The sequence below is a fragment of the Bombyx mandarina genome, chromosome 15 (assembly GCF_030267445.1).
Source record: "Bombyx mandarina strain Sakado chromosome 15, ASM3026744v2".
NCBI classification, from domain to species: Eukaryota; Metazoa; Arthropoda; class Insecta; order Lepidoptera; family Bombycidae; genus Bombyx; species Bombyx mandarina.
In genome coordinates, this window is record NC_143221.1 from 17,141,360 (window position 1) to 17,249,316 (window position 107,957).

At 38.9% G+C, this 107,957-nt stretch overlaps 1 protein-coding gene across 1 annotated transcript; it reads left to right on the forward strand.

The window, feature by feature from the left end:
* The first annotated feature begins 463 nt into the window (after positions 1-463).
* LOC114252505 (uncharacterized) lies at positions 464-75,909 on the forward strand. The gene is made up of 2 exons (XM_028186980.2): positions 464-1,573; positions 73,358-75,909. Exons 1-2 carry the CDS (start codon positions 847-849, stop codon positions 74,650-74,652), a joined length of 2,022 nt encoding a protein of 673 aa, XP_028042781.2. The 5' UTR covers positions 464-846; the 3' UTR covers positions 74,653-75,909.
* Positions 75,910-107,957: the final 32,048 nt, after the last annotated feature.

Here is a 107,957-nt window from a genome sequence, read left to right on the forward strand (position 1 = left end):
CTAGTGGATGGACTATGAGCTAGACAAGACATTTAAAATGATAAATTATTAGGTAACCATTGCAATCACTTAACATTTTATTACACTGCAAAATAAATAGCAGCATTATATTAAGTACAGTCGAAGAGTACGTACAAGTACACAAGTACTGCAGAATAATACTAATAAATTAACTATGTCACACACCTGTTTCACTGAATTAATCTTCAACACGAAGTCTTACGTACTGTTTCGTTATACCTATACGTAGTCAGAAGCATTCAGTACCACGATTTCAATTCTGCTTGATAATTTACTAAAATAATTTAATTCTTCTTTGTTTCAGCGTGGGATCGCTGAGTGCGCATTATTACTCGAGATTACGGCAAACGAGTATCGGACATCGGATTTACATCAATATTGTATTTAGTCGCTGTGCGACAGTGTACAGTGTGCGCCCGCGCCGATCCCCGCCGCCTCCACTTCATTCGGTCGCAGGGAGTAGACGGTTATGGTGGTGTTTACGTCGCTCTCGCATACTCGCAACCGCGATAACTAAACACAACAATTTTCTGTCGAACAATTAAATTAAACCACAAATTAATCTTTAAAGTGATCTTTACTAAACATTAAAATTGTATTTATATCAATATAACTCCTTACAATCGAACAAGTGCATTTAGTGTCGAGAAGGCTACATTCCAAACCGGTGTCGTTCTTGAATGGACGAGGTGTGTGCTCTGTGTGTGTTATTACTTACCGAGGAGTGACTGGTTTGTGCTCGTGAAAGCTCCCGCTGGAACTGTGTGAATAAACACAACATTCATAATGTAATAGTCGTCGACAATCACAGAATTATAAAGAAAAATGGCTCGAGAAAACGAGCGAAACTGTATCGAGACCGCTGCAAAAACGCAATCGGATAGATCTCAAGATGCGGAAAAAACTCTCAGTGATTGCAAACCTAACGGTCTGAGAGTGCGCTTCCTGGATGAGGAAGGTAAGACGGAGAGGACGGTCAGCGCTGACGAGGTCGATTGCAGCGTTACGAGGGTCAAGAAAGTACATATCCTTAAAAATAGGAGCTCAAGCGAAACGAGTATTTTACTGCGGAATCCATCTCTTCTCAAGAGGCGTTCCAGCGAACACCGCTTGGTTGACTGTCACACCGACAATCTCAACAATAACAACAACAACAACACGGCTTCCAGCGAGAATCTCAATGGCAAGGTCGAACCCTCCGACGCAGACGGTGGCGAACAAACCAAAGAATCAAATGGACTCTTCAAGAAGAATTGCAACGTCTACAGTGTCCATCAGGCGAAGACCCTTACGCCGGAAAGGAAGAAGTCGATACCGCTGATGATGCCGCGGTTGTTGGCGCACAAGCCAGCGGAGGGCAAGTCCATACTACCCGCAGAGGTCTGCTTGGCCGAGGGTCTATCGGGGAAGGACTTTACAGCGAGAGCTATTGGCCGCCTGTCCAGGGGTATCGGTAAGCTCCTGCGTCGGTCCAACAGTGTGCGGATCAGCGAACCAGACCCCGTCTACAAGGTGGCGTATCTCGGCAATGTTCTCACCGGCTGGGCTAGAGGTAAGTCCAAATAAGATAAACTTTATCAAGCGTTTGCCAATGTATTGAATCGATTGAATCTAGGTCAACAATTTCGATAAGTTAAGAAATATAAACAAATAAAAAATGGCAACTTCGTCTCCTGCGAAACGATCAGTTGCTACAATCAAAACATAATACATTCACTTTTGAATTAAATGTAATTACTAAATACAATCAACCCGAGGAATTCGGCAATATCAAAAGTATTGTAAGTCTTTATTGGCTCCGATAATCGTTTCAATAAGCTGAGTCGATTAGAGTAATCGATAAAAACGCGAATACCGTGCTAAACAGCAGTAATAGCCGATGTTTACGGTGTGAAAGAACGAGTCAATGAAACATCAGCAAACTACGACATTGTGTAACTGGTCCAAGGCGAATCACTCGACCGAACGATTTTGATCTTCAAAATCGGATACCAAACGATCGTACGCTAATGTTAATCGAGCTTAGAATCGAATTAATTGTCAAAATTATTCGATTATAATAAAATGTTTTTGCACCAGTCGTTAATCGTTTTGTAAGAAAAAAGTGAAGTAATCGTTTGGTAATTGTATTTTGTTTTATTAACATGCTATTATATGGCCATTCCAAATTCAAACAACAAAAACTAAATATGAAGTTAAATTGCTTTAATTTTCGTAATTAATTAAACTTATAGGTAGGTATTCAGTTTTCGATAAAGACAAAGGCTTGACTTATGAATTACTAAACGAGCCTCGCTTTACCACTCTCTTTAAATTAAAAATTAAAACATTATGTAAAGTATACTAGTCATTTCTTAGATAAGTTGATACATATAACCCCGAACCTACGCACACATTGTCGTATATTTTTATAGTGTGTTCTAATAGAACATATCACCTTCATTCGTTTAAAATAATAGAAAATTTGCAAGCGATGAATATTAAACAATCAAATTAAACATTAAAAATAAGGGCAACTATTATTTTCGGACAATAATTTATATACTATCAAGGATCTCGTTCATTGTCGTATTTTATTATTGCTTAGCAATCATTTCGTGATTGTCATCGACTTGACTGACACATGCCAAGGAGGGTTCCTTATAACGGTAGTCCCACCTTTCAAACCGGAGCGCGTTAGTGCTTCGCGAGAGAAACCGGCAAAGTGGTATTAGAGGTGTGTACCCGGCATTAACCGCATCGTGTGACTTAACATGATATTCTATGTGCTAGTCTGATGTATAAGCTATTACATTGCGTAGTTTCATTACAACACGTCCACTACTTTTTGCCTGAAAGCGTAACAAACATCCATCGATTTTCACGAGTATTAGTATTTGTTATATGAGCAGGTTAGTTGCGGATAAAATCCAGGGTGCCTACTTGACATAAGTAAGTAGTTGCCCCATTGATTCTGAGTGTTTGTAGATAACTTCAGTGCTAACACGTTTATGACATTCACAAAATTTATGTATCAGCAGATTTAAAATAATTTTGATTTAAGAAATAAAACAAACAACACTACGTCTGTGACGTCCACTGTGTGTCAGCAGACTTCAATTACTTTTGATTCAAGATATAAAACAATAAACATTTGCGGCAGGCAGTGGTTTGGCTCTGCCCCTGGCATTGCTGAAGTCCATGGGCGACGGTAACCACTCACCATCAGGTGGGCCGTATGTTCGTCTGCATACAGGGGCAATAAAAAAAAACATTTCATTTTTGTTCCTAGTTCCATTTTATTAAGCGCATTAAGGTTCGGAGTTCGATATGTTTGCATATTAATAACGTCCATCAGTATTTATCTTAATATGAACTGAGCACATAGTTGGTAAGTAGCCTTTTGACAATAACGACACAACTGATTGGATATCTTTTTTGACTTTATTAATTCGTTCAAATATCACTCCATCTAAAGCAATATTTACTTTGTCGTAATAAAACAAAGAATTTATCAATAACATTAGGCCATCATTGTACGTGATCTAACAGTATCATTCGTTATGTAACTTAACATGTCTTATATAAATACTGATGTTTGTTGTAATTCTGTTTTTCTGAATGTAAAATAATATGTATCAATAGCTAAATATTAAATATATCATTCATAATTCCGTAATTTTGAAGAAAAGAACATATTTAGTACCAGTTAATTGATCTCAAAGAGTAGTCAGTAATACATAGTGGCACACCATTTTGGCTGTTGCGCCATTCCCGATCCTGCGGACAGAATGGAAAGCAGTCGACGTCGTCCCAAACACGTCATTTCGGATCCTCCCGATCCACTAACGGTGCTTTTAGATACCTCAAGCACCGGTCATCGTCCTCGTCGAACCCGTCGATTGCGACGAAGGGCTCGACGAGTAAATTAACCCTCAGACACAGCCCACTGAGTTTCTCGCCGGATCTTCTCCGTGAGGCGCGTTTCCGATCCGGTGGTAGATTCTGCGAAGCACGGCTCTTGCTAGGGTTCGTGTTAACAACGTCGTCAGGTTTGAGCCCCGTGAGCTCACCTACTAGTTAAGGATCTGTGGCGGGTAGCCATCATACAACGCAAGATAATTGACAGATGCCTGAATCTCGCTTACGACATTTTCAAGATAAAGCGCATATATACAAGTTCCGAACAACAACATTCGGACCGTCGGTTTACCGAGCAATATCACCCGCTCGGTGGAAGATGTTCCCTCTGTCGTTAAGCTACCCCAAACTGGTGATCTGCGACGTGATGTGAACACGCAACCTTCTGATTCATCATCAGCGCATCAAGAACTTCGGTTACCACAATCCCCGCATTCTCGCAGATAAAAGCACGTCATTGACAGTCGTCCCACAGCAAGCCAGCATCGCAGCCTCGACAGGACCATCGCAGCCGACTCACCGCGCTTCCTGGTCCTACGGCACGTAACTTCACTGCCTCATCACACCGCTACAGTTCATCGCAGCCCACGTCCGGATCATCAACGCTTGGGGTCACACATCTCCGGCGTGGCAGCTCTGCATCACATGGACTACGCACGACACGCACGCAACATTCAAGCTCAGTCTCGACTCACCGCAGACTTCGAGCAGCACTGGCGACAATCACGCAGCATTCAGCTCAGTTTCGACTCACTGCAAACTTCGAGCAGCACCGGCGACACGCACGCAGCATTCAAGCTCAGCCTCGACTCACTGCAGGCTTCGAGCAGCACTGGCCCTTGCAAGCTAATCTCAGCACGGACAACGCTAACTAAAAATGACACGACCTTCAGTCTCGGAGGAGAGTGATGTGGCGGGTAGCCATCATACAACGCAAGATAATTGACAGATGCCTGAATCTCGCTTACGACATTTTCAAGATAAAGCGCATATATACAAGTTCCGAACAACAACATTCGGACCGTCGGTCTACCGAGCAATATCACCCGCTCGGTGGAAGATTTTCCTTCCGTCGTATATTCCCCAAAGATCCACTGATATAGCCTCTCAAGGTTATCTATCAGCTTAGGAAGGGAAAAAAAAAACTGTTGCGGTAATCACAATGTTTTCTAGTTTGACCGGCAACCGTAGCCAACCACACTTCTCAAGCATGGCTTGTTTTTTTTACAACATACATTTCAATATGAAATTATTAATCGTTCTTAATTGTTTTTATGATAATAATTGTCTGAAAGTTTCACAGTTTATTGTTGGTCATTTGCATTGAATGGAGTCACGTTGGAGTCAATGCGATGTAATAATAAAGTTACTTTTGATTTGAATACAAATCGTTTTAGTTCAAAATTCATTATGCCAAACTAAATTGTTGAAAGTTAATACATTTATAAAACTTTTTTGCAAAAACAAAATCAAAACCTTTTTTTTTCAGTTTTAAAACAATTACTTAAAATAGATCGACTAGCCGGTGTAGTGATATCGGGTTTAGCTTCCTTTTTATTTGTATTTTTTTTTGCTTAGGTGAGTGGACAGACTTACGCCCTCCTGGTGTTAAGTGGTTTCCGGAACCCATCGACATAAACAACGTAAATGCGCCACTCACCTTGAGATATAAGTTCTAAGGTCTCAGTATAGTTACAACGGCTGCCCCACCCTTCAAACCGAAACGCATTACTGCTTCACGGCAGAAATAGGCGGGGCGGTGGTACCTGTCCGCGCGGACTCGCAAGACGTCCTGCCAACAGTTATTACGCAAATTGTATTTTTTGCGGGTTGGATTTATATTACACTATGTTATTCCTTCATCGTGGAAGTCGATCGTGAACATTTCCTAAGTGCGTATTTCTATACTATTTTTATACTAATATTATAAAGAGGAAAGATTTGTTTGTATTGAATAGGCTCCGAAGCTACTGAACCGATTTGAAAAATTCTTTTACTGTTTCGAAGCTAAACTATTCCCGAGTGACATCTTTTTTGAAAAAATTAGGAATACTTACTAAAACTCCAATAATTATAATAAACCCAAGGTGTAAAAAAATTACCTAAAATATTCATTACATCGCGTGGCCTGCGAAAACTATCGATGATATAATAAAATAATGTACTACGACTTTGTAGAACACATTATTATTTACAAAAAGTGTCGCGACAGCATATGTCTAACTATTATAGTTATGCCGCAATAAGTGTTCTTTTATTTAAAAAAATAATACAACGTCAAATATCGTTGAAATTTTTGTTAAAGACCCGAGCGGAGCCGGAGCGGGCCGCTAGTCATTAGTAAAATTGTTATCTGCCTGTGGAATTCGAAGACCAGCACAATTGCATCGTTCGATACGAATGCACCAGGCGTTTGTCCATTTGGCCACGACGACTTCGAATCAGTGTAAATAATTTTTTCGCATGACTGCGTTAACAATTTACGCCCTATTTAGTGTTAAGTGGTTACGGGTGCCATTAGAAAACTTAATGAGAATGCCGTTATCCACATAGGAACATAAGCGCAAAGGCTCAATTGTTCTAAAGAACGACCCTCTCCAACGAATGAAGGAAGGTTGTGTCAACGCGTGCTCTGTCACTAGTTATGCAAATTATTTTAAAACATATTCAGAATGTAATGGCACCACAAGTACACATCTCGCGTTGCTACCAAAGTACTAATCAGAAGAACTGCATTCTTAAGTGTGAGCCTACGTGCCTTGAAACACATTAACTTTTTGTAACACACACATACACTACAGTAACGCAGTCCTCACCTGTAAGGATTATAGAATGCGGAAAATCACACATAGCTAAAGTTGGAACTGTAGATTAGATTACCACAGACATCTGTTCTCGTTAAGTGTGAATACTGCAGAGATCGAAATTTCGACTTTCATCCTCTGTGATTGCCTTGGCAAGGGCTACTTCCTAAAAGTTAAATTTTAGAAAAAATATTTATTGCGGCTTCCATGGGTGCGATCCGGCTATGTGGATCCGTGAGGAGGGAGGGGGATCCGACCAAGTGTGCGCGCTAGTGACCGATCGGATACAGATGCAATTGTAATACTTACGTGAAATTAGAGTTTATTTTGTAAATTTTGAGTAGTCACTTAACATTATTCTTGATCATGATGAACTCGAGCGATATGTTATCCATTTGACGAAAAAATTAAATGTTTCACATTTCCTTCTTCTTCCTCAACAAGATTTGAGTGTCGTTCTAAGCGGCCTAGTTTGCTTCTAGCTTTGGTGGTTTGGATAGGCTCCAGGAATGACGGTAACCACTCACCATCCTGACCACTGGTTCGTCTGCCATGGTAACAATACCAAAATCATTGAACAGTCCACCGTTGTTAAGAGTGCCGGATACGTAATAAGTGCAAGTGCACAAGTCGGAACAAGTATACTGAAATTCTGAAGGTCAAATATATTTAACAAATATGCTCTGACCGGGAATAAACCTCGGAACCTCTGTATTTAGTGTCATTAACCACTAGTCCAGCGAGGTGAACGCTTGCGAAGTCTGTCGCATCCTAATTCACAGTGAAAACACAAATGAAAGCACCGTTTTGCATTCGCGCAAATTTACCAAACCACTGGCCCTCTGAGTCTGGACACGTGTTTACATTGTCTCCAAGCATAGTCTACTCTCGGCCATGAGGGGTCGTGTGCCGGTGTGCGGGTGAAAGTAATCGTGCAATGCAGAATCTTGATCACTCACTTTTACTTTTCCGCTTGAAACGGACGTTTCGCGAATGCATTCCGACAGACAATCTTGCTGTTGAATATTTACATTGTGCTTACGGAAGTTTCGTATCCTGATTTTGTGTTTCGAAAAAGTTTTAGTAAAAATTCGTGCTCGGGTTAGTTAACTGCTACAGTTTAATTAGGAAGTCTTATGCTGAAAAAAACGCAAATTTTATAGGAAATTCAATAATTCAAATCATTTGGAAGTGTATAATACGTAATGATTTTTTTCTGCTGCAATGCTGGTCAATTTTTATTATGTAATGGAAGACGAATTGTATCCCGCGCGGGAGGCACCTCCATACTTCTTTATTTCGCGTTCTATTTAGAAAAGCGCCCCTCCCAAGCAGATCGCAGACCGGACGAGGACATTAAAAGTTAAGGCGATTTAATAGAGCCGCAAAATATTTGCAAGGGATAAAGAAAATCCTCTCGTTATTACTAAATCCTGGCTCAGGCGTGTATGCTGATCATAATCTGTATTAACTTGCCAAAGTTAGTTCAAAGCATGACGCTACTACATGCGCAATAACGTGATAATCACAATACACGCGCCGTTATCTACAGGGGGCCTGATCTCAGTTTAATTGGTAGCGGGGATTTAATGGGATTAAATTGAGTAATTGACTCTTAAGTCTTTGGATTGAGGGGAACGTCACAGGCGGATAGTGCGCTTTGTACGTTGAAATATTAGCAATTATTCAGGTTCATACGAATAGCACATTAAATGTGAAAACAATTATGTGAGTTCTCATTAACATTAGATTAGCTTTGAAAAAGGTTAAATTTTTCTATTTTTTTTGCAAACAAATTATAATTAATTTAAATAAATTAAAAAGATAAGCCTTGACACGGTTACTTATTTCATTAATTAGAAAACTTTTTTTTTCTATTTTCTTCGGTTATCGTACTCGTGAACGTGATTCAAAAACGTGGACAGACATATTATTATATGGTCGTTTTTGAATAATATATTATAACATTATTCATTCATTATTTTACTAAACTACTTAATGATAAGTTGTATTGTAAGGTTTTTTGTTAATTCTTCAAGATATATTTATTTTTGTAAGTCACATTATTTGTATAAGTATTAAATAATGAAGTTTTCAGCTATTCATATTTTGTAGTCAGCCAAGCAGTCACACAAGCCTACGCAGACACAGAATGTCAATATTTGTCTGTTTCTAACGTTAAAAGTACAGCTTTTTTAGTAAATGCATTTTACAGAAACTATTTCAGTTTCATTTTGTTCGTTCCCGCTAATATCCGAAGCGCCTTGGTCGGTTTTGGGGGGAATTTCACGGGCTCAGCTATCTAGCTGATGGTATGGGGCTTTTTAATCTTTTTATAACTTTGAAATAAATAGTTCCTATTCAAATAGGGAATGATTATTAATATTTGAGAGAGCCTCAGAAAAGTGTAGTCGGCTTAGGTAGTCATGACCGGGAATATAATCTGGATCACGTCATACAGTACTCAGGGTGACTAATTAAATGAGCGAGTTCAAAACGTCCTTATCCCCTTACAAATAAACGTTAAAACATTAATGTTCGTATTGCGGACCTCTTGCCCGGAAGCACGGTCGGCGATTATATCTTTCAACTCTTACATTTTTTTCTTTTGAATCGCATTCCAAGCATTGTTCTACAGCTCCCACAGACACGGTTCGTCTAACGTGTTAGACGTGGTCGCTCAATGAATTTTTACCTTTAAAGTGTGGTGGAAACAGTTCAAAATAGTGTAGAAATATTTTTTTAAGTTTACAGACAAGCAATTATATTCTTTATTGGAATGAGTTTAAAATTCAATTACAAGTGTACTATGATTATATTCATATCAGGTTTGTGTTAATTCAGTGTCAACCTCCGTGGGATCGTTAGGAAATGTTTTTGGGTCGTTTATGTTGTCAACTCCGATGCAAAAAGAGATGTATATAGTTATAAAAGTTTGAAGCATTATCTTTTTTTTGCCTTTAAAGTTTGATCTGTATGAACAATGAAATCTTCTCATTTCGTCTGATGATCAACAGCTCCATTTTTAGTTACAATAAAGAGATCATAATGTATTCGTCCTATTAATTCGCATGGCTAGTGGCATTGTGTTGGTTGCGAAAACGATAAAAATCATTGAACATCAAATCAACTTTTTTTTTATTGATTTAAATTTGCTTACTTATGCTCGTTGATGATGACGAAGTAACAATAGCAGCCAGGCAAGAGTAGGAGGCCTCCATCTAGATGGGCAGTCATCTCCTTGGCAGTACTCTTGGAGGATCCGAAATGACTTGTTTTAGGCGACGTCGGCTGCTTTCCATTCTGTCCGCAGGACCGTGAATGGCCGATAAACAGGCGCTGACTGACTTTATTTCCTCAACCTTTCGTATCTATGTTGTAACGATTGACCATTTAGAAGTAAGAGTGACTGTAACGAGACACAGTACGTTGTTACAGTGCATCGGCAGTGCAGTATGTTCGGTCACGGCTGAGCGCGCCGAGAAAGTACCCGTGAAGGCTACGGATACGCTCCTCTTGGTATTGTGTAGAACGAAGGTGAAACAACGCTCATCGGTTTTAATTTAATGTTAGCCGATAAGGCATTATAGGTTTCAGTTTTAATTGTGTTCTAGCGGTATCATCACGCGTGACCCCAATTCAAGGGGCAGCAGCTATTATGTTTGTGTGCGGTGGTTCAAAGTTAGGATCACAGTTAGGATAGATAGCTAAACAATTGAGATTTCACCTCACACATCTGAAGGTGTGCGTGCTGTCTGTCTGTTGGACTGTGCTGTGTCCTCACACTGTTATCAAACTCTATGATCATAAAATCTAAAATAACACGTATCGTACAATTTTTTATATTGCTTGGATTTGTGGACGAGCTCACGGCCCATTTGATGTTAAGTGGTTACCGGAGCTCATAGCCATCTACAATGTAAAATGCCGCCACCTACCTTAAGATATGAGTTCTAAGGTCTCAATTTTTACTGTACAACAGCTGCCCTACCCTTCAAACCGAAACGCATTACTACTTCACTTCAGAAATAGGCGGGGTGGTTGTACCTACCTGTGTGGTCTTACAAGAGGTCCTACCACCAGTAATTACGCAAGCTATAGTTTTGCGGGTTTGATTTTTATTACACGATGTTATTCCTTCACCGTGGAAGTAAATCGCGAACATTTGTTAAGTACGTATTTCACTAGAAAAATTGGTACCCGCTTGCGGGATTTGAACACCGGTGCATCGCTAGATACGTATGCACCGGACGTCTTATCCTTTAGACCACAATGACTATGTCATTAACAATGTCGAGTACAGATGCCCCAGTGACCACATTCGTGAACGCCATTCGTTGCTTCATTACCACATAGATATATTCTTCACATAAAATCAAAATACTAACTAATCTTAAATTTAAATTTGATGTTGTTGCTAACCGAAGAAAAGTAGTGATTTGTTGTTATATTCATGGCGTTTAATTAGTCGCTGTCTGCTGCGATTAGGGTTTACAAAGACGTTATAACTACGATAATTATGCGTTATCATGTTTTTAACGTCTTCATCATTGTTTTTACAAATTTTTCGAATGTAATGTTTAATCTATTAGCAACCGCTGCTGTTCTCCGATCGTTAAAGATATTGAATATTGTATTAAATCTATATATAAATACGTGAAGCAAAAACTTTGTATCCCTTTTTACGAAAATTGCGCGGACGGAGCAGTATGAAATTTCCCACGCTTATAGAGAATATAGAGGAGTGCAAAATGTTAATTTTTTTTTTAAAATATGCATAAAAATACATTAAGTAAATCAATAAAAAAAAAACATTACGCACACTGCCATGTAAAAATGAGGTCAAAATGAGAATAGATTAAATATTGTTTGTCTTTATTAATATTTGTCTAAAGCACAGTCTTGGCGAAAACTGTGATTATAGAAGTATAATAGTCTGACAATAGAACTCTATTCAATTAATTATAGTCGAATTTCGACTACCAAGTGACCACTAGTTCATATTAATATGTATATTGTATGACTACTACATAATAACAACACATTATTATTATTATTTAAAAGTCCTCAACGTGTATATAAATGAACATAAATGACAAAACATAAATGAAACAAGTAAAATAAATAATGCAAAGTGAATACATGAGTTATACATACATTACAAATAGCAATTTATTGTATTTATCCTCAGAGAACTACATTTTCGAGTTTCAATAGCTCACTATTTTATATTGAATCTGGATAAGTTGACGATCGATGATATCATGCTCTTTAAGTCGAGGATTATGGAAGCATTTACCAGAGCCAATTCTAAAGGACAGGACTAACAAAAATAAATTATCACTACAAGCAAACCATATGATCTACCACATTAAATTATTTGATAGGTAATTGTCAACCCTGCATACACACCGATATTGTTTGATAAGCCCTCGCCTTTAGTTTGGGTCGCTTCCAATTATAGTTGTCCGTAGGTCACAAGTCACCCGGTCGCTCATTGGTATCCATGATAACAATTTAATTGTACGTTTCTATCTATATTTAATTTAAAATGACTGTATTTATTACTGATGGTAGGATCTTTTGTGAGTCCGCACGGGTAGGTACCACCACCCCCCCGCCTATTTCTGCCGTGAAGCAGTAACGCGTTTCGGTTTGAAGGGTGGGGCAGCCGTAGTATAATAAAAACTGAGAACTTATATCTTAAGGTAGGTGGCGGCATTTTACTTTGTAGATGTCTATGGGCTCCGGTAACTACTTAACACGAGGTGGGCTGTGAGCTCGTCCACCCATTTAAGCAATAAAAAAAGATTATCAGCTATTCCTGTTATGAAATATTAATAAGAACATGTTAAAAAACTGAACAAATAATGATAAGTAATTATACCAACAGCAATTTGAAACAGTCGTTTGCCATTTTTGTTTTTTGTTAATACAATATATCTTAATGAACTGCATTTTTTATTGGAACTTCAACTTTAATTCGTTGAAATAAGATTCATCTTATCTAATATATTTTGTCAAGCCGGTTCAGCCTGTTCCTGTTATTATTCTCGAATATACCAGCTAAGATAGAATTTTTTTAAAGCCACTTCTTAAATCCAACGAAAATGTCTAAATTTTAATTTTATGAAAATAATCGTACACACCTACATGTTTTGTAGTTTTTGTTCGGTTACCTAACAAATATTTAAATATTTTGAATTAAATTACATAATTTGGTACTTAGTATCATATTAGTGCTACAAGCATAAATTACATTTAGTAGTTGAAAATCGTCTTTGCTTGAAAAATACAATCCAATTTATGCATCTCCTTGCGCAACCCACAACTTGGCTGTTTCGTTACCGCGGTTGATGATGCGTTATTAAATATTAAATATTCAGTACATTTATACGTTTACACATTTGAAGTAACGCGATATTCAATGTTTTAGCGTTACTTGGTTCATCAATTTATGCCAGTATTGCCGCCAAAACGAACCAAAAACCACTCATTGCACGACGGAACGAGTTACTACATATAAACGGTGAACTTGGAACAATTTTGAATGTTGGTCAAATATAAACAAAAGACAATGCATGTTTAATTAAATGAATTATTAAATTTATAATGTTCAGGTTTATGATCGGTAATTAAAACAAGACCCAGCTGTACTATAGTGAGAATCACTAACAACTCGACAGTTAGTATTGTCACAATAGGTTGTTTCTACCTGACATACAATAAATAAATAAACGCAAATAAAAGAAAAAAATACCTAACAATAATGTATAATACCTTCTACCGGATAAAGAAAAATTAATACCAAAAGAACGTAATTAATGCATTATGTATGTATATATCATTGCCATTTCCATCTGCTGTGAATACAATCTTTTGAATTTACATATTAACACAGAATATTTTGAACAAAAGTTGTATAATTAGCGTTTTTAGTTAGCCGATTCCGATGCCAGATATTTGCATTCCACTCAGACACATTTATATAACTTTCAGCGTCGATTTGTCTGTCAATTATTTTGGAACTCTTCGATAACTAAAATCTTCATTTAGGTAATGAAATAAACTTTAACGTTCCTAGCGAGCGATGTCTAGTTCATACAATTGTTTTATTGCTTAGACGAGTTTACTGCCTGCCTTGTATCAAGTGGTTACTTATTTATTTATTTATTTAAATAAGCACTGCCACATCACAAACCTCTAACATTGAAAATAAATTTAAACAATTTAATTTATGGCCTGATGCATGTGACAACAATGGCGTACATAGCATTGGCAATTCATCGGCTCGAAAATGGAATACAATAATAATAATAATAAAAAAAAACAGTACTATTTGTTGAAGTATTAATAAAAATGTCTAAAAATTACATGTCATATCAAAAAGAAAAGAAGAAACGTTAATACAATGTCAAGCAACAGCAAGTCAGTTATAGAACAACAAATGATTAATGATTAAAGTTAAGGTGCGTTTTTTCTCTCTTTTCCTATTTTGTCCCTAAATATACACGCAACTTGTCGTGGAACACATCAAGATCGGGTATCACTGTGATAAGGGAATGATACTCATAAATTATTCTACGGAGAGGTGCCTGCCGTCCCAAATTAGATTTTACAGGTGGGGTGTAGAAAATATATTTGAGTTTCCCGCGAGGATAGGTACGGGGAACCTTTAATGCATGGCATGTTCTCTAGAAAGTAGCTACACTGATATTGACCGCTCACGACTTTGTGGAAGAAGGACATGTCCAATAAAAGTCTCCGTTCACGAAGAGAACACATTCGAAACCTAATTAGGCGCTCCTTGTAAGGATTTCTGTGCGAAAAACCGCTAGAATTATAAGCTAAATGCCTAGTAAACGTTCTTTGAATTCTCTCAACGCGCTGCGAATGCACGGCATAATACGGATTCCATACAACGCTGGCGAACTCAAGATGACTGCGCACCAAAGTTTGATAAAGCAAGATTTTGGTGCGCTGACGCCTAAATCCGCCCGAGTTACGTTTCAAAAATCCGAGCATTTGAGCTGCTTTTGTGACAGACTTGTTAATGTGCGAGGTGAATTTAAGTTGACTGTCAACTATCACGCCAAGATCTCGTTAACTTCTGCCAGTACTGTACCATCAAGCTTATATTCCGTAGCAAGTTGCTTTCTTTTTCTAGTGAATTTAATGTGAAAGCATTTATTTGCGTTGAGTGTCATACTGTTACAGCGACACCATTGTAGGATCGCATCTAGGTCACTTTGCAATTGGCGACAGTCGACAACAGAAACTATGGTTTTGTATATCTTGAGGTCATCGGCAAATAGTGACACCTTACAGTGACTTTATCGACTATGTCGTTAATAAAGATTATGAAAAGAAGGGGTCCCAAATGTGATCCCTGGGGCACACCGGTATCTGCAAAATAAGTTTTTGAGTTAAATCCATTTACAGACACCGACTGAGGTCTCTGTTGCAAGTAAGACTCGAACCATTTCAAAAGTGGGCCATCCACACCGAACCCATATAATTTCCTCAAAAGAATTGAATGGTTAACTCGATCAAAAGCACTGCTAAAGTCGGTGTAGATGGCGTCAACCTGCCTGCCTGAGTCAACTTCATCAGACACATTGGAAATATAAGGGACCAAGTTAGTGACGATTAAGCGACCACGTCTAAAGCCGTGCTGCGAGTCCGAGATGCTACTGTCCACAAGCCGAAAGATTACAGGATAGACAATCGATTCAAATAGCTTAGAGAAGCAAGACAGGATGGAAATAGGGCGATAGTTTTGAACGTCAGAATTTTCTCCTTTCTTAAAGACTGGTACAATGCGCGCTTTTTTCCACTCGGACGAAAATGTCCCAGCCGCTAATGATCGGTTAAATATTAAGGACAGAGGCAGAGCCACAGCAGAGCCGCATCTTTTCACAAATACCGGCGGAATCCCATCTGGGCCAGCATTCTTCGCAGAGTCGATCTTTTTGATCGCTTTAAGCACCTCAATTTCTTCGATAGCCAATGAACACAATATCTGTTGTGGGGACCCGTAGCACTGAGATTCAAGCGTAAAGTTATCCGGAGGCGTTGAGCTGGGCAAGTAAATTGAGGCAAAATGTTCTGCAAAAAGATTCACAATGTCTGGGCCTGTTTTTACTACCTGATCTTTCAAGTTCATAGTTGCAGGTATGGATGAGTCACTACCTCTTTTATGTTTAATAAAGCTCCAGAAAAGCTTAGGGTTTTTAGGGATATTGGTTTCGATGTTATTCCTATGATCTTAGTAACATTTATCGTACATTGCGTGGCATCTAGAGCGGAGCAGACGGTATTCAATTTCGTCTCTTGGGTTTCTGTATTTTTTGAACCTTTTCCGAATTTTTTCCTTTTCTTGTAATAGTTTGATGAACGAGGTGCTGAACCATTTAAGAAACTTAGATTTATTAAGGGTTTGTTTCGACACATATTCGATCGTCCACTATTTTGTAAAATTTTATCAGCATTAAATCAATACTTTCACATCCCGATAAATTTGTTTGCCAATCAACACCTTTCAGATTTTAACCATGGATGGATAATCTGCTCTATAGAAGTTATATCTAGGCTTGCACTTGGGCTTAAGATAGACAACTTTATTGTAGGGCAAATTCAACAGTAGATTAGGATGCTGCTTATAGCATTTGCTCAGCTTGCTCGAAGGGCTCACAACATATGCATCTCGGCAGCTGGTTATAACCAAATCTAAAAACCTGTTGTCACTATTTGCAATTGCATTGACTTGAAAGAGATTGTTAATGAAAACAAAGTCAGTAATAGAATGTCCCAGAGGAGAGTTATAGTTTGAGGGTACCATATAATTACTATCCTTATAAGGGTCCCAACTAATAAAACCCAAGTTAAAATCACCTAAAATAACAAGATCATCGGCCCGATCGGCAATATTATCTGCGCTATCTAAAAAATACTTGAGAGTTTCGGTTTTAACTGGTGAAGGGAGATATACAACGCATATAGCAAGCTTCCTAGTACTTGAGCCAATGTTAATATGCAAAATGACCCACAAGTCCTCCACATTTGTTTCCCAACTCTTGACACGAGCAGACGGTATGTCCCTAGAAACAGCAAAAACCACCCCACCGTCGTCTTTTTTAGAATTACTACGGCTTGATCGGTCCCGGCGATAAACAATGTATCTATCATCGATCAGTTCGTGATTAGAAATATTTGAGTTGAGCCAGGTTTCAGTAAATGCAATAATCTTATAATTCAACATCAGAATATTTTTTGAAACCTCGTTAGTCTTAGTTCTAAGGCCCTGCACATTCTGGTAGTATATGTCAAGCATTGCGATCATCAAATACACCAATTCATTATTAGCAAAATACATTAACAACTTATACTAAAAGCTTAAGACTATCCACATTTTTAATTGCTAGAGCTTGATGTTCCACTGTTTTCCGAGCAAAAATTCGCCCATTGCGAACCCATACAAATTTATAAGACATTTCCCGGGCTTTTATACGAGTTGCAGCGTGGAGCGATTTAAGTGCCGGAGTCAAATGTTCCGAAACGTAGACAGGGCTTACAGTTCCTCCAATTCCAAGATGCTGTGTACAAGGCTTCCTCTCGGGATCCTTATGATTCAATTTACTGACCGCAGCCAAGATGTTATCACGGGAACGAGGACTGCGTAGCTTAACAATCATTGGCCGAGGACGTGGATTGTCATTACTAATTTTAGCAACTCTGACAGCACGTTGGATATCTTCGTTAGTGAGCGGATTTTCAATGACTTTGGATAATTGAATGACGGTAGTGACCAAATTCTCAGATCGACTTTCCGGGATACCATTTATTTCAATATTTGATTCTCTCATATGTAGTTCAACAACGTTCAGCCTAGCAGTGAGATCTCTAATGGTTGTTTTAAGCCTCTTGTTATCACATTTTAGTTCAGTGATAGTTGAAGTTTCACTTTCGAATTTAGATTTCATCTCTTCATACTTTGTGCTCATAAATTCAAGAGAGTCTCGGAAACCATCTATTTTGTCGAGCACATTTTTAAACTCGGTCACTACAATTTTTTTAATGGTGGTGTTCAAGGCGGTAGATATTTCCTGTTGTAGAATCCCACGTAGCCCATTTTCAGTAACATAATTAGGTTCCAGGAGTTGTGACGATCGCGGTTGCGGCTCAGGAGATGGTTGCGGTTGCCATTTCGACGGCGACTTTTGAGATGATTGCGTTGCTGCTTTCTGTGATGGCTTTGGCGGTAATTTCTGCTGCTGTTTTTACAGTGGCCTCTGCGATGGTTTCGGCGATGATTTCGTGGGCCTTTTGCGAACAGTGACATTGGATTGTCCCTGTACATCCTCTTCTTGACTTTTTGCTTCCGAGTATGGAGTCGAACGCACAGGAGTGTTAATGTTGCCAGTTTTTGGCTCCTTGCTGCAGCATTCAGGACACTTCCATGACGCTTTATGTTTAGTGTCCATTAGCTCATAATCAAAGGAGGCAACATTTGCACAAACAAGGTCATATTTAGCCTTACATCTGCAGCATCCAAGACAAGGGTCGTTGTCGAGAACATTACGACATCCAGAACATTCACCAATCGATGCCATTGCGGTTAGGTTGTTTAAAAATAACAATATATAAAAAAGATAAAAGAAAAGAAGAACCCAAAAAGTCAATGTCAATAGTGAGTTTCGAACCGGCGCCACACCGCGCACAGTTGTACGACCCGGCCGTTTCTAAAAATGGGCTATTAGTACACCACAAACTGCGGTGAAAAACAGTTCTAGTAGTGGCAAGTTTATACGCAGAAACAATGCAGTGACAAGTTAGATTTAAAAATTTAATAATTTGCACTATCACTTTGTTTGAGTCACTTAATCTATCTCACTCTTCTATTGATTCCAATCAATCACCACTATTATCTTGCACACAAATGTTAAAGTCAGCCACAATTCATCAATTTATTTAACAATAGACACAGTTTCAAAGCTTGATATTACACCGTTTACACAAACATCCAAGTCTAGAATAAGTGAATTGAAAATTTTAAAGTGTTCTATGAGTGTTCTAAGTGATCCGTTAAATATTTATCATATAGAATGTCCACAATTCTTCTCTTCTGCAAATTCGACTTGCGGAAAGCATTCGGCGATAAGCAAATTTCGTCTTCATCAAGTATTGTATATAAATTAAGAATAAGCAGTGAATTAATTTAGTGCGTAGCCGTTTTTCTCGATGTGAGTATTTATTTCCACGTATCTCAAGCACATACCGTACTGGATGGAATAATTTTAAACGGTTATTTATAAATGTTGTTAACTTATTATAAAGGTTATACGTTCGCGCGCTAAGAGACGTCCGTACAGGTCAATTCACAATTCACTTCGTTACCGGATCCCATAGACATCTACGACGTAAATGCACGACCTCCCTTGAGATATAAGTTCTAAGGTCTCAAGTATAGTTACAACGGTTGCCCCACCCTTCAAACCGAAACGCATTACTGCTTCACGGCAGAAATAGGCAGGGTGGTGGTACCCGCGCGGACTCATAAGAGGTCCTACCACCAGTAATTACGCAAATTAAAATTTTGCGGGTTTGATTTTTAGTACACGATGTTATTCCTTCACCGTGGAAGTCAATCGTGAAAATTTGATGAGCACATTAGAAAAAATTGGTATCAGCCTTTTTTTTTTTTTTGGGATTCAAACACCGGTGCATCGCTCAAGACGAATACATCGGACGTCTTATCCTTTAGGCTACGACGACTTCGCACTTACTTATTCATCTCGTGTTCGTGTTGCTTATTTATCGTCTTTTTACTCTTTATAGGAGAGGTACAAGTTGAACAACACGTGCAGCACACAGACAATAGATTTATTGGAACTTAAAAAAAAACACGTGGTATAAGTGAAAGCTTCAAAATATTTGGCTCCAAAATAATGAGATGAATGTAACATTTCGGGAAGAGGTTAATTGTATTTAGTAATGATAATAGTGATACAAAGTTTGATAATTATTTTACATTTTATTCATATGTACTACATGAATTTATTTAGAATTTATTAAGTATGAATATTAGGTACGAAGCAGAGCAGAAAGAGAACCACGAATATAAGAAACACTGTATAATGCCTCCTATCTCATTTTCTCCCACGTTAAATTTTTGAATTTATGTGTCTGTCTCTTTTTAATGTCGCTTTTTCGTTTCATCGACTTTCGAATCACAACGATGCTAAATAAGTTTTCACTTCAAAAAATAAATGAACATACTGAAATAGCTGTCAGGCTTAATAATAATCGAAGCGAACAGGTCGAGCTAAGTTATTCTGCACAACATGTTCATTTTTCTCGGATATTTGTTCTCATCATACACAATTTACATATATTTACAATTTTATTATGTTCAAAATGAGCATCTTAAGAAATATTTAACGTAGTGTGTAGTGGTGTGTATTCTAAATTCTTATACAAATTAAAATTAAGATTTAAAAGTGCACATTACGTCAATATAACTAGATATTAACATTTAATGATGTATTAATATACAATGTAAAATTAATGACCTCTTTTAACCTTGACTTGAATTAATTAAGATTAAGCCACTTGTATAATTTATAACTTTGATAAAAGTGTGTAAAGTATTCTGGAACGCAAAAACTAAACATTTTAATACAAATTAAACAAATAAACCCGAAATTAAAACGCACTCGTGGTCCCCCAGTAGACGAAATTTATAAAAATTATAAGTTTGATCATTAATATGGTTCTATTGTCAAACACTATTATATTTCTATAATCACAAATTTCGCCAAGACTACACTATAGACAAATAATATTAAAGACAAACAATATTCATTTAATCTCAATTTGACCACAGACTAAACAATAACAAAAGTTTGACATTATACAAAGAGTTTAAATATGTGTTGTGTCAAATACATGGTAGTGTGTGAGATGATTTTTTCTTATCGATTTAGATTTTTTTTTTGCATCATTAAAAAAATATTAAAATTCTACACTCGCTTCTCTATATTCTCTTTAAATATGGGATATTTCATACTCATTCATCCGTCTGTGCAATTTCGTAAAAAGGGGTATAAAGTTTTTGCTTCGCGTATTAATATTATATGGGTTTTTGATACTGCGCTAAAATGTCTCAAGTTATAATCATTAGTGTTGGCAAGTACACACACGTCCTTGCCACAATCGGCACACATACCGACGCGTTCCTAGTGATGCCTTAACTGAAGTGATTACGTTTAGGCCCACTTGTATTATATTATTAATTTAGGGCAGCGCGTATACCTAAATAAAAATTTGGCTTTGCAAATTGAAAAAAACAGCTTTAGTATTGAAAATATGTTTATTATTTTCTCAGGGTTTCTGTATTTGTGGCAAGTAGTGTTGTTATGGAACATAAAATGCACTTTATATGCTTTACATGCTACTTAAAACATACACGTGTTTGAAGTACATGCATATGTATGAGCTATTTTATTTTGTATATTTCGCAATTTACATTTTCATCAGTCTAATTATTAGGTACTCTATAGTAAAATTTGTCACGTTTTCATAATAATTTTTTTTTGGTCATTTTATGTACTGAATAAACTCGTTTTTGTGGTATTTTTCGTCCTTTCCTTCTTCCCTAGACTTAAGAACCACATTAATTTGACTTAAAGCTATATTTGTTTATTTTCTTTTCTTTTAAGTTTATATATTCCTTTTTGCGCTAATTACTTGAAGCTAAAATGGCAGATCAGTCTGTGACCTCGAAACTAAAACGTACGAAATATAATTTTGTTTCGTCGCGGCTGTCATCCATGAACGCCGTGAAATTTACTTAATTATGTGGAAAAAAAAATCCAATGACGGATCCACATGTGAAGGTGCATAAACACAGTGTCTTACCAATCATGCCCCTGACGTTTGATACCGCTGGCTGCGCGATTAATTATGCACTACAGACATACAGTCTATGATTTTTATAAAAAATATCGGGTACGACAATCTTCTTTATTATAGACACGTGTACCACCTAATATGATTGGTACTTTTTTTTTATTGCTTAGATGGGTAGACGAGATCACACCTGATGTTAAGTGGTTACTGGAGCCCATAGACATCTACAACGTAAATGCGCCACCCACCTTGAGATATAAGTTCTAAGGTCTCAAACGGTTACCCCACCCTTCACACCGAAACGCATTACTGCTTCACTGCAGAAATAGGCAGGGTGGTGGTACCTACCCGCGCGGACACACAAGAGGTCCTACCACCTGTGAAACTGAAAAACAATGTAGTTTCAATAAGAAATTGCCTATCAGATAACAAAAACTCGTTGATAGCTCAGATGTGTCTTAATATATATTTTTTAAGTTCATGTTAGACTTTTATCGGGTTTAGTCTGTCTAGAAGTGACATGAACAAATTCCGAAGCATTAAAAACACAATGAGACTAAAATGGTTATAGCATGACACGATAGTTCGTTGACACCACGCAAATTCTGCTGCCCACTTTGAGATTTTATCACATTTTTTATTAATTTAACCGAATTTATAGGTTGGCATTTAATGATTTTTTTCTTCGTAATGATATCGACAATGAGGTAGTAACATTTCGCTCGAAGGTCGCCTTTTGGTATTTCCGTGCAATTGATGACATTCTGAAGACCTCTTGGGAATTATTTTGTTGTTTGGAGGTGAAAGCTGCTGTTATTTACGTAAATATAAATCGACAAGCACAATTACATCCGTAGTGGTTTTATTTTGAACCAGTTGCTTGCTACTATGTATTCTCTCTTCGAATTTTGCAAGTCGTACATATGTATGTACATACATAATTATATGTAATTAAAACTAGATATACGATTTAATCTCGCGTTTATTATTTTATGACTAAGGAGTTAGAATAGAGGGGGAAGAGGTTGACCGAAGAATACATGGATGGAGTGTGTGAATGACGATATGAGAGAGTGAGGAGTGAGTGTCGAGATGACGGCTGATAGATGAGAATGGAAGAGAAAAATTAGCTGTGCCGACCCCACCTAGTGGGATAAGGTGAAGAAAAAGAAAGAAAAGTTGTTCATTGATACTTGAATATTGTGCTAATTACCGCTAAATTGAAATATATATTTTTATTATAAAAATAAGTTTGGTAATGGATTATAGATATAAAATAGGTACAATAAAGATTGAAGATCTCGTGTTGATAATTATTGTGTTACTTCTAAACGAGGAAAGATACAATTTATAATAAATAAAAAAATTACTTGAACAACAAAGGATTTTCTCTGTCTGTAGTCTGCTAAAACCATTTAGAATATGAGTTTAGTATGGTTTAGTTAATCTTTCTGCGAATTTTATGGAGAAGCTATTTTAATTACGTTAGTGCTTCAAACAAATTGAGTGTTAGTAATCATACAGGCATCCTTAGTAATGGATGTTATGTAAGAATTGTGAATGTGACTTAGTTCAAAAAAGGAGGAGGTTCTCAATTCGACTATATTTTCCACACACTATGTTTTAAAGAATTCTTACCAGGATTTTCACATTTAATGAGTTCCCGGTATTTTGGCGTGTAGTAAGCGCCGTGACTACAGACAGAGTCATTATTAGTATAATGTGGATAATAGCGATGGCAGCGGCTTGGCTCTGCCTCTGGCACTGCTGAAGTCCATGGGCGACGGTAACCACTCACCATCAGGTGGGCCGTATGCTCGTCTGCCTACATGGGCAATAAAAAAAAAAGCGAAAATTTCGAGTTCAGAAAATATTGGAAACCCAATCTCGATGTTTATTCCTCTGTGATACCACAAGCGCACATAGCCTTAGTAGGAAACAACATATATCACATATCTAAGACTTGATAACACCTCTATGCACCACCATTAACCGTGAAGATCAGATGCTATTGCGAATTCCATGGGCGTCATAAATATGTATTGAAGGGCCTGGTATTCGATCCCGTTATTAACGGACCAAGACTGAATGCTTTACCACTTAATCGTTCGGATTTACTGACTTTTAGACCGGTTCGCTAAGAGACTAAATCCCACAGCTATACTCGTAATGGTGTGATAGATCTTTGTGGCCTCCCAAACATTTGGCTGTGTCAAATGTAGCGTGGATTTTTTTTCTGGTGCTCACGGTTGCCTCTGGTCGATTTATTGACAATGGCTTTGAGAACCGTTGTGTTAAAATGAGTCCACTTGTCTACCGGCGTAGTCTGAAAAAGCGGGATATAATTATTGATTTTATAAATTACTAGCGACCCGCCCTCGCTTCGCTTCGGAAACATTAAAACACACATGAAAGCAAAAAAAAAAAATAAAAAAAAAATAAAAAAAAGTAGCCTATGTTCATCAGGGACAATGTCGGCTTCTAATGGAAAAAGAATTTTTCAAATCGGTCCAGTAGTTTCGGAGCCTATTCGAAACAAACAAACAACAAATCTTTCCTCTTTATAATATTAGTATAGATAAACCAAATAGCCGATGTAAAAAAGCTAATTCAAGGCTTTAAAACGATAGCTAGCCTGTAGCAAACGTTATTCTTTCGTTATTAGAAATTTCCACAAAAACTCACTTCTATTATAATACTGTAAATCCCAAAAAAACACATGAAACAAAAAACCCTTCAAAAATAACCGACTCAACGATTTTCATCTTAAACGCCATAAAAAGCTTTGATGCTCAACTCAACAATCCAAACCTGATTTTTAGATTGACGTAAAAAATGATACTTGAATTTGAACTTGAGATGTTATAGTGTAAATAACAGAAAGACAGTTCACTGGAAATAATTCCGACTGCTAATTTAGGAATAGATTATGAGGCTCATAATAACCTCAGGAAGCTATACTTGCTTTACCGGATGAGTTTAATTATATGGTGGTAAATAGCATATCAACTGTTATCGTGAACAAAACTTGTTTGTAAATAATGTAAATCCAGAATAGCAGAAATATTAAGAGTCTAGCCTCGAACTTGCGTTATCTGGAATGAAGTACGAATCATACTGCAGAGACGGGATATAAATAATTAGTTAAGTTAATCAAGTAATTTACTATAAAACCTTTTATGATATTCAACTAAATGTTTTCTGCGTCTATTTTTTGCTAATGATTGTTAATCAACGCGTTATTAAATATACAAGTTGTTGTAAAACACAAGATTTTTTTAATAGTAATCGTAACTACATAATTGGATTTGAATGTATTTTAATCACATGCAAAAATGTGTTCCACGCTGGGAGACGTTTAAATGGATAAACAAGATGTGAACAAAATATAAATAGAGAGATAAATGACCATTAGATGTTAAATTGTATTTCTTGAAAATCTATACTTACCTTGCTTTGAAAACTCGCTCTGCTCAAAAAACTTCCGTACAATGATAGCAAAAGGACTATTGATCATTTTACATTGATCAATTGAGATACATTTTTTTGTGAGAGCTATGAAGGAATTGAGGGTTTGATTGAATAGATTCATATCATAACAAGGTGAATAAGTTGCGAAACATGAAGGCTCACTTAACACAGAGTAAATTCTAACATCTCAAGACCCAATAAAAGTAGTGTACACAGCTCCGAAAACCCTACAGATTTTAAATATTAATGAATTAACTGCACTAATATTCTTAATTGAATGAATTAATTTCTAAATGAACTAGCCATGTAATGCCACCTAATGTTGCTGGCGTCGGCGCATACTAAACTCGATGTAGGATAAGTATGATCCCAAAAAAGGGATTTATTACTTACTAGCTGACCTGGCAGACTTCGTAGTGCCTCAGTCGATAAATAAAAGACCTAAAGTTTAGTGTTAAAGTGTATAAAATAAACTTAAAACAAACAAAAGGAATCCGCCCGACGGATGACACATCAAAGAGAAAACAAAATTGTTATTTTTATTTAATTCCGAGCATTTTCATATTTATCTACCTTTTAAATCTTCTCTAGACTTCCACAAATAATTCAAGACCAAAATTAGCCAAATCGGTACAGCCGTTCTCGAGTTTTAGCGAGACTAACGAACAGCAATTCATTTTATATGTATAGAAGATAGAAGATTTTATGAAACTCGCCGAACTCGCGTCACAGCTAAACGGGCGGGCTTCACGGTGAATGTTCTATCAAATATTGTTAATGAATATAAAAAAACACTTATTTTTCATTTCTAATCCAAAGTGCTAATGGCGTCAATAATTGTGTGTCTTGTCCTACATACTACTGACTACATATGTACAAAGCGTTGGGGCAATAGAAGAGGTTTGTATTATATATTTGAACACAGACCTATACATAGCATTCATCGTAATTCCCCAAATTCCAAAGTAGTAAATACGGTAAAAACTCAACTGTTTTGCTGTTTGCTCTCTTTGTTTGATTATTCGATGATGATTTAAGATCTGTGTTCAAATATTAACCTGTACATTAAATCATTGTTGGAAAATAATGGAACAATTAGCGATGGTTCGTTTGTTAATGTATTACAGATAAAATGTGTTATTAATAACTATTTAATTGCGGATACAAGAGTAATTACAGATATAGGAATATATTTACGAAACCATATAAGCAATACATATAAGTACATTCGAATCGATATTTCGATAATACGCTTTTATTAGCTTCAGACGTATGTATGTTTGTAACGGAATCTTTGAACATGATTTTGATCCCCTTCCAAAACGTCGGATTAACTCGAAATTTGGTATACTTATTAAGGACCGATGGTAAAAAAATAAAAAAATTAAATAGAAAAATAAATGTAAAAATTGAAATTCAACTAAAAATGAAAAATAAATAATAGTTAAAAAAAACTAACAAAATATGCTTTTATAGAAACTCCAACTAAAAAATAGAAAATAAATTGTAATTAATTTGAATTAAAAATAGTGTTAGATAGATATTTATTTTACTACTAGGAAAAACAGTTACGATTTTATTATTATTATTGCGTAAATGGGTGAACGGCCTGTCTCTTGTCCGTGATAAACATTTCGCTTGTCTATTGTTATGCCCCCTCTTTGTATGTTCAACAAATAAACTAACTTTAATCCCTTAAAAATAGAAATTTTTTCCGTGTTCAAAACTCATACGCAGGTCCGGAAACGCGCGGCGCCATCTTGTCCAAACGTGACTTCCGTTACATTTCCCCTCACACAACCGATTATATTCCGTGTCTTTTATGACTTATAATTAGTACAAGTATTGGAACTGTGACTTGAATTAAAAGGCGGTTAACCTGTTACTTTGGAAGTGCTGGATGAAGAAACGGTTGAACGGATAACATAAGCCAGAGTAGGCTCCGAATAGCCCCATTGTCCAGAACCATCTAGTTAATACATGTCCAGTTTATCTTGAAAACCTTATGGCCTTGAAACCTTGAAAACATTATGAAAGGCTTATGATGAAGAGAAATCGCCGCCTTTCTACGTGTTTTGAATGCTTCCTCGGAGATAACAGGCGATTCCAGATGGACCTTGTTACCTCGAAAAATAAATATACCTTCAACGGAATTAAATAAAATGTCAAAGTGGTTATTTTGCGTAATTACTGGTGATAAGACCCCTCGTGAGTCTGCGCGGGTAGATACCGCCACCCCGCCTATTTCTGCCATGAAGCAGTAATGCGTTTCAGTTTGAAGGGTGGGGCAGCCGTTGTAACTATACTGAGACCTTAGAACTTATATCTCAAGGTGGGTGGCGCATTTACGTCGTAGATGTCTATGGGCTCCAGTAACCACTTAACACCAGGTGGACTGTGAGCTCGTCCACCCATCTAAGCAATAAGAAATTATAGTTCTGGATAGCCACGAAAAAACACACACAATTAAGCTATTCTTAATAAAAAATCTGCAAATACTGTGATTTCATTTTGATCAGATTTTTATACTGTAGTGTGTTTTAGTTAAGTCAATAAGGAGCGAACCGGTTCAACGAATTTCGAATAGACTCAACAGATTTTATAATTTTATAGCTGTTCCTACTTCAACTTAATTTATGTTAATATCGTAAAATCTGTTCTCAAGTATTCACGGCGCTACAAAGGCTGGCGCTACGACTAAAAGTGTCCAAATTGCTAACGTCGCGCGTCAGTGCTGACGGGTGTGTTTGGCTAAAACTCGAGTATTGATTTTTATTCATCGTTGACTGAATATAATATTGTCACCAGTCAAAACACCGACGATCATATTGGGGTCTTATCATGAAGTAGTGCGTCTATTTTAGTGGCGGCGCTTTTTGACCTTTTGTTTACATCTATGTTGTACTATACAATAGTGATAATATGTAACTTTTTGACGAAGCATGTTGCGGATAATAACATGTACTTTTAGGTTAGGAATATTGTGTTCTTTTTTTTATAATAAATAAATTAATTATATGTAACTTTGTTTGTTTACTTTTGTCTAAGCGTTGATTATTCGATGGAGCTGAATCTTTTTAGTACATTGTTAAGAAGATTTCTGCATGGTACCAAAAAAATACGTACATAAGTACGAATGAACTTGTTGGCGAATTTGTTTGCTAGCGTTTGAACTCTAGCGTCTAAAACAGTATTACGACTGAGTCAAATGATTCATTAGGAAACGTTTAAGGCATCAGCAGTGGCTGGTTGTTGTGTTATCTGTCACGAAGAAGCGTTCCGGTTTTCCGACAGATTCGATATTCAGATGATCGTGAACATACAAGTTCTTCAACGACCACAGTGACCCGACTAACCTAAAGAAGCGGGATTGCTAAAGTTTGGAGGGAGTCACATAGATAGGTGAACCGCGGCACCGAACATTGCACTTTCATAAGACAACGTGCAACTCAGGCAAGGGCTAGTGCAAGTTAGGTAAAGTGTCATCTTTCTACGAAGGAGCATTTTACTCTCTTGGCAGAACATTGGCTAAAGCCTGCCGATCGTCGAGGCGCGTGATTACTTCGTGGAAGCAATAGTCGTATGTTGTTCATAATTATTAATTAATTATGTAAAAGCTTCATTGTGGAAGCAGCTTCGAGCTTCGTGCACTATTGAATGTAGTGAGCGATGTGTAGAACACAATATTGGGGTCCTTAAACTTGTCCGTTACACAATACGACTTTCGTAATGATTCATGTCTCACAGATGCATCATTACGGGCAATAACCTAGATTTTATCGAGCGTGTGTTTTTGAGCACATTGTGTAATATGTTATGCAAGGCTTGCATATTTAACGCGAACACACGTTTTCGGTAGGCTTATATAAATGTGATGAATGAATTACAATTTTAATTTCGTTGTATAAATTTGAATTATTTTCATTTTCCTTTTGCTTTAGATAGACATCGTGCTCAGTACACATTCGGAGTATGTATGTAGATCTTACAGCGGGAATTTCGCTGTTTTTCTTAAAACAAATGATTGAAGTCTCCTTTCTATTACTACATCGGCAGTCCTGTGTTTTAAACTAAAACGCGTAATAGATTTGCAGGAGGAATAGGTTCGTGTTGTTCAAGATCGGACAATCTTATAGATGTGCCTAAGCTATCTATATCCTCCCAATAAAAGAGACACGAATAACCTAGTACAGAAGTTATAGAAGGTTACAAAATCCCGAGTGGGTAAAGTGTATTATTTAGACTCGACTTAAACTGTGATATAGTTTTCCTATTAATAAAACTTGTTTACGAATCACACAACCATTTATTAACAATCTTTATACGAAATATGTTTCCTCAATTAAACAATCATTTTATGTTTCTTCCGTTTATAAGTAAAAAAAATAACACAGTAAACCTTCGTATTGGTGGCGTGTTGGCACAAAACGTCAAAGTTCAAATCATTGTGTTAACTTTTTGCTTTGTTTTCGATTTAATGACGGAACTCGAAAAATAAGGAATAGCCAAACATACTTAACCAAAATGTATACACATAATCTATAGTCGTTGAAATTACCGGAGCCCATGGCTATCACCGCGTATGCCGCAATCCACCTTTAGCGACGAGGTGACAATTCCAATTATTAAATGACTATTCCACCTTACAAATCGAAATACGTGGTACGCGACAGCAAATAGCAAGATTATGGTAACTACCCGTGCGGGCTTACAATATGTCCTACAACCAGAATACCTGATTCGTCTTTTACAATATCCGCCGAGAAATGTTGGGTGGAAGCTATTTTACCACAATCACCACACAGCCAAAATGTGCTGTCAGCGATATAACGCTTTGTAACCAGAGTACGTTGTCATTCCACGGTCCCTTAACAAGGTTGCCTTGAATCGTTTTTGTGTCAACATTGGCTAATCTATATATTAATACGTGAAGCAAAAACTTTGTATCCCTTTTTAAGAAAATTGGGCGGACGGAGCAGTATGAAATATTCCACACTTATAGAGAATATAGAGAAGAAGTGCACAATGCTAATATTTTTTTTAAATAATCCATAAAAGATACATTAAATCAATAAAGAAAACATCACACACACTACATACCATGTATTTGACGCACACACGCATGCATACTATTTATTGTCAAACTTTTGTTCTTGACGTCTGTGGTCAAATTGAGAATAGATTAAATATTGTTTGTCTTTGTTAATATTTTTATAGTGTAGCCTTGGCGAAATTTGTGATTATAGAAGTATAAATACAATCATAATAGTGTACAAACTTACAATTCCAATTAATTATAGTCGAATTTCGACTACTGTGAGACCACTAGTTAAAACAATTTTCGTATTAGCCTCGGAAAACAAACCACGTAAATGTTCAGCGCATTAACTTAACATTAAAGAGTCGAGTAGGAAAAATAATGAGAGAATAGATAATAGCAGGAAGGAAAACTGTTTCCAACATTAGTGCTGTTATTGAACATAAAATGAACAGACGATGATGCACCACCTCGAGACATCAGGTCGACTGCATTGGAATAAAGGTTATCCTGTCCCTCACGGAACATGCGATTGGTTCGCGGGCTAAATCTAATACCGGTCATTCACATTCGCACGAATACTCAAACCCACAAGTGTAGGACGACATTTGCAAATGATTATGCAAAATTTTCGCTGCATTCGTGGTTTTCCAAGCTGTGCCGGTTTTTAACGAACATCAAAGCGCGCGAACCCCGATCCTTCGCGTAGTCTCCCACACATTCGTGTTACCAGTTGCACCCACGATTGCGAAGGTAACGGACGTTTCGCCATTTTCATAGTCCGTGACGTCTACTGTGTAGCGTACCTTCATCATGGATTGGAACAACACCAAGGTGATGGAGTTCATTGAACTCCTGCAAAATGAATCGACCATATAGGACCCTCAAAAGAAATCCAATAACAACAGAATGGCCTAGGAAAGAATTAAAAACACTTTTTCTCTTCAATGCTCTATTGACGAATTGAAAAAGAAGAGAAATTCGTGAGACATTCGTAAACAAGTGTAGGAGGAAGCGCAAACGGGTTCGCAAATTGAGTACCGAACCATTTGCACAGCCGCTAAGTTTGCGAATGAATGTTTGACGGCCCTTCACATGCGCGCAAACATGCGTACAATGTGCAAATGTTCGCGCGCATGTGAGTGGCCGGCATAACGTATGCGCATGAGCAAATAGTGATACGATAAAAATGTTTTCATTAAGTGTAGTGAACAAATAATAATATTATTATGTAATTTTCTTCCTTCTCGTTTTTTTGTGTGTTGAAAAATAGCTAGCCAGTGGTCAAAAGGTCTTACCATTTTCGTCTACTACTACTCAGTGAAATTTCACGTATTTAAAATCACTTAAATTTTTAAATGTTATTATTAAAATTGTAAAATGAGGACCGTTCACAGTTCGCAACCTTTTTTCTTTTTTGTTAAACTGGCTACAGAACTTCCACAGAAATGGTCTTGGAGAGTAGAGTAAAAAGAAAATAAAATGTTACTTTTCCAGAGCCTAGGAAATTTAATACTGGACCGAGGATTTTACATAAGCCAGCAAATCTAAAATAATATAATAATAGTATGTCCGGCCGATTGAAAGATACAACCACAGCCACTAGACCGACCTCTATATTGCGACAAGGCGCTTCCCATAACCGTCGGTAATATAATAACCTTAAACTTATTTTTCCAACCTAATATTTTCCACTCCTAGCTCTTAAGTATTATTAATACTATTAGTTGAAGGCGTTAGTACCATCGTCCATTAACTACAAGTAGTTTGCGAGCACATCTGCCCATCTTCTTAATAAAATTAATCCCTAATACCTACAGAAAGCTAGATCAACTGTATGCGCATACCAAACCCGAAGTGCTCATAATAAAATTAGTATTAAAAGTTATGGCACAGTGGTAAAGACACGCGTGGCGAGAACTGGCCTCATTCCCGCCACTTTCCAATGTCCAACTTACTGACACGAGCTGGTAAGATAACATTCTTGATTACCGCAATACATCTATATCTACTGCTGTCTGAATCTCGACATTAGCGGAAATGGACTCTCCATAATTTCAACATAATTGAACAATTAAATACTATTTGGTATTTATGTAAAAAACATATATACAAGACTAGCGACCCGCCCTCAATTCGCTTCGGAAACTAATTTATTATTGACTAGCGACCCGCCCTCGCTTCGCTTCGGAAACATTCAAACAAACATGAAACAAACAAAAACAAAAAATTAAAAAAAGTAGCCTATGTTCATCAGGGACAATGTCGGCTTCTAATGGAAAAATAATTTTTCAAATCGGTCCAGTAGTTTCGGAGCCTATTCGAAACAAACAAACAAACAAATCTTTCCTCTTTATAATATTAGTATAGATTTCTCCACTATTTAATGGATGTTATTATACATATAAACCTCCCTATTCAATCACTCTATTTATTAAAAAACCGCATCAAAATCCGTTGCGTAGTTTTAAAGATTTAAGCATACATAGGGATATAGGGACAGAGAAAGCAACTTTGTTTTATACTATGTAGTGATAAAATCGATAAGGGACTTGTCTATTCAATTCCTGCGAATCCTATCGACAATTCGACTTGACGATATTAATGTGGATTCCAACTAACACCGACGTATGACTAACTGACTTATGGTTCTGCTTAATGTAAAAATTCACAGTAATTAAATCCTCAGTGTCACCTTGCCAATACAAAAGGTACACGTAAATAGTCTCAATCTACTTCTTGGCCCATATTCCACATTAACGCACAAACTAAAACTCGTTGGGTTCGTTAACCAGGACCTATTTGATCGTTTGAAATCTATTTGATCTATAAACACTTATGTGTGTAATAACGTAATGATTTTTTTAGGCTTAAGTGTCAAAGTTCGATGATGAGGCAACAAAAAATGGCGTGTGCGTATGTATTAATTACCTAAATGCGTGTGATTTGAATTGTAATAAAAAAAAGCCTACACATGCTAAATATCGTCGCAAAAAAAAGTTGCTCGACAACATGTGTAGTAAGGCGGAGCGTGTAATGTACGCTCCCCGACAAGTTTTCGCCGCGCGCGGCACTGATCTCCGCATACTATCGGCACTAAATAACACAAACTGCCTAGAAATTTACAGATCGATCTTACATCTAACATTTACTTAGAAGATTAAAATTGTAAGCAGAATAAGTTAGTATGAAATAAGAATACCTAGTTATATTTTTTTTAGTTTTTCCTACCTATGCTGATAGCTTTGAGAGGCTATTTCAGCTTCACCCTAACGTTTGTAGGTGAGCTCACGGGGCTCAAACCGGAGAGTTGCTAACACTGACCCTAGCAAGAGCAGTGCTTCGCAGAATCTACCACCGGATCGGAAACGCGACCCACTGAGAAGATCTGGCGAGAAACTCAGTGGGCTCCTAGTTATATAATCTTAGAAGTTGATAAGGTAGCATATACTATCTCATCTAGCACTAAAAATGAAAATGTAAATAGATAATAAGCATAGAATAAGAAATACAAAATTTTAGAACTTAAGAACACTGATTAAAGTAACGTAAGGATGTCCCAAAAATGCTCTGGTGTTCTAAGTGTTCATTGAATAAAGATAACAACTCTGAAAAAATATTCCCCCGATTAAACTAAGAATATAGACAAAAGTAGAATAAAGTAGCGGGAGTAATATCCCGGATAAGAAAGAAAGGTGATGGATGAATGTGTAGTATGAAGCTTGCAAGTGCGAGAGGCATAAATGCGTGAACTAGTATGAATGAGAAAATATAGAATAATAAGATCCTGTTGAGCCTATGAAATACAGGAAACAAAAAAAAAAGACATTCACTTAGAAATATAACGAATACGGACCGACATTCGTCAAGTTGCGTTGACCAGAACTGACCTGTTTGAAGTTTTGCTCGTTTTGACTTCTGCATCATTTATCTTCAATCATAGATTTTGCATAATATAATAATATTCGATATTATAAACTCGTATGTCACAGCATAAAAGTCTCCATATGGTAGTATGAAGTATCTAAAATGATATTCCAATGACATCGCGTAGCAGTTAGCATGTTAGTAAACAATCTCGGTTATTCTATAATTCACGGTGAAGGATGTCGTGACGCAGCAAAACAGGCTTGTGATTTTGATAACGCTGGCTTATCTCGAAACTAAATAAGGATTATCTAAAAATGTCACGAGATGTCCACATGATTAACTCATTAATTGATTAGTTTACGGGTGTCATTTTTTAAACCTAAATGCGTAGAATCCAGGTCTAATATATATGTTTTTTTATAAATTCATGTAATTCAATCATTTGAATAGACACCGTAAATATATTTTTGAACGACGATAATCAGTCGAATCCACTTGTCTCTTTGTCGAGGACAGTTAAAATGAGCTAAAACGCATGACAACAGACAGACAGACCGCACGCTACCTGTAACAGAGTGGAAGATATTCGGTAACATCTGACACGGCCTTAACGGTGACGTTGATTATGGTAATTTTCTTATATTTTTGGTAGTAGCAAATCCGTGGACTCTAAAACAGCTCAACAGAACTGGGTTTCTGGTCTACTCATGTTTTCAATATTCATAACATAAAAGAGAGCTCGTAAAAAACATATTTTGTTTACAAAATAAAAACGTGCTAAAATTTTCTCTGCACTCTGGTTATCAGTTGTACAAACTAATTAAAATAATTAACGGGTACGTGCAAGTTGTGTTGAACAATATACGTAACGGTGTTGGACGCGCACGCGGCTTAGTGCATATGACTGGGGTCCGAAACTAGGCTAATGAAATGTGGCTTTTTTCTTCATAAAATATGCGTCAAATCTCCAAAAGTAGCTCATAGCCCTAGATGACCAACCGTTTATGTATCTAATTTGTGCTTACCACGCCAATCCAGCATATGTATAAACATAAATTGAACGTGTAACACTAACGTTGACCCTTCACTATACAATGGAACGTACGTTTGTATCTGTTAATATCACAATCCGGAACATGAATCTAAATTTCGGCTGTCAGCAATGTGGCAACCCTAAGTTCACCGATGACATTTAAGACGGTGCTCGTCACTTGATAGTTTTTAAGTTACACACACATTCTACATGGACGAGCTCATAGTTGACTTAATGTTGAGCAGTTATTGGACTACATCATAATGTGAATTCTGTCGCCCACTTTGAGATATAGAACCGATGCCCCAAATACATATAAACTTTTCTATATTTCTAACTGTTTCGACAAAAACACCTCACACCGCCTCCTGATCCTTTACACAACAGTATCTTATGAAATGACTTATAGTTGAAAGTAATTAGTAATTAAACGCATGATTCACATTACTCTCGACGCTTAGACTGCGGTACTGGTAATTACCGGTTAATTGACGGGCTCGAACCTTTGACTTGTAGTAGTACACTTTATGATATTAACGAGAGCTCAGAGGTCAATATCAAAATGTCAAAGAGTTCTTGAATGTTAAGCAAAATAATTTCAGTTGCTTTTTCCCTTACTATCCGGATGACTGACTGACTCGACAGTGCAGTAGTGTGGATCTGACGCGAACAGGGTCGTGGGTTCTATTCCCACATCAGGCAAATATTCGTGTGATGAATAGGTTTGTTTGCTGTTTGTCTGGGCTTTTATTATTCATATATGTATAACATACATAAGTATGTTTATCAGTCTCTGGTAGGTACCTATAGCGTAGGGAATTTTAAATTAGTGTGTGATTTGTTTCCAAATTTTATAAAAAAAATATAAGCATGTCCTTTACCCCATTGCGAAAAAGATTTTGACATCCTTCGGACTTCGATTAAAACTCAAAACCAGGCGGGTCTCTCCCCCCCAGGTGGGGATCTCTGTTCATCCAAATCAACAAATTATTAGGTTGAAGAGATAATCCTCATTATCGCAAATTCACTTCATCTGTCTTCAGTCTAAACAATACTGTACTAGATGATGTCTGATGAAGTATTTATTATAAGTTTGATTCAATATTTCGACTTGTTTTACAACTAGCTGCCTGACGTCAACCCTGCCTTGGGATTAGAGGATTCAAGCCAAGACATGCATTATTTTTAGGAGCAAGTTAGATAATACTTAAGACTAGTTCAGAAGCGTGTATTGAGGTGGACACGGTCGGTCTCGTGTGCATTACCATTCAAACATGGGTTAAAGCTAACGATAACCGTTTTAGGTATTCTCATGTTAACAATACAAGACGTTGTCAACAAGTACACTTCTCATTACCCAATTAAATCTTCATGCAAATAGTTTAGTACAAATAATATTTAAGTCTAGTTTAACATTTGTTCTGATCATAACGCTCTGAGTCAGGCCTGTTGAGATTGGTTAAGAACGTGTAAATAATGACAAATGCCCGATTCAAACGAGTTAATCTTCGGCACTACTTTTTTTTTTAAATTGCGTACCTAATTTGTCTTTTATTTGTGATAAAGTTAACGATTTGAAGAGAACGAATGAGTGTTTGGTTTAAGGTTAGACCAAGAAAATTATTATTATTAATAGTGGTAGGACCTCTTCTGAGCCCGCGCGGGTGGGTACCACCACCCTGCCTATTTCTGCCGTGAAGCAGTAATGTGTTTCGGTTTGAAGGGTGGGGCAGCCGTTGCAACTTTTTTATTTTTTTTTATTGCTTAGCTGTGTGGACGAGCTCACAGCCCACCTGATGTTAAGTGGTTACTGGAGCCCATAGACATCTACAACGTAAATGCGCCCCACACCTTGAGATATAGTTCTAAGGTCTCAGTATAGTCACAACGGCTGCCCCACCCTTCAAACCGAAACGCATTACTGCTTCACGGCAGAAATAGGCGGGGCGGTGGTACCTAACCGTGCGGACTCACAAGAGGTTCTACCACCAGTAATTACGCAAATTATAATTTTGCGGGTTTCATTTTATTACACGATGTTATTCCTTCACCGTGGAAGTCAATCGTGAACATTTGTTGAGTACGTATTTCATTAGAAAAATTGGTACCCGCCTGCGGGATTCGAACACCGGTGCATCGCTTCAACACGAATGCACCGGACGTCTTATCCGTTAGGCCACGACGACCACAAAATAACTAACCAACTAACTATACTTGAGACCTTAGAACTTATATCTCAAGGTGGGTGGCGCATTTACGTTGTGGATGTCTATGGGCTCCAGTAACCACTTAACACCAGGTGGGCTGTGAGCTCGTCCGCCCATCTAAGCAATAAATAAAATAAAAAATGTTTATTTATATTATTTGTATCTTTTTAACTCACGTGTTCGCTTAAAAATGCCTAAACGATCTTGGAATATTTCATCATTGTATCAATATGTAATTCGTATTTAAATATAATTTCTAAAAAAAACACTATAAAACAAAAAAATATCAAGCAAAGTTCGGTCATCATCTAGTATATTATTATGTAGATACTTTAGTATTGAAATTTTAACTTAAACAATAATACGTTTTTCATTTCTTTACCGCAACTAATATTGAAGTCTTTTTTTTTTGAGAAGTCAACGATTAATTTAATCCTAGGAAAATACAAAATTAAAATGTTAACTAGCAACATTCTATAAAAAATACGCCATTGTTTCTGTACGTAATCATCTTCAAACTACAAAATTACTTTAGTGGTCTTGTAATTTATAGAAGAAGAATCTAATTTTATTGTTTTTCTTTTGTTCTCAGGTAAGCGAGTTATAAAACTCGTTTTTGGAATTCATCCAAGATTGGTAAATAGTACATATAGAAGGTAATAGAGTCAGTCACCTGTTGAGTGTTTCAAAATCGTTCGTTAGGTATGTACTCTGTTCTACAACGGAGTGCTTAGTGCGAGTTTTTTTAACGTTTGCCTACGTTTGCCGCTAGGGGCGCTGTTCCAACTCCATACAAATTTGAGTTAACTCTTACGCTATCGAGAACGTTAAAAAACTCGCACTAAGCACACTGGTAGTGTATTATGAGCCCACATCCGTAGACAGTGTGTGGAATATTTTTTCAAATTTCAATTGCTACACTCTATATGATAATTTTTTTGACGCGTCAGTTAAAACAAGCAACTTTTCTTCTCGGCCACAGCCAAAAAGTTGTGACATCCAGCAGTTGGCTGGCATAATTCCCGATTGAAAACTCTCCATAATTTGTCGTGAGAACTGATGATGGACACGTTTTGAGATCCTAATCTTTATGCATAGCAATTATGCATTTCGGTTCAAAGGGCAGGGATAATATAATATTTAATTCGATGAACAATCACATGACAATCAAAATTACATGTCAATTTTATTATTAAAGTAGGAACAGCTCAGCTTTGTTTTCGATCTCATACTACAACTTTGAAATGAACATACACACACATTTTTCAATTATTTATTTATGACCACTATGTAGTAATCAGAGGAATAATTGTCTAAAACAACCGGTCGTCAAAACCGAGTCCTAAAGATGATGTGATAGCAAAAAAAAGTTTTCATGTACTCAAGCTATTTTCTCTGTGGCAAAAAGTAAAATGATGTTAAATTGTCGCGAAAATTACTAAAATCACATTGTTAATAGTGCTATTGTGCAAAATTGACACTTTGCTTTCGAGTTTATTTATAGAATCCTGTACATCTCTTTCAGTAACGTGCATTCTGATTTTAATATTAACTGACATTTCAATACAAATTTTCAAGAAGACTTCACTTCGTGATTAATAGCATTTAATAACAATTCCGTGGTCAGCGTATAAAGTATGTGAAGCGCTGGAAATAATATAAAACGAGGGATTAAACCGTAAAAGCAGTTCAAATGCAATAAAAATGTAACAAAAAAAAAGTCGCTAGTCTGGTCACCAATAATACCTACACAGATACAGGAGTATCTCATCACATACCAAGATAGAAAAGCGTGCGGCCTCATGTGAAGCCGTTGTCGGAACGCATACTCAACAATTTACTGGTGGTAGGACCTCTTGTGAGTCCGCGCGGGTAGGTACCACCATTCTGCCTATTTCAGCCGTGAAGCAATAATGCGTTTCGGTTTGAAGGGTGAGGCAGCCGTTGTAACTATACTTGAGACTTTAGAATTTATATCTCAAGGTGAGTGGCGCATTTACGTTGTAGATGTCTATGGTCTCCAGTAACCACTTAACACCAGGTGGGCTGTGAGCTCGTCTACCCATCTAAGCAATAAAAAAAACTGCCGTCGCCGCACACATTGACACAACCACAATCGTCCTATCGTTGAAATAGGAACGCATGTATCGACCAAACACACGCAGGGAAGTGAAAGTCAAGCTGGCTCACAATATGCCCTAGCCATACTACTTCAGCTAGGAAATAGGGGATTAAGGATTGCGTAATAGGGAATGAAGATAGGTGATACTTTTGTACTGACAACTACAGTATACTCGGAAGCACAACCCCGTAGCTTGAGGTGGCTGGGGTTAAATACCCATGATATCTAAATAATGACCTCTAATCTCACTTAATGTTTGGTACTTAATGTGAGTTCTTCCACTTATCACGAGTGTTCACGATTAGTGTAATAAGTATATTGACATTAACGACGGCAACTAAAGTTTAGCTAAAAGCCTTCTTGTAACTCCAAATGTTCAAACCAGATACAACCTCATTATTATTATTTAAATCCTTGAATAGTCATTCATGTCAATCGGAAGAGGTTTTTCTTTCTTTACATAATACTTATAATTCTACGGTCTATGCGCTGCGATGATCATAACAATGAAATATAAATCGCAGATAACTTTACAAATTCAAACACATATTTCGTTCATTATAAAAACAATAGAGATACATCTAGAAGCAATAACAATACTAAATGAATAATATTACGCCAATATTCTGATATAAGCGTGCTGTTAACGATCGTTTATTAATTCATTCGAACTCTTTAAGAATGCTTGTTGCGTGCACACGGACCTAATAAGGCTTGGACGTCAAACGTGGGCCAAATACGACCCCAGCGGACCTAACAGACCACGCTATTAAAAATAATCGTGCCAATTCGACCTTTAGTGTTTCAGAAATAAAACAGATATTCGCTGATCGACCCACATTTAAGTAAGCTATAGTGCATTACTAAATTAATAAAATGTAATCCGTTTGTGCTTTACTGCGTTGAAAATAAGAGTTATATTAGTTATCTATGACGGTAATCAAGTTTTATGTCAGTGCCTTTATTGAGCACTTTGGTTTTTTAATATTGTGTAGTTAATGGTTATCAATATTATGCATACAAAATGAATCGACATAGTTTTTGTGAACGTTCGTTGCAAACCCACCAAGCGGAAACTCATCACAGATTATTGAAGTATTATACGGTCTGGTTGTTGAACAGTTCGGAGAGCTCATGGACACAACGTGAAGGTCGTCGATATTGAGACGTGTATTCGAAGTTTTAACTTTTTCGATATTTCCAAGGGTCAATTTATACTCAAACAGCATACCCCATGTAGAGACGGCAGTACTATGTCCATATATCTTCGCCCTTCGGATGCACTTCAGAGAACTCATTCTCATAATCAGGAGCCATTACGTTTATCTCTGCTGAGTTTAGTTCTGGAATTAATTCCCTTCTACGATAATTCCCGAGTATTACCACATGTTTTTTTTAAAAGGGTAGGATTAGATGCTTCTTTGGTAGGTATTAATTTGATTTTGCCCCCGATGGCACTAGCAAGTCTGCGTATAAATGCGTATTATTGCGTACTATCTTACATCTAACTCTGCAGGCGTATAGGCAGCCTCACAAAGTCCGTTCTTTGAATCTATGTTTATTATTCGTGTAGGTAATACAAGTGCGTATTTAATTACCATTAATTTTAGGTCGAACCAGATAATTCGTCCGCCATTGTTGTGAACCAATATGAATATTACTGGTTTAGGCTTTATCTTTTATTACTGGGTCAAGGGAAGCGTTTCTGAGAATACGTGCTTGAAGAAATTTAGATTTTATTTATAAACTATTAAATATACATATGTTTGTTACATTTGTTTAAAAATTTTCGCGCTCTTGCGATCTCTTTAGAGAAGTATATATTTTTTGCATATGTGTGTAGTTGAACTCGTGTCTATCTTTTGCCAAATGATTGAAGAGTAAATAGACATTAGTAGTAGTAACTCTACAAATAACTATGACCAACAAACAGACATACTCTGATCATGTAAGCTCCTCTGACGTTTAGATTGTGAATACATAACATCCACAAATTAGAAGCGAAATTTAATCTAAATAATGTAATTTGCCGATATACATATATTACACAATTAACATAACTACACCAGCTCCCACCCACCTTACACCCACGTACATTGTGTAAATGTGGAACTGTATTCGTGAATGTCAATGACATGATAATATGTAGGCTTTGGGACAGTTCCTACATATAGCCTTGGCTAGTAGAACATGCGGTAAATGTATGTTTCGATGTTGTTAATAATTAGAAAATTGTTACCTACTTTAGGAACTTTAGGAATTTACTGGTGGGAGGACCACTTGTGAGTCCGCGCGGGTAGGTACCACCACCCCGCCTATTTCTGCCGTGAAGCAGTAATGCGTTTCGGTTTGAAGGGTGGGGCAGCCGTTGTAACTATATTTGAGACCTTAGAACTTGTATTTGTAGGTGGGTGGCGCATTTACGTTGTAGATGTCTATGGGCTCCTGTAACCACTTAACACCTGGTGGGCTGTGAGCTCGTCCACCCTATCAACTAATAAAAAAATTGTAATTCGCAAAACTCAGTCCCAGCAAAGTCCGCCCGTCGTCGTGAATCTAGAAAGAACTCTGGGTCACAAGCAATTCCTTCATCATAAAAAAGTACATACTTAGGCGGCTTCTACCCGCGACGAGGATGACACAGCGGAACACACGCTGGCGCGTTGCTCTGGATTTGACGAGCAGCGCGCCGCCCTCGTCGCGGTCATTGGAGAGGACCTCTTGCTGCCGCGCGTCGTGGCTACGATGCTCGGCAGCGACGCGTCCTGGAAGGCGATGCTCGACTTCTGCGAGTCCACCATATCGCAGAAGGAGGCGGCGGAGCGAGAGAGGGAGAGCTCTTCCCTTTCCGCACCGATCCGTCGCCGTCGAGCCGGGGGCCGGAGGCGGGAATACGCCCGTACGTCCCGGCCCCTGTAGGTGGCGGCCTCCCCCCGGTGAAGGTCAAGGGGCGACCTGAGGGGGTGAGGCCGCGCGGCGCGCTACCAGCACTCTAGCGCGCTGCCGTGGATTGAATAGAGCGACCGGTCGACGGTGTATCGCGTCCCGACCCGGCAGGCTGGTTCTGGTCCAGCGGGGTATTCCGGGACACCAGCGGCACCGTCTGGGCGGCCCGACGGGCTGCCGTACCGAGACGGCCGACGTTTCAGAGCCTTCGATTCGCCTCGAAGGCTCCGTCGGCTGGGCGTCCTTGGGGTGAGCCGCGCCGTCTGGTTGTAGTGTTGACCGCGGTAGCCCCCCTACCTCATCCGGGTTCTGACCTCGGAGGGGATCGGACGTCGGGTGTAAGAGTGCAGGGGAGTCGTTTAGTGGGTGGTTCCTAAAATCCTTGGGCCCGCGGTCTGCTCACAACACCATGCAGATCGTTGAGTCTCACATACCCCGCGCGCCCCTCTTGCGCGGGGACCTCGTAGGAGGTTCGGACCTCTACCCGAAAAAAAAAAAAAAAAAAAAGTCGGCTTCTACCGTTTTAAATTTGTTGTTATAAAATGCAAATTCTTCCTTGCATATTCACTTGTAGGCTAGTGTCGTCACTTTTCTTTACTGCCCACTTTACTGGACATATTCTATTCTAGTTTAGCTTTGAGTTGGTACCAGTGACATGCCGCAGATCCGCACTCTCTGGTGCCACCATACTGCCTATATCTGTCGTGAAGCCATGCCTTCAGTTTTGAATGGTAGGGTAGCTTTTTTATTTATTTTTATTGCGTGGATGGGTGGACGAGCTCACAGCCCACCTTGCTGGAGCCCATAGACATCTACGACGTAAATGCGCCACCCACCTTGAGATACGAGCTCTGAGGTCTCAGTATAGTTACAACGGCTGCCCCGCCCTTCAAAACGAAACGCATTACTGCTTCACGGCAGATATAGGCAGGGTGGTGGTACCTACCCGCGCAGAGAATTACAAACCGAGAATAATGTGTGCACTTGTAAAACTTAAAAAACGAACAAGAAAAACGTTTTTCCATTAATGTTTTAAATTTGCCAAAATTATTGGCAAAATACCAAAACTCGTAAATTAGATAGATCCGCGCACAGCACGAACGATCATTTATTATTAGAACATTGTTACCGAGCAAATTAAGATGGGTTCATACTGACGTTAAAAAAAACGTTTTTTTGGGTTTCTACATTTAAATCCAAACAGTTTATATTAAGTTAAAAGTCATTAAAACATTCTTGTTGAACATGAAAATACAAAAAGTTCCAAAAAATAACCAGCATCGCGAGAAAAGGTCCGTTGAAGTACTGACCAGCGGAATTTATTAACGTGACGTCGAGAGTTCGAGGTCTAAACCGGGAAGCTTGTTGTTTATTTTTTTTTAAATAACTACAAAACGCGGTTGAATGCATCTTCATTGCGTGTGACGTCATTCAGCTAAGTCGACCAGTTGCTGATGGCTGGGCGCTGGTGCGTACAACGTGACTGAACCATAGAATATACAAGGAAACACAACGATTAACCACATAACATCATATCTTGTATCTTGGCAGAAATGTACAATTGTTACATTTTCTACAATTTAAACTATTAAGACAAAAAAATAATGATAGGGTGATATTAAATCCCTTCATGAATACTTCTTGGATTGCTTGCTTGGTTCTTGGATGTTAATGATTTCCTTCCGATTGCCTATAGCAGTGTAGCGGTGAAAGTTGTACTATTGGATGAGGATGCACGACTCTCGCTGCACACAACTTCTTCAATGCGCAGTTTTTTTTCTTACCTATTCGCGGGTAGCTTTTTTGTCCTCCCTATACTGATAGCCTTGAGAGGCTATTTCAACTTCTCCTTGACATGTAGGTGAGCACACAGGTCTCTAACCGGGAGTGTTGCTAACACTGGCCCTATCAAGAGCAGTGCTTAGCGGAATCTAGCACCTTATCGGAAACGCGACCCACTGAGAAGATCCCGTGAGAAAATCAGTGGGCTGTGTCTATGGGTTAATTTACTCGTCGAGCCCTTCGTCCGTGCTTGAGGCACCTAAAAGCACCGTTAATGAATCGGGAGGTTAGCTTAAGAGGCTATTCAAGCTACGCCCGGGTAGGTGACCTCAACCTGAGAGAATTAGCTAACGCGGGCCCTAGGAAGAGCGGTGCTTCGCAGAATCTACCACCGAATCGGTACGCGTAGTGTGAACGGTTCCTGTTCGAATAAAAACCTGATCGTGTACTTTATATTTCGTCTTGATGTTCCGTCACGGTACACGGCCCCGTCGATTGATTTGTTGAGATCTATTCTATATATACCTATATTATAATGCTGTAATTTTCCTTAATGATTGTGGTAGGCAGATAAATATGTAATGTATGTAAATTACTAATAATTTAAAAGTGAAGCTACTTTGGAATCAGCGTGCGTATGTTTTCAAGGTTGTATTTGAGTGCAACGGCGTAAAATATTTTTCTCCATCGTTCGTATCTTTTTATTGATCGAGTTGCAGCAACGAGCTCGTGGCCCATCTGGTGCTAAGTGGGTATTGAAGCCCACAGACATTAGGTCGTAAATGCAATATCACATCTTGAGACATGTAGCGGTAGTTTCGTTTTTGTAAAACATTGATTCTTCGCGGAAGAAATAGGCAGAAATCGTGAAGATGTTCACCATAGAAATAATTCTTGATTTATTTCTGTGATGTTCACGCTTAGAATATGATCTTCGCTTTTGTCGCGTGGTATACGCGATCTTTGTTAAAAATGTGTTTTTAACAAAGATAGGAAAAAAACACAACGCAGGAAAAAAACACATTTACACATTTTTTAACGCAGGAAAAAAACAATATGTTGCGGCCAATGAATATACAACGTTTGTCATTTATTGATCAATAATTAAAAGTCATTAATACAAATTCGTGTTGAAATATTTCACTCACTTTCGTCCATAATATCTAAAAACAAAACAAATTACCCACTTCACTAAGAACACTTCGCAATCCAATAAGAAAATCCAACTTCAATGTTGAACATGTTTACGGTCGGTAAACAAACCTTAGCCTTGTTTATCGTTAGACGTAAACACATTAGAGCAGATTGCTGCGATTTGTTACTGCCTTTATCGATAGAGCGTTAATAAAGTATTGTAGTAAGTGTAAACAATTATTTCTGATTGCGTTTTTTTACTGAAACATCTGTTTTGTGATGTAGGTTATCTAGTCGTAACCTCTGAAGATTGTTATATGTAACTATGGGGCCTAACAAACACAATCGACATTGTAAAATTTACGTCTTGCTATTATTCAACCTGTAGTGATAGATTTGGGGTAGATATTGTTAAAATAAATTTAAACTAAAGTTCAATTGGCCTCGACAAGTTCATGTTGACGCATTTTGTTTGTAATTTTCTAATAATCCTTTTAACCAAAATTTAAAGCTGCATGATTATTTTATTACACTCATATGCTATGTACATAAGTCCACAACTAACATAAATCTCGTGATGTCACCGCTACACGCGAGCGTGCGAAAGAGATAGCGACATATTTCCATTACGTTACCACTCTTCAATGCTTTTCAGACATATATTCCATTTTAATGGTTTTCGTTATTGCTTACAAAACAATATACACATTAACACATAGTATCGTTCAAATCACGAATATACCTATACTGATGATGGCGATGCTAATGCGGTAAATGTTACCAGTACTTACATCATTTACAGACGAAAACTTTATACGCTATAAACTTGACTTTGAAGGTAGGGGCAGGCGTAAGTAGACCAGCATACAGCCCGGTCTCGTTATTAAGAAAAATTGTGAAATGGTCTGGTGGAGTGTAAGTAAAAAACAGAAAAGTCGAAAATTGTTATTTTTCGTAATTGTTCGCGGTATGGCGTCTTGCGAGCACACAGAAGTAGTAATTACAACCCTGTTTGTATCTGCCGCGAAGTAATAATGCTTTCCTGCTTGTAGGGGCAGCCGTTATACTTACAGAACACACGTCACAAGGAGATGAGTTGCAGTCACGTTGTAATGTCTATGGACTCCGGTACCTAATTGACATCTAGTGGGCCGTGGCTGGTACACCCGTCAAAGTAAAACATTAACGTTTTATCATATGTAACAGTATTTATTCGAAGTCGTCGTAGCCTAAAGAATCAGACGTCCGGTGCATTCGTGTTGAGCGATGCACCGGTGTCCGAATCCCAGGCGGGTACCAATTTTGCTAATGAAATACGTACTCAACAAATGTTCTCGATTGACTTCCACGGTGAAGGAATAACATCCTGTAATAAAAATCAAACCCGCAAATTTTAATTTGCGTAATTACTGATGGTAGGACCTCTTGTGAGTCCGCGCGGGTAGATACCACTACCCCGCCTATTTCTACCGTGAAGCAGTAATGCGTTTCGGTTTGAAGGATGGGCAGCCGTTGTAACTATGCTTGAGACCTTAGAACTGATATCTCAAGGTGAGTGGCGCATTTACGTCGTAGATGTCTATGGGCTCCAGTAACCACGTAACACCAGGTGGTCTGTGAGCTCGTCCACCCATCTAAGCAATAAGCAATAAAAAAATTATGACCAGACGATATATTTCTGCATGACATCACATGTGTCATCCGACGGGCTGAGACTCCACTTCCCGTGCATTGAACTTACGAATACAAAAACACGAGTTTGTAAACGACTAACTCGGTGGTGCAATAATTAGAGCCCCTGACTGTTGCGGAGAGGGCCGTGGGTTCGATTCCCACATCGGACAAACATTTTCTTTGCTCTTTGTCTCTATGTATATATTTAAACATGTATGTAGTATGTTAATCAGTCTCTGGTACCCATAACACAGGGAATCCTAAATTGGGACCGGATGATCGAGCGTGATTTGTTCCCAGTTATTATTATTATTCTACTGTGTTTATTTAAAATCTCATTAATTATACAATCTTTTTTAAAAAAGATATTAACAATAACATTTTTAAAAGCACTATATAAAAATAGATTGCCGCCGATGGCGGTGTCTACTTTATTATTATTAATCATTATTATAAAGTAACGGCCACATTCAAATATTAATGTACGATTTAAGAATGAGTCCATAATGGTTGTAGCACTATATAATCACGCCTATGTCGGTCGACAAGCTAAATGAATATATCGACCCACGAGGTCGCGGCTAGGCCCCTGAAACTGGAATACTTTAAGACAAATATTTTTTCTGTACGGCTAGCGACATCTTGTAGCGGATGCCCCTAACTGTATACGTTGTTACAGTTAAGGCATTTAATTATGATATAACTAAACACAGAGAATAAAAAAATAAAAAATCATACAAGTCTTTATTTTTTATAGACAAATTGATTAAATTTTATCAATTTGTGGTTTCTGAAAATTTACAAAATCCTTCATTAAAAATAAAATACAGTCAAACCTGGAGAAGCGAGAGGTCAAGGGAGCACAATCTCATTCTCGCTTATAGAGGTTTCTCACTAACCCGAGTTTCTCGCTAATGCTCCCTCTGAATTTCATTTCGCGATTTTCCGGATTCAAACGCATTCACTATTTTAAGTTTATCACTTAATGACAGTACTTTAATTTTCCGTTTTAACATGATGCAGAACAGAACTTTCCTTCGCAATTGATTAACGATAAACTGAGTAAGTCCGACAAACAGGACGGTACACAGGCACACGTGTCCATTCGAAAAGAATGCGATAAAATAACAACGTTATTTAGTTCCACGAAATAGAATAGGTTCAATATTGACGAGAAAACAATACAAAAACAATGGTAGGAAGCTCCACGAAAGTTAAGAATGAGTCATAAAATAGCACATGTTAAATTTGTAATTTCTTTTGTCATTTGTTCCTCCTAAATAATATAAATAAATAAAGCTCGACTGTCGCTTATAGAGGTATAGATAAGTAGCAGTCTCACTTACGGAGGTCCATGAGGGAAAAACGACTCTCTCTTACAGAGGTTTCTGTTTCTCGCTAATAGAGGTTTTGTGAGCTTAAAATGACGGGTCCTGGATATTACTCTCACTATAGAGTTTTCTCACTTATCCAGTTCTCACTTACCCAGGTTTGACTGTATACGTAATATGTTACTGTCATTTACAGGAGTAATGAGAAACAAATCGAAGCGAATCCATCTAGTGGCTGAGGCCCGTAATCATTTTTATTGAGTGCTTGAGTTGCTTATCTATAACTAATTTATCTGTAATATCTATGGTCAGGGTATCTTATATTGAAACGTATGATTATAGATTTCATTATGAACTAACTGAAAGTCTAGTAAAGGATTATCATACTGGTAATGTGCATGCCACGGGTCACGGTTTACCTTTCCGGTTTTCGTTTCAATTTACAAGTATCAATATTTATTTTTTCATTAACTGCCCTAATGGAATTTCGTACCTTGCCGAGGCTATGTGATATGTCTAAGGACAGTCATAAGGCGTGTTGTGAGTTCCTAGTATTTCATCACTATGTAATAATTTATAAAAGAGCTGCCGGTGACCGCTTAACATTTCGAAGGATTCGTGAGTTCATGTGTAATAAGAAAAAGAGCTGCCACTTAAGTTTTCGGAGGGCTCCTGAGTAGATCTGTAATAAAAAAACCTGAAAATATCATATTTAATAACTTATATCGTACAATCCATAATTCTAAGCAGAGAATAAGGGACACTAAAGTAGGTGGAGCTTTCTCTAAGCTTAGGTAAGAACGCGAGCTTTCGCGGCTATAGAATGTCACTATTACTTGTTCCAACATTCCCATCGTGGGATAAGTGTTTTATTGGTACCGCTTACTATTACATCGGCCGTTAGCGTATTAACTAATAAGATGCTTTATTTTTTAAAGTTGTACTTTACAAGAAACAAATATTATTCTTTTACATTTACATATAATAAATATATAAAATACTATTATAAGAAAAGGGTGCGAGTTTTTTTCTGAATTATTTTTGTATTTTAGTCCGTCAACGATCTTTTTATTTATTTTTAATTGCCTCTGTTGGCAGCCGAGCATACTGCCCACCTGATGGTGAGTAGTCACCGTCGCTTATAGAAGTAAGCAATGAGTAAAACCAATTCCAGATCTTTATCGAACTGTCTTTGCCATTGGATCAACCTAGATAAAGAGGTTAAATTAACCTTAGCCGTTTGACAGATCAATAGTCTAATGGTCTCGTAATGTGACTATGGAATCGTATGTCACGAGTTCAAATCCTCTCGGGGACTATATTTAGCCTTAGCAATTTATCAGATGATAGAGTTATCTGTTAAAATCAAATGTTTTTCAGATTCATCAATAGGTACCAAAATGATTTTTTTTGGATCAATGACCTTTTCCACGCCGCCAGCCGCAGGAACTGATTAGAATTACATAAATAACAATAGTAGGAAGTACGCTGGCCATTACTGTGTTTACGCAATGACAAATAGACTGATAGTTGCGTAATTACACGACATTACACGTATAGAAAGTTTACTTGATCAGCTCACGGCTCACGGCTCACGCGGGAACCAAACTAACCTCATTCAGGCTCATACTGTGAATAATGTCAATGTTATCTGTTATACATATCCTTCACAACTAACGTTAAATCCACTTGTTTTAATATCAACTACTAAAAACGAGGTCAATAACCTGACTGAAAGATACCAAGACCGACTTCAAATGTAACTACCGCATTGAAATCATCACACGTGAGTAGTGGACTTTATCTTTAAGATATACACGAGAACTCTAAAAATTATCAATCACAAAGAAGCACTCATAAAATCCATTTAACTTTCAATGATATTTGCAGATATTAACCAAACTAGTAAAATATCATCTCAAAACACAGGCTCCCATAAGAAATGCTAATATCGTGTACTACAAAATGATGGATGATATTTTAATTTGCGTAAAGTTAATGACAACATATCATTGACCGAGGATGTCGATTTGTCATGACGTGAATCTGCGCTAGGCCCAGTAGACGATGTATATGAAACTCGCTTTAACACACTTGACCAGCTATTCACATTTCATTTGATATTGTTACGCGCTGGGATTCGTGATAAATAAATTTCCACCGAAGTACAAATTAATACTCTATTTAACACTTAAAACACTTACAGAACACTTTAAAACTCGTAATCCACTTCTTCCGCTTCGCTTCAAGTGATCCCCTCGCTGTTTCGCTTCGATTAGAATCGCTTACTAACTCTGTGTCCATTTTGCAACGCATCCCTAGAATAATCGAGAACATTCTCGGGAAGACCAGTCGTTTCGATGTATGTTTCCGCTATTTGGTAATAGATGGCGTTGCACTTCTCGAGCGTTCTTGATTTTACTAGTTATTTTAATATTGGTTTCTGCTATTAGACGATAGATGGCGTTGCTTTTGCCGACGTAACAATGGACAATTAGGAGTTCATTATTAAAAGACCGCTCACACGAGTGTGTGCCCAGCGGAATTCACACTATACTATTCGTTTTGAGTTGCTAGTGCTAATTAATTATATAGGTTCATGAGCCCGTCTTTACTGGCAATAGAAAGGCCGACAGTTAGCTTTGATAATACGGTGACGCACTTAACAAAGAAAATTAACCTCTGGGTCACAATTGCATTACCGGAAATGACATAACATCATTCCAAATAACAAATAATAGAATTTGAGTGACAGACATTGTATTCACATTACAGTTCACAATGGGTATTGAAATTTAGCGATATTTTAATCAGGTACTCAAATAGGCGTTCTCATCTATTTATGTAATACTAATTACATAAAAATGATTACGTAAAAGTTCAATGAATTTCATTTCTACCAAATGAGGTCAAAGTTAAATATTATAGTTATTTACCCGACTGCACCGGTATTTAAGGCAAGGAATATGGTGACATTGATGTCAGTATCTGTATTTCGGTGATTCTCTCTCAAGGTAGAATGGTGGTAGCACAAAAGTTATCATCTATTTATCTCTCTTCTTCTATATTGTTCCCTCACTACTGAGGATCGCGACCACATGGGACGTACTTCCAATGTGCTCGATCATGGGTGGCACGGACCGCATGGTACAGAATACCACCAAGTGCTTGTCTTGCTAGATCTGACCATCTGGCTGGTGTTCTGCCCACGGTGCGCTTGCCCTCTATGCGACCCGCAATTATGAGCTTCTCTAATTCATGTCTGGGAGACCGCATGATGTGTCCGAAGAAGCTCATAACACGTTCCCAGCAGATGGAATAGAGCCTTTTTCGGATGTTTAATTGCCTAAGAATGGACTTATTTTATTATTAATTAATTTAGTTAGTATTTTATTATTAATTAATTTAATAAACTAGACTCTGGTAATCATTTACCACAAATTAGACGATGTTGTGTCCATGATTGACACATTACAAAGGTGGTCGATTTATCGCACGAGTGAACCAATTTTCATCCCTTGTCATTAAAATCGTGAGCGGAATCACTATTGATCCCGGATACATTCGATTTCCTCGTTTGTGTCATGAAATGCGGAACTCATCTCACATTACACACGTGTGTCCCGCGTGTGCTCTTGAATTTAAATTTGTTTACGTCCTAAACACATTTCTATTATGTTTCTATGTAAATCTGTGTGTTGTGCGAATCTTTAAAGATTGATGAGGACCTGATAGTGGACTCTGACGATTTTGAACATGAACGAGGAACCAAACGTCACTCCCGACTGCAATAGATCAATGAGATCATTTATGGATTAAATGGAAAAACCTTCTGAGTCTTCGTCAGAGCGGTTCTTATCTGATTCACGTTGACATAAGCTATATCAATGTCTACTTTGTAATTAAAATTACTTCTACGATTTACTATTTTCATTTCATTGTGGCCGTGTGGTGTCGGCCTCGATAAAAGAATAACACCTCCCCTTCTCCTCCCGTGGGTGTCGTAAGAGGCGACTAAGGGATTATCCAGAGAATGGGCAGCAGCGTTCTCCGAGTATCATAACAGCACACTGCGATCGCCAACCCGCATGCCAAGCGTGGCGATTATGGCAACCCCCCCCCCCAACATGGCTGACACAAATAAAAACTGGCCCCCAGTCCCCGGCAGCTCCGCTATTCCTGGCTACGGTAGCGGTCAAGGTAACGGCGGGGCAGGGGGTGCTAAGAATCTCCGGCAGAGATCCGGCTACCATAAAAAACGACGACTGGACCTGGCAACATACAACGTGCGAACACTGCGGACCGATGAGAAGCTTGTGGAACTCGAGGAAGAATTGAGCAGGTTACGGTGGGACATTGTGGGCTTATCTGAAGTCCGAAGAGAGGGAGAGGACACGATAACTTTGAGGTCCGGTAACTTGCTCTATTTTCGGGAAGGTGATCATCTGTCTCAAGGCGGTGTCGGATTTTTCGTCCACAAGTCCCTTGTGAATAATGTGCTCAAAATCGAGAGTGTGTCAACCAGGGTGGCGTACCTTGTACTCAGAATCACCAAAAAGTATTCGTTGAAGATCATACAGGTTTACGCTCCGACCTCGGCACACTCCGACGATGAGGTAGAGACTATGTATGAGGACATTTCCAGAGCCATGCATAGCTTTAAAACTCACACCACCATTGTCATGGGGGATTTCAACGCCAGACTGGGTAAACGGTCCGAGGGGGAGCTGCGAGTGGGACCATTTGGATTTGGGAATCGAAATCACCGGGGAAACTTACTTGCCGGTTTCTTGGAGAAAGAAGAATTATTTATGATGAACTCTTTCTTCCAAAAACGGAATCACAGGAAGTGGACCTGGATGAGCCCCAATGGTGCCATCAAAAATGAGATAGATTTCATTATGTCGACAAAAAGGCAAATATTCAATGATGTCTCTGTGATCAATATGGTTAAAACAGGAAGTGATCATCGGATGGTAAGAGGCACATTGAACCTCAATATTAAGCTTGAGAGATTCCGACTGATAAGGTCTACGCTCCGTCCAGCACCAGCTCAGATCCAAAGTTCTGGGCACTTTCAGCTCGAACTTCAAAACCGCTTCGATTGCCTAGGAGGCTCCGTGGACGATTACAATGACGGGTTTGTGAATGCTGTCCATACGATTGGTTCCAAGTTTTTTGGAGCCCGTCGTACAAACAGAACCAAAAAACTCTCAGACCCTACTCTCAAACTCATGGAAGAACGTCGCGGAATGATTTTGCAGTCTTCAGAAGATTCCTTTAAATATCGGTCTCTCAACAGACAGATCTCAAAGTCTCTTAAATTTGATCTACGCCGTTTTAATACTGAGCGTATTAAAGAGGCTATAGAACGAAACAAAGGCTCCAAGGTGTTCGCGAGAGATTTGTCTCTTGGGAAAAGCCAGTTGACAAGACTGAAGATCGATGATGGCAGGATCATTTCGTCCAAGCCTGAGCTTTTGAGAGAGGTCGAGAAGTTCTATGGACAGCTATACACATCTACTCGACAACCCGTGGAATATCTAGCAAAGGATCCAAGAGCTAGATTAGTCCGACACTATACCGAAGATATCCCCGACATCAGCCTGTGCGAGATTAGAATGGCTCTCAAGCAACTTAAGGACAACAAGGCACCGGGCGAGGATGGAATTACCGTCGAACTTCTGAAGGCGGGTGGAAAACCAGTCCTTCGGGCCCTACAAAATTTATTTAATTCCGTCATTCTCGATGGGAAAGTGCCCCTGGCATGGACCAGAAGTGTGGTGGTACTGTTCTTCAAAAAGGGTGACAATACTCGTTTGAAGAATTATAGACCCATCTCACTTCTGAGTCATGTCTATAAGTTGTTCTCGAGAGTTATTACGAACCGTCTCGCGCGCAGGTTTGATGACTTCCAGCCACCCGAACAAGCCGGTTTCCGAAAAGGCTATAGTACCGTAGACCACATTCATACGTTGCGGCAGATTGTACAAAAGACCGAGGAATATAACCTGCCGCTTTGCTTAGCATTTGTGGACTACGAGAAAGCCTTTGATTCGATTGAAACCTGGGCCGTGTTACAGTCTCTCCAACGGTGCCAAATTGATTATCGGTATATCGAAGTGTTGAGGTGTTTGTATGAAAACGCTACTATGTCAGTCCGAGTACAGGACCGGGCTTCAGAACCTATCCTTCTGCAGCGGGGCGTGAGGCAAGGAGATGTTATTTCTCCGAAACTATTTACCGCTGCGCTGGAAGATATTTTCAAAGTTCTGGACTGGAAAGGACTAGGCATCAACATAAACGGCGAGTACATAACTCACCTTCGGTTCGCCGATGATATTGTGATTATGGCCGAGACCATGGAGGACCTCAGTATAATGCTCAAAGACCTCAGTAGGGCTTCTATCCGAGTGGGTCTAAATATGAACAAAGAAAAAACAAAAATTATGTTGAATGCTCATGTAGCGCCCACTCCAGTAAAGATCGGAGGCTCTACGCTCGAAGTTGTTGACGAGTATATTTACCTGGGACACACTCTCCAGCTAGGTAAGTCCAACTTCGAAAAAGAGGTCAACCGTCGAATCCAGCTCGGATGGGCAGCGTTCGGAAAGCTACGTAAAATCTTCTCATCACAAATACCACAGTGTCTCAAGACGAAAGTCTTTGATCAGTGTGTGTTGCCAGTGATGACATATGGCACTGAGACGTGGTCGCTCACAATGGGCCTTATGAGAAGGCTCAAGGTCACCCAAAGAGCAATGGAGAGGGCTATGCTCGGAGTTTCCCTGCGAGACCAAATCAGAAATGAGGAGATTCGCAGGAAAACCATGGTAACCGACATAGCCCAAAGGATTGCGACACTGAAGTGGCAGTGGGCAGGACACATTGCTCGCGGAACAGATGGCCGTTGGGGCCAGAAGGTTCTTGAGTGGCGACCGCGTACTGGGAGACGTAGCGTGGGTAGGCCTCCCACAAGGTGGACCGACGACCTATTAAGGTTCGCGGGGATCCGCTGGATGCAGGCTGCGCAGGACCGGTATTTGTGGCGAGGCTTGGGGGAGGCCTATGTCCAGCAGTGGACGTCCATGGGCTGATAGATAGATAGAGATAGATTTCATTAAGTCTGATACTCCGAATAATTTCACGAATTACTGTTCTTCTCAGTCGTGTCACTCTTGACAGAGTGGTCGTGATCGTCATGTAGTGTTGGAAGGGGCAGACTTGATGCGTCTCACGATGTCGCGCCATCTCTCCCTGCTCGAGGCCATTCTACTGCACTCATTTAGGGGACCTCCCACTGCAGTTTTAATTTGGTCGGTCCACCGCATTGGTGGCCTACCGCGCGGTCTTGTACCATCCACGCTTCCCTGTACAACGAGGCGTTCTATGGACCGGCCATCTCGTCGCGAAACGTGTCCGAAGAAATTCACCATTCGAGACTGTACTATACCAAATAGACGCTGCTTGAATTACTGTAAAGACATATTAATAGTCAACGCCAGGTTAAATTAGAGATGAAATTAAGTAAAGCTTAGAATTAAATGGCAACATAGAATAACTTAAATTTAATTAATACAAACCCACGCGCAAAATTTACTTATCAATTGGTAAATATTAAATCGTAGCCAGTTAGCGATGCGCGACTCTCCTTTAATTTAAGACGCGGCTTTAAATACCGGGAACAGGCACCGGTTCAAACATTATATACGTACGCCGGTCCTCACACGTGTGCGCGAACAACCTCCACTATACAGGAATAATCTCCTGCAATAAACATGAAATTGAAAAATTTATGCACATTTCTTAATGGAAGGGCATATTGTGAGACGGCTTGGGTACGTACCAACATCGTGGTTTTTTTTAATTGGTAGTAGCTTGTCATTGCATGGATCGGCATTTCACCCATTAGCAACGTCCAGTGCACAGCAGAGCCTGCCGTTAAGGACTTCCCTGAAAAGGTCACATGTATACTCTAAGAAGGTCACGCCCTCATAAAGTTCAGGAATGCTGCGACTAATAGTTACGCAATAAGTTTAAATTGCGAAATTGCGAAATATCTGTATCGTTCGCTGTCCATAGGTGTTCATATATTGTCGCACAGTTACAAAGCTGGTAATAAAAAATAGTATTGTGATAATAAACGCTTCTGTTTCGAAGATTTTGTTATTGCTGTTACCTACCAATTATTTTTGATAACATTTCGCGGAGCCACTGATCTCTAATGATGAACATATAAAATATTAAGAACCGTATAGAGCTGTCATGCGACCTCACTAGTTTTTAAGCTACGAAAGCCCACTGAGTTTTTCGCCAGATTTTCTCAGTGGGTCGCAATTCCGATCCGGTGGTAGATTCATCGAAGCACTACTCTTGCTAGGGCTAGTGTTAGCAAATTCTACCTCAGGTTGAACTCGTGACCTCACCTGCCCGTCCGGGCGTAACTAGAATAACCTCTTAGACTACCAACGAATTGGCATGGAAAAAAAGCTATGAAAGAATTGACGAAGATGCCTACTTGAATATTATATTATAACCTTCTACGATGACGCAAATAAACGGTTTCCTTTCCTGGTCTACGTGAATATGCCATACGAATTGTGTACTACAGCGATAACGCCGTTTCCGCCATTGAAACAAATCAATTTCGTATAAAATTTAATCGACTAGTAGTTTGATTGCAATATTCCTGATCCAAACTAGTTTCGGACAAAGAAATCTACGCATGTTCATGCAACTGGTTTCTATACTAGTTTATTTTTTTTATATTTTGACATTTATTGACTTATAAATCGTTAGGCTATATTAGCATAGCATATGATATGTGTATAAGGAAGTCTTCGCCGAAGTCGACATTAATAATACTACGTTTAGACGAACCTTTACTTATTGGCCACGACGCCGCGACGGGCAGATAAGTCGCGACACTTCTGACGACCATCAGTACAGTGTATGCCAGTGTCTAGTTGGAGACTTCAAAAGTATTATTTGTTCTTTAACCAGGGCTGCAGCTAAGAACGAATTACTAACCCAACAATAAACACTTGCGGCTTATAAAAAGACCGTAAAAGGCTGTAAACCGCTCCTAAGTTGCCTCATGTTTATTTATAATAGCGACTCGCCCTCGCTTCGCTTCGGAAACATTAAAACACACATGAAACCAAAAAATAAAATAAAAAATAATATAAAAAAAGTAGACTATGTTCATCAGGGACAATGTCGGCTTCTAATGGAAAAAGAATTTTTCAAATCGGTCCAGTAGTTTCGGAGCCTATTCGAAACAAACAAACAAACAAATCTTTCCTCTTTATAATATTAGTATAGATATAGATAATGCGGTTATTCTTTGTGGACGCTCACAATGTGGTATTAAGACCAAGACTGCTGGCGGACGCGAACGGACCGACACCTAAAGCCGATGAAACAAATTAATAATTATAGTCCAAAGACGACAAAATCTCGTCTTATACAATTGATTGACGCCACCATGCTAGTCTGAAACACGGTATCTTGATAGTTCATTGAACCATAGATTGGATCAAGTTTGGCGCCTCGTGAAAAGTGAAAGTGACGCTCGCCTAGAGCTAATGTTTTTATCTGAAGATATCTCAGTTATTAGATGAATATCTAGTTCTAGAACTAATCGCTCTTCATTAAGTGGACTTTTAAACTCAATCATAGTTTTTATTAATGGTTTCATTTTACCGAATATCTTCTTAACGTTCGCCTGGGTTGCGTTGTCCCTGGTTACCCCTGGAGAGTTTCGGTCGATGACATGTGAGCCTTTTAGATTTACAGACGCGTTAGGTTCATAAGCTGGTGATGTCATTATCGGTCTTCTTATTTTAATGTACTTAGTGGGATTGTGGCGGTAGTCGACATAGAACCCAAGATCTTTCCCAGATTCCTGAATATCGCTAACGACATTTTTAAGATTCACTTGCATATACACAAGTTCCGAAAAACAATATTCGTACCGTCGGTCTACCTAGCAACTTCACCCGCTCTGTGGAAGACCTACTTAGTCTTTGTCGTTTCTTTCCCAAAGGATTAGGTTCGAAAAGCTTACAGAAGAATTCCCAGAACTAAATTATGAGCGAAATTGCATTAGCCGTAAATTATGTAATGTGCCATACCTACATTAGTATCAACGTTAGTCCCTAATAAATGACTATCAGTTAATACGAAGTTCGTTTTCTGATGTTCTTTCTACAAAATTAATCTAATAAATATCACTTGAAGTTTGCTCATAAGTGCTTTCGGTTGGGTAAGTGACAGGATCGGTCGTGTTCATTAAAAGCAATGCATTTATAAAATAATACCTAGTCTAAATCCGTTAGTGATATACTAAGATAACAATGTCGATGTTTACCTTATGTGGGGATTGAGAAGAAATGCTTTGTCTCTTTCACGAAAAATGTGTTTTTGTTTAATGGGTATGACGAATGGGAAACATAGAAATTAAAATTCAAATTTCACACAACTTCATAGAAATACAACAAATTTTAATTTAGCTGTCCTTGTTATTTCACATTTATATTCTTGTGATACGACTATCAAAAGGTACAAGTGGGCATACTTTATGGAGACATATGCCCATGAATGATCACCAGTTTATTTCATTTTATTTTCATTGCATAGATGGGTGGACGAGCTCACAGCTCACCTGGTGTTATGTGGTTACCGGAGCCCAGAGATATCTACAACGTAAATTGAGATTGAGATATGAGTTCTTAAGTCTCAGTATAGTTACAACGGCTGCCCCGCCAGTCAAACCGAAACGCATTACTGCTTCACGGCAGAAATAGGCAGGGTGATGGTACCTACCCGTGCGGACTCACAAGAGGTACCGCCAGTAAAGTGTGCGCGCCATCGGTCACTTGTAGGCAATACATTACTTAGTTGAATAATTGATTATGTGATAAAATTCCAGTCTACCGGAGTATATAAATAATTCAATAGCACATACTAATGGAACGAATAAAAACATTATAAATTTAGAAATTTTGTAGAAATTTTTGATCTACAAAAACGCGGTCGTGCGGGATCTCAATTAATTAACATATTTACGTGATACCGAGTATTTTGGATCGCTCTTACTAAAATTTGAATATAAATGGTGAACACCAAAAAATAAAACAATTCAAAATGAAAATTTAATGGGCTCTGTTACTGTTAAAATTCACATCTCGCAGACAGCCATTTAACAAGAACTATCTATAAAAATAAACAATATTTACATATAAAAGTTATACATATATGTATGTTTTGTGATTTAGTAAAATTTTGTCTATTTTGGGAAATATTTAGATAACGCGTTTTGAATCTCGTCAGTGGCGTCTATATCGCCTCTCTGTCGGAGCTTGCCTAATTATTATACCTAAAAGCAAAGTTGTTTTAAAAAAAAAAGAATAGAAATTTGGTGTCAATCCGTGTAGATATAATCAATGCAATGTCTAATCTAATATGAATTTTACTTTAAATTCCAAGATCAACGAATTTATTTAAATAAAATATATTAATAAATTGTTTCACACGTACTCCCAGACCTATTAGGATTTGCTTTGATTTTTTAATCGACTTCAAAACAAATGTTTAGTCAAGATCTGACCACTGTTTTTTGAGTTATCCTTTATGTGGGTGTTGGTTAGCGTAGGGTGTTAAAACTGAATAATAGTTCCCACAGGTTTATACAGTTTATTTGTTATTTTTAAACACAATAATAGTCAACACCACAAGAAGGAGTATATGTACCACGAGAAAGCAACAAAGCTGAAGTTACAAGGAAATTATAGCTAATCGGAAGCAGCGTTATTTAGAGACATATACGTCGTGCGTGTCCGTAGTGGCGACTAGTGGCGAGCCAACTGATCGAACTGCACGGCCGGCAGCGGAGCCGCTCCATCGGGCCGCGGGCGCCGAGGATGCGTAGCCACCACTATATATATATAAAATTTAACTGCTTGTCCGGAAATAATATTATTTAATTTAACATAAAATATATTTTAGACTAAATACACTATACACTATAATAATAACACTATACAATAAAATAAACTTAAAGCTACACAAAATATATACACGCCACATCACCCCCCTCCAGAGACCGTCCTACGGGCGATAATAGTTTGGGAATCGTACTTTACGACCAGACCTCGTCGTTCTGATGTTGCTTCTCTCAGTAGGTGAATTGGTGGTGGGTATTGGTATGTGCGTGTTAGTATGCGTTGTTGCTGTATTAGTATGTGTAGTTGAGTCGTGTAGTGTGTAGGCTGGCTTAAGTCGGTCTATAGAAACTGTAACTCTTTTGCCATTGACAAGGAGGTTGAACACCTTGTCTCCTCGTTGCACTACCTCATGTGGTCCGGTGTAAGCCGCTTTTAAGGAACCCGATGTTTCATCTCTTAGAAATACGTGGCTGGTTGAAGAAAGGTCTTTAAAAACGAACGTTGGTTTGCTACCATGACGAGAGGCTGGTAACGGTTGAAGTCTCTTGGCAAAGTTTCTTAAACGCACCACATACTCGCTCATGTCTTCTGTGTCATCAACTTTTGCCTGAAATAACTCTCCTGGCAGTCTGAGAGTTTCGCCGTACAGAAGTTCAGCAGATGTTGTCTTGAGGTCCTCCTTGTATGCATTCCGGATACCCAAAAGCACCAAGGGCAGAGATTCGATCCAATTGTCTTTGGCGTGACAGACGATGGCGGCTTTCAGCTGCCTGTGGAATCGTTCAATGAGTCCGTTACAGGCTGGATGATAAGCTGTAGTACGTCTGTGATTAAATCCGATAATTTCTGATAACTTTTTAAAGAGTGCAGACTCGAATTGGCGGCCACGATCTGTCACGATGTCCAATGGGCAACCGAATCGTGAAAACCATCCGCTCACTAGGGCCTTGGCAACCGTTTCGGCCGTGATGTCTGGTATTGGTATCACCTCAGGCCAACGTGTGAACCTATCGATGGCAGTGAGGCAATATCGGCAACCTTGTGAGAACGGCAGAGGCCCTATAAGGTCGATGTGGATATACATGAACCTAGCCTTTGGTAGCCTGAAGGTTCCAATTGGTGAAGCTACGTGACGGGAAACCTTGGCACGTTGACACGCGATGCAAGCGCGGCTCCATTCTTTACAGTCTTTTTTCATGCCTGGCCAAACGTACCTTTCGGTAACTAATTTGGTCGTTGCGTTAGCGCCAGGATGACTTAAGGAGTGTAAGCTCTCGAATACCTGACGTCGGTACTCTTTAGTGACATACGGTCGAATGATTTTGGTACTCTCGTCACAGTACAGCTCAACATTCGATCCCGGCAGTTTAACTTTTGTTAAGAGTAATGACGTATCACTGTCCAATAAGTGTCCAAGCTCACGATCGCCTTTCTGGGCCTCGGATAATTTGTTCAAGTCCACCGGTTGGACGATTTCCTCGATCCGTGAGAGACTGTCAGCGACAACATTGTCCTTACCTGCGACGTGTCTTATGTCAGTCGTAAATTGTGAGATGAAATCTAAATGTCTAAACTGTCTTGGTGAGCAGTTTTCCTTTCGCGAATGGAATGCGAAACAGATGGGTTTATGATCTGTGTAGATGATGAAATTCCGTGCTTCGACCATATGCCTGAAGTGTTTTATTGCTTCGTAGATGGCAAGCAATTCCCTATCGTAGGGCGAGTATTTCTGCTGTGACGGACTTAATTTACGGGAGTAAAATGCAAGTGGTTGCCATGGCTTTCCATCTCTGCACTGCTGCAACACGGCACCTACAGCTGAGTCGGAGGCGTCGGTCATAATTGCAAGCTTAGCCTCACAGTCTGGGTGCGCCAGCATTGCAGCTTTGCAAAGGCTTTCTTTGCAATTGTTGAATGCTGTTGTCTCCTCTGACGTGAAGTGTACAGGGTGAGAACCTTTTGCAGATCCTGTTAATAAGGCATTTAAAGGAGCCTGGCTCTGCACAGCATTAGGTATGAACCGCCTATAAAAGTTTATCATCCCTAAAAATCGTCGGAGCTCCCGAACGGTCTTAGGAACAGGGTATCTCTTGATGGCCTCCACTTTATCTGGTAACGGTCTGGTACCTTTGGCTGATATACTATAACCTAAGAAAGATACCTCGCTTACACCGAAGACACATTTAGCAGTGTTGATGACCATGCCGTATTCTTGAAGACGGGTGAAAATTTGACGTAAGTGGTCCTCATGTTCGTTTTGGTCTTTCGAAAAAATTAAAAAATCGTCCAAATAAGCGTAACAGAAATCCAGACCACGCAGCATTTCGTCAACGAAACGCTGAAAAGTCTGTCCAGCGTTACGGAGTCCAAAGGTCATATATGGAAATTCATATAGCCCAAAGCTTGTTGTAATGGCCGTCTTTGGAATGTCCTCAGGGTTCACGGGAATTTGATTGTAGGCTTTTTCAAGGTCAATAGTGGAAAACACAGAGCAACCTGATAGACTGTGTGAAAAATCGTGAATGTGTCTGATTGGGTATTTGTCTGGCACTGTTCTGGCGTTCAACATCCGATAGTCCCCACAAGGTCGCCATCCATTGTCCTTCTTGGGGGCCAAGTGCAACGGAGATGACCATGGTGATTTTGAGGGTCTGGCTGTGCCATTACGCAGCATCGCATCAAACTCCTCTTTTGCAATTTTTAGTTTGTTGGGGGCCAGCCTACGCGGTGTACATGAAACTGGTGGCCCAGGTGTAGTATTTATGTAATGTAACGTATTATGTGTTGGTGTGCGATGAATACCTGAAGGACGGGTGATGTCAGGATACTCTCTTAGTATGTGATGGTATGTGCTGTCACCAATGAGTACCTTTACCGAAGAAACAACATCAGACGGGCAGGCAGGAGAAGCCGGGGCCGCGAGTGTTGTATTATTGTCCATAAGACGGTGGTTCCTGCAATCAACAATTAAATTGTAAAACGACAAGAAATCTACACCTATTATTGCCTTTGTGACGTCAGCGACTATAAATTGCCAGGTGAAGTCACGGCGTAGTCCTAAGTTTAAAATAAAATTTTTGTAACCATATGTACAAATGGGCGTTCCGTTTGCTGCACATAATTGGTAGCTGGTCTTTTGCCGGCGTTCGGGCAATGCCGACCGAGGAAAAACGCAGAGGTCGCTACCTGTATCGACCAGAAACTGCGTCTTTGATGTTCGATCGGTGACGAACAAGCGACCAGCGCTCGGGCAATCATCGGTCGCCATTATTGATTGCCCCTTGCATTTCCCGCTGTGTGATGGTCACATGGTCTGATGCATTTTTTAGCTTCCTCCCCGAATTTGTGGTGGTACCAACATAGAGGGTACCGTCGGTAATTGGATTGTGATCTTGTGGAGCTCGAACGATTACGCGTACGGCTGTCGAAGCGTCGCCTGGGTCGAGACATTCGTTCCATTCTTCCTGTTAGCTTTTCCACCTGCCTGGTCAGCGCGGCAATCTGGAGGGCCATACCGTCACTAGAAGTCCCCGATGATGCTGTGACGACGGATGTCGATGCAATTTGCGAGCCGACTACGTCGTGAACTCTGTCGGCTAGTTCCGTAAGTTCATCCATATCGGCCTTGGTCTGTGACGCGATGATGGCTTGCGTACTGTTGGGTAGGCGACTTGTCCAAATTGTGCGCAGAAACTCCTCCGGAACCCCAGGTCCAGCCAAATTAAGAAGGTGGCGGTAGAACTGCGATGGTTTTCTGTCCCCAAGCTCTTCATGCATAAGAAGCTGCTTTACCTTTTTCTCACGCGATGCTGACAGCCTCTTTATGAGTTCAGTTTTCAATTTTTCATATTTTTCTTCCGTGGGTGGGTAGCAAATTATATCTTCGACCTCGCTTGCAAATTGTGGATCCAGGTTGCCTGTGACGTAGTAAAACTTTGTCTCGTCCGTCTTGATGTTTGCTAAAGCAAACTGTGCTTCCATCTGGGAGAACCAAAGTGAGGGTTTCTCGGCGTAAAATGGGGGTATCCGCACGCCCACACGATAAGTTTCTGGAACATCACCACGATTTTGTTCCGCAGACACAACTTGTTTTTTGGATACACTCATTTCCGTGTTCTGACGGGGTCACCAATGTGGGTGTTGGTTAGCGTAGGGTGTTAAAACTGAATAATAGTTCCCACAGGTTTATACAGTTTATTTGTTATTTTTAAACACAATAATAGTCAACACCACAAGAAGGAGTATATGTACCACGAGAAAGCAACAAAGCTGAAGTTACAAGGAAATTATAGCTAATCGGAAGCAGCGTTATTTAGAGACATATACGTCGTGCGTGTCCGTAGTGGCGACTAGTGGCGAGCCAACTGATCGAACTGCACGGCCGGCAGCGGAGCCGCTCCATCGGGCCGCGGGCGCCGAGGATGCGTAGCCACCACTATATATATATAAAATTTAACTGCTTGTCCGGAAATAATATTATTTAATTTAACATAAAATATATTTTAGACTAAATACACTATACACTATAATAATAACACTATACAATAAAATAAACTTAAAGCTACACAAAATATATACACGCCACATTTATAATGCACACATGCACTTCGACTACGAGGATATTTTGATTTTTAGTGAAATTTATAACTTAGTTTTTTTTTTGTTGAAGTCTATTTTCTTCTTTATTAATGTTGTTTATATGATATGTGTTATAAAACTGATGTATTATGTGACTACATCGGGCATGTCACTCACATATCAGCCGTGAGCGCTTCTTTGTCCCATTCCCATACGATCGTCCGTAGCTACAAGTATGTATGTAACCGTATAACGAGCTTCAAATAACATATTCGAATTTCAACTTAGGTTGAATCCGAGAAATTTGCAACGAGAGGCTTTTTCTAAGAAAATCCACAAGAATGTTACACATAACAGGGCTTGATGCTGGCCTTACACCTAGCACGCTATGCTATGTTAAGCGCGTGGCTTTCTCCAGGTGGCAATGGCTCCTGTATTCTCGAAGCGAGCATTATTTTTTTGCTACCTTTTCTAATACTTGAGAGGGTATTCCAGCTTCCTCTTGACGTGTGCTCACGAGGCTCAAACCGGGAGTGTTGCTAACACTGGCCCTAGAAAGAACAGTGCTTTGCAGAATCTACCACCGGATCGGAAACGCAACCCACTGAGAAGATCCGGCGAGAAACTCAATGGACTATGCGGGCGTGAGAGACGATATGTGTAGCGGGGATTGAGCGAAAAAATGGTATATGATAGAGGAGTATCGATGGAGAAAACATGTTGCGCCAACCCCAGGTGACTGGGAGAACAACAGGAGAACGATGATTCTCAATGCGGGCGTGCAGTGTTAGTTTGATGTGAAAATATATATCAATATTTATATCTCGTATCTATCGTTTCAGCGTTTGTGACAAAAGCTAGAATTCTGTAGAACGCTTGCTTGTATTGCTCTAGGTGGGCAAAACAGGCCCATCGATCACTTGTGTTTACTAATTACCGAAACTCTTAGACATGAATACACATCTTAAGACATGAGATCGACTAAAACTGCGAGTCTTCTTCACCAACATTAGTTACGTATACGTTAAGAAAGGCATTCATCTTATTTCTGTTATTCCTTCAGTTTTCGTACACTTCGTAAACAACTTTTTGGTACTCCCGGTATAATCAATACAAGGTGCCGTATCTAATAGGCCACGAAATCTTCAGGATCCGGAGTATTAGTTAACATGGCTTCTTCCAAATTATTACGTGACCGTTTACCATATCATTTCTCATATATGATCTATAGACAAGTTGACAAAACGTCAAAATATATTATAGTGGCTAGTTGTAGCTTGATCCGTGGATAGCAGCCTCAAGCCAGCGTTACACAAGCAGCCGGTGGATCGCGGGCATTACACCCGACTGACGTAACTCGCTTGCCCAACAGCATACGGTCGCGACCGAACTAACATATGACAACACAACTAGAATAACATCCGATTTACCTTTGAAGGGAGAAGTAGTCTAGGAGACCAATGAATATGTTAACGACAATGAATATAAAATACTCGTACAACCTCCAGACATTCGAGTTTCTTTACGCAATGTATGAAATAGTTTATCTTCCTATAACTATACACACATATTGCCTAGATATTGTAGACACATAAACTATTATATAACGCTATAAAATTACAGATAAAAAACAAACCATATTTTAAGTTTTATCGCCGCTATCGGCAACGTATTGTCGTTTAAAATTGCTTATAATTGTTATCATAACTTTAATAAGACAGATCCGCCTCGGATAATTAAAGTTCGTGGTTTTTTTAACTAAACAATTACTATTAAGAAATAATTGCGACTATTAAATATTTCGCTGGCTGTATATTCAAGATTTTAACCATTATATTTTGCTATAAAATACCGGATTGTTCAAACTCTGATCTGACATTTCATTTAATCCTTTATGTTTTCGGTGCGTTTGCGTTAGTCAACTTTTACAATGCCGTAAATAATAGAAATAAGATGATAAAAGATAATGCATCGACGTAATAATTTATCTAAATTTCTGGAAGTAAAACGAATAACTATATGAATATGTGAATATATGTGTAACTATAAGAACAAAGTGTTTGCGCGAGTAATATTGTGTCAAATAAGTTACATTAAAAACGTGAATAAACATTTAGACATGTTTCTTTACCGACGAAATTGAATCATTTAGATAAAGATCGAAGGTTCGATACTGACCATAAACCAATATGTTTGAAGTTGTCCCAAAATTTGCATAATTATTCTGACGACTTTTTACAGTTGGCAGCCTGTATCGTATGCTAACGTATTCTAGCACAATACAAATTCAGTAGATCAACCAGAGTCTTCGGAGGAGAACTTTCCCGGGCAACTATGTATTCATTTTATTATACGATATTGTCTCTTCAACTTGGAAGGCACTCGTAAGCACAAATTGGGTGGGGGCTTAGAAACATTAAGACTTGCCCCTGGGATTTGAACCCGATACAAGTACATATATGTACATCGCTCAAAGCGAGCACAGTGTGCGTTTTATAGCAGTTGACTACTCAACAGGGTAACAGAAAAATAAGCAAAATAATAGCTCATAGCTTCAATCTTTTAAACACGTAATTGACGAACAGACTATTTTAACTGAGATCCTGTGACTTGATGTTGCAATCTTATGTAGTTTCATCTATTAAAATACAACTTGTAATGCGAATGCTAATTACAAATAACGTACAATTAACATGTTTAGTTATTTGCTAATTTTCCCACAAATAATGCGACTCACTGACGTGATCGGTATTTATTTAAATATTATATTTAGTTTAATATATTTTTGCACGCACACAAGCACTGAGCAAGTGATTATGACGACTGTATATTATTGATAGTGTAAATATGTATACTTACTACAATATGATGTTCTAATTGTGGTAAATTGTACATGGAGATTGTAGATTGAACATGGATAACCGTGTTTCCTGACGTTAAGTTATAACCGAATTCTATAGCATTGCAACTCCAATAGCGACTTCCGCATTGAAGCATGAAAGGTCGAAATATCAATTATATTTTAATAACGGCAATCCTAAAACATATGACTACTTGACGGCAGAAATAATTAAGATGCAGGGACTTGCCCCTACAGGCGACGGCAGGCGCAAAAAACTTACCAACTTTGTCTGATCTGTATTCAAAAACACAAAGTTATTCCTTGATTATGGTTTCTCCAAATCTTTCGTTGAATACATAGTTAAGTATTTAGTAATTAGTAGTATCTAGTAATATAATCTGTTGCTTGGTCATCGGAGAGGTTTTCGTCATAGTAGCATCAACGTATGAGAGTAATGTTGCATACATTTGGCGATACTGCGTAGCCCGCTAGGAAATCAACACTTTTTTTTGCCTTTGTAGGCAGACTAGCGTACGGCCTACCTGATGGTAAGTGGTTACCGTCGCCGTAACATTGCCAATTTATATACGTTGCATTAAATTGTGACCGTAAGTTAGTTTAAAAAAAATGTATTTGCGTCTGTTTGTCTCATTAAGAATAATTTCAGCGTCTCTACACACGTCTTATCTAAGTAAACATAATTAAACGTTAACATGCACTCCACGTTTCTTAACGAAGTAAATCGTGTATCGCTCGACATGAGAATTCGTGACCCTTCATACTAATCTGTATATTTTTGAGTATTTATTTTATATGCGTAATAAACGGTGGTGTGTTCTATTCTGGCTATAAATAAAATCATTTTTTTTCTGTTTAAATGGGGAGACACTTGTTATTCCAATACAATAAGATTTTCATTATTATCAGCCATCCCTGAGATTAATTTAATATTCATTTAATTTATTCGTCTTATTGTGTAGCTAGCGAAGTAAGTGGGAAATGTCATGATTAGGTGTTACGATGTTTATCAGTACTCGTTTGAAAGTATTGAAAATATTTTTTACTGGTGGTAGGACCTCTTGTGAGTCTGCGCGGGTAGGTACCACCACCCTGCCTATTTCTACCGTGAAGCCACCGTGAATTGACCACTTAACACCAGGTTGCCTGTGAGCTCGTGCACCCATCAAAGCAATAAAAATGAAGACAAGACTTAAAATATATGTGGGAGAAACGACCTTGTGAGTTTAGCTTCACACGTCCCGAAATGTAATAATCCTAGAGTTTGCTCCTGTACCTGTACAATAAATCATCATTTTATAAATAATATATAACATATTTTTTATTTTTAAAGCAAGACTAGATGAGGCGAGACTAGACTGGTAACAATACTGTTAGCAGTAGTCGGTAACTGGTAACAGTAAAAGTGTACGGTGGTTGGCTAGAGAACGGTTCATGATTGAGAGTAGTGACTTGGTGTGACGTCTTTTCACTACGTACTAAAGTGACATGGGTAATATGTGTCTAACTTTATGCTCGAGCTCTGACGCAAACAAAATAGTAATGTTGTCGATCTTGGACACCCGTAAAAAGTGTTTCGACTGAAGAGTCAGGTGGATTTGTTTGCCTGCGACCGCAAAAATAGTATGATCATTTTACGGCTTGACAAATTTCCTTATTGAAGTCAAAATCATTTTTAATGTTTTCCAATTAAGCAAGTGTTTTTATATCTAAAACGAAATAGAAAACAAAAATAACCTGATGTCACTTGTCTAGTGATAATTTACTAATTTATTCTAAATACTAGCGACCCGCCCTCGCTTCGCTTCGGAAACTGTAATTTATTATTGATTTCTCCACTATTTAATGGATGTTATTATACATATAAAACTTCCTCTTCAATCACTCTATCTATTAAAAAAAACCGCATCAAAATCCGTTGCCTAGTTTTAAAGATTTAAGCATACATAGCGATATAGGGACAGAGAAAGCGACTTTGTTTTATACTATGTAGTGATGATCAATTGCATTGACACGCCTGCTATTCACTTAAACTGGGGCATTTCACTAATTGTCATTTTAAGCGCGTACATTCGAGCACTGATGTAATACTAGTAGTATGTAGTTGGCAAATATTCAAATTCTTTGCTTAGAACTAGCGATAGACGTTAGCAGCTCACACAGCGAACGATGCCTGCTTCTTTTTACGGCTATGAATGATATTAAATTCCAATCTGTTTGTTATTGACGAAGGGCATCTATCTATTTAATCACCTCTTTTTGTTGCACTCGGTGATTGAGAAAAAAATTGTAATACTGACATGTTGGGATAAACATATTAATAATAATATATTGTGTTGCCGCCTCCACTGCGGCTTATACTATGTCCTTAGTTAGACTGGTCGTTATTATGTATCTTTTATTTCCCGGTGATGCGTAGACAATTTCACAGATCATTATAAATTAATCAGGTTTGTGAATGTGCTATTTCATAAATGACACCTATAAGTCAAATATCAAAATCACCTATCAAGGTGAGCGGTGACGTAACCGGCAACTGCGGGTCAATTTTGGACCCTTCATTAGTAAATTATACTAATGACAAAATTCAAATTCAAATTCAAATTCAACATTTTCTCTAAATGCAATCTTCATTTCAGTCTAGCTTCTAATATCATTAGCGCTTTCGTGCAAGTCTAAAAATAAGTCTAGCATAATCAGGCAGAAATAGCGGTTTGACCGCAACCTCTGCTGTTTTTATGTTTACTTTTATTCTAAAACGAATTTGAAATTTGATATCAAACTGGAATCTGATGTAAGATATTAGCTTTAATACCACGCATCGTGCACTCTAGCTTGGAGGCGGAGCACACCTGCCTATAGACACTACAGTCAAGACTTAGAAAAGTGCAAGAAGTCAAAAGTAAATTTAACCTCAATAACGGTTGGGTGGCGCCGCGAGTCTGGTTGTAGGGGAACCGCGGGAACCTCCTACTCTGACCGGGTTTTGACCCCGGGCGGAGATCGCAGGTCGGGTGTAAGAGTGCAGGAGAGTCGTTTAGTGCGGTAGGACCCTAAAACTCCTTGGGTCCGCGGTCTGCTCCCAACATCTGCAAATGGTCAAGTCCCACATACCCCGCGCACTACCTTGGCACGGGGACCTTGTAGGAGGTTCGGCTCCCACCCTGAAAAAAAAACTTCAATAATGTTTACCTTATGTTATCAAATAGAGAACCAGAAATTTTAAGTTGTTTGTGGAATGCACCACCCAAATCGCCTGCAATCTTCGTTATTCGGTCAGTATAACATCAGATCGTCACTGTCCTACAAAAACCAATATTTGTGAACCAAATACGTTTTTTCTTAAAACCGTTGTTCAGAATCAATTTGGATCGCAATCAAAAGAATAAATGAATACATTACTTCTTTCATATAACTTGTTTATATGTTAAAAATTTGCAAATGAACTTTGAAATCACAGAGAAAATATATCAACATTAAATTTTGTGTGATCGTGACCTTTCGTTTTTTTTTGGTGATACGGTGTGTTTTGTGTCGCCCAAAAGGTCAACACTTTACCGTCTATTTGCGTCTCGTTCTCCCATTTGAAGGTACAGGCTTTACGCATTCAAAAACAACCTAATACCATGCCAAAGGACAATGCCCATTTTCTATGGGCGTTTGGGTCCCTAAAAAAAGTTGTCGCGTCATGATGGTTTTAACTTATTTTGATAGACAAAGAAATATCTTTTCATATTCAGAAAACTATTTTTATATTCTCACCCAGGTTTAAGAGAAATCTGTTTTTTTCTGCAGCTAAAATTAAGTTGTTAATTGTTTTTTTCGAAATCAATAATTGCTTTCATCATTATTTACAGTATTAAATAAGCTAATTGTGGTTAATGTTGCTAGAAATAAGCCCTTACGTACATTTTATTATTATTATATCCTCTTAATAATAATAAAATGAAATGAAAATCCGGAAGCCGACAACGATATTGTTGTTGTTGTTTTTAAATTCGCCAATAAGCAGGCAAAGAGCGTAGCCTATACAGCCTAGTCTGTCGTAGTTATATTTTTTTATGTCAATAAAAAGCCGGTGTATCTCTTTTTATTGCTTTTTGGGAGTTTTGACGTCAACTCGATGAATAGCTCATTGAGTGAGCATGAATTTCCGCAGACCTTTTATCTTGAAAAAAAAAACAGTCACCGCTATGTTAGCCACAGTTTTATTCCAATGCCTCAATAATCGTGAACAACGATTATTGACGTTTAATACACAAAACAACGCCCAATTTATATATTATACATCACAATAAACTATTAAAAAAACATTAAAATAAAACTTTAAGTGACGCTTCACTCGGGTTGCTGCCAAAACTCTCTGATCATACATAATAAGAATAGAGTAATGGTAGGCCATTGAAATTTTTACTAATGGAATCAATAATATCTAAAAATATTAAATAAAATAACTCATGGTTTTAAGTAATAATTATTATTACAATATATAAATATTGAATTGAACAAAAATAAACTAAAAAGTCTGAATTATAACCATTAGTTATTTTTTTTAATTTGTTGTTCAAGTCACAGACAACTCTTTCGTTTGGCAGCATATAGGTTTACTATAAGGCTGTATGGGCTAAGCCCTTTGCCTATTGGCGAATTTTAAAACTATGGCACTAAGTTTTGGGATGTTAACAAATAAGTAATTTATTTTTTTGTAAAACAATGCCAGGGCGAAAGAAATGTTGATACATAAACTAAACGACGTAAAAAAATAAGGCATAGTTTTTCAAGTACAAATAGTTTTGACATAAAGTTGGCCCACTTTTGGGCATTGTCCTTTGTAAATTCATCATTGTGTTCTACGTAGTAAAATAATGACTATTTGTAACCCAATGACATAAAAAAATGCGACTAAATGCAATGAAACACGTATCCGCAGGCAAATAGCCGTCAGCGTTCGTGGAAAAACTACGCTCGAAACCAGTTAAAACAAATTAGAATATTTTTATGGGTTCCAAAAAACCTGTTCCGACTCGTTTGTTCCCGAAGTACATTCGAACAGGAGGCAGCGACGTTCCACGACCCGGACATTACCATTCGTAGCCCCTCTGAAGGTCCTCATCAGTTTCCATTCTATAAGCTCTTATCTTCTAAGCTTTACAGCGCATTTTAGAATATATAATATGTCTAGATCCCCTGTATGAGTCATTAAAAGTACGCGAGGATTTCATTCGTACCATGAATATTTCTGTGTTCCTATTCAAATATAATAGCAATTAATTATTTTTATAAGAAAGAAAGTGCGAAGTTTTTTTTTAATAAAACATAGTTTTCGGGCTGCCTGGGGTTGGGGGTTACCGGAATCCAAATATATTGAACAAAAAGAAGGTGAATGAATCGCGCCGAATCTCAACAATTGCCCCTAGCGATGAGCCTTTATGAATTTTGCGAATTTGTTTCGATAAGCCGGCACAATTCCTTGAACGTGGAAATTGTTCATTGTGCAACCCAATTACAAGTTTGTTAGATTTAAAAAAAACTGGTTCATGTCTTGTTTTCGAATGCACATCCCATCGGGCGTTTTATGTTTTAGACCACGACGCTCTTACCAGCTCTAGGATTAGGAAACTATGATTTGAATGCAATAAACACTAGAGAACAAAAAGCTTGGTAAAGCTAGTATATTAATTTTCACCAGCATTTACAAAGTTTTTAATATCGATAATTATATTTCCAGGTGAGAACTGCATCGAGAAGCCGCTGGCGACGTTGTGGCGCAACTACCAGCAATCAACAAAACCTGACGTGGTCATGAAGCTCTCTGTTACCAACTCCGGCCTCAAAGGATTTACCAAAGAACACGGACTAACCGAGTACTGGTCTCACCGGATCACTTATTGCGCCAGCCCACCCCACTACCCCAAACTCTTCTGCTGGGTCTACCGTCACGAAGGCAAGAAGCTCAAACATGAACTCCGATGCCACGCAGTTTTATGCACCAAAGAATCTATATCTAAAAAGATCACCGAAGAACTGCAGGTCAAGTTGAAGCAAGCATTGGTTGAGTTCAAAAAGGAAAGAATCTCAAAGCAAAACGCAAGGCTGAGTCTTGCGAACAGCGTGTATGACAACCCCAGCATGCCGCGTCGTAAAATACTTTTAAGTGTTGGTTCTATGAACTACAGACCTCCTTTAGAAAGGTCCAAATCAGCTCCGAAGCTTGGAGCGATCGAGGAACTTTGCTCCGAAGAAGACGAGGAGGAGGCCGAGATGAACGCAAGAGCTAACTTGTGTAATGAATGGACGAGATCATCATTCTCCAACGACATGGACAATATGTCGATACAGACACTTGACAGGCGACGGCCGGATGTGAAGAGTCCAAGGAAGATGTCTTGTCCCGAAGGCATCATGAACCGTCTTTTAGCGTCGCCTGGTAGCGAAACTGTTACACTTACAGATGAACTACTCGATTTAATCTCCAAAGAGAGTAATAAAGATGTGGGAACTAGTCATGATGATGATAAACTTGAAGCAATAGTAGAGACAAACGAAATAATCGATACAGCAGCAGCAAACGTGACAGAATGCAAATTGTCTAGTAACTTCCTCGTCACGGACAGCGACGATGGATCTGTTTCTTCTGGATGCGAGACTGCCAGTACCGCTGCTTCTGACTCCGAACCTACCTCCCTCCCATCGTTACCCCAAGAAGACAAAGTTGCAGAAGAAACCGGTGATAGAATTGGTAATTATTCTAATGAAATAAATCATGTCCCTATTGGCGAGAAAAACGGGTTCCGACGTAGATCTACGTACCCTCCTCTCAGCGCTAGTATCTTGAGCAACTTTGAAGAGAACTTTGAATCTCTGATTGATAACCTCACTGATGCGGACAGTCTGACTTCTAGCACCGAAACTGAAGTGTTCAAGAGTGTGGGTGACAGCGACAGCGCCTGCAGTGATGAATCAGGCTACTCCGAGTTCTTGGATGGAAAGGAAAGCATTATTGGGAACACTATTATGGTTTAAATCATGTGTCGCGATTTCATGAAAATCGGTGCAGATTATAAGTTCACAGTTACATGCTCGTTTCTTCAATCAATATTAAACTTTATCTGTGCGACTTGGAGCTTACATACTAGGACCACCTTAGCGTTGTAAATACGGTGTTTTAGTTGTAGATAATGTATCCTGTATGAAGTTTTGTTTGGTAAATTAACTGTCCTTAAAACAGTTTGTGCTGTACATGGTCCCATAAGTTGAGATGTTTATTTTTGATTTGTATATAACAGGGTACATATGTACTTTAGCCAGTTGACGTATTATTATATTTAGATGTTTGTTTGTATATAATGTAAGTTGAAGATGTTAATAAAAATGGAAATTATTGTCATGTAGATCGTAGTTGTGAAGAGATTTCTAGAGATATATCTTACGCCCTTTTTTGTTTAGGTTATGGTGTTGATGGTATAGCAGTGTAGGGTAAAAAGCGTAACCCTCATCTTTAGATGCATCTTAGCTTTCATAAACGATTTATGAGATTTATTATAAGTTATAAAAAAATATCCGCGAGAAATAATTATTGTCCAACTTATTATTGATTAAAGGCTTCATGCACAAGGCGTGTTAAAGGAAAATTAAAATCGAAATTTTACTTAAAATTAAAAAAAATTGTAATATAACTTTCTGTTCAAATCATTTTCTTAATTTTTTTTCCATAATTAACACTATTAATGGCAGTAGCAAATTGTTTGTTAACCAATAGGAAATAAATATATAAAATCACAATATTAAATCGTTAACTTGTACAAAAGAAAATTTTAAGAAATCAAACTATGTAGTTATAAAATTATTTTATTTACAATTTATATTTGTTACGTAGTCTATACAGAACTTTTGGTACAGGTGTGTTGTCAAACAATTAGCAAAATCACTTCACGACACTACTATCTCGATGTATTAATAATAATTATTATATCATAAAATAAATTAATTTTGGGAAAATGTTTATGCAGCAATGTATTAAAAAAAACTAGTGCGACCAAACTAGAAAGAGACAATTAATAAACAGAACAATTTAGTCAATAATATTGACTCTTCCCAGCGTTCGATGTACGCAAAATATTTCCGCGATCGGTACGTATGACGTCACTATGTAGCTTAGAATCTAAAGGTCGTAGGTACTTACGCATTCCACATTTTTCGGGCATTGTCTGTAAGCAGTGTCACGTTTGTAGAGAGGATTTATTAATGAAATTAATAAAGTGAAAAATGACGAAAAACAAATCGTTTCATTTACCTCTTTGTAGGGTAGTCTAGTGTTTATAATAATACCCGCCCATATACACTTATAAAATAATATAGTTAGATATCATACTGTGTTGAGAAATTAATTACTGGTGGTAGAATCTCTTGTGAGTCCGCACGGGTAGGTACCACCGCACTGCTTATTTCTGCCTTGAAGCAGTAATGCATTTCGGCTTGAAGGGTGGGGCAGCAGTTGTACTATACTGAGATTTTAGAACTCATGTCTCAAGGTGGGTAGCGCCATTTACGTTGTAGATGTCTATGGGCTCCGGTAACCACTTAACACCAGGTGTAAACAATAAAAAAAAATCGGCTGATAAATTCACTTAAAGTTTTCGGAAATTATTACGGGAATTCTCTGTCCTTTTCCCGCAAACCGAGTTTTGACTTAGAATTTGAAGGATGTTAACGCTCCCGAATCCTGAGTTCCGAACAGATATTTTTCGATCTTATATTCACTGATCGGCTTGCAGCCGCTTATATTCACTGATCGATGCAGCGTTAGCTTTTTATAAATTGATAATAATATTAATAAACTCGCGGCATATGAGTTTTTGCAAATTGCTTGTTCTATTTCTAACCGTAATTTTCTAGTTTGAAAGGAGTGAAGAGTAATCCAAGTCAATGCGGTAGCTGTTTACAGCATTAACAATGTAAACACATTGCTCATAAGATAATTTAATCGTGTATATGATCATTACATTGACTAATACAGAAAACATTCTATGTGGCAAGGCTTGAATTAGTTTCTTTATAGTGTGAAGATGAGCTCATTGCGTAGCTGGTACGACGTGGCTCCTTAAATTCATAGATTCGTGTCAGCTGTCCTATTTAGTCTAGAGAGAGCCGAAAAATAGCCTATATAGCTAAATAGCTATGGTGGTTGCGCCTACCAGTCTGGGCTGATTATATACCTTAAGCGACTTTTTGTATAGGGAAAAACTAAATTAAAACTGCAGTGGGAGGTCCCCTAAATGAATGCAGTAGAATGGCCTCGAGAGATGGCGCGACATCGTGAGACGCATCAAGTCTGCCCCTTCCAACACTACATGACGATCACGACCACTCTGTCAAGAGTGACACGACTGAGAAGAAGAAAGACATTTTAAGCGGTAGTAGTCGTCCATTCTAGTGAATATAATTCTTATAACCGCAAATCCTACGTCAGCCATAACTATAAAAATTAAATTTAAGATTGTCGCTAGTACGTTATTGAAGACTTAATTGATTAAATCCACTGGATTTCTCGCCGGATCTTCTCAGTGGGTTGCGATTCGGATCCGGTGGTAGATTTAGCGAAGCCCTGCTCTTGCTAGTGTTAGCAAATTCTGTCAGGTTGAATCCGTGAGCTCACCTACCTATTCGAGCTGGAATACCCCTTAAGCTTCCAACGATTAGGTAGGGGAAAAATTTTATAATATTGTTTCCGCTACACAGGACAACAACGGAAACGCCATGTGTGTTCCCTCCGTGACGTCAGCACCTGCTTTTGAAGAATTTAAGGGTTTGGATTATAACTTATCTATACTTAATATTATAAAGCTGAAGAGTTTGTTTGTTTGAACGCGCTAATCTCAGGAACTACTGGTCCGATTTGAAAAATTCCCTCAGTGTTAGATAACCCATTTATCGAGAAAGGCTATATATAGGCTATATAACATCACGCTAAGACCAATGCGGGCATAGCACCAATAAAGAATGTTTCAAAATCGGGTTTTTTCCCTTTTGAGAGCTTCTACTGCGTGCGCTGCGAAAACGGTTAAAATTTCGTTAAAGTAATGTATGAGAGAATTGTTCCCCTTTAAAATATCTAAAAAAAGTCCGCGATAGCGCGACATGTCTACATGCACATTTCCCTCTGTATTCTGTACCGTATGTTCCATGGGGAGTGCTCTGAGGAATTGTTCGAGATGATACCGGCATCTCGTTTTTACCATCGCACCGCCCGCCACCGGAGTAGAGTTCATCCATACTACCTGGAGCCACTACGTTCATCCACAGTGCGTTTCCAGAGATATTTTTTGCCACGTACCATCCGGCTATGGAATGAGCTCCCCTCCACGGTGTTTCCCGAGCGCTATGACATGTCCTTCTTCAAACGAGGCTTGTGGAGAGTATTAAACGGTAGGCAGCGGCTTGGCTCTGCCCCTGGCATTGCTGACGTCCATGAGCATGGTAACCACTCTCCATCAGGTGGGCCGTATGGTCGTCTGCCTACACGGCAATAAAAATAAAAAAAACATGCTATGGTTGGCTCACTATAACGTTTTTTATGCAAACCAAATTTGTTCTAAAATAAAGCATATTATTTGTGAACTATTCCACGCGGATGAAGTCGCGATTACAAATTTATTGAATTTCAACTTACACTATCCGGAACCAATTGAGTAGACAGAATTCGAACATAATCTATCTGAAATTAGTTGTTCACCTAGTTCTGACACGCTGCTGCTGGGCGCCGTGACTTCCGCCTGGTAGAGGTACGCCGTGACGCCTTATTGCGCGCCGTAGACCTGCTCGACGCTCCATGAGGTGATTATGATAAGATGCGTTAAGCAAGTCAAGATGTAACTCGAGGATTGCCCTCGGGGTTGTGGCTCCTGCGACATCGGCTCCCCGGACCGGCCGAACTAACCTTTTGATTTATCTTTTAAAGGAGAAGTATATATTTATGTATGTATCGGGTAATTGTGAAGTGTAGACTCCAATAAATATAAAAATTAGTTATTATCTGTGGCACAATATCTCTTGTTTATGTAAAATATCTATGATTGTAACGATTGCGGATACAAAATAATAAAAAGAAAAAAAAGATTTTTTTTCTCCACCGAGTTTTATTAAATTTTATCATCACAAACATTCTACAAGCCCATAACTCATCACAGTAATGTGTTGTTTATTGAAACAAAAAAAACAAGTTGTTGCTCTGCAAAGAGGTTTATTTTATTATTATTTTATTAAGATAATTCTACACTTACAATTATTATAATTATTTTCGAACCTGCAAAGAGAAACAACATTGAAAGCTATTGCTTCAATATTTAATCTCTTCAAAATCTAATTTTTTTTTATTATCAAGAAAGCTCGTTATCTTTTTGAATGTACCAAGCCAGAAAGCAATTTTTCCAATTATAGAATAAATATGGCTGCCACCATAGATAATACAATGATTACAGTCGAAGCTAACACGCGGGAAATTCAAATGTAACGTAGGACCAAGAGAGCTTCATTTACATATTATATTATCAATAAGTAAGTTTATATTTTTGTTATTTTTATAAATGACAAAATAAAGCAAGACAACATACGCATACAATAAAATTAACAACGTTGGGGCACATCTGCTAACTCGCAGGTCATTAACCCTTGTCCCCCAACACAGACTTTCGAAGTAAAAATTACTTTGAATAAAATTCAAATTAAAGTATATCCTTTTTCGTAAAACTGATCCGATTTTATAGCCCGGATCTGAATGTTTACGACTTTTGTACTAGCGTAAGTAACCTTATTGCTTAACTTGGAATTGAATAATGAAGTATTTTAAACTTTTTAACGCTTTAAGCGCTTCTGTCGTACTTTTTTTTTATTGCTTAGATGGGTGGACGGGCTCACAGCTCACCCGGTGTTAAGTGGTTATTGAAGCCCATAGACTTCTACAACGTAAATGCGCCACCCACCTTGAGATATAAGTTCCAAGGTCTAGGCAGGACGGGGGTACCTACCCGTGCGGATTTAAGAGGACCTACCAGCAGTAATTACGCAAATTATAATTTTGCGAGTTTTATTTTTATTAAGGATGATATTCATTCACCGGGGAAGTCAATCGTGTACATTGGTTAAGTACGTATTTCATTAGAAAATTGGTATCCGCCTGAGGGATTCGAACACCGTTGCATCGCTAGATACGAATGCACCGGACCACTTATCCTTTAGGCCACAACGACTTCAAAGCGTTATGACGTTAACAATAAATTACTAATATACAAGTGCTTAGAAGCCGTAGCCTTTCTCTCGTATGAGGCATGCATACACTGACTCTAAAATAGTATTATTTTATTTTATTTTTTTATTACACTTCATGTAAAATTTACATTGGCGGACTTAATGCCTAAGGCATTCTCTACCAGTCAACCAAAGGTAGTGCAGAGTGAATAGTGGTAGGTGCAATGAAATTTATATTAAGATACAAATACATACACAAAAAAAAGGTACATACATACATACATACATAAAATAGTTTATACAGTATTAAAAGGTATTATCGTCGCTCGCGATCTTGGTAACAATCAAATCTAAAATGTATATTGCACTAATATCGTTCACTTTATATATATATATATATATATAGGCATACAATTAGTTCGTAATGTGAAGGACAAGTGTATCCATGTCTTGATAACACAGTATCCCATCAAATATTCACTCGTGAGCTCCAACACGTAACTAAAATAGTAAACGGACGGACTGCAGCCGTACAATCAACCACAACGTTTTTATTTTAACGAGATCAGCACAATGTTTTTAGAAAGAATAAAATGTTTTTTTTTTTTTTTATTGCTTAGATGGGTGGACGAGCTCACAGCCCACCTGGTGTTAAGTGGTTACTGGAGCCCATAGACATCTACAACGTAAATGCGCCACCCACCTTGAGATATAAGTTCTAAGGTCTCAGTATAGTTACAACGGCTACTCCACCCTTCGAACCGAAACGCATTACTGCTTCACGGCGGAAATAGGCGGGGTGGTGGTACCTACCCGTGCGGACTCCCAAGAGGTCCTACCACCAGTGATTACGCAAATTATAATTCTGCGGGTTTGATTTTTATTACACGATGTTATTCCTTCACCGCGGAAGTCAATCATGAACATTTGTTGAGTACGTATTTCATTAGAAAAATTGGTACCCGCCTGCGTGATTCGAACACCGGTGCATCGCTAGATACGAATGCACCGGATGTCTTATCCTTTAGGCCACGACGACTTTTTTTTATTTATTTTTACGTTACTGGAAAATATATATTGAACAGGAGATGAAAGCGAGAAATTTTTACATTAAATTAACTATGCTTGAGACCTTAGAACTTATATCTCAAGGTGGGTGGCGCATTAACGTTGTAGATGTCTATGGGCTCCAGTAACAACTTTTAACACCAGGTGGGCTGTGAGCTCGTCCACCCATCTAAGCAATAAATAAAAATAAAATAAAAAACAATATTTAGCTCAGGGTAGATATAAACTGGAATAAAAGCAATTGAGAAATAATAGAATTAATTATTCGATTATTTCCGTGCATTTAGTAAATTATAAGTGAAAACATGAGCAGCCGATCATCTGAACGCATGTGACACAACTAATATCACACTATTTTTATATAAAGGTTCAAAAAACATTGAGGTGCTTATTGTACTGATGATGGGATATTTCGAATTGATTCTGTGTAAGTCCCAAACGAGTTCTGCGTTACGTTCGGAAAGGTGCAACAGCCGTCATTTGCTAAAAATAAGACTTTTCTCTCACATTTCAAATAGGATGGCGGCATTTATGGGCTCCGTTGTAGATGTCTATGGGCTCCAGTAACCACTTAACACCAGGTGGGCTTTGAGCTCGTCCGTGCATCTAAGCGATAAAAAAAAGAAAAAACTTAACACTGGTTCTGTTTCGAGCTCGCTTACACGTCCCATCGCCAGATAAGGCACATTGTTGTTCTATCGGCTAAAGGGACCGTCTATTGGGTCGCTTATCTATTATTATTCTGTTTGAATGTTTACACACACAGATAACTTTCTATGCTTCACTTTATTAGCTGACAGTTTTTTTTTTTTTTTAAGGGATTTTATGACCTGGTATCTAAGAAGACCTTTAAGTCATGTCTTATTTTAATTTATATTATTTTTATGAAAAATAATAAAATGGGGTGAAATTAAATGAAATGAGATGATATGGGATGAAGTATAATCTCAGTAAAATGATGGTCATTTATTGAGATTTTTTCAGTGGACTTTTTGGAGGATACCGAGAAGCTACGTCCAGCGGCTTTGTTTCATTTTCCCATATTTGTGCACTTTCACAAATATTAAACAGTTAATAAACCACCGTTATTACACATTTAAACCTGAAGAAACACTAAATAGACAAAATAAAACAAATCACACAACGCCACTCCTCGCGTTCCCACTAAGTCTTAATTGACAGTGTTGTGACGGAAATTAAAAAAAAATGTAAATCTTTCTCCTATTTACTTTATTCATTTTCGGTAACCAGCTTGGAGCCACGCTCTATTACTGTACATAATTAAATTACTGTAGATTTTGTGGACAGTGCCCCTGGTATTGTCAATATCTGTGTGCGAAGATAACCGAGTTCACCTGAGACCGATTGCAGTCATAAATAAACTTCGAAATTCGTTACAAATGTTATAACATTTGTGTAGCTGACAGTACTGAAGACATAGACAAGTAGGTCGGGTATCTTGTGGTCGATCGTATGACGCGACGTGTGCTTCCTGCGCTACCACCGACCGCCAAGCCCAGAAATAATATAATTTATATATAATAAAACATTACAATATACTAGCGGCACGCTCCGGCTCCGCTCGGGTCTTTAACAAAAATTTCAACGATATTTGACGGGGTTTTATTTTTTTTAATAAAAGAACACTTATTGCGGCATAACTACAATAATTAGACATATGCTGTCGCGACACTTTTTGTAAATAACAATGTATTCTGCAAAGTCGTACATTATTTAATCTATCATCAATAGTTTTTGCAGGGCACGCGATGTAAAGAATAATTTAGGTAATTTTTTTACACCTTGGATTACATTATTGGAGTATTAGTAAGGATCCCTAATTCTTTTCCAAAAAGTTGTAGCCTATGTCACTCGGGAATAGTATAGCTTCTAAACAGTGAAAGAATTTTTCAAATCGGTTCAGTAGTTTCTGAGCCTATTCAATACAAACAAACAAACAAATCTTTCCTCATTATAATATTAGTATAGATTTTGGGACCTCTTGTGAGTCCGCGCGGGTAGGTACCACCACCCCGCCTATTTCTGCCGTGAAGCAGTCATGCGCTTCGGCTTGCAGGGTGGGGTAGCCGTTGTAACTATACTGAGACCTTAGAACTTATATCTCGAGGTGGGTCGCGCATTTACGTTGTAGATGTCTATGGGCTCCAGTAACCACTTAATAACAGGTGGGCTATGAACTTGTCCACCTATCAAAGCAATAAATAAAAAAACAATGTATATCAAGTACCGAGTATTTGTCTTTTCTTATACTACCTGTTTGTTTTTGAAGAGAAAAAAAGTGAAATTGGTATTTATATCACTTGAACTCAACTATTGGTGCAAATTGGGCTTATTTGTTGGGAACTAGCAGTGACATTGACAAAAAAATAATATTCATATATGTACACAAATTTCATTTTATTTGGTATCTGTGAGCATACGGCGTATCTGATCTTAAGTGTTTATGTACCGGAGCCGATGGACCCGAACGCCATCCTTCATCATCTAGTATCAGGTCGCATACGATTGCATACGATGATGGTTCTTTTCACTTATTTAAGGACGACGTATGAAAGAGCGAGTGCATGTCGCCGTCTCTCTCGCACGACCCTGCTTAAATCGATGACATCATGAATAATTTTGTGCAACCTTTTTGTTACTTTCCTCAATCACCAGAGTCAAAAGGTTTCGTATTTTATAATTAGTGAACGAAAACATACCTAAATAATTGTTTTAAAAATAAATACGTATCCCTCCCTGTTAATGAAACTTTATTTATACAAATTAAACAATGGAAATTATGATTGAAAGTTCATCTACCTTAAATAAGAGTTTCGAATAATGTAAAAACACTTCCATTGTTCGTGGAGAATGGTCAATACACCCAGGGTTTCCTTGGTGGGTAAAACAGGTCGTTGTCATGGCAACGACGTGCACAACAATAATTCGTGTTTATGTTCTTGTTAAACATTGATTTACCTTTAAAATTTTGGGGATTTAACGAAAAATCCAAATTATATCATTACGGACTGTTATATAAGTCTTCGTAGCCTAAAGGATAAGTTATCCGGTGCATTCGTATCTAGCGTTCGTATCCCGCAGACGGGTACCAATTTATCTAATGAAATACGCACTTAAGTAAAATTCGCGATTGACTTCCACGGTGAAGGAATAACATCTCTATATAATATATAAAAATGAATTGCTGTTCGTTAGTCTCGCTAAAACTCGAGAACGGCTGGACCGATTTGGCTAATTTTGGTCTTGAATTATTTGTGGAAGTCCAGAGAAGGTTTGAAAGGTAGATAAATATAAAAATGCTCGGAATTAAATAAAAATAACAATTTTGTTTTTCCTTAGATATTGTGTCCCCCGTCGGACAGATTCCTTTTGTTTGTTTTAAGTTTATTTTATACAAAAGTTTAGGTCTTTTATTTATCGATTGAGGTACTGCGAAGTCTGCCGGGTCAGCTAGTCGTGTAATAAAAATCAAACTCGCAAAATTATAATTTGCGTACTGGTGGTAGGACCTCCTGTGAGTCCGCACGAGTAGGTATTTATAGGTAGGTACCCTACCTATTTCTGCCGTGAAGCAGTGATGTGTTTCGGTGTGAAGGGTGGGGCAGCTGTACTGTTTAAACTCGTCCGTTTAGGCTCGTCCTCCATCTATGCAATAACAAAAGAAGAAATAAAGAAAGACAAATTATCTTGTGCATCGAATAAACAACGCGTGCGTACAGAATATAAGGAGTATTTATAAATCGTATTCACGAAATTAGTAGAGTAGTGAAATGAATCCTTGATACCGAGGTGGGTTAGTGACCTTAATATCTGCTACATTAATAAGATCTTTAATGAGTTAAATGTCAGGACAGTACACAGGATATATCAATTATCAAAAAAAAGTGGTCAAGAATCTTCATTTTAAATAAATAACATTATTTAGAGACAATCCTTTAGATTTTTGTGGAAACTTTTAATGTTTCAAGAAAAATAATCTTAATACCTGCGTAATAATTATTTTGACCTTTTTAGTTTTGTGTCCGGGCGGAGTCGTAATCGGCATACATCTTCTTAATGTTATCAAATGCAGACGGGCGTCGCCAAATTAAATGCAAGTGCTGTTTATATATATATTAATACGTGAAGCAACAAAGGTACAAAGTTACCTCTTTTTACGAAAATTGCGCCGACGGAGGAGCATGAAATTTCCCACACTTATAGAGAATATAGAGAAGGAGTGCAGAATGTTAATATTTTTTAGTCCTAGCAAAGAGCAGGGCTTCGCAGAATCTACCATCGGATCGGAAACGCGACCCACTGAGAAGATCCGGCGAGGAACTCAGCGGGCTGTGTCTGTGGGTTAGTTTACTCACCGAGCCCTTCGTCGCAAGACTCGCAAGCGACGGGTTCGACGAGAACGATGACCGGTGCTTGAGGTACCTAAAAGCACCGTTAGTGGATCGGGAGGATCCGAAATGGCGTAACTAAGACACATGAGATGGATGTCACAGTTGTATTCCACGCCCTGCCCGACTACGTACATCAACAACTTGTGATCGTTAGAGCGACTGCTCGTCTGCCACCGAAGATCAACAAATATATAAATTCACGGGTGCTTTACGTTTTATTTTGTTTAACTTAGAACGAACGCTTCAATTTCGAATGATAATTTTTTATTTTAATACTAAAGTTTTGTACGTTTTGTCATATTGAGCTCGTGATGACCTCAGTTTTCATTTTTTGGTAGCATGTCAGCGAAAACAGCCATATTTAAGTAATGGATTACAACAAACAAACGACTCAGAATTTATTTGTTTGACTCTTCGTGTCTCGTATATTTCTCGATTCGGTTCACGAAGAACAAAGACTTTACAGCTATATAATAGTTTTTAGGGAGAACGAGGGAGAGCGAATGTTAGACCGGAGGGCAGTTCGCGGGTTGAAAGGTTGTTTTTGGGAACTTGAACGTCTGCAAATTGATCTCGTTAGGTCGAGCAATGATATAATGATACAGTAGATAATAATAATATGCAATAGTATGTAAGATAAAAGTTCATAAAGTAAGTTAGATGCAATGTTATTCGCTGCAAGTGTTAGAACATAATTTTGAAACAATGAATAGGTTTTTATTGGTATAAACAGATTAACAGCCGAAGCCCTTGGAAATCTTGAAACGACAGGACGAAATTTCAATTATTTATGATTGATATCGTCTATCACAACTTATGCCTTATGATTCCTTTGTTGTTGAAAATAGGTAGGTTCTTAGACGTACCCCGTTCGGGTTCATCTTAAGTCACAGCTTCTATTTATATTCTATATATTATATTTTCTCACCTTTTAAACCTTCCCTGGACTTCCACGAATAATTCAAGACCAAAATTAGCCAAATCGGTCCAGCCGTTCTCGAGTTTTCGCGAGACTAACGAACAGCAATTCATTTTTATATATTATTATAGAGATGAAAGATTTTGTAAATTTTCAGAAACCACAAATTGTTAAAATTTAATCAATTTGTCTATAACAAATAAAGCATTGTGTGATTATTTTTTTTAGTTTTCTGTGTTTAGTTATACAATAATTAAATGCCTTAATTTTCACAACATATAAGTTTGGGGCAACTACAAGATGTCACTAGTATCAATACAAAAAAATATTTGTCATAAAGTATCGCAATTAAAGCGACTACTAGAAGTGATAAATGCTACTGCTAGTGACATCTGTGTCCTTAAATAAAACTATTTCTAGCGACATCTATCGACGCCATTAAATAAAGTCTTCCCACTCTGCCAATAAAATTAACTGTTGTTCATTTTTACATTAATTTCATTATGATATATGTACTTTTAGAAACATTCTCACTCTTCACACTACTTACTTTTGTCAATCAGTACTACAATTTAATAAATATAAAATATTATTTTAGTAAGGTATTGACTTAAATAGGTTTCACGGATAAGCGCCATCTCTTGTCAAACTATATAACTTTTAATGTGAGTTGAAAATGATTTGAGATTTTGGTTATTAAATCTACCGGTAGATGGGAACGAGAATAAAAACAAATGTCAAGGTGTGAAAGGCTATTTAGCTAAAGCGAAATTTTTTAAGCTTTACGAGAGAGCCATTGTAAGTTTAAAATTTGGAAAAAATATCATAAAAAAATTCTTTCAGCTATTTGAATGGTTTAAACATAATTGAAGTTCGATTAAAAACATCGAACTGTTGATGTTAATAGCAAATAAAACGGACCTTTAATTACAAAGATAAATGTCGCGTATTAAGCGAAATGTCGCTTAAACCACCTTTGTAGTGCTTTTCACCCCTTGATCTGATTTTACTTTAACGCATTTTAATAAGTTTTAATTAAAAGTCATAAAATTTTAAGGAAAGCAGACTTTCATATTGACATTTGAAAATTAGAATCGATATTCTTTAGAAATCTAAGAATTTAATATTTCATTCCAAATACAAATATTCAGAGAGATAGTGTTTAAAAAAATTATACTCGTAAATAGCGATCGGTGATTTCCACAATACCACTGAGGGTATATGTCAGAACAAAATGAATCGATACCTAATTAATAAAATTATACGCCCAGGTTACTTTATAGAACAAAATATATAATTTTTTTTCTTACCCATGCTGATAGCCTTGGGAGGCTATTTCAGCTTCACCCTAACGTGTGTAGGTGAGCTCACGGGCTCAACCTGAGAGAATTTGCAAACACTAGCCCTAGCAAAAGCAGTGCTTCGCAGAATCTACCACCGGATCAGAATCGCAACCCACTGAGAATATCTGGCAAGAAACTCTGTGTTTATGGGTTAATTTGCCCGAAACATGTCTTGTTGGATCCCTCGGTTACACTATCAGTGCTTTTAGGTCCCTCAAGGAAGTACGTCATTAATTGTTAGTAACTCTTAAGATCTGTAGTAGAAAAAGACAAAAGAAAATAAATGCCTCCCTTGGCTTATCGGGGATAGAACAAATAATGCTACTGGCTCAACGGCGAGCACGAATTTTTTATGTTTCACTTGAATCATTTCATAAACCTTCAATTACCTTTCAAACAACCTGCTCCACGCTTATGAAGAACAAAACATAAAATGGACAACAGTAGGAAATTGACAAAGAAAACGCCACAGGTGTATACAAAATTGTACAATGATTTAAAAAAAAACAAATAAAAAACACGTTAAACAGTAGCTTCGAAAATAAAAATATTTTGGTGAGCATTTGTGTAGCTTTGTCGGGTCTCAGTGGGGCTCCGGAACACAGGTAGCCTTTTGTTCTGAAATTATTGTTGACAGGTAAAAAATATAAATGGCTTCCGTGACATTTCTTACGTCAAATGTCAAAAGAATTGTCAATTTTTTGCTTACGCAGCAAATGAAGTTGGAGTCACAGAGTTCTTTACATTAAACTGGACTCAGCTATGATGAAAGAGTGCAAAGTAAAATCGTGTTAGAATCATTCGTCGGAAGGTTGGCGAAGTCTTCGCTCCCCCTTGATTTGTATTAGTAGTATGGAGAGAAGTAGTAGCTCGCGGCTATACCGGTGTAAAGAGCTAGTCATTGGACTCGAAGACTTAGGGCCGATGTTACAGTTGTAGGTATTGCATGACGGTTGTTCACCCTTCCAAGCATACAAATTTAAATTAACTTTTACGCTATCGAGAACGTTAAACAACTCGCTTTTCTTTCTTTTTTTTCCTACCTATGCTGATAGCCTTGACAGGCTATTTCAGCTTCGCTCAAACCGGGAGTGTTGCTAACACTGGCCCTAGCAAAAGCAGTGATTCGCAGAATCTACCACCGGAGCGGAAATGCGACCCACTGAGAAGATCCCGCGAGAAACTCAGTGGGCTTCGTCTATGGGTTAATTTACTCATCGAGCGACGGGTTCGCTGAGGACGGTGACCGGTGCTTGAGGTAACGTCTCGCACTAAGCACACATAAATACATAAGAACGATTTAAGGGGTGATAAAGTAGAAGGCTGAGCCCTTGCTCGCCCACCTGTCCTGGTGAAACTGGAAAGGCCTCCGGGTTATCAGTAAGCCTTCAACTTCAATCATAAAAAATGGTGAGAAAGTGTGGAGTTGTGTAAATAAATAGACAAGGAACAGCGGTTATGGCTCGTGAGGATTAAGATCTCAATTGTTTAGGTCTGAAGGTTTACAAGCGCTGTTCTAATGGAGTTCAGACTCATCTCGAAGTGACCTTCAGCTCATCACCTGTTTAATCTCGAGAACTGTATCACATCGGGTGAGGTCCGAGCTTGGCTGCTCATTGACTGCTCTAAAAGGCCACAATAAAACTCAAGCACGTCAATTTAGTCACGTAAACGTCCATCAAATATCGTCAATCGTCGAAGGACACTAATAAATAATCCCAGACAAAAACAGGTGTCAAATAGAACCGCCCAGGTTACAAAATTACTTACAATTGCATAGAGTCGTATTGTCGTGCACAATGCGCCTAGTAGCTGCCCGGCGTGGCGGCGACGGAACGAATTACGAACAAAACTAACAATTTCGATTTACAAAATTTAACGAAACTCATTTTTTTTTGCTTAGATGGATGCACAAGCTCACCTGGTGTTAAGTGGTTACCGGAGTCCATAGACATCTACAATGTTAATACCACCACCCACCTTGACATATGAGTTCTAAGGCCTCTGTTTTTACAGTTTTTTTGTTTGCTCAATATACTTATCAATTTTCAGTGTTACAGAAGAGAATAAAACATCAAGAAAAGGTATTATAGAAGGGTGATCAGCGCTGAGTCCCATAAGCTAAGAGTTGTCTTAACTCCACGACACACCAGACTGGAGACAGTCTTGGCCAGCTATCTCCCCGCCTAACTACAAGTACATCAGGCGCCTTACCTTTTAGATAATCGATACGTAAAGCAATAAAAAAAACATAAAGCCAAAAGTGTTCCTCCACTTTAAAAAGAAAACGAGACTTGAACCGTCGCAACAGTACTAATAAAATTTAAGCACAAAAAATATTTTCCTAAACAGTTGCAAATAACTGTTCACCTGCGTCTTTTGATTATCATATCGACGATCACCGTTAGCGGTCACCGTCGATCGTTCAAGGTTTGATACCATCGATCATTTTAACTAATACACTTTGACAGTTGATTACTGTTTTTTGTTCGGTTATTATTTTACTAGCGAAAGCCGGCCAGGGTTTGCAGGGACCATCGCGTATTATTATGATACGATATGTAACAATAGTTTGTAGTAAAACAAGTCGCAGTGACCTAAAATATAAGACACCCGGTGCATTCGTGATGAGTGATGCGACTGTCCCGGTGATCGAATCCCTTAGGCTGATACTATTTTTACTGCCAATTAAATACGTACTAAGCACATGTTCACGAATTATTTCCACGATCAAGGAATAACATCGTGAATTAAAAATCAAATTAATGAAATCGGCGGAAATATAATTTGCGTAAGTAGTGGTAGAGTGTCTTGTGAGCTCAAAGGGGTAGGTACCACCAACACCTCCCTGACTGCCTGTTTCTGCTGGGAAACAGTAATGCCTTTCGGTTCAAAGGATGAGGCAACCATTGTACTTTACAACTGAGACTCAGAACTCATGTTTCCAGAAGGGAGGCCGCATTTACTTGGTTGAGGTCAATGGGCTTAGGTAACCACAGAATACCAGATGGTTTGTTAGTTCGTCCGTCTATCTAAGCCATAATAAAAACATGTTAAGTCTGTCTTGATAAAAGTCAAACTTTGGTTACACTCACTTCCCACCCACTTTGGCTTTGATTCCCGGTTGAAGTTAGTAGCTTTGTGATAAACATTTCGTATTCGCGGTACATGTGCTTTTGTCGTTTTTGTCTCGTGTGTGTTTAAGATATCCCAGAGAAAATCCTACCCTGAAGGACGTTGAATTTGGAACGTTTCTTTATTTATATATGAACCTATTCTTCGCTAATGCAATCCAAAATTCATGCCGCAAGAGTAGGTAGTTTTTTTTATCGAAATGTAGTGACTGTTTTTATAGACCAAGTAGGATGCAAACACGCACACGGATATATGTATGTGTGAAAGCTACATTTACTATTTTATAAAAACTAATAAATAATAAAAATCACAATTTTTGTAAAGTTGTCTGTCAACAACGTCGTTTGCTTGGAGAACGATATGTCCAGCTGTAGACGCCTATGGTTGGAAGCTCTCGGACAACTCTTAGCAAATCCCACTCCTCCTGGTGGAGCCCTTGCGCACCCACCTGTCCTGGTGAAACTATGAAAGGTCTCCGGGCCACCAGTATCCCTCAATCATAAAGAAAATGATATGACCCAATCACATCAGAGGTGGAGAACATCACGTATCTATTGGTGTAAGTAACTATAAATCATTTTGTATTTTAACAAAGAAAAATGTTGTGTTAGTTAAGCCCTTGTTTAAATTTAAACTGGTAGTATGGTAGTACACTAGCCATTGCCTAATGACTGTTCTGTTCTTATAGCTGGTGTGCATGTCTGCATCGCGGCTGGATTAAACCTGATTGTGTCACCTACCCGTGTGGACTTACAAAGCCCGTTACCGCCAGTACTCCCAGTAGATCGCCATTTACAAAACAGTCTGAATAAACCCGGTTTCATTTTTTCGTTCTCTCTCAGTGTGTCGCGGGTGCGCTCGGAACGGTGTCGCGATCCGGTCGGTCCGCTCCACTTGCATTTTGGGTTACCGCGAAGCCTTCGGTGCTTTACTGTGGCGCTCGCTACTTCGTTAATAACTTTTCTACATATTATTATTAAACTAGTTTTATTTACTCACGGTTATATCCCCACTGGTACAGTTGAACATATTTTCTAATATTCTACTAATAGACAGTAAATCGAAAGCACGGCGTGGTTAGGTTTGAGCTATAGAAAATTTGAGCTAAATGGGGCTATACGATTTTTTTTGTTACTAAGATCACCACGGACAAGCTCACAGTCCACACGGTGTTAAGTGGTCACTTGAGCCCATAGGCATCTTTTTTTTATTGCTTAGATCGGTAGGTGGGATGAGTTCTAAGGTCTCAATTTTTACAGTACAACGGCTGCCCCACCCTTCAAACCGAAACGTATTTTTGCTTTACGGCAGAAATAGGCAGGGTGGTGGTATTTATCCGTGCGGACTCACAAGAGGTCCACCATACCACCAGTAATTACGCAAATTATAATTTTACGGGTTAGATTTTTCTTACGCGATGTTATTCCATCACTGTAGAAGTCAATCGTGAACATTGGTTAAGTACTCATTTCATTTAAAAAAAGGGATCTTGTCTAAGGATTCGAATTCAGTTCAGTCGCATCCCTCTATACGAATGTACCGGGTGTCTTTATCCTTTAGGCCACGAACTTCAAAACTGTTTTGCGTTTGATGTTTGGGATAAATGGATAGGCCAGCTCACGAAGCATATATTACTGAGCGGTTACCAGAACTTGTAGTAACGATTAACTGTAAGTGTAAACATAAGCCTTAAGCAAGGGCACCCGGCAAACTACCGCGGATGTCCTAGGGCTCCGCGTAAACGCCCGAACCATCCAGCCGCCCGAACCGTCGACCCAAAGACTTCGGCGCCTTCAGTGCCGAAACCAGCCTTCGTACCGGCTGCGGTTCCCACCGTCTTGGCGTGGAAAAAACCGCTGCCGTATACGAAGGAGGGAACACAAAACGTACCCCAGCCCCCGCCTACGACACGTCCCGCGCCTCAGCCCCTGCTCGCACCTCGCCCCGCGCCCGCGTACCGCCCCCCGCAACCCTCAGACGTCAACGACTTCGCGCTCGTGCGAGACTTCGTCACCGCGGTAAACTTTGACCGTCTGCGATCGTTCGCAGATGCTATTCGTAGGTCGGTAACCCCCGAACAGCGGCTTGCGGCCGCTTTCGATCACATGGACGTCTATGAGTCCGTATCCCGTACGCTTTAAATCTTTACCGGTTATCAATGGCGCGAAACGGTAGAGAAAAACTTTATTCCCTTAAGTTGGCATTCTACAATGCTAACGGACTCGCGCGGCAACGCGATCAAATATACGAATTCCTCCGCGACAACCTAATAGATATTCTTTTAGTGCAGGAGACCTGCCTGAAGCCCTCGCGTCGTGACCCGAAAGTCGCGAATTACGTCATGGTTAGGAATGACAGACTCACCGCCTCCAAAGGCGGGACTGCCATTTACTATAGGCGGGCCCTGCACGTTGTCCCTCTCGATACTCCCTCGCTCTCACATATTGAGGCGTCAGTGTGCCGTATCTCGCTGACGGGACACCAGCCGATCGTCATCGCATCCGTTTATCTCCCCCCGGACAAGCCCCTCCTGAGCAGTGACATCGAGTCACTGTTCGGCATGGGAGACTCTGTCATCCTGGCAGGCGATTTAAATTGCCACCACACTAGGTGGAACTGCCATCGTACTAACGTCAACGGCAGGCGTCTCGACGCGTTTATAGACGACCTCACCTTCGAAGTAGTCGGCCCCCCAACTCCAACATGTTATCCGTATAACATCGCGCTCCGTCCGAGCACTATAGACCTGGCATTGCTTAGGAACATAACTCTGCGCTTGCATTCCATCGAAGCACTGTCAGAGCTCGACTCAGACCACCGACCTGTCGTTATGCAGCTCGGTCGCCCTCACAACCCAGTCACTGTTATGAGGACCATGGTGGATTGGAATAAGCTGGCCACGTGCTTAGCCGAAGCCGCTCCGCCAATCCTCCCTTACGGCCCGGATTCGAATCCATCCCCCGAGGACACCGTCGAATCCATAAACATCATTACCGATCACATCTCTTCCGCGATCATTAGATCTTCTAAAGAAGTCGATGTGGAGGATAGCTTCCACCGCATCAGACTGTCCCCCGAACTTAGGAACCTCTTAAGAGTTAGGAACGCGGCAATCCGGGCCTACGATCGTCTTCCCACGCATTCAAACCGGATTCGGATGCGTCGTCTACAACGCGAAGTCCACTACCGCCTTAGCGACGCCCGTAACGAAAATTGGCATAGTTATTTAGAACAACTCGCGCCCTCCCATCAAGCATACTGGCGACTAGCTAGGACTCTCAAATCCGAAACTACCGCTACTATGCCTCCCCTCGTACGCCCTTCAGGCCAACCACCGGCTTTCGATGACGATGACAAGGCTGAGCTGCTGGCCGATGCACTGCAAGAGCAGTGCACCACCAGCACTCAATACGCGGACCCCGAACACACCGAGTTAGTCGACAGGGAGGTCGAGTGCAGAGCATCCCTACCGCCCTCGGACGCGTTACCCCCCATTACCACTGACGAAGTTAGAGAAGCGATCCACAACCTCCAACCTAAGAAGGCACCCGGCTCCGACGGCATCCGTAACCGCGCGCTTAAACTCTTGCCAGTCCAACTGATAGCAATGTTGGCTTTTTTTTTTTTTTTTTATTGCCTTTGTAGGCAGACGGGCATACGGCCCACCTGATGGTGAGTGGTTACCGTCGCCCATGGACTTCAGCAATGCCAGGGGCAGAGCCAAGCCGCTGCCTACCGAAACCATTTTACCATTTTAAATTTAAATGCCGCTATGACGCACTGCATCTTTCCCGCGGTGTGGAAAGAAGCGGACGTTATCGGTATACATAAGCCGGGCAAACCGAAAAACGAAACCGCTAGTTACCGTCCGATTAGTCTCCTCCCGACGATAGGCAAAATTTACGAACGGCTCCCTCGGAAACGCCTCTGGGACTTCGTTACCGCGAATAAAATTCTAATAGACGAGCAGTTTGGATTCCGCGTTAAGCACTCGTGCGTACAACAAGTGCACCGCCTCACGGAGCACATCTTAATAGGGCTAAATAGGCGTAAACAAATCCCGACCGGCGCCCTCTTCTTCGATATCGCGAAGGCGTTCGACAAAGTCTGGCACAACGGTTTGATCTACAAACTGTACAACATGGGAGTGCCAGACAGACTCGTGCTCATCATACGAGACTTCTTGTCGAACCGTTTGTTTCGATATCGAGTAGAGGGAACTCGCTCTCGCCCCCGTCTTCTAACTGCCGGAGTCCCGCAAGGCTCCGCGCTCTCCCCGTTGTTATTTAGTTTGTATATCAATGATATACCCCGGTCTCCGGAGACCCATCTAGCGCTCTTCGCCGATGACACGGCTATCTACTACTCGTGTAGGAAGATGTCGCTGCTTCATCGGCGACTCCAGATCGCAGTAGCCACCATTGGACAGTGGTTCCGGAAGTGGCGCATCGACATCAACCCCACGAAAAGCACAGCGGTGCTCTTCAAAAGGAGTCGCCCTCCGAATACCACTTCGAGCATCCCACTCCCTAATAGGCGCGCAAACACCTCCGCCGTTAGCCCCGTCACTCTCTTTGGCCAGCCCATACCGTGGGCCTCGCAGGTCAAATACCTAGGCGTCACCCTCGACAGAGGGATGACATTCCGTCCCCATATTAAAACGGTACGCGACCGTGCCGCCTTCATATTAGGACGTCTCTACCCTATGCTTTGCAAGCGAAGCAAACTGTCCCTCCGTAATAAGGTAACTCTCTACAAAACTTGCATACGCCCCGTTATGACGTATGCGAGCGTAGTGTTCGCTCACGCAGCCCGCACCAAATTGAAGCCCCTTCAGGTTATTCAATCCCGATTCTGCAGGATAGCCGTCGGAGCACCATGGTTCCTGAGGAACGTGGATCTCCACGATGACCTGGAGCTCGACTCTGTCAGTAAGTATCTACAGTCGGCATCATTGCGCCATTTCGAGAAGGCGGCACGACATGAGAACCCTCTTGTCGTGGCCGCTGGAAACTACATACCCGATCCTGTAGACCGAATGGTAAACAGTCGACGTCGCCCAAAGCACGTCATTACGGATCCTCCCGATCCATTAACGGTGCTTTTAGGCACCACAAGCACCGGTCACCATCCTCGTCGAACCCGTCGCTTGCGACGAAGGGCTCGACGAGCGAATTAACCCCTAGACACAGCCCACTGAGTTTCTCGCCGGATCTTCTCACTGGGTCGCGTTTCCGATCCGGTGGTAGATTCTGCGAAGCACTGCTCTTGCTAGGGTCAGTGTTAGCAACACTCCGGTTTGAGCCCCGTGAGCTCACCTACACACGTTAGGGTGAAGCTGAAATAGCCTCTCAAGGCTATCAGCATAGGTAGGAAAAAAAAAAAAAAAAGTAAACATAACATTACAATTCGAATCACGAAAACATACATTTATTGAAATTTATGAAAGTGATTCAAAATAACTACTACATAATTTTAAACGGTTTTTTTTAGGAATATTACTGTTATTTTCCAAAAATAAAATAAACATTCCTTTCCTAAATTTTATTCAAAATAAGTGGCCGGTCGCTTATGGAACCTGATTTATGTTCTCCTAAAAAGCAAACGAAATTTTACACAATTACGTAAACACGGGACAGTAAAGCAATTCAAACAAAACACGATCATGATTGTTCGATCAACCAACAAATGTATTTTCTGATTCAGACAAAAGCATCTTAATCGTCAAACAACAGAGCGTGATGATTTGAAGAACACGTGTTCCTCTCTGGAGTTCAAACTCACAACAAACAAACAATAGCTTAAAAAGTTTAAAACAATGATTTTAAGATCTCTTTCTGCACATTATTTATGATGTTTTCACCCAAATGTGTTTACGGTTAAACGAAAACACGTGTGAAAGGAGAAGGTCGGAATCATCCATTATTGTACAGAGAGGTAGCTCTCTTGTACAGAGAGGTAGGTAGAGGTAGATAGGGAATGTTTTGGCTACAGAATTATTTCGAATTAATTTCACTATGAATAAGAAAGAGCTCTTATAACTCTCTTCTATTTTCTAGCAAACAGAAGTACTTGATTGTTTGTAAAAAGTAATCCTAATTATTTATTGATTTTTATTCCTCGTTACAGTAGGAACTACATTCAGGGACATTTCTGTAGGCGTCCGTGGGCTACAGGGGGGCCGTGCTCTCGTCTGCCACAGTACACGACTAGCCTGTGTGAATCACTAATCGTTAATGGTAGCCCCGTAGCAACACATTTTGAACTGACTGATTGATGATTGAAAAACATATGAACAGTTTGAATGTTTATGCCTTTAATATTTTAGTATCACCGTCCCAGCCATCGGAGCCACCCATCCGCTTCAGGATATTCTTACTCTCATTTTGCTCCGCCTGTTTGGTAGACAAGGCTAGTGTATGTCTCAAAATAAAACGATGATTGTATTTGGTTGTCTTGTCGATCTAGTGATGAATGAGTCTGCTCATTGTACCACGCCCTAAATACGTCATTACGGATTCTCCTGATCCATTAACGGTGCTTTTATGTACCTCAAGTACCAGTCACCGTCCTCGCCGAACCCTTCGTTTGCGACGAAGGGCCCGACGAGTAAATTAACCCTCAGACACAGCCCACTGAGTTTTTCGCCGGATCTTCTCAGTGGATCGCGTTTCTGATCCGTTGGTAGATTCTGCGAAACACTGCTCTTGCTAGGGCCAGTGTTAGCAACACTCCGGTTCGAGCTTCGTGAGTTCACCTACACGTCAAGGAGAAGCTGAAATAGCTCTCAAGGCTATCAGTATAGGTAGGGGAAAATAATGTACCAGCTTCGATAGCCGGTCAGAGCCAAGCGGCGACCTACCGCAAAGTACTCTCCGCAAGCTTCGTTTGAAGAAATAAATGTCATAGCGAGCGGGAAACACCGTAGAGGGAAGTTAATTCCCGAGCCGCATGCTTATAAGACAGTTAACGCCTAAAGAGCCTAAAGTTAAATGTAAGATAAATGCTATAACTTAATGTCTCGTAAGTATAGTTTAGGCATGTATTTAAATTGATTTAGTAGAGCTTAATGTATGCGCAGTAAATAAATAGCCCGCCGCTAAAGGCTGAGTCTGGGCTACACAGAAACGGATCCTTCAAAATGTGATCAATAAGATTATAAAACATATTTATGGTGCGGCTATTAAACAACTGTTAGTAGAATGCCCTTTTAAATGAACCGTTGGTTGTTACTTGTGGCTGACACTCGTACTGCCGCTGTGGAGTTCAACTTGTGAATGTCATCAACAACTGCTGCTGACGACTTTTAATTTTAATCGAATTTAAAAAAAAGGACCTTATCTGGTTTCCTCACGGTTGATGTTTGATTCTTCGAGAAATTAACTTCATTGTAGATTCTTTACTATGGATATTCTAAAAATAATAATAAATGAATTATATATCCACTGGCAGATATTTAACATTTACCGAAGATTCCGTTATCGAGTGGAGAAAGGCGATCCATGTTAGATTGAATATAATCAGATTATAATCAAACTAGCGACCCGCCCTCGCTTCGCTTCGGAAACATTAAAACACACATGAAACCAAAAATATAAAAAAAAAAAATTAAAAAAAGTAGCCTATGTTCATCAGGGACAATGTCGGCGTCTAATGGAAAAAGAATTTTTCAAATCGGTCCAGTAGTTTCGGAGCCTATTCGAAACAAACAAACAAACAAATCTTTCCTCTTTATAATATTAGTATAGATATCGCGTAAATATTTATTATTGTGCAATGTTTATAGGCGCGCTCAAGGTCCCCATTGTCGGAGTCCATAGATATGAGAGTCCCAATTCTATCCGTCACTCTATCTTATCCGGAAAATGATGAAAGTGATGGTACATTAAGGTAAGATAATCAATCAGCTTTACCTTAATTTCACTATACTAACCACGGAATAGATAAATAAGGTTGGAATGGTAATGTAGGCGGGGCAAGCGTGCCACAGTTATGATAGTACAAACATAACTCGACCGATTCTTTCATTCACCGCGATTAGTGCGCTTCGGACTACTTTGGCGAACAGATCTCCGCTTTATAGTGCCGTGTTGTGCAATTATAACTTGTAAAACAAAAAATCAGACCTCAAGTATAGAGCGAGGAGGTATATCTTTCGATCGGTAAGTCGAAATTACCATTTAATTACAATATTATTTGTCTAAAACATAAAAATATACTGAGCATTATGAAATTCCAAACATTAACAATATTATTGCAGCAAGTTATAAATAGCATACATTGCGCGATGTGTACTCGCCCAATGAACACAATGACCAAGTCAGCTTCCAATGTACTACATGCATTGCGTTCTCTACACTTCAATCTTTGAAATTTCGGCCTTTGCCCTGATTGGCCGTGGTGCAGTTTGTCGATAGTGAGGTGACCATGTGGTGAAATAAAATCATCGACAGAATTCTCGACTATATTTACGTTTGACATGGATAATTTTTGCATTATTTTATATTTAATTAATGATACCTAGTATATTCTTAGTGAGACGTATTTTGAGTAAAATAAATATGTATTATTATTATTGAATTATTATCATTGAATTAAAGTGAAGGTATAATATAAAGGGACATGTAGACCTCTCATTTACGGGTATTTACTATATTGTCTAAGACGTATTAAAATCTAAGTAAAATGCTATTTGACTTATGCAGTAAATAAAAAATTTTAGGTTTCCTAAAGAGCCTAACGCCAGGGAACAATGGATTGACGTGACAGGTAGAGGAAGCTGGAGACAAAGACGAGTACTATTTGCTCTAAACATTTTACTGAAAATGATTTTACCACAAAAAATATCAGAATACACTTAGTTTTGAAAAATTCATTCGCAATTAATAGCAAGCGCCAACTGCTTAACAAATACGTTTTATTCCAGCGACAGTGACTATTTGTAATTAATAAAAGTAAAATAGTTTTTTTTTTCAATATTCATTTCATGTTTCATTTTCTCCATTCATTCATCAGATAATTTATCGATAAAGAATATCGATTTTATCAAGCACTAGCGTGTATGAACATTTTTATTGCCTTTTTGCGTGTGTGAGTGTGTATGCCTACGGGTGTTTTGTGCTAGTTTGCGAACGAATATCTGTCCTGAGATTTATGTGTGGGTGTTTTTGTTGTGTGCGAAATACTTGTAATCACAGTGTGTGTATGTGTAGAAATTAAAATAGTGGGGATGAAGCGGCGACACTGGTTCTAATACAAAATTAGAGCAAAGGCCTTTCCAACCTTATTTAACTATTCCGTGATGCTAACTCATCTCATAAACCCTATTGTGAGTAAGGTACAGGTGCGATATCCTGTTTGCAGAGATAACTACTGTTATATGTGACGTTTGTAACATACTGGGGCCCCCTTGCGTTGAGCCGTGACAATTCCCCCCGCAGTCCCAGTAGACCCAGATGACTTCAAGGCATCACAGCACAATGAAGGTCTCTATTGCTATGCGCTGGGGTTCGGGATAAATAAAGCTTCCACCGAAGTACAAATTAAAACTCTATTTAACACTTAGAATACTTACAGAGCACTTTGAAATCCGTAATTCACTTCTTACGCCTCGTTTCAGGTGATCCGTTCGCTATTTCGCTTCGAGTAGAACCGATTACTAACTAACTCCGTGTCCATTCTGCAACGCTTTTATAGTCGACGAAACATTCTCGGGAAGACCAGTGGTTTCGATATGTGTTTCCGCTATTTGATAATAGATGGCGTCGTACTTCTCGAGCGCTCTCGATTTTACAGGTTCTTTTGATATACTTTTTTGCTATTCGACCATAGATGGCGTTACTCTTACCTGCGTAACAATATGTTTGTTTGTCCACCAACCCAACTAAGGTAAAATATAGTCAAGTCGCAGATAATTGTATTTCTAAATAAGTTCGGTATTAAAGAGTTCAACGCGTGCCTATCAACATGAACTTGAAGTAGTTAATTAGTTGAATATAATAATATGGTGAGAATTATAGACACTACATGAATATACACATGTATACATTGTGGATCGTGAGTAAAATATAAATACTTTAACTACATTGGAGTAACGCTGCAAATCGAGTAAGATATCCCGCTTCATCTCCTCAAAATGGTGGGGACATAAAGTTGCGGTACCACGCAGCAGCATTGGAGTACCATAGACTCCGATAACCACTTAACACCAAGAAAATCGTGACTTTATCTTTTCACTTAGAACAACAACAAACCCGTTAAGGCTCCAAGTTAACATGTTGAAAGTAGCATAAAATTTAACAAATTAAAAGTATAAAAAAGTCAAAATTTCAACTTTACGACATCACCACCTCGCTAAATATCCAAATAAATTCTAAAATCTGTTCGTAAAAGATCCACAATAATCTTGAGAATCACGTGGGCCTATCTTTTTTGGTCAATTATTATTATTTCACGCCAAAACCGAATCGTTCAAATACCAAACGGAATAGCAATAAGGCACTGAACCAGCTTCCAGCGCACCCTTGTTTCCCACGTCACGTTATCTACTAAACGGCCTTAATTTTCCTCAACGAATTTACGGTGACATTGTTTAGTACAGAGTAGAACATCTCCCACAGTCCGCCGACCAAGATAATTAAAGTCCGCGTGTAAGTTCATACGAAAGCGCGTACTTAATACTCGCCTCCAGTTCGTCGGTTGCCAAAAATTTAGCGTTCGCAAAAACTGGTGAGTCTCTTGACCCAGTTCTCGGGACCGTTAGCGGATGAATCGCGGTCAACCTAGGGATGTGCTCGCCGCCTCTACATTTCGACGGCTGGTCTGACGAATACTTATGAGACTGTGTCGTGTTTTATTTATTTATTGCTTAAATAGGTGGAAGAGCTCACGGCTTAAGTAGTGTTAAGTGTAACGTAACGTAAGTACAACGTAAATGCCACTACCTATTTAGAGACATGAGTTCTAAGGTCTCAGTTTTTTAACAGTACAGTGTATCGTCTCGTATTTGTTAATTGGGTTTGGTACCGTTGTGCACGACTTAGATATTTATAGGGGTAAGTTTAATTGTCACACCAACCAAACTTTACTGCAATGCTCATTTCATTAATGTTAAAGCAGTCATAGTTACTGCATAATGGACTTTATTTTGGAGCCGGTAGCAGAGTTTTGTTTTCAACCAGTAAGCGAGGCAATGTCTTCCTTGAGATAAACAATTCGAAGGTTAACAAAGCTGCATCACGTGAACCCTCCATGGGTTTTGGATTAACGAATAGGGATAAGAATCAGTAACGGAGTGAAATTGAAATTGACTCTACGACTCTAGTTATCAAAACTATTTAATTATAACTACTTGCGATAAATGTCAGTGAAATGTCAGTAAAACGTTAGAGAGCTTCTCACAGCCCTGACTCTCGGGGGATAAAAGGAAGTAAACTTAGGAACTCTCCCTTCTCTCTCACAGAGATGACTTCACGTTGTGCAATCACGTTGTGTGAGCAAAGACACGTGCTCAGTTTACAGTTACACGTGTTGGCGGCACGATGTGGGTCGTACGCCACTAAATAAAAGGCTATTATTGTTATTATAATAGTGATCTCCTGATTTGTTGCAAGAATGATCTTGCTCTTGGAGTGACATCATGCGTGTTTATGACAACATAGGGCTACGCTTCGATACTTGGTTTAGATTTTAGATGAGTTCGACGCTTACCTGATGATAAGCTGTTCATTCTCATGCATCGTGATTGCTCACCTTGAGATTTCAAATCCAACTTTTATTGGTCTCAGAGAGCGAACGAGCTCACGGCCCTTTTGATATTAAGTGGTTGCAGACGACCATAGACGCGCTTAATTTTAAATATTACTAACCTTATAATATGTGGCTTAAGTTTCGAATTAGATTGTATTATGCTTCAAGCCAGATTGAACCCATGACAGCTTAGTAGCAGGAATGAACAAATGAAAGTGCACATCCGTGTGGTCGCTCTCAATGTGTTCTGTCACCATTCTATCACCACCAACTTCATAAATCTTGCGGTTTGAATGTTTCAAGGATTTTTTTGCAGTATAAATAGGCTGAATTTTGCCCACCGTGCAAAATACCCAAAATAATTATCATATTCTTTAAAATAATTTTAGGTAGCAAAAAATATGAATTTACTATTTCTTTTTTTTTAATGGAACTATTACTGGTGGCTCGGAGGCCTTTCCACTTTCACCAGGACAGGTGGGCGAGCAAAGGCTCAGTCAGGAGAGGTGGGATTTGCTAACAGCTGCCCGAGCACCTCCAAAGGAGACCTAACAACTCAAGAGCAGCTGCTTCGCGAATGAAATTTACTAGTTCTATGGAACCACAGATGTATCGCAGGAATTAGTTGAAGTAACTCGGCCACTTAGTTTAGAAAACAAAAGATTATTCTTCCCTTTAACACACAGTGAAATTAACTGTTAATCTCATTAACACATCGCGGGAGATGTACGGTGCATTAGGTGACAGGGAATATAAATCAAATTAAGACAATATTCGTGTCAGCCAGTTATACCGCTTTGGATCTGAATTGGAACGAGATGAGCAGCGGAGCGGGCTCTTTCGACTAACATATCAAAGTTGTTGCTTTTTTTTATTGCTTAGATGGGTGGACGAGCTCACAGCCCACCTGGTGTTAAGTGGTTACTGGAGCCCATAGACATCTACAACGTAAATGCCGCCACACATCTTGAGATATGAGTTCTAAGGTCTCAGTATAGTTAAAACGGCTGCCCCACTCTTCAAACAGAAACGCATTACTGCTTCACGGCAGAAATAAGCAGGGCGGTGGTACCTACCCGTGCGGACTCACAAGAGGTCCTACCACTAGTAGTTACGCAAATTATAATTTTGCGGGTTTGATTTTTATTACACGATGTTATTCCTTCACCGTGGAAGTCAATCGTGAACATTTGTTGAGTACGTATTTCATTAGAAAAATTGGTACTCGCCTGCGGGATTCGAACACCGTTGTATCGCTCGATACGAATGCACCGGACGTCTTATAATTTGGCCCACGACGACTTCGACAGACAGACCATTCTATAAATGAAAAGTATTCAGTGTGCCCATGGACCTAGGGTACTTATGATAGCTAAAGCAGGATACGCCTAAAGTAATATACTTACTTTACAATAGGAATGCCCATTTAGATCTTGTAACAAAATTTTGTCCTTTCTTTGTCAGTTTTCTTTTGTTATATTCATTCCTTTTGTTCTATTTTTTTATCTTTATTGTCCATTCAACTGTTGTATCTTTCAATTAGTCAAAATGAGTCTGGCGTAGTTAGTTATCAATAATGGCCAAAAAATATCAAATTTAATTAAAATAAATAAATGATAACAGAATAAAAAAATAAAATAAAAACCGCTCCGCTTATGACTAAGCCCGTAGATTTATCATGTACTCGATTTTGAGCTGATTCGCGATCCATCTCTATAATGACATGTTACGTTAAACCACAAGAGCACCCTACAGCCGAGTCTACAATCACATGTATTCTGTTAACTGTTAATGGAAAATGAATCACCGGAAGCTTTTATTATGCTCATAGGCTGATTATTAATGATCCAACCACGGGCAGTTCTAACTTAACATTTTTCTTCTTTTTTTTTATTGCCCTTGTAGGCGGACGAGCACACGGCCCACCTGATGGTGAGTGGTTACCGTCGCCCATGGACTTCAGCAATGCCAGGGGCAGAGACAAGCCGCTGCCTACCGCTTAAAAAATCTTCGAATATGTATATAATAATTAATTCCTCATATGGGTAATTTTTAGTGGTGCAGATTCTCAAACGAGCTAAAGGTTCATCTGAAGGTTAGCGGCTATCTGAACTCATAAAGTCATCACTGCCTAACAACAAATGAGCTGCGAGCATGTCCGTCTCAATACTGAGCCTACTAACACGGATATAATATTTCTCCCAATAAAACTATAATGTTAAATAACGCCTATATTTTAAATGGTCGAATTATAACGAACTCAAATATACAAGTTTGATGTGATTTACCGTTGTGTTATACATATCACAAATTTGTTTTATATTAAGGAGAATATTTGATGACGACGGTTTACAAAAAATATGTAAAAATACAAATCATAGATTCATAGATATTGAACATAATAAGGTTTGTTAATAAGGTTTGTTTTTAATATTAACGAAACGCATACCTACATTGATTTCGGTCTGTCTCTAAGTTCAGTGTTTTATATAAAATATGGTAAACTTGCTTCAGCACAAAGTGCTTGCATCAAATGTAAACATAATTTAATTTTAGCAGCGGTTCAGAGGTTTTCTTATTATTTATTGCACTAGCAGCATGAGCGAGCTCACCGTCAACTCGGTACCCAGTGGGTCGGTCCATAGACATCATCACGTGAATTCTACCACCCAGTTTGAGTTGTGAGTTTGAAGTCTCATTTGTATCCACACCCTTTTAAATGGAGCTTCTCTACCGGAATATGCAATTCAGTGCTATCTGTTGGAACGTGGGAGTTCCAGTATGGCCTGTCACCATTGAGCCGATTATTATTACACAGCACACCTGTATACCCATCTAATGTCTTCTAATTCCTACCTGGATGCGGCAGAAGCTTCTCCTTAACAACTTGATCTTTATACGAAGATACTGAAATCTAGTTATGATAATTTCGTGACCAATTACCCTGAGCTATACTATACTATCAGATCTACTATCTGACGCAATTAACTGTTGATAGGAGATGTGGCATCGCTTAATTCGCAGCAACAATGTGTTAGTTTGGTTTAACGGCGGTGGACGAGTCGGGAGCAACCACACGATGCAGCCTGGAGTGTAATATTATAAAACATTTAATGTAATAGATTGATGAAGAGCCGTGATTGCCATTACTCACCTTGAGATAGTTACTAAGATTGCGGCTTATAAATATTAAGTCTGGTAGCGGCTTTGACGTCATGATGTCCACGAGCTCTTAGCGATATAAGAGATATTTTTTTACTGGTGGTAGGACCTCTTGTGAGTTCGCACGGGTAGGTACCACCACCCCGCCTATTTCTGCCGTGAAGCAGTAATGCATTTCGGTTTGAAGGGTGGGGCAGCCGCTATAACTATACTGAGACCTTAGAACTTATATCTCAAAATGGGTGGCGCATTTACGTTTTAGATCTCTATGGGCTCGAGTAACCACTGTGGGCTGTGAGCTCGTCCACCCATCAAACCTAAAAAAACACACACAAAAAGAAAATATTGTCACGATGGGTGATCGAGCTCATGACCAACCCGGTGTTAAGTGTTCACGGTTCACAGTCAAATTCTCTGCTACCTGGTGATAAGTGGTCTTCACTGCCGATTCAGCACCGCACTCTTTCTGAATATTAAAGAAGCACTATTAATATTCTTAAACTGGTTCATAATCAGGGCAAAATAATAATCACGAGAAACAGATGATTATAATAATCAGAGAAAATGTCTGGGAGTGATAGCTTTTGAATCATAAATAATTCACAAAATACGGAATTAGTTGTAAGCGCTAATTCTAGCTAAGTATTTTTATTTTTAGCTTTGTATTCTTTTTAGTGAAGCAGTAATTCGTTTGGGTTTGACGGGTGTGTCAGCCATTGTACTATAAAACTGTCACTTTGAACTTACATATGTCTCAAGGTGGGTGGCGTCATTTAGGTTGTTGCTGTCTATGGTCTCCGGTAACCACTTACCACTACGTGGGCCGTGAGTTAGTTTACCAACTTAAGGATTATAAAGAAAGAACATATAGGTAGAAGAAATCAGGGCCAAAATGATAGGACGACCGGTGCATTTGTATTGAGCGATGTGATCGTATCCCGCAGATGAGTACCATTTTTTTTTGACTTCTATGGTGAAGGAATAGCATGGTGCAATCAAGCCCGCAAAAATTATAGTTTGCGTATTATTTTTTTATGATTGAAGGACAACTAGTGGACCGCAGGCCTTTCCAGTTTCATCAGGACAGGTGGGCGAGCAAAAGCTCAGCCAGGAGGGTATAATTATTGGTGTCTGTGAGTCCGCACGGGTAGGTACCACCGCCCTGCCTTTTTCTGCCGTGAAGTAAAAATTCGGTTAAAAGGGTGGGGCTGCGGTTATACTGTAAAAACTGAGACTTAGAACTCGGGTCTCGTGATGGGCGGCGGCATTGACCTGGTTGTTGTCTATGGGTCAGGAGACCAGATTCCCGACCTTGGGCTATCTTAGCAATAACAAAAAAATCTTTGCAATCCTCTCAGGTTCAGTACTCCTCAATATTCAACTGTCCTTAAGTCTGAAAGTGGCACCTATGACAGAGAAGTTGAAAAGTGCGCGTTTGAGATGGTATGAACATGTGATGAGATGAAATGACAATGAGATTGTTAACAGAGTTTTAACTATGAACGTAAAAGGCTTTAGAGGACCTAGGAAAAATGGATGAATTGCGTGAAAGAAGATATGTGTAAGAGGGAAGTGAGTGAAGAAGTGGTATATGATAGAGGAGTATGGAAGGAGAAAACATGCTGCGCTGAGCCCAGGTGACTGAGAGAAGGGCAAGAGAATGATTGCTGGGAGAGGGGCAGATTCAATGGTCTCAGATTTAAGAATTTAAGTCGTCGAGTATCAGTGCTAGTTGTAAGCCTGAACAAGTTAGTAACATCATTTAACACTTCGATTAATTTGTTTTTCTGCTGAGTGACGACACACACCCCCTTGTTTCTGATAGCTGATGTTCTGATAGCCAGCGTCGACAATGGGCTTGTTCACCGGACTATGTACCTGTAGTATAATGTGAGCAGAAGGGTGTCATTAGTCAGTTCTTGCAACACGCCTTGTAGCACGGGAGGCCAGCCTAAAACAAGACCGGCACCGTCCATTAGCTGAATCATATGATCATTAATAACGCGCCTAGCCCGACCTTAACATTATCGGACTTAACCTAAACAGACCTTGCCAGGGACAGACCATAAAGAAAACCACTCGCTGTCCTAGTTTAGGAAAACCACAAATATATTTAAACGATACTCCTATACGAATATGGGCTTTATTGTGAGGGTATTAAGGCGGTAGTGCGGTGAAAGTATCGTTTGTAGGTCTGTAGGCCTGGTGTTTCGGTGTGGGAGTGGCATCGTGTCTGTGTGGGTGCGCGTACGCATCGGAGATAGCAATGCGCAGGGCTTCACAAGTTCAAGAGAAATG

What these genes read in the sequence shown, in the direction of transcription:
- LOC114252505 (XM_028186980.2), top strand. Translation starts at nt 847, where the DNA reads ATGGCTCGAGAAAACGAGCGAAACTGTATCGAGACCGCTGCAAAAACG. An exon ending in TCTCACCGGCTGGGCTAGAG is followed by an intron (nt 1,574 to 73,357) that starts GTAAGTCCAAAT and finishes TTATATTTCCAG; the next exon opens with GTGAGAACTGCATCGAGAAG.